General features: G+C 40.7%; 10 protein-coding genes and 1 pseudogene across 11 annotated transcripts in view; 1 reads left to right on the forward strand and 10 right to left on the reverse strand.

Moving 5' to 3' along the window:
* The window catches only part of LOC120800738, a 15,217-nt gene extending 8,029 nt beyond the window's left edge, over positions 1 to 7,188 (reverse strand). Inside the window, exons 1-9 of the mRNA XM_040147034.1 lie at positions 6,946 to 7,188; positions 6,507 to 6,830; positions 5,765 to 5,892; positions 3,592 to 4,692; positions 2,625 to 2,936; positions 2,300 to 2,344; positions 2,062 to 2,169; positions 1,126 to 1,448; positions 1 to 44 (exon numbers count right to left, since the gene is read on the reverse strand). The exon at positions 1 to 44 is cut by the window's left edge and continues 33 nt beyond it. Of these exons, the coding sequence (XP_040002968.1) occupies positions 1 to 44; positions 1,126 to 1,448; positions 2,062 to 2,169; positions 2,300 to 2,344; positions 2,625 to 2,936; positions 3,592 to 3,640 (881 nt within the window). The 5' untranslated portion in view covers positions 3,641 to 4,692; positions 5,765 to 5,892; positions 6,507 to 6,830; positions 6,946 to 7,188. The remainder of the gene's footprint in view (positions 45 to 1,125; positions 1,449 to 2,061; positions 2,170 to 2,299; positions 2,345 to 2,624; positions 2,937 to 3,591; positions 4,693 to 5,764; positions 5,893 to 6,506; positions 6,831 to 6,945) is intronic.
* A 1,747-nt stretch (positions 7,189 to 8,935) lies between these two features.
* On the reverse strand, positions 8,936 to 13,957 carry LOC120800576 (CMRF35-like molecule 8). Its single transcript, XM_040146775.1, has 6 exons — positions 13,741 to 13,957; positions 13,334 to 13,654; positions 12,004 to 12,129; positions 11,872 to 11,913; positions 11,609 to 11,757; positions 8,936 to 10,194 (listed from the first exon to the last, which is right to left on the reverse strand). Exons 1-6 carry the CDS (start codon positions 13,781 to 13,783, stop codon positions 9,778 to 9,780), a joined length of 1,098 nt encoding a protein of 365 aa, XP_040002709.1. The 5' UTR covers positions 13,784 to 13,957; the 3' UTR covers positions 8,936 to 9,777.
* Positions 13,958 to 17,022: 3,065 nt separating this feature from the next.
* Positions 17,023 to 23,168, reverse strand: LOC120800745 (CMRF35-like molecule 5). The gene is made up of 6 exons (XM_040147043.1): positions 23,120 to 23,168; positions 20,714 to 21,058; positions 20,056 to 20,220; positions 17,465 to 17,560; positions 17,296 to 17,330; positions 17,023 to 17,172 (listed from the first exon to the last, which is right to left on the reverse strand). The coding sequence occupies exons 1-6, from the start codon at positions 23,166 to 23,168 to the stop codon at positions 17,023 to 17,025; spliced, it is 840 nt and encodes a 279-aa protein (XP_040002977.1).
* Positions 23,169 to 26,691: 3,523 nt separating this feature from the next.
* dnajb1b (DnaJ heat shock protein family (Hsp40) member B1b) lies at positions 26,692 to 30,275 on the reverse strand. Its single transcript, XM_040146548.1, has 3 exons — positions 29,874 to 30,275; positions 27,480 to 28,081; positions 26,692 to 27,278 (listed from the first exon to the last, which is right to left on the reverse strand). Exons 1-3 carry the CDS (start codon positions 30,082 to 30,084, stop codon positions 27,045 to 27,047), a joined length of 1,047 nt encoding a protein of 348 aa, XP_040002482.1. The 5' UTR covers positions 30,085 to 30,275; the 3' UTR covers positions 26,692 to 27,044.
* Positions 30,276 to 32,066: 1,791 nt separating this feature from the next.
* Positions 32,067 to 44,179, forward strand: tecrb (trans-2,3-enoyl-CoA reductase b). Of its 2 annotated transcripts, XM_040146656.1 has the most exons (12): positions 32,067 to 32,171; positions 36,477 to 36,527; positions 40,806 to 40,857; positions 40,995 to 41,039; positions 41,157 to 41,260; positions 41,606 to 41,721; positions 42,069 to 42,174; positions 42,347 to 42,419; positions 42,531 to 42,574; positions 42,834 to 42,891; positions 43,363 to 43,451; positions 43,763 to 44,179. In XM_040146656.1, exons 1-12 carry the CDS (start codon positions 32,157 to 32,159, stop codon positions 43,934 to 43,936), a joined length of 927 nt encoding a protein of 308 aa, XP_040002590.1. In that variant the 5' UTR covers positions 32,067 to 32,156; the 3' UTR covers positions 43,937 to 44,179. The 2 variants fall into 2 exon arrangements, with proteins under 2 accessions (XP_040002590.1, XP_040002589.1); XM_040146655.1 differs by lacking the exon at positions 32,067 to 32,171 and having other exon boundaries at positions 36,202 to 36,527.
* Positions 44,180 to 45,060: 881 nt separating this feature from the next.
* On the reverse strand, positions 45,061 to 47,144 carry ndufb7 (NADH:ubiquinone oxidoreductase subunit B7). Its single transcript, XM_040146658.1, has 3 exons — positions 46,870 to 47,144; positions 45,786 to 45,954; positions 45,061 to 45,223 (listed from the first exon to the last, which is right to left on the reverse strand). The coding sequence occupies exons 1-3, from the start codon at positions 46,979 to 46,981 to the stop codon at positions 45,136 to 45,138; spliced, it is 369 nt and encodes a 122-aa protein (XP_040002592.1). The 5' UTR covers positions 46,982 to 47,144; the 3' UTR covers positions 45,061 to 45,135.
* Positions 47,145 to 48,088: 944 nt separating this feature from the next.
* zgc:136908 lies at positions 48,089 to 55,326 on the reverse strand. The gene is made up of 18 exons (XM_040146218.1): positions 55,304 to 55,326; positions 54,792 to 54,903; positions 54,530 to 54,702; positions 54,206 to 54,348; positions 53,960 to 54,090; positions 53,084 to 53,215; positions 52,825 to 52,927; positions 52,473 to 52,606; positions 52,081 to 52,216; positions 51,890 to 52,002; positions 50,914 to 51,078; positions 50,596 to 50,718; positions 50,283 to 50,495; positions 49,941 to 50,119; positions 49,710 to 49,839; positions 49,197 to 49,355; positions 48,700 to 48,851; positions 48,089 to 48,568 (listed from the first exon to the last, which is right to left on the reverse strand). Exons 1-18 carry the CDS (start codon positions 55,324 to 55,326, stop codon positions 48,463 to 48,465), a joined length of 2,427 nt encoding a protein of 808 aa, XP_040002152.1. The 3' UTR covers positions 48,089 to 48,462.
* A 925-nt stretch (positions 55,327 to 56,251) lies between these two features.
* samd1b (sterile alpha motif domain containing 1b) lies at positions 56,252 to 68,886 on the reverse strand. The gene is made up of 7 exons (XM_040147045.1): positions 67,124 to 68,886; positions 65,779 to 66,016; positions 65,254 to 65,354; positions 60,921 to 60,969; positions 60,702 to 60,819; positions 59,260 to 59,374; positions 56,252 to 59,128 (listed from the first exon to the last, which is right to left on the reverse strand). The coding sequence occupies exons 1-7, from the start codon at positions 68,357 to 68,359 to the stop codon at positions 58,985 to 58,987; spliced, it is 2,001 nt and encodes a 666-aa protein (XP_040002979.1). The 5' UTR covers positions 68,360 to 68,886; the 3' UTR covers positions 56,252 to 58,984.
* A 74-nt stretch (positions 68,887 to 68,960) lies between these two features.
* On the reverse strand, positions 68,961 to 84,146 carry prkacab (protein kinase, cAMP-dependent, catalytic, alpha, genome duplicate b). The gene is made up of 11 exons (XM_040147461.1): positions 83,311 to 84,146; positions 81,403 to 81,464; positions 80,138 to 80,266; positions 78,493 to 78,591; positions 77,039 to 77,121; positions 76,554 to 76,680; positions 74,898 to 74,993; positions 74,088 to 74,210; positions 72,874 to 72,933; positions 72,658 to 72,762; positions 68,961 to 72,562 (listed from the first exon to the last, which is right to left on the reverse strand). Exons 1-11 carry the CDS (start codon positions 83,354 to 83,356, stop codon positions 72,437 to 72,439), a joined length of 1,056 nt encoding a protein of 351 aa, XP_040003395.1. The 5' UTR covers positions 83,357 to 84,146; the 3' UTR covers positions 68,961 to 72,436.
* Positions 84,147 to 85,793: 1,647 nt separating this feature from the next.
* On the reverse strand, positions 85,794 to 91,890 carry asf1bb (anti-silencing function 1Bb histone chaperone). The gene is made up of 4 exons (XM_040147462.1): positions 91,545 to 91,890; positions 90,414 to 90,529; positions 90,076 to 90,252; positions 85,794 to 87,013 (listed from the first exon to the last, which is right to left on the reverse strand). Exons 1-4 carry the CDS (start codon positions 91,651 to 91,653, stop codon positions 86,816 to 86,818), a joined length of 600 nt encoding a protein of 199 aa, XP_040003396.1. The 5' UTR covers positions 91,654 to 91,890; the 3' UTR covers positions 85,794 to 86,815.
* A 21,159-nt stretch (positions 91,891 to 113,049) lies between these two features.
* Positions 113,050 to 114,896, reverse strand: LOC120800752 (annotated as a pseudogene).
* Positions 114,897 to 128,022: the final 13,126 nt, after the last annotated feature.

Below are 128,022 nucleotides of genomic sequence, written 5' to 3' on the forward strand. Positions count from 1 at the left end.
TTGATGATCTGAGGTGACCGGCGCAGGTTTGACAGGTGCAGGAGCTGTCAAAGAAACACAGGGAGGACTTGTTCAGGGAAGAAGAATGAATACAAGGGCAGAGATAGAAAGAGAATAGCTAACTTTGACATACCTTTGTAGACTTTGAGCTTGGTTTCTTTTTTAGGATTAACTGTGTATGCATCTATCTCACACCATTATGCCCCATCATCATTCAGGGACAGGTTATAGATGGTCACATGTAGGATTCTTTTCGTGGTGTCATCAAATAAGTAGTATTTCCCTTTTTGTGTTGTTCCTTTGCACTTATCTGTGTTTTTAATGAGATCTTTTTATCAACACTGTAGGGATGTAATTTAGAAACTGGCATGTGATGTGTTCAGTAATCACCAGAGAACAGCCAAATGCTGACAAGAAGCATTTTCCTCATTGTTAAATTTCCTCTTTGTTAAATTCATTTTAAGTTTCCTTTTGCGTCTTCCACTTTCTCTGCCCTTCACCAGCTCTCAGTCCATCTCACTAAGTTTAAATTCAACCACAGACATTCATTCTTTAAAAAAAAAAAAAAAAAACACTACTGCAGCCCCATAATGAACAGGAAGTTCTGTTGATAATCATAAAGTTTTGGTAAGTTAAGTTTGAGCTCTGGGTGAGACGGTTCATATTACTGAGAACTTGATATGAGCCTCTTTCCTAATATCACAGTCTTAGTTTCTGTCTCATCTAAGAGGTGTGTGTGTGGTACTAATTGTAGGTATATGGTGGGTGTTAACATGTTTCACTTCTTCAGTATAATCAACCGCAAACAGATGGTCATGGAAAAATACAAAAATATACAGAGACATTTTTTTTTATTGCAGTAAAATCTAAAATCTAATGGACATGATGTATAATTTTCATGAATTATTTTTATGTTATCTACCTCTGTCTCATAATATCTGTCCTGCTTGAAATAAATTAATTCAGAATTATTTAAATACAATATGTACAACAACCTATGAATTTAGTCTCAGAAATGTATGGTTGCTCCTTGCAATGGGTATTTGCCGTTTAGCATAACACACACTCTAACAGCAGAAGAAGATGTGGCATGTCACTTCGAAGATGATCAGCAGTTATCTAGACATTGCAATAGACTTCGGATTTGTCTGCTGATATTTGTGCAATCGTGGAGTATGTGACCGCTGCAGCGGGAGGTGTGACACTGCGATAGTCCTTGTGTTTGTTGAAGCTGACAGTGGAGTAAAACAGGCTGTCTGGTTGGTTCTGAGCCTCTCTGGCGTAGTCTCTGCTGGTATCTTGGGCCTGACCGGCCGACGAGCTGAAGATGCCTATGGTCCTGCCGTCCGTGTCTTCGTGCTTATTAGCTGTTGAGGAGGCAGTGGTGATATGGTGTGCGTCTTGTTTCAGGCTGGATGGTGTTGCATAGACTATGTTATCGTCCTTTCCTGTGTGGAGAGCAATGATATATTGACAAAATTTTAAATTCCTGTGAAATTAAAATTACAATTTTCACTTTGACCTTCTGAAAAACAATCAGCACAGGAAAGTAACGTTTTACATTTACAGTTCTGAGAAACTTGCACTTTACTTGACTATTTCTATTTCATGCTATTTTATCATTCTACTCCAATATATTTATTTAACAGCTTTAGTTACTTTGCAGAGTCAGATTATTAATAAAAAATCTAATGAACTAATGAATTATCATGTATCATAATAAATTAAGCTACGGAGCAGTATATAACGTAATTAAAATGACCCCCTATCAAAAATAAGATCTTTGAGTCCAATGCCCAGTTCTTATAATACATCCTTGGGTGGTTGCTTGTAGTCGTTGCTAGTGTGTTTTATAAGTGGTTGCTAAGTGGTTGCTATGGCTCTCTGAGAGTTGTTAGGGCTTCATGAGATGGTTGGCAGGTACTTGTTATAGTGATGCTAGGCCATTGCTGGGGTGTTTGGTGTGGCTGTTGCAGTGATTCTGGGCGTTTTCTACCATGGGGGCTTGAAATTGCCGTCATATTCTGAAAACATTCTTAAATGAGTCTGTTTGTTTTATACCAGAAGATGCGCCAATGTCTCTGTTCCGATGTCTGAAGAATATGAGCAGTAATATCGCCAGAGCCAGCAAAACCAATCCAAGACCTGCTCCGATATATACCAGCTTCTCTGAAAAAAAGACAACATCATGTCTCAGTGATGATGTATAACTCAGGACTGTCTCTCACACACCTACATATCTACACACTCCCAGACATCAGCCTACGAGGATGTGATGCACTAGTATTAATTCCCTCACTTGTAATTGAATGTGGCAAGTTATCGTCAGCGTCCTGTACGCCTGCTGAAAGAAAGAAAAAAGAAATAATTAATGCATGTTAATTTTGTTTTTTGTCTTGTCTCTCAGTCACATTTTGTCTGCTGTGTTAGAGTCTAATTTCTTTCCTGTAATATATTTCTTCTGTTGCAGAAAAGACAGACAGTTTAAGACAGTGAGTGTTGTGAAATATCGATCACAATATAGTGAAAAGTAAATGAAACAAAGCTTATTCATCACTTCTTGTATGTAATGAATAATAACAATGTCAAAAACGCTATTCTTATACAGTTCTGACTCAACTCACCCTTTATAACTGTGAGGACTACTTGATTGTATGTGTCCAAACCAACCCTTTCTATTCCACACCAGTAAGTTCCAGAGTCATCCTCTGTCAGACTAGAGATAGTCACCACAAATGTGTTTCCTTTATCTTCAATACTGTACTTCCTCTGTGAATCTTTATTCTCTCCTCTGGAAGTTATTAGGACGTCTTCATTTGTACACGCTTCCTTGCAGAAATATTTGACGTTGGAAAATGCATTGGCGTGAGTGCATGTTATTGGGATCTCCTGTCCCACCTCTCCGGTTACTGACACAGCTCCAGTCTCCCATAATCCTGCACGAAACACATAGACAGCAACAAATTCAGATCTTCATTGAGTTTTCAACCGGCAGTTGACCAAATTAGTTTCTGCATATTTACTGCATATTACACTCTCATACCAACCTGATAGACTTACCTTGTTCTGTAAAGCAGTGGTTCTCAACCTTTTAAGCTATTAGTGTCCCACTGACAAAGATTCACTATGTTTATGAGTGGTTGGCAGTTTATTCTGTTTTGACTCTTTAATTTGAATATTTTAAGAGGCCTCAAGAGGTAAAGCTAGGCAGTATTTCACAAAAAAATAGGTGTTTGAGAAGTCTGAAAACATAACAAGAATATTATGTAGTACGCTTTGTATTTTTTAACCATGACAGTCGTTTTGTGGTTGGGGACAGCTGCTTTAAAGGTACACTCTCTTACTTTTGTTACAGCTCTCAACAGCACCTACAAATCTCAGTATTTCCAGCCCACTCAAAGTGTTTTAAATGTCAACAAAGTTTAAAAAAACACAGCAAGTCAATAGGAATTACTGTGAGTCAGGAGGCAGCACTGGTCCCTCTAATAAAATCAGGAAAGTAAGTTAAGAAAAACAAGAAAAACAGTCAAAACCACAAACATGCAAAACAGAGAGACGGAGAGACAACGTAGTAAATCTCACTAAACATACCTCCCAGAAGAGAGACCAAAATGAGGAAAGTCATCTCCATGCTACTCATACTATTTTTACGTCTGTTACTTTCCTTGTTTTTTTTATTATTTCAACACTAAATGAATTACAGCTCTTGTCTCTGTCATAGGTTCCTCTTTATTATTGCACTTCCTATGTTTAGGCAGCTTCCTCTGTCTACACTCCTCACCAAACCCACGCAGAACATTATAGAAGCATCAGAAAATCCCTCCCATCTCCCGCCGGACCCATAGTGAATGTTTAAGAGGTAATAGTCCAGTAAACAAGTACCACGTAAACACCCTCAGATATGATCACCTGGTTTATTTATGGTGAAATTTATCATAAAGCTACATGACACACTACTCGTCTGGGTGGAGTTTGTCAGCTGACAAGTTGAGATTCCTGCTCAGACTGGGGTCTCTCTTTTCAGTTTTTCCTTTTCTTTGGGCCATGAAAAATGGCACATTTTCATCTAGAAATAACAAAACACAGCAAAAATGTACATTGTAAATACTTGACTTGCTAAAGATCCTGAGTTGTTAACTTTTGAATTGGTCAACTTTTCTTTCATCCACGCACAGTAAAGTATAATTCTGGTTTATTGAAACCTTGATCTCATTGATGCAGTTTTGGCCACCATTCCTATCATTGATAACACTCTAATACTTTACTCAACAAGATAAATCAGCAAGTAGAAATCTATATTGACTGATGGAAACGATGGCCAAAACTTCAAAAATAAGACCCAAGTAGTAAATAAACGTAAATTATAGTCAAACAGTTAATCTGCTATTCAACTCCCAGATGTCATTTTTTAGGACTGCTTTTTCCACGAAGGCTGTAATAGACGTGCTCCTCCAGCCGGCTGAGATCCAGATGATGGTACTGGCAGAAGTGCCCTGGTACATCCACATCAACATATTCACCGGGGCCGAGATTGACAGCGGACTCCTGCTGCTTTGATGTGAAGTGGGTGCAGAGATCAGGGGGTGGCATTGGTACAGCTGAAAGATCAGCACCGTCTGGAGCCGAAGAGGTGCAGTGGAGTTCTGGCCCAGTTCCCACACCAGTCATTATTGTCTCATAGTCACATGATGTCTGTGGAGTGAACACAAACCTGCTGAAAGTGAACTGCTTCTTGCATGAGATCAAATTACTCTCTTTATGAAATTTTGTTAGTATTTACTGTATTTACTGTGGTATTTTTAGTAGGCAGACAAAACTAAAAATGCTTTCACACATGCACCGGACATTAAACAGACTTTACCCTGCCAGCTCCCTATTACAAAGTCTGCGTAATGTCCGATTGAGCCGAGGTGTGAATAGAGCAAGTCATTGTCTGGAGAATTTACAGCGAGTGGGTGGGAATGTTGATGACGTTTCTATCATGCGACTGGCGCGAAACCGGAAGAATACAAACATCTGAGGGTGAAGAAGAAGGATAATTTACACAAAGACACCGTCAAAATTGTCGAGCTGGAGAGACAAGTTTCAGGAACCTCTGTTGATAAGGGCCAACACCAAAATCCTCAGACAAATACAAGGAATAGCAAGAGATTTGGTTGTTTATGATGTGAACATAACACTGCGATTTCCGCAGCGTACCTTTTGGGTCATGTCCTGCCTCCTGCATGCTCTACCCTGGCGCCACCGATTGCCTAAACTGACACGGAGGATCTGCTGTTGTGTGCTATGTCTGTGAAAGGGCAACTCCAGACAATGTCATCGACATCGAAGCTAGCAGCTTAGTGCTTTGAGCTAAATGCTAACATCAAAATGCTAACATGCTCACAATGACAAACATAACATTTTGATGTTAAATATGTACAATCTTTTCTACTTTCGCCATCTTAGTTTAGCGTGTTGACATGTTAACGAGCTAATCATCAGTAAACACAAAGTACAGCTCAAGATGATGGGAATATCATTAGTTTTACAGGTATTTGGTCATAAAACCAAAGCAGTGGACAAATTGAACTTTTGACCTGATAATTTTGGTGAAAACTCCAAGTATCACCAAAGTTATAACAATTCATCCTGAGAGGCAAATGAATGGGTGTACCAGATTTAATGGTAATCCATCCAATAGTGGTGGACTGATCGAAGGACATTGCCATCACTAGAGCCACGCTGCTAGCATGGCTAAAAAAAGTCTCTGTCACGCACAAACCTCCCTATCCTGGCGTGGGCCTGATCTTTGGTGTTTAACAGCCCGCAGAAGACAAAGTGTAAACAGACACACAAACACCATCGCTGCCACACACATCACTGCAGTCAGGAACAGCGGCATGTTGAGCTCTGCAGGAAAGAACGACAAGTGAAGTTTACTTGGCAGAGGACTCCCTCACACACACACACACACACACACACACACACACACACACACACACACACACACACACACACACACACACACACACACATAAAATTGTTGCTTGTTTTAAAAAGGCACCAAAAAGATAATAAGTTTACAAAAACTACATCTCTAGTTGTAATAACCTGTAACAACCCCTAAAAAGTATCATTTTCATAGAAATAGAAAGTTCAGAAAATAGGAACATGTAGAGTAGTGAGAAAAGTAACTGGAGTTAGTTCTCATTTACAGTATGAATGGCCGTTTCACAATCAACAGGTGGACATATAAGGACAGAATGTCAAAAATAAAAAATGTTGGTTGTCAGAGCAGCTAGACTTTAAATCAGTTCTGTTACTTGACTTAACAGCTTTCCACAGATAGCCAGGTAAAACTATACAGTATCTGTCTTGTCACATTGCCTATTTCATAAAGTAACTACTAACCACTAACCAAAGACCAGATTTTATTATATGTATCTGAAAGAAATATGCATAACTGAGGACCATGTGTAACCAGTTAACATAGTGATCTTTTGCTGTGACATGACATACTGTACCTCGAGACACATTCAGTTGTATGACACCGATATGATCAGGGAGTGAGCTGATGTCCACCCCACACCAGTATGTCCCGCGGTCCTCTGGGACGAGTTTGGTCACCTTGATGATGAAGAAGGCTCCAGTGGTGTTGTCGTACAGAGAGAAACGTCCATTTGTCTCCCACTGGTTGTGTTTGTTTGTCCATATCAGGTGTTTATCGCTGAGGTCAACACAGCAGAGGTACTTAGCATTACTCTGCCAGCGTTTTGGATATTCACATCTGAAGTACACCGTCTGACCCTCCACACCGGTCACAGCTGTGGGTTTGGCACTGATCACAGCTGTCAGAATAAACTGTGTGAGTTGCATCATTATTTTTGTTTCAATAATCAGTTTAACTCAACTTGAGTCTGTCACAGCATCTTAAAAAGTCTAAATCCATATGGTACAGCTCACCTTGGGTTTGCAGTACAGTGATGATGACAGTTACAGTTGTTCTCCATGAGATCCAGGTTGCTCCCATCACTCCCAATTTACCTTCAGTCCACATGGTCAGATTCTCCCACAGCTGCACGAAGAGGCAGAAACCTGGTCCAAAGATTCTATCTGTGTGATCAGGTCTGCTGCTATCATGTCTCTGTGTTTAAACCTCTTCCTCTTTCATGAAGAAACCTGTCCACACATGACACTCAACCTGTGAAAGTGAATTGCGGCGACTTGTGTGACTCAAAACTGATCTCTGGGTGTCTTCATAGACTATTTTCTACACAAAAACACCCAGACTTGGTTCAGTCTGCTGCATCCTTCAAAGCCATCCCATCTTCCTCTGTAATTAAACCATGTTATCACAAACTGCACTTGTAGTATTTGGTACCACTTCCTACTATGTAGATGTGAGAAGTATCAACACCAGCCAAAGGGTTTTTTCACAATGTGCCACCCAATTACTGACCTGCAATTTATAAATAAATGATTAATTAACAATTAAAGCTATAGCAATCAATATTTTTCTACTGACGCTGGACCAAATGACTTTGTATCATGTGAATGGTTTCACTTGTGGTGACGGATCACCACACTATGCAGTTAGTAGCTCTATGGACCTTTTTAGCATCCCACTGGTTTGTTTTATAGCCTGCAACTTCACTGTAATGAAATATTCTCACCACTCTCATTAGAGCTGATGCTAGCCACAGCAGGAAACTCTTTCAGTTTTCTTTAATAAACTAACTGTATGCTAACTGCCCAGCAGTAGCAGTCTCTAACTAGTGAACACAGTGGAGCATTTAGGTGATAAAGAGCAAGATATTTTTCTAAGGAGTTGGTGGAGACAAAAACAAAGCTAAAAGACAGCAAATAAGCCAGGTTGCCAGAAACAAGACTCCAAATCAATGTTAAAGCTGCTCACTGTTTGCTGCATGTGGAGATAGGCAGCTCTAGGCTAACACATTCGCCATACAGCTTGCTCGGCAGCCCTCAAGTTGCCAAAAACTAAATAAATATTTAAATGAATAAACAAACAACACTTGCCCTGTACATGTTTTATACATTTATAAAGTATGCTTCATTAAAAAGGGTTGCCTGTCATTGTCTGTATTTTAACATGCATTTTTAACAAGATCTGATCTGTGTAACAACAACAGGCCGTAATACTTGTTTAACATTCCAGTGACAAGCACATCAAGAGTGATATCAAGGTTGTTTAAAAATGAAATGTGAAAGATGGGTTCAGGACTGGCGCCACAACACATATTAATTTGTTGTGAAAGACCGAAAGAAATTTGAATTTGAATCTTTCTTTTTTCTTTCACTGTCTGCCCCTTCTCTGTTTAAACCTTGCATCACGGCTTGTATGCATTCATAGATTTCCGATTTTTATAACATGAAAATTCAAGAAGTGTCTTTTGTTACACTGTCAAAGCAAGTAATCCCTAGACACCCTTTCTCTGCACTTCATTATGAATTAGGTATCAATGTGGAATTGTCCCATATTAAACAGGAGACAATATGTTTCACAGTTTTACAGTAATGTACAGGAAATCCTTATTTGGTGGGTTATATCAGTGTGCAGTACTGTCTGCCACGGTATCTTCATTTATATGACCACTAGGAGTCACCAAAGCCTGAACCTATAACTTATACATATCAGCCCAAAAATGCAGATGTGTATTTCAAAGCGCCGACACGTCTTATAACCGCCACTGACTGAAGGCCACTTCTCCTTACTTACATGCTCTCATTAACTGTAAACACACATAAAAATATGTAAATGCATCCTCACAGACAAATACACACACACACACACACACACACACGTGTGTGTGTGTGTGTGTTAAAGATCAATTTATTAAAGTAGTTTGTGAGTTCAAATGACCAAGAAAGCTGAAGAACAAACAAGAACAAGAATTTTATTTGTAGATAATGTGTTCCCTTCACCCTTTAGATGGTTCAGCATCTAAATGTATATTTTAAATTAAGTCTGTTACAATGATTAATAATCAGCCTAAAATGGCATAAAGTTAAGGCTTTACAATTTATTTATGTTACATAGTTTGGTTAAGAGCCTTCAAAGTTCAAACCCCCTTTTTCTCAACTCCACTGTTACTGTAACTACTGTTCTCTGTGTTTCTAAGGCAGTATTAGCAGTACAACAAGTACCACTCCTGTGAAGCATACAATGATGACTGTGTTAGAGAGGTTTCTTAATAATGAAAGTAATAATAGCTTTTATTAAGCAACTTTCATAAGTAAAATGCAGCTCAACGTGCTTTACAAAACAAACACCTTGCCACAGAATGCAATCCGATGCACAAACAGTCATGTTACAGTTGAAATCTTAAAAGAGTCTCTCAGCATTAGCAGTTTCAGAAAAAACTGAACATTTTAAGCTTAACAAAGATAGATATTAATATAAGGTTACAGTATCAGATTTCATTATATTGTAAGGTATTCCTGTTATTGCGTACACGCTGATCTTGGACTGCCATCACCTTCACCTTCATTTTTCCTTCCTATCTCTGCTTAACTATTAAGTGAAGCATAAGAAAACAATTTCAGAAACATTTAAAGTAATGTGTACAGTAACTCTGACAAGCAACGACTACAACGAAATATTCCTCTGTTTTCTTCTAACTGTTCAAAGTGCCTCTCTGTAGGCAAACAGACAATAATGAATCTGGATCAAAAGAAAGGCAGAACATGTCTGCACTCCTCAGTAGAGTAGGGCGTACAGTTCAGCTGCCCAACAATGTCCATAAAAATCATAGCAATCATATCTTTGAGATTAACTCAGACTGTTCCTGATAAATCTAAACCAAACCAAATTGATCTGGGCCTTGATTCAGTGGAATCACTGCAGGATTTGGACTGACTAGCTGACATGTTGCTTGTACAGCTCTCTATAGGTTTGCTTGTAGCGTTTCCCATTGCTTTATGTTTATTTTTGTGTTTGCCATCACTGGTTCTTTCAGATATTATAGGTGGCAACGGCTTGTTGTTGATCCCTGAGGTGACATCATGGCTGGAACCTGCAGTACCTCTGGAGCAGCAGATGTTTTCATAGATATGAAGGGGTACGCTAGATTTGGCTTCTGTTGATGCAGATGTTGGTGGATCCTGTTGAGGGTGGTGCCCGCAAGAGGTCCTCTCCGAAAATCTTCTTATTGACTGCACTTCGTTGCCAATGTCATCGTACTCACAGTCCATCTGTTGAAGAGTGGCAAAGAAAAAAATGAGCACGTTCTTGAGTGCTTTACTTTTTCCTGGGATTAATGAAATTGCATTGACTCAATTCAGTAAAACCTAGGCTACCATATAAGGTTTAATTATATAGTATGAAACAGCATGAATTTATCAGTTTGATTAAAATTTTCACTGTAAATAAGACATACTCCAAACTGTATTAGTCTAAAATGTTATCACAATAATGGTTCAAATATGAATTATATAGATGGAAATGGAGTAAAGCTTTATTTTACAGGTTAATCATTTTCTAAAAATGATTATTGGAAAGAACTACATATTTAGAATTTCATATTAATTATTGGGAAAATTGGAATTTCCATTACAGAAAATCTACCCTTAAACCCAATTAATAATCATTTATAATTCGTTTATTATTGTAAATACTCCAATACTAATAATCAATTTATTTTGAGATGCATAATTGACTGTAGACAAATTTCTCACTTTTTGCATGTTCAGCTGACTTGCTGTGCAATATCCAAGACATCCAGATTATGCTAGCAATTCATTTGAAGTGTATAACTTGAACAGTGTCTCTATTTTCTCTATAATTTTCCCTATAATTAGCAATTAACATATTACATTGTTCTTCCAGGAAACTTCTTGGAAATAATTAGGAAATAACTCAGATTACAGACCTTTATAATAAAGTATTACCCAAAACTGTACCATGCTTTTCTTCATATTCATATATATCAACAGCCAAGAGAATGGGCAGAACTCGGCCAGATTCCTGCCATGGCCCTTTTTCACAGAAAACATTTTTGACATGTCACAGTGGGAAAAGCATTGGTGTAAATAATAAAATGAAATATTGCTGAATTCCATGTAGCTGCTTCAGTTTCAGGGTCCTGGTGGCTCACTGTCACATGGTCTTGTTTTACTGAGACACTTGAAAAGAACAGAGCCATCATCATAAAGCTATAGAGTTGTATTTAACTGAAAGAAATAAGACTGGTATCTATCTTCTCATCTAATTCTCAACAAGAAAATCAATTTTTAAAATGATAATAATAATATTTCCTAAAATGTCAAATGTTGCTCTAAACTGTTCCTTTAAAGCAACACTGTTGTCAATGATAGTGATCATCATAATGACACTGTATCACTGTATCATTTACAAGAGTTGTGGTTTTAAATAATCACTATGCAAATATTCCACAAATTCAAAATAAAGAGAAATGTGCTTTCATTTGACTTTTGGAAAATCCCTTTTCATATGTTGTCCTCCGAAACCAGGAAAAGAAACTTGATTGTTGTCATTCTAATTTGCTGGCGACATAATCGTCATCTTTCTCTGGGAAGAAAGTTGTTGGGCTGTGAGAGACATACTGCCTGCATACTGACATGCTGATCTCCAGTTTCTGTCTCATACCTCTCTTTCATCTGCACTGACGAAGTCTGTGCTGTTGGAGCAAACTTGTGGTAAAAGTTTTGAGGTTTCTCTGCGTTTCCTGAATCGTGTTGTCAGCACCAAGACAGTGAATATGGCAACACCCCCGACGGTAGCGTACAACACGATGCCTGGCGAAAGAAAGGGAAAGATGGGTCAACAGTTTTACATATGCACAATAAGTGTCAGTCGCCAGCTGATATACATGCACCAAGTGTACACCAAATGATCAGATAGAAACTCACCAGTGCTAATGCTCTGTTCTCCTACATTAGTGCAGTTTGAGGCTGTAAGGTAGAATTCAATATTACTTTCTATACATTCTATCTATGAACTATATTTAAAAGGGCTAAAATTTGATGATATCTTCTTCCTACCCGTTGACTGGTTTGTGGGCCCATTGGTGTCCATTCCAGATGTTAATTGGGTTGAGTTGGAAATATTTTCATATGTCCATGTGGGAGAAACGTCAGGTATGACAGTTGCTGCCTCATTTGCAATAACTGTATGGGGAACAGTGGTGGAATAAGTATTCAGATCCTTTACTTAAGTAAAAGTACCAATACAAAAATTCAAAAATATTTTACATAACAAGTCAAAGTTCTTCATTCAAAATCCCACTTAAGTAAAAAAGTACAGCGTTATTGTCAGCTAAACACACTTAAAGTACCAAAAGTAAAACTACCCTGCGAGTTATATATTATTATACAAGTATATGACATTATTAGATTGTTAATACTGATGCATCAATGTATAAACAGCATTTTACTCTTGTGGCTGCTCAAGGTTGAACGAGTCTTAACTACTTTATATACAGCTAATTAGTTTAGTCCAGTGGTTTCTCAACCTTGGGGACCCTCCTGAGGGTCACAAAAGTAACCTGAGAGGTCATGGGATGATATATTTGGTTGCACAGAAGAAAAGTTCTTCTGGGTATTCTTTTTTTGCCTCTGCCAAGGAGGTTCTGTTTTCGCCCTTGTCTGTTTGTTTGTTTGTCAGTCAGCAGGATTACGCAAAAAAAAACTGAACCAATTTACACCAAACTTGGTGGAGGGATGGGGCATGGTCCGGGGAAGAACTGGTTAAATTTTGGTGTGGATCTGGTTAAAGGGGTAGATCCAGGATTTTTTTATGACTTTCCTTAACATTGCGAGTTGGGCCTTTTTTGCCTTGGTGGAGGTATGTGCTCTACTGAGTAGCATTCTAGTTTTTTTTATTTTTTAACTCATCTTTGTTTATCTGTGTATGTTTGAGAGAAAAACAGCCTTGGACAACTATTGCCATAAAATCATGAAAAGGGGAAATCACTCTATTGTGGAACTGGAACTGGCCCCAACCAAACACTGATTTTTCCTAAGGTGTCACAAGCCAAAAACATAGCTTGATACTGTATGCTAAACTTAAATCAATATTTTGCTTGTAAAATATTAATCTGAAAAGTAACTCCAGCTGTTACGTAAATGTAATTTCAGTGTAAGTAAGAAAAGTACAACATTTCTTTCTGAAATGTTGTGGAGTTGAAGTATAAAGTAGCAGAAAATTGAAATACTCAAGTAAAGTACAAGACCCTATAAAATGCACATTACAGTACCTGATAAAATGTATGGAATTGCATTTCACAACTGATGGGGAATGCAGAGACAAAAATAAAATTAAGTGTACGAATAAATCTTATTCAGAGTAAGAGTGATTACATCATGCACTTACCTTCCTTTACAGTCAAGATTACTGCGGTGAATGTATCAAAACCAGGCCTCTCCACTGCACACCAGTATCTCCCTGAATCTGACAGCTTGAGTTGACTGAAGGTCACATTGAAGACTCCGTTCCCCAAGTCCACCACAGTTATCCTCCCTGACTCTGCTCTTTCACCAGATTTTACAGTAACCAATATGTCTTTAGTCTCTTTACATGGATCCTTGCAGATGTATTTATTGTTTTTCCAGGCCAGTATGTGTGAGCAATGGAATGAGACATCTCCCCCCTTGAATCCTTCTACATTTATGTTGGCTCCTTCTGTCCATGTAGCTGCCAAAAATGCATTATGTGACGAGAGTTAAAGCATCTGTTAATGTTTACATAAATTAATGTATGCATTTTAGGAAGACACTTACCATATAAAAGACAATAGAAGACAGAAATGGTCTTCATTCTCATTGATAATGTGCCAGCTCGGTAGTTGTTCCTTACTCTTAGGAGTCCCTCCAGGCTCTGATTTAAGCAGTGACTGAATATATGTCTATTTAAAAACCTAATCCTGTGATTAAATTTTTTATCATGCTCTACCAGCGACAACCTTGTGCAAATGAAATAACATCTACATAAACACTCAACTCTCTAACTTCTTCCTGTGGTTTTGAATTTATGAGAGCGGAAGACGAGTGCTGTGGAGAGCAGACATCGACCCAAGAGAAGAGAAACTTGCTTGGATTAGGGTGAGGAGAGAACTAGTCTCTCTCACACATGCATACATGTAGTTTCAGTGCCATTAAATCCTTGTATTATTATGTGTATTTTGCAGTACAGGGGAATGTGAAGCTATAATTTATATTAAGGGGCTTCAATTTATATTTTCATTGTATCAGTGTATCAAATGACAATGTTAAAGGACTCTCTACTGGCAGAAATGGAATAGAATTTTAACAACTATGTTTTCATTGGTGTATAATCACCTGAAACAAAAAATTGTTGTGTTTCTGTTATCTTAGAACGAGCCCTTCATATCTATGTAGGGAGCAGGTCCCCTTCCACAGAGCCCACCGTGTTCGACCACCATGTTTCTACAGTAGCCCAGAACGGACAAACCAAATATTGGCTCTAGAGAGGGCCTTTCACAATTTACGTTAGCTGAAGGCCAGCACAGGTTCTCCTACACGCCTGAAAAGTTGTGGCTTGAGGTATATTCAGTTGGTTGCAATCTGCAACCTCACCGCGAGATGCGAATAAATCCTACATACTGGTTCTTCTACAGTCTCTGTTCATCATTTAGCTGTCCGACCAATGACTCCACCGCTTTGGTTCACTCTCTCATAGCGTCGTCTTCAGCTGCAGCATGCAGCAGTTTGCAGCAAAAAAGCTCTACAAACTCACTGAAAACTACATGCTCAGCACCAAACAGCAGACCGACACAGTTAGTGACCAGCGGGTGAACGTTGTGGAGCAATTTAGCAGCTGAAGAGCCAGATATTTCCCTCAGGATTTGGTAGAGACCAGAAACAGAGCTAAAAGAGAGTGAATATTAGACTTACATTCATCCAGTGGCCAGAAACATGAATCCAAATGAACGATAATGTAACTTTGTTACCGCTGGATGCGGCCCCCAATTGGCAGAAATCAATTATTGTAGGAAACATGAATGAAATTGGTTACAGACTGTAAATTATTTTTTTTAATTACGGAGATGTTGCTTTGTTTGACCCAATTTATGCATTTCATTGTGCTTAAAGGAATAGTTTTGACATTGTGGGAAATATTACCAGTACTCACTGTCTGGCGGACAGGTTTGTAGATGAGATGGTTGATAACACTCTCAAGTTTGTCTGTTAAATATGAAGCTACAGCCAGTTAACTTAGCTTAGTACAAAGACTGTAAACCGGGGGAAACAGCTAGCCCAGCTCTGTCAGAAAGTAACTGGAAATTTTCCTTTGTACCCTTTGATATTTGTAGAAATGAAACTAGATATAATGGTTATTATAGGTGCTTCAAAGGTGCTGGTAGGCAGATTTTGTCACCTTTAAACAGAGCCAAGCTAGGTGTTAAGGTAGCAAACATGGAGGAATCTTTGAAGAAAGCAACCTCACGGATGTGAGTCACTAAGATTGAGTCACCTGTTCACACCGATCACAAAGTGTGTGGTCGTAAGACTTTGGTTAACAGTTTTTTCAGGTCAGCTGTGAGTGATCTGTGAGCGTCTGGGTCCTCCACTGGTGGGTAGAGGTGTTAAAACAGTAGGTTGTACATAGATTAACTGTGTATTTCTCTGACTATTCTCTGTCCCCACAGCCCTCCTGGAAAGTTAGTGACTCAGAGTGATACAAAAGAATTGACACACTTGACACAATTGGAATACTAAACTTATTGTCTTCATTTAACATGAAAACAGAGCTTATAACTAGAGACCGTCTTGCGATGGGATCACATCAGCTGCGACGCCCGTCAACATGTTGATGTTGTGACCCATGAGTACCCAGCAGTCATTACTTCATTGTTACATGAGTACGCAGTACTGATGGGTCGGACCACGCCCATCTTCAAACTCGGGTTTCATTTTCATCTGAACCACACACCTGTGAAGCTTCGTGATGTGATGCTATCGCAGTGACAAAATCTGTCTACAGACAGACGGGACAGACAGAAACAGACAGACACCTGCCAAAGTACTCAAAACTGCCTCTCTGGTAGTTCCCGCTACAGTAGGACCAAATATGGCTGTGATGAAACACACACACACACACACACACACACACACACACACACACACACACACACACACACACACACACACACACACACACACACACACACACACACAGACTCACAAGCTGAAAACAATACCAGCCACACTTTTGGGGCTGGTAATCTTATCACCAGTGACAGAGTTCTTATATTTATGTATTTGCTTCTAACTATGCATTATTGATCCAATCCCAAAATGAGCTACATGTTGTTTTTGAAATGAATGTCAATCTTTTTAACATTTTTAAATTAACGTTAATCTTAATAATAACAAAAAAAAAAACACTTAAAGATCCATATTATACTATATATGGTATGTGATATTGGTGCTTTTTTTTGTTTTTTATGTGTGTGTATGCAGATGTCTGCAAACAACTACTGTATATTTAATGGTTACTCTGCCCTCTGCTGCATTTGCTTTCATCAGATCTTCACACTCTTCATGACAGAATGGCAACGAAGGAAAGACAAAAGTGGAAACTAATTGGCTGACAAGCCTCGTAAGTGTTTTAAATATCATCTGTAAGACCATATAGTGCAAGGTTTCTAAAGAAAGCATGGTCATAGAGCTATCGAAAGTATATTGTGAGAGGGAAGAGTGGACGTGTTGAATCATAACGTGTGTAACACTCAACGCAGGGGCTACTGCGACGCTTCTAAGAAGCCTCTGCATCTCAAAATCATACTTACAACTGCAACTATTTGCTCCATGATGATGATGAAGCCACTGGAGCAGTACTTTTTGTTCAGTGTACAGTATATTGTTGTGTTTTTGCCCCTAAAACCGGCTATTGTCTCATTCACATGAACACATTTGTTATGGCAGTAGTAGATTTCACTTCAATTTCAATTTGCACTCACACAGAAATATAGTCAAACATTTGTCCTTTATCTAATTTAAAATAAAGAGTAAAGAGCAGAGAAACAGAATAAACCCTGCTCAGTCCAGAGTTTTGGGATCAAGTGCTTGGTAGATGGCAGCATACTGAGAGCCATCCTGAGCACTGGACTCTGGATCTGGTTGTAAGGACTGCAGCTTCACCATGTCCTGAGTGCAGGCATCATCTGCATTTTCCTCACAGTAATCAGCCTGTGAATAAACCAAAGTCATCATTAGGATAAATTTGATCTGAGCAGTACTTTGATTCCTAAAACAATCATTACTCATTACTAATCAGAATTAAACCTGGTAAATCACAAAATAGTCACTCACCTCACCCATGTTTTCTTCAGGTCTACTCTGACATTCTGAAACAAACATACAACATGATTCGTTCAGATTTTTGGTTTTTGCTGTTTTGGCTGAAGATCACACTTTGGAGAGTAAGTAGTGTGTGTGCACATCTATGTACATGCATTGCTGTGCGCATGTGTCACCTCACCCGCATTACTCCTCCAGTGTCCGTAGAATACAAGAGGAATAAGTGCACAAACCAGAAGAGCCAAGCTCACAGAAACAATGATGACCACCGTCGTATCTGCAAACAGCAGAGAGAGGCATGCATCTTTGCTACTAACCATACAGTTTACTTTGCAACAAAAGACAAAATAGTGACGCATATTCAGAACAGTTTTCACAAATCCTCCATCATATCCATCTCAGGGCTCATTTTTTTGTACTGGAAAGAGAAAAATTTCATTTCAGTCTGTAATATTCTCTGTATTCTGGGAGTTATCATGTAAAGACATGTTGTAATTTACTTTTCTGGTGTACCCACTTTCCCTCAACATGCCTTATACTTGTCTTAGTACAGTACACTTGTGCTCAGACATTCAAGAGTGAGCATCTTCTATTCAGCTATTGTTTATTGTAAGAGGAAGACCGCAACATACATTTTTCCAGTTATGGAAAAAAAGGTGACAGTTTTACGCCTTACTCACAACACGTCGTTTGGTCACATTACATTGAAACTACACTCTATGGAAACTCTTACAGAAGCACTGAAAGGCAAGTTAAAAAAAAAAAAAAAAAAAAAAAGTTAGGTTAGATGGTATAAAGAGCAAAAAAGTAAAGTCCACACATCCAATAGGTTGTGGTGGATGAAAGGGTCAATTATAGGGGTTTGAATCCTGTTTTATTTTTTGACTTAGTTAACTTATTATATTCAGTTTTTCCTGTATTTTTATTTTATAATGTTTGTTAGCTTTCTTCCAGAAATACTCTCTGTCAGATACAAAATAAAAATAAAGAAAAAATTAAACAGATGGGAAATAAAACTTATAAAAATGACCCTGGCAAAAAAAAAAATTCACCTCTCAGGGCATTTTTAAGACTAGGTAAAAAAAATCTAGTATATGGCTGGACCGCCCTTATCCGTTTGGTTCTCTCCTTCTCTCTGTGCTCACTTATACAGTAATTTAATACAGCAAATTTCCCAATGAAGCTGCCAAAGATGGCATTTGTATAACACATATCCTGCCCCTCCCCCCAACAAGCCAATCATCTGCTGTTAAACAGCCAAACAGGAAACGTATCAAGCCAATCATTATATTGAACTGACGCAAGTGAAACCTTGTACATGCGTAGTAGAGATATAACCTGTGGAAAAACAACATTGTAAACCGTATTTTGATTCAAATTCACCAAACATTTTAAGTGTTTTTTTTATCAGATTTGTATGGTGATTCTATACATGCAGTTTCAATTTCCCAGGTTCCATTGAAAGTGCAGTTATTGCTCTCGCTCCATTCATTTAGATAAGGACCTGGTCTTGTTAGCCTGAAATAACTGCCCAGCGGCACTGCCAATGATGTTAACCAGCAGTCACTGCCAAGCCATTTCCAAGCTGCTGCTCTGCACTGCTTAAATCCTGATTTTATAACCGCAACGTCGTCTGACAAAAATCAACATACACATAAATTAAAGACAATGGCTGTGCTGTGATTTCAACTATATTTACCTCTAAACATGATCACTCAAAGAGAAAGTGAGAAGCTCATTCATGTCTATGCAACTGCTGTGCGGTCAGTTAAATGAGATGAATAGAGATGTGTGCCTGCGGAGGGCAAGCCCGGCCTTGCGCTCACGGAGGAATACTGACGACTCTCTTCTACGGAAAGTTTCTAAGATTTGTCCAGAAAACTAAATTTGTCGCTAGGTGCTTTTTTGAAAAAAAAGGCGATAAAGTGGTCTGAAAAGTCGGTAAATCTAGCAACAAAGGCGCTAAGTTGGCAGCACTGCCCGTAAACGCCCCTGATGGCCTAATAGAAACTTTTTGCGCAAATTCATTTTGACATAACAATGGCTGGACTTGCTGTTGCAGTCCAAAAAACTTAGAAAAAAGATCCTGGCAAAAAAAAATTCAATTGCCTCTCGGGGTTTCTATAGCCTCTTCTACAAATAGAAACATTTTTTCCTGTTTCCTTATAATTGATTTTAATATTATGTATTTTATACATCTAACTACAAATGTCAAAGGTAGTTAGCCTCCTGTCAGAAAAATTACACCTTTATCATGATTAGACATGTCATTTCTGTTAGGTCTATTCCAACTTTTAATGGACTGATTGAAGATCTAATTCACAGCAACCATCACTTGGCTGGATGGTGGCACTATGACAACCCTTTTACATTCTGGCCGATAACTCTTAAACCATAAGGCCAATAGGGTCTTTTTATTCCTTAGATTCAATGACTCAACTTAATGCTGCTGTGCATACAGTACTGGTTTTATTCAAATGGTTATTTTCTAAAATTAAGAAGAAACTATGAGTATGACAGAAATTGATTTAAATATTTGGTAACAAAACAATCTAGGAAATATAACATTAAAAGAGAATTTTTCATTAGTATAGCCCGTAAATACTACTACTACTACTGGACACAAGATGTCTCCTGTTCCCCTGAAAAGTTCATTCTCAGTGTGTGTGCACCGGAGGCATTAGGCTGCACTATAATAATATAAAACCTTTTTTTTGGATTGTATTGAAGCTTGCTGTAGGAACACAGCTGCTTACAGTGACCGTGAAATACCTGTCAGGTTGATTCTTGCTTTCTGGTTCGTCTTTTCTGTATTGGGAAGCGTTGATGCTGCTGGCGACGATTCACTGCTGGATTGAGAGCAGCCTTGGGGCAGAGTTTCTGAGTCGGTCTGCAGGGTAGAGGTGGAGGTAGGAGATCCAGGAGGACCAGTGGAAGCTTTGAGTGAGCAGGACAGAGGATGACTGACAAGGCATACTGCTTGTGTGTGTGTGTGTGTGTGTCTGTGTGTGTGCTCATGTGACAATGTTACTGCCTTGGTGTATAAAAGAGTGATGAAGCATCACAAGATATATAGTACATATAATAATTTAAAACTTTTGACGCAAAACAAGTATTCCCAGACTGTTAGCTACAGTCCAGGTTTATATTATCTGTTAAAGGCTATCTACACATTGATCATCTTTATGGGGTTGATTTTAGCCTGCTGACAGAAACAGTAGGATTTACAAGACAAGGAGTCACTCTGGTTTATCGGTCCCACAGTTCAGAAAACATAACCAAAAATATTTTCTCCCAATAACCTACAACTGACACATTGAGTTTTTTTTCATACAAAATGACCAATCCCGAATAAAGGATATCTCCATTGTTATTTCTAAAAGTCCCATTGCCCACAGGGAGTTTTATATATATCTAACAAAAAACTTACCATCAAGGACTATGAGATTGATCTCCTCATACAACACGTCAAGGGTTTTCTCCAATCCGCAGCAATATCTCCCTGCATCCTCCTTCTTCAGCTTCTTTATGGTCACATTGAAGATTCCCTCTCCTCTGTTGACCTCCATGCTGTATCTCCCCCGCTGTTTGACGGCCGACCTTTTCCCCTCGGTCTTAATGAGAATGTTTTCTCTGGAGCAGACTCCTTTACAGAAGTACATGTTGTTGTGCTCGGAGCTGTTGTCTTTGGTCCAGCTACCAGAGCAGTGTATGGAGACCTCTCCTCCAACATAGCTGCTAACCTCCAGCACTGCTGAAGTCTTCACACACACAACTGTAGTATGAAATAAAGTGCCTGGTTATAAAACTGTTGATGCATTGAATTGTTTGACAGGGAAGCTCCTTAAAACAAATGAACACAGTACTGCAGCACCTCTGCGTGAAAGTTAGTTAATTTACAGTTTCTGCGAAGTGATGCACACAGTACTAGTTGTATCTCTTTTAAATTCTATAGTGATTTCCATAGTAGATTTCAATAGTGTCCCTTAAATTTAAGGCTACAGGCAGCAGCTGGTTAGTCCAGCTTTCTATAAAATTACATACAAGGGGAAACAGCTAGCCTGGTTCTGTCCAACAGTATCAAAATCTGCCTACCAGTATCTCTAAAGCTCACAAATTAATATATGTCAATTGTTTAATTGTACAACAACCGAAAAACGACAATTGCCAGTTAATTTGAGACACGACAATATAGCTATTTCCCCATGTTTACAGTCTTTATGCTAAGCTAAGCTAACCAGCTGCTGGCTGTACCTTCATAATGAACAGATTGGTATTGACATTCTCGTCTAACTGTCCACTGGAAAGTGTTAAAGCATGTTTCTCAGAAATGTTGCACTGTCTGCCACAAATGTTATACATGCACATGAACATGTACAGCAAAAAAAATGTTGTGAACACAACAACTACATAATTTAACCTTTTAGGTTGTACGGGGAACTTGTTAGCAAACAGTTGCTTATTTACACATCCAGCAGTTTTATCTCAACATAATCAATCATTTAAAGTTGTGTTTGACCAGCAAATGAATGTAAGTCCCGTATTCACTTTCTTTTACCTTGGTTTTTGGTCTCTACCAACTCCTGATGTGTGTGCTCCACTGCTGCACCTCTGGTTGGTCTACCTGATATTCTCACCCTTACCCTAACCAATTATCACTCTTTATGCCTAAACCTAACCAGACCAACCAACAAAGACAACGATTACTAGCCAATCAGAGGTAGGGTAGGCGTGGGTTGACTGAGAGACCCCTACCAGCAGAAATTACATATTGTGTGTATAACTTGACCATTCACAAAAGCATGCAACCAGAGAAATGTTGTTGAAAATTGTTGTTTTTCAACATATTCAGTAATTTTATGTAATCCATGTGGTCTATGGTGTAAAATTATTTGGAGAAAAGAAACAAGAAGCAAGTTTGATCCAACTATTGGGTTCAACCAATATTCTTGACTTATTCAAATCATTCAAGTTTATTTTACATGATCTTATTTATCTGTAATTAACTGTTCATTTAACTGTGTTCACTCCCATAATTATGTCCCTATGTTTGTTTTTTGAGTTGTTTTAATGTTTTACTTTTTAATATATGCATTTTTTTTTCATTTACTACTATATTACAAAGAAAGCATTTACAGTTTCAAACAAAATCTTGTTTAATTCAGTAGTGTTACCACATATGTTGTTTTACTGTCAATAAAACATCATAAATATAGCAATTCAATTAACTGCAGATTCTGTAAGATAAATGATTTCAAATGTTTAAGGAACTGTATGAGACACCCACCACAAGTTCAAAGTCACTGTAATGGATTTGTAAGACCAGTTTAACTGAATATTATCAGTTCATCAATAAATGTACACTTTAACACATTTGTTTAGCAATAACTCATAAGTTACTCATGTAAGTTTGAAGAGTTATTCCCATTCACATGTAAGTTAATATTAAATTTAGAATGTAACCTCGCAAATAAAAAATACTGATTTTTTTCTAGGGTAAGATAAGACGATCAAAACATACCTGAGAAGCAACAAAACATGACAATATGAAGAATCTTCATTCTTCATTTAGGTCAAAAACAACCAAAATCAAAGTAAAAAATAAGTCAGGCAGTTTCAGAAAAAAATGCAGCAGTCTGCTTAAAATGTGTTATCTGATTCAGTGCCATAAAAAAAATGAGAGCCTTAAAGATCTAGAAAAGCTACAAAGATGTAATTGTGCAGCAAATGATTGCAGCAGCTTGTTTGTCTTCTGCTGGTGTGATCATTAAATGGGCATGATTCTGTTTAACCATGCCTCTTTAGCAACTTTTTTAAAACAAAGAATACAGTATACCATAGTTCTCCAGCCCCCTTCTCTCCTTCACTCTGCTCTGAAGCACCATCTTATGACTGTGATACAGTATAAACTCTTTAGTGTTTGTACTATTATTGTTTAGTCTCTTGCAGCTGGTTTTATGTGCCTCAGTGCATCTACAGTACAGGAAGCTGCAGGGCATCAAACTCAACAAGTAGTCTGCTGACAGTGTCACGGGTATTCGAGGACAGACTGATGGCTGTTTCCTAAAGCAAGATTACCAGTCAAACCACGGCTACTTCACCAAATCGGGCTTATTTTCAGCAAATTTTGTTTCATAAGGAAAATTAGGTTTGATCTAAGATACAATGGAAACCTATTGCTCCCTAACACTGGTTTTAGGATTAGCTTTCATTCAGGCTTAAACAGTGTTACACATTACCAGTCAGATTCAACATTTTCTGCAAAGGAACTGGACTGAGGAGTTCTTTGGACCCTCCCCTTGATATATATATATATATATATATATATATATATATATATATATATATATATATTTGGAGAGAGAGAGAGAGAGAGAGAGAGAGAGAGAGAGAGAGATAGATATTGCATATAATACAATATTAACACCTAATTTTAAAGCACTTAGACAAGCCGAAAACTACAGCAAGGGCTCTTTTTCTTAGCTTTTAAATCTGCATTCAGTACAATTCAGCCAGAGCTCTTATTGGGAAAGTTGATTCACCTAGAAGTGAATCCTCACTTGATTCTGTGGTACCATTAATTTCTTACAAACAGAGTGCAGATACATTAACCAGACATATTCATCCTCCACTGTCACTTACTTAAGGAGCACCCAGGGTTGTGTGAAAACAAAACAAAACACTGGCGCTACAACTTAGAATGTGTTTTCTAAGCAGCCAGAGTATTATCTACCAGACTGGTGAGGACTGGCTGTAGGACTGGGGAATATATAGCGCTGACTTTATGAGCTGATGGACTGCAGGTTTGCTGGCCGATTGGCAACAGGTTGCTGAGAGAGGGCGCGATGGAGAGGGAGGAGTGCCAACCCCCAGACACAGACACAAAACATTGGGAAAAAGGGAAAAACTAGAAACACAATGAAAGAAACTGGAGTCTCGGCCTACACCAAATACAAATGCATTGATATTTAGATCATTTATTATTATTTATATAGATTATTAAGTAGCAAGGTATTTTTCCAATCTATAATACAGGGTCTTATGCAGTATGGAATCAGTGCATGGTACAGTTCTCTCTCTGTTCAGCTAGACTGACCAGACAGCTACATACGGTATCTGCTCAAAGATTGTGGGTCAAACGTTTCAGTTTTCAAACTGCTCATTCTAAAAACTGTCATCTCTGACAGGTAATATTACATCAGACCCCTCTAATATGTTACTAGAAGAATATCAGTTTTTGCCATCAAACAGAAGATTTAGACTCCCACAGGCGAGACTGAACAGATTAAGCGACTCTTCCTCAGTCTGTAAAACTGTTAAATCGGATATTGGATTCCAAGTAGGCCTCAGTGTGCCTGTGTAGACTAAGCACAGTGTGACAGTGAGTGATTAAAGTGACTGCACTGCAGCTACTTACTGGCAATGCCTAATGTATGATATGTTTGTAGTATTTGTTTTGTTGTCCGGTTAAGTGTTTGTTTTGTTATGTACTATAAGTGAAAGAGTGTGCACCTTGGTACGCAAGATGAATGCGTACCAATGATGAGAAAAAAATTAAAGAAAACAAAATGGTGAAGAACCAGCCTCTATCTATTTTTGAATTATGAGCTGTTAATAAAAAAGATATTAGTCACCTTGAGTGAACCAGGGCAAAGGCACCAGATCTGTGGCTACTGTTGGACCTGAACACCGGAATATTTTTTGAGCCAATCCACATTCCAAACCATTTAAATAAATATGAATAAAATCAGAGGTCGATTTTTTTTTTTGTAAGCAGGGCCGTTTTCAGAGCTGGAGGGGTGCCAGAGATGAGGAAGAAATATTTTGCAATTAATTTCAGATGCCCCAGACATTCAATGCAACGCTTACATTGTTAAAAAACCCTGCTCACGCTGCATTCAACACCTAATAGTACTGAGGAGAGCGTACAGACAGACTGTAGAGGGGCATGCTGCTGTGATAACCCGCTGGCTGCTGCTCTTGCACCCTGCGGTTCATTTGCTCACACTGACATGCAAGAATCCCGAGTAACCAGGTTACTCATGCTCAGTGCAAACATTATAAAATGACCCACACTGGGATGAATGTGTGTATGTGCGCAGGAGTGTCCTCAACTCTATCCAGGCATTTTGATTACTTTGATACAGTTGGCTCTTCAGTGATAGACCCCAATGATTGCTCGTGGAATGGCAGCTGTTAAAAATCACACATCGCTGTGCTCCATTAAAACACTGAAGGCTTGGCTTTGTGAGCGAGTGACCTGCCGAGCCACAAAATTTATAACAACAGTGATGAGTTTCAGTTTCAGTTATATAACATCACCAGTGGATGATGTGAGCAAGTGGTCGATTTGCATCTGTTTATGTGACTTTTGCAGATGAACTGCAATTCTGAAGTGTTGCTTTTGGTTTAAGACATTTTTTTTGTTAATGCTGAGGTCAAAGAGTGTCCCCCTGCCACATGAGATTCTGAGTGACATCCTCTCTCTGTGGATTGTATAGAAAATACTATAGGAAAGAAGCACCTTATATTTTCTTTACGTTGACCTATTCAGCTATAAAGCATTTCTAAATTGCTTTATACTATATACTACACTGTAAGTTGTTTAATGAAGGGAAAAGACAGAAGTGAAATAACTATTGGATCATAAAACTTGGTCAGGACAGCCATAAGTGAAAGTCTCTTATTAATAACACCTACTCCTCAGTACAGAAAAGACAGACTGTCATCAAAGACGCTCCTGCATGGATGAACAAAAACCTAGATCAGACATGAGAGTGACACTGCTCTTCTTAACAAGAAAGCAAATGTATTTTTAAAAAAAACAAAAACTATTCCTTTAAGATGTGTACTTGTGAGCAGGGAATTTGATCACATGAAACTGCAGAAATGATGGAGAAAGTTAGTGTGAAGAAACAGCAGAAATTCACCTACAGAAACAAAACATGAGCAAAGATCTTCCATATTGGACTTTTGCCAAAGCTTCATTATGTGCTTCTAAATACAGACTGAAACAAGGTCACTTTCAAAAGCTCTTCATTTCAACGCAACTTTACTGAGGAACTGTAGCACCACTCTGGTTAACATTTACAGCACCAGTTGTCATTTCTTTGATTGTTCTTTCAATAACAATGGTGGAAAATTCTGTCCAACAATAAGTACAACCTTTTGTTATGACATCAAATACCCAACAACTCTGTATTTGACTGCAAAGATGTCTTTCCTCACTGTGTGAGCTCGATTTCTGGGCAAACTAACAAACAAAATCTTTCTCCATGTTCTGTAACAAAAGGTTTCTCAGTGCAGGAATCTTTTCTCCACCAGTTTGCACTTTATAAGTCCCATCTTAAGTATGTAAACAATTCAGTGCAAATCTTCATGTTGCAATTTCATACCAAAAAAAGAAAACTTCTTAAAGATAACTTTTATTACTAACAAGAGCTCCCACAGAGTAATCTACATATATGTTATATATTATAATACAATTATTTTCATCAAAATATAATCTATTCAATAAACCAAACACCAAACATTATTGGTCATATTTACATTCTAGCCGGTGAAATGCTGCATTCATTCATGTCGTACATTTTCCCATGGGGGTATTTACACAATGCTTGACAGTATACACACAGGATGACCTGTCCCATGAGTCGGTCCTTTATTGTCTGGTGTGATTTTAACCTCCACATGACCATCCATGTGATGACTGACAAAAAACATAGTTGGCAGGTTAGTGGGAGGAAGTCCTTTCGTCTTGTTCAAGATCGTGGGAGGACCTGAGCGATGGTGTCCCGGGCGCTCTGAGTGAGCCTTTCTGGAAACTTGACCTCGTACTCCACTATCAGGTCACCTCGACGATCGGGCCGTTTGGGATAAGGCAGACCTTCCCCACTGACCCGCCGCTTCATCCCTGGCTTCACGATATCAGATGTTGACACGGTCACCGTTTTGCCGCCCAGTGTGGATGCGTTGATTGTGCAGCCACACAAGGCCTGATGAAACAGAAGGGAAAATAAAAGGGAGAAAAAACATAAATTAGGATCATGAATAGGCACTAATAAGGACTTTGTTTTATTCATAGTTTTCGGGAGAAAACCAGAATTTTAGTTTAAAGTCTTAAAGCAAAACAGGGTGATTTTTTTAATGAAGAATAAGGGACTATGAATACAAAGTTAAATGTAATCTTAACTTACATCTCTGAGTGAGATATTGGCTCTGTAAACAATGTCAGAGCCGTCACGTTTAAACACGGGATGTGGTTTGTCCTTCAACACAAACACCACATCAGCTGGAATGTTTGTGGGAGTCTCATCCCCCTCTTTAGGAAATGTGATTTTGGTGCCCTCTTTCCACCCCTTCTTTATCTGCACTTCCAGGATTTTATCTTCTATCCTTACTGTTCGCCCATCAGGGTTCAGTCTTTTGCGAGAGATCTTCATCTTCTTTGTGCAACCTGACAGAACTTCCTCCAGGGTGACCCGGAGATCATGAACCACTGGGGGGTCCTGCTGCTTCTTTACAACGCTACTGTGAGCGCCCAGTCCTCCCATGCCAGAGCTGAAAGAGCGAGGGAACCCACCCATTCCACCGCCCCCCATCCCAAAGCGGGCAAAAGGGTCATCAGTGTCCATGTCCTCATCCATGCCACCATTGCGGGCACCAAAGAACTGTTCAAAGGGGTTACGTCCACCGAAGAATTCTGCAAAGATGGCATGGGGGTCGCCCTGGAAGCTGTAGCTGAAGGTACCGGGACCACCAACACCACCACCTCCTGAGGGGCCTCCACCTTTCAGACCTGAGTGAGAGAAACAACCAGTTAACAGGTTTATCGCTAGAAGGACTGAATCTATGTGTGGTACGTTCTTTTAGTTAACTGTTTCATTCTTACAGACAGATGAATGATCATTGGTGTTGGAATGTACTACTGACACGAAAAGGTAAAAATAAATGGACACAAATTCTATTATAATCAGTAATTCAACACTCATTATGGAATCTTTCATGTAAGTTATCTTACTCACATTAAGGTCTTTGCAAGAGTCATTTTTCCAAATTAATCTTGTCAAGTATAAGTAACAGTCTGGGTTATTTTTGTGCTTGGATTCTGCAAACATGCCGCAATAATATTGAAAAAAATAGAGTGGCCAAATAGCAAGGGCAACGGCTGAACATTTATCATGTTACAACTAACATCACAGGCAGCAGAGTATACTGCAAGGCGTTCTGTGAATTCAACACCAACAAATCCCTCCATGTTACTATTATAGATCTATTCCCTATTGGCCTGGGGTCAACAACATATCATTCCAGACAAAATCTGGATATTTGCAGTGGTTATTTGTGTACATGCATACTGATTGCTGACCAAAATAAGAATAAGTGGGTGTGCACTGACATAAAACTCCTCAATTCAGGCACATTAAAATCATGATGACTGAGAGACTATGACAGAAAGTAATTTTGGGTTGCTGTGTGCTTACTCATTTTTCTCAGATAGCTTTCAAATCTGTAGAATCTGCTTTTTGGCAAAGTGCAAAATGAAATAGTATAAAAGCATGATTAACAGGTTCTGAGCCCCCCCCAGAGTTCACTGCGTACAGACACCACCATAACAAATTTGGCACAAACCTACAAAATTCTATGGCAGCAGCTGCTGTGGCGGTTGTTGGGCTATCTGCCAAAGTATTATTCATCAGCCCCCTTATTTGGAAATGTTCTTAGCTAAGAGACACCCGGGGTGAATGTATAAAAAAGACATGTCCTTGTGTATGACTGTGATTCCACTGGATAAATGTGAATTGCACTAAATGCTTTAAAGTGTCGTCATGAAAATAATTACAATTGCTTTTAATGTTAATGCTGTTTTGATATAAATAAACATAGTGTTCACATGGGGACAAAACATGATGATGTTGATACAGATGATGACGTTGCCATGGCAACACATCATTTGTATGATACTGGAGAAACTTCCCATCTCAAGTCTTAAGTTAAGATTTCAAGAGTCATGAAGGATGCATCTCTGAAACTTTTAAAGACAGATTTCTTACATCCATCTATATGTCTGTTAAAAAACAAAAATCACCAGGTCCCCCCTTGAGTTACCATAGTTCCTAGATAGGTTTGAATAATAAGGATAACAAAGTATGTCTGTACATATCTGCCACTCAGCCCCACGTTTCAGGTTTCCGTGTACCACAACCAACACTGACAGAAGTGACAACACTATTAAAACATCCAACCCCCCCCCCGCCCAGCTCCTTCCCTGAACTCAGTTTTACACAGTGTCTGTTTCAATCTTTCGCTGAGTTCTTGTAGAAACATGTAATGCGAGTTTTCCTGTTTGCAGAGCCTCGCCTTTCCGGGCTCAACAACAAGCCTGGACTGAAGGGCAGCGTAGAGGGGAGCTGGGAGCGTCAGTACACACAGGTTGACATTAATGTCTGCCTGGTGTTGATAGGGTTCAGTCAGACTTGTAGCTGCCGTCCACGTACTAGCATAGTGTTTAAGTTATTCTAACGTTAGCTAGTTTCAGGTTAAGAACCATCCAATTCATTTCACAGTTGTTACAGTCACAGTCGTCTTACCCTCTTCACCATAACGATCGTAGATGTCCTTTTTCTTTGGGTCGCTCAAAACGTCGTAAGCTTCAGCGATTTCCTTGAATTTCTCCTCGGCTCCCGGTGACTTGTTTTTGTCGGGATGAAAGCGCAGCGCCTGCTTACGATAAGCTTTCTTTATATCGTCCTCCGACGCTCCTTTCTTAATTCCCAAAACGTCGTAGTAGTCTTTACCCATCCTGACCGTCCAGTGGCTTGTTTAAGTAAATGTTAAAGCGCCTCAGAGACGGCTGTCACTGGCGCTCAGTAGCGGCACGGTTCGTCGGTCGGTCCTCTGCCTCGACTCAGTCCCCTGCGCCCCGAGTATTTTCTTTATAAAACCTCCTAGAAACTTCCAGAGTTTTCCATAAAGAGCCTGAACAGTCTCAACTGTGACGGTCCAACATAGACACGCCCAGAGGCAGGGCGCCCCATGCTGCCTTCAGGCACTGTCGGAAATAATCCCGCACACTAACATACCATGCCTTATCAGTCTCCCAAAACTGCAAACACCTCAACAAGAACATGGAGGCGTAGGCTGTCGTTTTAAGCAAGCATGTACTACTTTAAACTGCTGGTTATACCGCAGGGGGTTTCTGCTCCAATCTTAGTACAGAGGAAAAACATACAATAAATTACTGCGCCTACGGAAATTCCTGACATTCCAGACCCTGTCATGTCAGAGCACAAGAAATCACATGAAGGCAGCAAACAACGAATGAACCACTGTAAACAAAAGTCTACGAAGACTCGCTGTGTAGGCCTTTTTTTTTAAGTTAACAAAACTGACTTTACAAACGTGGAGCTGCGGAAGGACGGCTGGCAGCAGCTTCTGTTATGCTTGGGTATTGCCCAGATTCGAAACTACTGAATCCCCTGCACAGGCCTACTGGCTGCTAGTGTGGTGCACAACAGGGACATGTAGGGCATAAGACTGCGGCACTGTCAGGAGGGCAAGGTCATTCAAAACAATTCCAAATATTTCCAATCTGATCACCTTTTGGCTTGTCTAAGATGTGTTTTCAAGCGCATCAGAATGGCTTCAAAGTCCTTATGGAAGAAGGGTAGCTAGAAATGATGGGCAGGCAAGGAAGAAAGAGCCATCTCCTTTGGATGGAACATGTAGTCAACTGACATTTCCACACAGCACAGTTTGAACATTTATATTGCATGGGGCTGATCTAATTTATGTTAGCAGTCAAACAACACCAAACCTCACCAAAGTAAAACTCGAGAGATAACACTGTACCACTGCTCTGCCCTGTTTGAGTGTTCCAATACAGAAACAAGAAAAGCAGCATTGTAGATGTTCTGTACTCGATCCATGCTACCTGTCTTTCAAGGGAAAGTCTACCAGAGACGTGTTGCGACAGGTAAAATGTGCAGAATTACAGTGTCAGTGTTGACACTGAAAACTGCCAAGTTACTGAGAACAAATAAACTCCTGAATAAGTCACTCCTTCTGTAGACACGTACTTTGGGTAATCATATCAGAAAATGTTTTTTTATTTGGAAAATAAAATAAAAATAAACATTTTATAGAGGCCAGCATTCCCAGTTATGTCCCTAACTTTTGTATATCTTGGGTATCTGTTCAAAAGTATACATGCAGCCCTGTGTATTTAAATCTTGAATAGACAGCCAGAGTGACAATTATGTGGCCTTTGGAGATATATGACCTGCGGGCCACGCTTATTTATAGAACATGACTATTGAAGATGTACAGGTAGGAGATAATAAGGTGACAACATACTGGACAAATGGCAAACTTTATTTATGTAGAATGGCCAATGGACACACAAGGAAAACACAGTGGACAAGGGAATGCATTTGAAAAAGAGAGAGCAAATATTTAAATAACATTCAGTGCAACCGTGGGGGAAAAAATGACAAGTTAAAAATGTTGTAGCGCAGAAGGGGGAGAGAAAAAAATGGAAAAATAATGACATTTCGCCTAAATGAAGCTGGGAAGTCAAAAAAATTTCTACACAGAGAGAAAAAAAAAAGTCTTTCGCCATTAGTCGGATCAGTGAGCACAAAAAAATCCTCTTACGTTAGCATAGCCGCGACCTCTCCTTTTCCTCAAACCTCATTGGCTGCGGCGTTGAGAGTGGCGGGGCGTGTTCGTCCGATTTTCGCCGGTTTCTATTGGCTTCGGCACGAACGTGGTGCCCGCCTGGTGTGGCCTCAGCAGTCGTATTTTGCTCCTCTGATTGGACACCATTCTGTCATACATATGGGATATTAAGGAAGGGGCTGCGAACTGCCAAGATGAAGCACTACGAGGTGAGTAGTGTCCATGAAACTGTAAACTGTCAATGGAACGCGTTATGGAGCCAACATTTAATTAGTCAGACCAATTAGGAATTTTCCTGTGATTCCTGCAAGGGTAAACCCCACCAGAACTGTCAAATGAGGAGCTTCAAACGCGGGCAGTGAGGATCGCATGCTGCAGCTACACCGCCTGTCACGGGCTGGTTGCTATGACCGAGCTATTGTGGCCTCTCGTCGATTGTATTGGCCGCTATCATGCTCGAAGTAAAGCTGCACCCACAGTTACGAGGCATTACATGTGCGCCGTGTATTTGTTAGGGTCCCCATATAAGCTGTATGTCTGTATGAGCTAAAGACCTATCCCTCTGTGGAGGACAGTGCTCGGCAATCACCGCCATCTCTGGCTGAAGTAACTCATGACGCTTCTTATCTTTGTTATTACCCAATAATGCAGGGGAACAGTCAAGTCCACAATCTCAGCCCTACGAAATCAACCCTCTTGGCTCGGATGTGATTTTTTTTTTCCCTTTTTTTTTTAACGAGGTAAACTCAGTCACTCCTGAGGGGGGAAAAAGTGTTGTGACTACCTGCTGGTGAACAGCTATAATTCCTTTGCTAGTTACCCCTTGTACTATTGCTAGCACCGAAAGCTTCTCTGAATGTGAACAAGTAGAGTTTCTTGAGCACCTCAAACCCATCAGACAGGATCTGCAACCAATGAGGGGCAAGACAACAATTAAATGATTAAATGAACTGATCAAATTTTTCTCACGGATTTAAGAAAAAATTGGTTGTAGTGATAAATATGCTCTTAAATTTGAACTTTTATTTCATAATACATGAATGAATCGATACGTAAAGCTTGGTTTTAGGTAAAGTCTTTATTGTAATTCACATTCAGTATCTGCGACCCTTAAAATCTGCTTGTTTCACATCTTCGCAGCCATCCTCAGTTATCACCACCTAAACTCTATTACTCGTGGCCATGCCCTTAGCTGCATTTGACAACTACCAGCCTGCACAGTTGTGGGGTTTGTATGAAGCCACTCCTCAGATTCTTTGGAGGTCAACTATGGAGTCAAAACTGATAGAATGATCACATATTTGCAGGTGAGGTGTCTACTTCACCTTACAGACAGACCAACACCACTGACCACTATTTTCATCACAATCATCAAAGTTTGTGACCGTTACAAAATACTGTGAAGTCGTAAGTTTTGGTCGTAAATTTTTGCAGTTGCTGTATAGCTCGGTTAACCACGTCACAGAGCATCGAAGGAAAGAACGGGGAACCGGAGCAGCCACTGGTTGGGTCAGTTTCTGTCAGACAGCTTCAGATCCTGTCTGATGGGTTTCAGGTGCTCAAGAAACTACTTGTTCACATTCAGAAAAGCTTTTGGTGCTAGCAATAGTACAAGGGGTAACTAGCATAGGAATCATAGCTGTTCACCAGCAGGTAGTCACAACACTTGGCTTTTTTTCCCCTCAGGAGTGACGAGTTTACCTCGTAGAAAAAGAAGAAAAAAAAAAAATCACATCCGAGCCATGAGGGTTGATTTCGTAGGGCTGAGATTGTGGACTTGACTGTTCCCCTGCATTATTGGGTAATAACAAAGATAAGGAATGTCATGAGTTACTTCAGCCAGAGATGGCGGTGATTGCCGAGCACTGTCCTCCACAGAGGGATAGGTCTTTAGCTTACAGAGACATACAGCTTACACGGGGACCCTAACCAATACACGGCGCACATGTAATTCCTCGTAGTATGCAGCTGTGTGGGTGCAAAGGTTTCTGCATATCTGGCCAGAGAAACTGAATGATTATCCAATAAATAGACAATGTTACAGTATTAGGCACAACTGGTGTGCTGGGTGTGGACTGGAAACACCATTACCAGTGCACAGAGAATGCTAACATGAAATGCTCACACCACTGCATATAGATGCAGTTTGAGTTCATTTTTAATGCATTCTTTAGTGTTTTTATCAAATCGAGTTCAAATTTAAAAGCAAGTTAATTGATTTATTCTCTACTTTCTCTTAATTGCACCCATTATAAGCTACAACATATCAAGCTAAAGTTAAAGAGAAATTAAAGATCAAACTAAAAGTACTTGATTATTACATTTTTTTTAAAGTAACAATGTTCACAATATCTTGGAACAAAAATCAAACTGTAAGTTTATTCATACTTTCAATGCATTTACACCAGATAGCACCAGAGGGCTGCACCAGTGATCTGCCTTATTCTCTCATTAAAGGCCCATCACTATCTGGCAGTGTGTACAAACACACTTACGGTGCAAAGAAACATTTCCAGATGGTCTGTTAATCTTTCAAAGCACACAGTTTTTCCAGTTTTAAAAAAATGCTCTTACCTTTGGATAGGAGGTACAGGCAAAACTATTGAAAAGGAAGAAGTCTGCTGTTGCAATTTAAGCTTATTTTTCCCTGCTTTATTCTTACCCCAGTGTTCATTTGCCATGACAGACTCTCACTGCCAGACAGAGGCTTAATATAGTGGAGAAGGGGGAGGTACAGTGGCAGTGGGTATGCCTGGCACAGAGAAGAATGAGATGGGTTTATTTCCCTGAAGTCTCAGCTGCAGTGTCATGTGTCCTGCTAGTTTTAAGCATACATGAATGTTTCATTTGTATAATAATAAAGCAGCTCAATTTATTCTTTTAAAAAGCACCGCTTAGAGTTTTAAACTGGCAAGTAGCCTTGTGCAAATGAGATATTTAGAAAAAAATGAACTACATCTCAACTGAAATAACAAAATACAGACATAATGTGTTTTGCATTTCAAAAACTCCGTAGAAAACCCTGTTTCACTGTTACTTTAAGGGTTTACATCTGTTGGACTAAATCCTTCTCTATGTTTTTTTTTTTTTTAATTTTCATGCTTGTTTTTCTACAGCTTCATGTGACACAGTAAGTCAGAAGTGATGTGAAAATTCATTGGTCAGTGGTCTCTACTGTTTTTGGTGCTTGGGTGACGTTTTACATCATAGAACATCTTTCATTAATACCCACAGATTTTTATTCTGTGTATTCATCCATTCAGACGCATGAATAGAGAAGACGTTCAGCCTAAACCTCCATCATGCCACTTGTGACTAAATGTCTTTCATTCATTATGGAAACTGTATCCCAACTGCTTGTCATTAGAGAGTGGAGTGGTGGGGGTTGGCTTCACCAAGGGGAATGCCCCGAGTTAAGCCCTCAGACTGGAGTATTATCATCCCTTGGTGGCAGGAAAGGGCGACTCCCCATGTGTGTGACTGAGAGATCTGGCTGCTCACTTTGGTTTCAAGGGGCAACACGTTGTAAAAGTCATGGGTGTGGGAGACCCTGAACTGGGTCACTCCGGTGTCTAGGAACAGGTTAAATGGTTAGTGATAGTGGACCAGAGTTGGTTTACACATGCAGTCACTGCTTGAATGGCAGCATAATGTGATCAACTGTGAGCCCATGACATCACTACATAGGCATAGATGGGTGGCGGTAGGGAGAGGGCTGGATTATGCAGAGTTAGCAGTATACATTTATACTTCGCTGGAGAGGAAGAGAGGGGGTCAAACTAGGGAAGGGGCGCTGCTGTTTGTCATAATACCTCTCCTCCATCTTCCCACTTAGCCGGGGTTGAGAGGTGTCAGAGGTCATCAGGTGTCGTCAGGTGTCTTTTTTTAGGAAGGGTTTATATTTCAAAACCAAGTCACTGCTGCTCTGAAATAAAGCGGCCGCTCTCTGCTCTAGAAGTTTCCCACATGAAATACACACAGATGATCTATCTGCCATCTACCATAAAGAATATGTTGACTGTTTGCCAGAGGGGATACTGGGCATTCCTGTGTATGCAACTGTGCACACACATGTGGTATATGTCTGCACTCCAGGGGGACGGCTGGCAGTTAAATAAAGCAGCGTGCCAGAAGTGAAGGAATGAGAGAGGGGCAAAGAGGGAGGGAGAGTGAGAGAATGACAGAAAGGAGGAAGAAGAGGGAGGGGCAGAGGGGGGGGGGGCAGATTTATTTCCACAGCTGAGTGCTGCCCCTCTCATCTCCGGCTTGGCGCGGATCTGAGATATACAGTCAAGAGGTGGAGAGTGACGAGAGAACGGTGGGGAAGAGCAAGGGGAAGAAGGGAATACACTGATTGCAGGAGGAGGACCTTCGACATGGATGCCCTAGCACTAGAAGCCACCAGTGGTAAAAAGACGTTTATCGGGGCGGCAGTGCCTGCCCCGCTGCCAGCTCTAGCCCCGGTCAAACGCAAACCTGCTAAAAAAGCTAAAAAGGCTGTTGTTTTCTTTGAGGTGGAGATACTGGATGCCAAGACCAAGGACAAGCTCTGCTTCCTGGACAAGGTGAGAACTTATTCCCTTTCTTCATTTATTTGTAACAGATTTTATCTTGATGCAATCTAGATCGTACTGTACTGGGTGTAACTCTCAGTGTTGATGAGAGCCCCTTTCACACATATGACACAACACTGCTAGTTTCAGTTATCTGGGTAAGGTTGGGGTCTTTGGCACGCGCACATACAGGACAGTATACAAAATGTCATAAACAACCGTACCACTGTGACAGGCCTAAAACACTGTGAAAGTTCACTTTAGATTGTGACTGTGTTGGAGATTCAACTCTGTGGTCATTGCATGGGCAGACATTATACTAGGTACAATTCGCCTTACAATATAAGACATTACAATGCCACCTCATCCTATGGCCTCAAAACTGCGGGCCTGTGTATGAGCAACAGGTCTCCTGCAGAGAAAAAGCCTTTGAACTAGGTGTGGTGCAGAAAACTGTAGGTATGAGATATGAAGGTTGGTGTCTGTGAACCAGACACCAACCACAAACCTAGAAAACTGGAAAGGTTTCTACTTTTGAAATGTAGCTACTGTATCTTGAAGGAATTTCATATATTCTGATGTCTGTCTTTGAGAGGAAATGTTAATGAAAATTTGGCAGCCAATTATCAACCTTCTGAGCATTGACTTTGTTGTTAGCCACGGGGTCTGGACAGCTTGATATTTTTCATACATTTTCTGTCACCACTAGCATGTTTCTATATTGCATTACCAGTTTGGATAGATGAAGAGATTTTTGCACTCACTATGGGTGAAGCAAAGCTGGAGAGCAGTGCTGAATGGGAAAACAGAGAATCACCAGTGTTTATAGGTTAAAATGCACATGTGAAAAAGGATTTGGTTTCTTATGAAAAGGGAAACCGAGGCCGGGGATGTCTTACTTTTACATGGCTCAAAAGTGCAAAACACACACACAAACACAACAGTACAAGTAGAAGAAAGAGCACGTGGCATAAAAAATGTTACATAAAAACATGATAAATGTGATAATTATTTTTGTTTAAGAGCTAGCAAAGTGCAGAATAGGTGCAGGTGTTACTGTTTAAATCTACTGGTTTATGACAATGGCAAATTAAATTAATTGAATTTATTTTAAAAGTGTTTTACGAACGAGTTTTAAAGAAGGTGTGAGGTCATATGCATCATTTTATATTTGATTTAGTGGCTATATCAATGCAGTATGTGGCTTATGTGTAAAGTTTTTCCTCAGGTATACTGGAGGGACGAAGTTTTTTGTTACATCACAGGGGAAGCAGAGTCAAAACTAAGCGTCACGATTTTTACAGATGTAATAGAACAACAAGTTTTGCACTACAGTATTTGGCCAGTGTGATAATGATTGATGGACTTAAGTTGTGTTTACACTCGGGACTACAGGGTATCACTACTGTATTTGCCACGTTTATTTTGATAGGATGTTTAAGCCTACTGTTTTATCAGGTATATCATGAGTAAGTTCACTTTGTTATTATTGTTTTAGACGGCTTTAATTTGTTTGTGGTCTGCCTGTAAGTCAGTGCTGAGGCATTAGGAGGGTTTAGTGTATTGTTGGTGTGAGGTCTGCTGGTATATAGAGTTGCATAAACCAAGTTTACAGTGGTGTTACCCCGTTGGCTGGGGCAGACCCAGCTTATCAAAGGCTGCTCCTCAAGACCCCGAGTATTATGTTCTATCCTTACTGGATTATACCCTGTTGTCAACTTAGCAAAGTTTCCATGGTGATAGCATCTACAGTATTAACACCTTGGGAGAAGCAGTAATGACAGATACGACAGATATAGATCTGGATCTGGGAAAGACTCTGGGATCTCAGTACTGAATGAAGGGGAGGGGGGGGGTTGGTGGCGGCGACAGGGGTCAGGGAGAGTTGGTTTCTCAGTGATATCATCCTGCTGAAAATGGCACGTGGTCTTCAGGAGGACATGAACAGAAGCCAAGTCATTGACAGCGCTACATGTCCTCAGTCTACCGCAGATGGATCTTTTGGGGAGTTGAATTGAAAAAGAATTACAGAATGTTAATCTGTTAACTGTGTTTATAATTTCTTGTTGTTCTGTCATGAGAATTGAAAGTGAGTGGTTTTCAAGAAAATGACCACTAGTTTCTTTACATTTCCAGTCTTCTTACAAATGCCCTGAAAGGTAAACTGTTCTGGGCAAGTTTTGCTAAAATTAGTACGCAGATCGTTTATCAGTGCTATAGTCTGTATATTGAACAGTGTCATACTGTACAGTAGTACAGTGCAGGGTATTTAATTACACAAAAGTACCACAGAGCAAACACGTTTGTACTACACCAAAATGTAGATTTATGAGCTCCTCTAGAAATCCACAGAACAACCCATTTATGGAATTACACGCTTTCATAATTTCTTGCTCTAGCCTCTTTCTGTGTCACACCTGCTGGGCTGGTATGATTGCTTTATGTAAAGGTATACATTTCACACCAGCTTCTTAACTCTCATAGTCTAGGCCAGCAGGGAAATATAGACCTGCTGCTACAATGTTTTGGATGCTAATGAGCTGTTATAACGATGCCATGTGCAGATGGTATTGCAGGGTTTGTTTTCACACTAATAAGGAATTTTTCTGATACATTATTTTAGTAATCAGTTGACAACCATAGGTTTCCGTTCATTTCAGTTCAGTGACTTGCAGTGACTTAAAAGATACACAATCCATCACTGACAAAATAATGAAGGAAGGGCCGATCACCTCCCTACGTGTTTTTAAGTTTCTTTTTTATAGCCAACTAGCGTTAATAGATATTAATGGCTGAATGAACAGTTGGTTAAAGGCGTGTAAAAATCTCAAATGCTTTAGAAACTGTTAATATATTTATGGAGCACCTTTGATACCAGTGGGGAAAGTCCAATGTGTTGCACTTGTAAATGCAAACATAATTCTTGAAACAGTACAATACTGAAAGAGCTTTAGTACTGTATATAGTGAAACCGTAAAGACAGGCAATACTAGTCAGAGGTACCGTAAAGAATACGCCTACCATTTGTAGTAAACGGGCTGAAACATGCAACAATGGTCTTTCTTAAACTGGTTAGGTCAGTTATGATGTCAGGATGAATGGAGCATAGATTTGATAACCCAGGTCTTCTTGAATATGTATTTTTTCAGAGAGTTCCTCAGCATAATTGAACGTAGTCAAGCTGAATTCTCAAGGAAATAAACTGAAAGGCATCAAGACTAGAGAAAGAGCAGAATGATCGGATTTGACTCTGTAATTGTGAATATTTTATGAATACATTTATTCAGATGATCAAATGATATTCCAAAGAAATCATGTGACAGTCAACATAGGAGACTGTCAGTAGCTAAAAAGATGTTGTGTGATGACCTACCGGCCCAATTTACGCCTGGTGTTGACATGTGATCTGTATCTGGATACGTTATCTTGACGGTGACACACGATCCACAGGTCTCCTTATCTCAATAACGCTGCCATTGTGATTGTATCCCAAAATGCAAAGTACTTAGGTAGGACTTTTCAACAAACACAGCGCGTCCCAGGTCAAGGGAAACAAGGCTGCTGTATATTTTTCCTCGGCTAAGGAATTGTCTGCAATAAGACACATACAAAGGCGACGAAAACGGTTATTTCTTGCTGCAGTTTTGTTTGCAGCCGGGAATGTCATCACAACAAGAGAGGAAGAGGCAGAGTTAGGTGTCCCTTCAACTTGTTGGCCGGATTTTTTATTTATTTATTTTTTCCCGGTAGAATGTGGTCAGGCTGTATGGACTGCATTTACACCGGGCTGAGATCTGATCGCAGCAGGAGCCTGACCACCTCCGTTCTGCATTCATTCAGATAATGACAATGTGGTGATGATTTTAAATCACCTGACTTAACCTAAGTCCAGGGGGATTCACTGCTCCATCCCATCCCGCCTTTAACAGCCGAGTGCACGTCCAGATTTGCCTTTGTGTGCTCTTCATGTTTCTGTTTTGTTGTCACTGTGTTTATATTTGGGGTAGTTAGGCCTTTGCTGGCAGCCTGGCCGAAGGTCGTGTACTTCTGCTGTGGTTATATTTGCATGGGTGTGTGCGTGCGCAGAGGTTCTCTGAAACCCTAATACCAGCTGTTAAGTAGCCCCCATCCATGGGGTGTGTGAGTACAGCCAGAGCTAAATTTACCACTAATCACCATCATAAATGGAAAACGGGGTTATCATCTGTTCCTTTGTGTGCATTTGTGTGTGTGTGTCGTGCGCGTGTGAGTACATGTCCCGTTGCTCATTTATTGTGGTGTTATTTGTAGGTCGAGCCAAATGCCACTATCGGGGAGATCAAGTCTATGTTCCACAAGAGCCGTGAGTACCATCTCTCTGCAGGCAACTACAGCCTCATAAATCTGATTTAAGATCAAGGAAATCTTCAAACAGCACGTAGAAACGCTGACTTTCTGTCCTGTCTTAAGATGTCTGAATATTTATCTGTCGGTTTCCAGATCCTCAGTGGTACCCAGCCAGACAGTCCATTCGCCTCGACCCCAGTAAGTCAGCTAAAGTGTATAATTAAAGTGAATGTCGTGCTGGTTCTCTCTACAATCAACTCCAAATTTATTGTAAAATCTCAAGTGTGTGTAAGAGTGAACGTGTGTGTTTTTCAGAGGGGAAGTCGCTGAAGGATGAGGATGTGCTGCAGCAACTTCCTGTGGGAACCACGGCAACCTTCTACTTCAGAGACCTGGGAGCTCAGATCAGCTGGGTCACAGTGAGTACAACACAGACCCAGTTCAACAGTCCCGACATGCCCATATGCATCTGCATGCGAATGGGATGATGCAGAGCTATATTGAGATTTCCCAATGGGTAAAAAGGGAGAAGTGGGGCAGAAGTTTGATTGTAAATCCCTCTGCTTTAGTGACATAATAAGCAGAGGGATTTAGAAATGTATCTTTCTAACACGTCAACAAGTCAATATATCAACAATATCACAAGCTGGCTACAGAGGCTAAAATGAACAAATGAATACAAATGTGTGCTCAGTGTTTGTTTGTCCGAGTTTAACAAGAGTCTCCAAGGCTCTGACTCACCGTGTCTTACTTCCTTTTTCCAGGTGTTTCTGACGGAGTATACCGGTCCTCTGGTCATCTATCTGATGTTCTACTTCAGGGTTCCCTTCATCTATGCTCCCAAATATGATTTTACCACCAGTAAACACTGGGTCGTACAGTGAGTGTCTCCAACACACCCTCACGGACTTTATATAGTCAGGTAGAGCCTTTGTTTCCTCCAGTGGTTTGGTCACAGCAGGCAAGCGTCTCCTCTTTAAAGATAAGTCTCTCAACTTTAAGTCGGGAAATAGGCCAGTTCTCTTTCTTGGTGAAAGTTATATAAAGTTAAGTCATTTTTCCCAAAATGACAAACTTGCTTTTAGCCATGTTTTTTCTTAACAATGTGGAAATTATCTTTAAAATCCTTCCGAGACAGGGTTCTAGGACAACATGATACAATTCAGTGCCTTGTTCTCTCTTTATTAACTGTAGTAGAGCTAATGCAAGTGTCTCTGCTTTTTCCAGTCTGGCCTGTATGTGTCACTCTTTCCACTATGTTAAGAGGCTGCTGGAGACGCTGTTTGTCCATCGCTTCTCTCATGGAACGATGCCGTTACGCAACATCTTTAAGGTGAGAGACATTCTACTGCTCAAACTCTTGCCCTGTATTAATATGTGCGTAGATGTGATGTAGGTTGGGTGGAGTGAAAGGTGAATATTGAACTGTTTATGATTTGAAAAACTGTCTCTACAACCACAAGGAAGTCTCAGAGACAGTGTTCCTGTCACATTCTCTGTTTCAGAACTGTACGTATTACTGGGGCTTTGCGGCGTGGATGGCCTATTACATCAACCACCCGTTGTATACCCCACCCAGTGAGTATGCATGCACCTACAAATGCATACACGCAAACCTCACATATACCGATGTCTCATACTAACCCCTTTTCGTCATTGCTTACTGTAAGTTATTGTGTCTCGTTGCAGTCTACGGGGAGCAACAGATAAGACTTGCCCTCATCATATTCTTGGTAAAAACTTTTCTGTCCTCAACACTTTGTTCTGTAATGTATTGTGCATCATTTAATTTGAACGATGAATATAATAAGGTCATTTACATCGTTTAAATTGCATTTTTGTCCCATTAGTTTTCATCTCTTTGACGTCCTCATAAGTGTACAAAAAGAGTTTGTGCAGATATAGGCCCTGACTTTAGATTTTCATTATTGTTTGCTCTACACACTCAGTATTAAATCACTTGTGTGACATTATCAATGTTTTCTTTCTCAGTTCTGTCAGATCGGCAACTTTTCCATTCACATTGCTCTCCGGAACCTCCGTCCACCAGGTAAACACAGCTGTCACACCTTTACACCGGACTGTCACTTAAGCAGACTGCTGTGTAGTTCTGGCCACAGTGAATGTTAAGCCCATTGTCAGCCATGCCTTCTTCTTCCCTTTAAAAGAAATTCCTATGGATATTTCGCCTGTTATTTTCAGAAGCCACTGTGATTAACTCTTAAAATAGGATATTTGTTAAGCTAATGTACTTCTTGCATTTTGTGTTCAAAAACATTTGCAAGGCCATGGCTAATAATCCATGACAAAAACTCAGTGCAAATCAGTTTATATCCAATTATATTTGAATGCTTTTCAACCAAAGCCCCTGAAAAATGATTTCACATTCTAAGTATTTCTCTATAAAATTAAATATCGCAGAATAAATGTAGAATATCATCACTGGTCAGTATGTTTTGTCAAAATGTAAACATTGGAACAAGTGGATGGCATTCCCTTTTCTTTTTCTCTCCTCATCCAGGCTCTAAGACCAGGAAGATTCCCTATCCAACCAAGAACCCCTTCACCTGGATCTTCCTCCTGGTCTCCTGCCCCAACTACACCTATGAGGTACCATATTCTATTCATCATGGTAGCTGATAGTAGTTAGTTTTCTGTGTGTGAACAAGACATTGATTGTTTGAAAATAGAAAGGGGAATTGTCAAATTAGTTTAAATGAGTACATAACATCAACTGCACAGCTGGAAGTCTTGGGAAAGTAGTCCGCCTGATTACATTGTCCCATGTCTAGCTATTTGTATTGTATCGTGCCATTTTTGTTGTCTTTGTCAAAACACTAAAGGTTTAGTTCATGTTATACCTGCGGCTACTGCCCTCTGCTGGTACCAGTCTGTGGCTAACATCCCTCCCCCTGTTGCAGCTGGGCTCCTGGCTTGGCTTCACAGTCATGACGCAGTGCCTGCCGGTGGCCTTCTTCACCTTGGTGGGTTTCATCCAGATGACAGTCTGGGCCAAGGGGAAGCACCGCAGCTACCTGAAGGAGTTCCGTGACTACCCTCCTCTCCGCTCACCCATCCTGCCGTTCATCCTGTAGAGGACTATTTGGCCGTTCCCCCACCCATCCAGCTCTCCCCGGTTGAAGGAATCAAGTACACCCTAACTGAAAGGGTGCACCTCCCCCTTTCCTTCCTCCGAAATCTACACCAGAACTTCTTAGATTGATTGACAGAATCTAACCCTGCCCCCTTCTTTTCTTTCCTCCCAAACCAAATGTTCTCTCTCCCTTCCTGTTCTTGATCCCTGTCATTTTAAGTGAAATATAAAACAATACACCTGCTCTGATTTTTTTTTTTTTTTTGGACAACAAACTAACCCATTCTGAGTGCTTAACTGGCTTTGTGCATCTGAGCTCCCAGAGCAGTTTTCACCTTCAAGCTTACGTCATCTAATACTGCTTTTTTTTGGGGAGGGGGGCTGAATCTGCATCTGGTGAACTTCAGTAAATCTGAAACACTTCAGTTTTGATATCCATGACTCTAAATTTGAAACCATGACAGCATTTAATTTTGTTTGAAAATTAATTGCTGTCTTGCTTTGAAATCTGCTTAATTTATTAAAAAACAAAAAAACAAAATGGTTGTTGCTTTGCTCCATCATATACAATGTTACAAGTGTTTCATCAAAGACTTGAATCTGTGCTCCTGAAGTTAAAGGACCTTTCTCACACAACTTTTGTCTAAGCCAGTGTTTATGGAGGTTTGTGCAAGGATGAATTTCAAGAGTATCGACTCCTGAGTTTCGAGGCAATAAAAATAAAAAATAAAAAGAGAAGAGAGGAAAAGAGGATAATATTTTCAGGCTCACCCGAATATTCATATATACAAAATTTGGTTAAGATTGATGAAATTTGTGGCAGCAGTGGTGAAAGAAATCTTATGCCAATCATTCAACATGGAGTACAATCTATTCTGGGGAAAACAATTGTAGTTGGTATAGGTAGAAGTGAATCTTGAACCAGGGAATCAAGAAAGAGAACATTTTTAGGAGTTTTTTGTTTTTATTTTATATTTCTATCACTTAGCTTTGGACACCTGGGCAGAGATAATGAATTTAATATCTCACTTTCACTTTGTGCAGAGATTTTTAAACTGTATAAACAAAAGTGTTTTGGTGATGTCATATTACTGGATATTTTGACAGTATTAGGACCAAGGGTGGTGAAGATTAAACAGTATTGTTTATTGTGAACAGCAGCTCATATATACAAAGAAGCAGCATTAGAGGATGTACTGATTATGCAGCTTCAGCCTTGGCCTCAATTCTCTTCTTCCTCAGCTGGAGCCTCCTCTCCCTCTCGTACTCCTTCATACGCATTACATAGCTGGAGGCAGAAAAACAAAGGGTACGTAGTTATTGACAAGGTGGGTGTATATCATCAAATTTTCACACAATTGATTAAAGTTTTTAGAAATCTCAGGTATGGCAAGAAAAAAAAAAAACCCAAAAAACTCCAGGTTTCTTTGAGTTTTTTTTCCCCTTGCGGAGTCCTATTTCCAGAAAGGAACAATGGTTACTAAATTTAGACTGAGATCTTGAAGATCTGTTGGGACCTGAAGTTCTTAAGTGCTCAGAAAATTACAAATCTGAAAATCTACAAATCCATGAAGACTGGGTAACCTACGTCTGCTGAGAAAAAAATCTGATGTGATCGAAAGCTCCAGAATAGCTACTAAGTGGACGTTGTGGTAAGAGAGTTGTCAGTCTCGAAGACATAAACTAAATTAATAATACAGAGAGAATGCCAGCCAGTTTAATTATACTGAGGATTTCTAATTTTTTGCTTTGACCTGTAGGTTTTTGCTTTGACCTGTTTACATAATGGAGTCAATCCTATAAAAGACTGACGAAACCCAACCTAACAACTGTCTACTGTAAACACTTACTCCTGGTGTTCGCAGTAGTCCCAGTCGTGTCTCTCGTGCTTGCAGGCCAGGAAGTTGGGCCAGTTGTCCCTCTTGCACTTCATGAGTTTTATGAGATAATGGGCACAGTAGTCCCTCTGCTCCAAAGGCAGCTGGGCCAAGTTCATCTGCTCCTGGGTCGCTACCATCTCTGGCAAACCGATATACATTTTCAGTCATCTTTCAATGCAAAAGTACCTGATGTGACCTAAAGGATGGTCGTGATTCTTAATGATTGGCTGAAAACAGTGTCTGTCTGTTTAAAGCCTGTCCAGGGTAGTAATTCTGTATATTCTTCATAATGCGTACAGTACTAACCAAGAATTAGATTTTCTATGTTCTCTTTTACCTTAAATATTCGACATGAATTTGACTGCAAAGCATAAATACACTGCAGAAATACATCATATAATTCAACCTGATGTTCTGTCTATTGGTAAGAAAGAAACAACAACAGGCTCCTGACAGGTGGCAGGACTTAGCAGCATATAGCGTTTTTGTGTTAAGTATAAATCCGGTGTTGGATTTGTGTTTTTTTGTGTGTGAAATCTGCTACAAAATGTGTTGAGTAAACATTACATAATTACTTGGCCACATTTCGCCTTAAATGTCCTCTATAATGAGTGAGAATGTGAGCTGAACGTTTTCACATTAAAAGATAACGATTAGCTTATTATTTGTGAGAAATATCAACATCTTTTTGCAGGGCTACGTTCTCCCGTGTCTGTACAGGACAGGGAGGCTGCTGTAAAAATATAGATAACTGGTACCCGAAATACAGCACCAGCTAGCCGGTAACGTTGTTATTTCGATGTTACTTTATGATTATTTTGCATTTATAAGAAATATGCAGCTAAAGGTTGATACACCGAGCAGGCTGGCCACAGACCACCGGTAGTTCTCCTCTAACGCCTGTTGGCTGCTAATCAGCACAAAGCTAGCTTGGCTAACGTTTAACGAGCTAATCTAGCATGGCTAATAAGAACATCAACTACAGGTCAGGATACTATGAACACATTGTAGGGTGCAGGCAGAAGCCTCTCCGAGCTGGACGCTGCTGACAGACCTCTCTCTTTCCGCTCCGCGAAGCCGAACTGCGGGTCGAACTCGTACTTTCTCGACGGGTCCGGCTCGGTGTCCGTCTCGGTGACATACCGTCTGACCAGGTGGGCTCCCATTGGCGCCGGCGATGTTTAAACGCGGTTATATGAAATGAATGTGTTCAGTTTGCCCCTGCACTGTACTAATCTAATATTTCCAAAATTTGTCTGCTCTCTGCCATTCGGTCACCTCCACAAGCCCCCTGCTTCCACTTCCGCCTGCCGCCGGAAATAAACAGCCCAGCGGTGCTTCACATAAAACACCTTCCCTCTGGATAAATAACAAAGGTTCCGCAGGCAGGGGACTGGCGTCGTTGCAAACAACTTAGTGTTTAATAATGAGAATGATGATAATGACAAAATTACCGATTCAGTTATGAACATTACAGTTAAGCTCAATATTCATTATTTATCAAGACAGGCTGTAATACCAAGAGGGCAACTGCACCAGGGGTCCCAGACTGTCAAGGGCCCTAAAAGCCTCAGATTCACTGTGTCAGTGGGTCTGTGAGAATATATAAAGTAAAGAAAAGTGAAAATTGTTCCGATTTAAATACTGAAAGAACCCCAGACATTTCCAGAAAGACATGCTGCTTTTAAATGTCTCAAATATGATCTGGACCTGAAAGATCCATTTAAATTCATTGTATTGGGGTGTATTGGTATCTCATACCACTGGCAAATAAAACTGAGACTATTATATTACTAGATTCCACAAGGGATATGTGGGAAAATTTTTTTTTTTCGTCTAATTTGCATGAACCGGCTGTCTTGTAGAGGAGCTTTGTGTCAACTCTAGTCTTAACACTTTAATTGTTTCAGCTTATCTTGTTTGTAAATGGTACAAATACATTGTGTTCATCAGACAGGGCTTTTTCACACAGCAGACAAATTGACTTGTCAAATTTACTAAAACCACTAACAATGGCTTCTATTCAAGTGTCCTGGTAAGCAATGCCAGTGTGACAGTGAGCTGGCATGTACGATTACAGGCCCCTGAAATTGAAGTAGTTAAATGGAAACCATCACGTCCCCCCTCAGCATCATTTCAGAGGACTGTAAACTGCACTGTTAAATCATACTTGTAAAAAAAAACAACACATAATTTCCATGCATTACGAGATAAACCTCATAAGAGTGATCATAAAGGTATACAAATAAATTTATTTATCGCGTTTCAAACTCACACATACATGCAACTTACATAATTTTTATTGTGCAAACAGATTACAGTGGTAACCCCAAGCTTTGATGTTATTATGGCTGGCACATTTATTGTTTTATCTCAGTGCTAATGGCATTTACATTGAAAATTCTCAATATTATAAGATAATTTATAGCCAGACATTTTCAGCTGATTTTCTTGTTTGATTCACATTATTACACATGTATAAAAAATGTTTTTTAATTTAAAAAAAAACTCCTTGTAATTATAATTATGTCGGCCTGTTTCCCTTTTTTCTTGCCATTTCCACCTCTTGTATTCATCCGTTTCCCTCCCTTCAAGGAAGCCAAGCACAGTAGAGGAAAACACTGTGTAGCCCTATGATGTGTTTTTGTCACTGATAGAGATCTTCATCGCCTTCCTCTCTGTACAGATTTGGCCTCCCTGACCCAGAGCCTGACCCCTGACCTCCAGACTGGGTACCAGTAGCAGAAGGGAACCTAGGTGGGGAAAAAAGGAATGTGCTGGAGTACAACTACAAAAAAGTCAACTTGTCCATTTCTACATTTTCTACTACACTTTTATATGTATATTTATGTGTGAGTGTGTGTGTGCGTGTGTTTGTGTGTACCTGAAGTTTCCAAAACCTCGGCTCTGCTGCAGAGTTTGAGCAAACATCTCATATTTGCGGATGTCATTGTCACTGACAGAGCGACGGGCAAATCGCATTGCCTCTTCAAAGTGGTCCTTTCTGATCTCAGGGACTGGATCAAAGTCCTCATCCTGCACGCAGAGAGAAATTCTATGAGGACTACATGTGGAAATAATAAACTGTTTGTGTGTGTGTGTGTGTGTGTTCCCAGTCCAAAGGCTGAATGTTACAACACACACAGCCGCCCTTTACGGAACTTTTTATCTTCCACAGTCTCATTCTGTACCAAGCACACAGAGCCTGGTACTGCTTAGAGGAGTGGAGCGTGTGTGTGTGTGTGTGTGTGTGTGTGTGTGTGTGTGTGTGTGTGTGTGTGTGTGCGCGAGAGAAAGTCAGAGAGATACAATCAGCAATCCCTTGTTTAATACAGTGTAATCTGGTGTAAATAAGCAGCAGTAGTAGCCCAACAATCTGACCATGGGGATGCCTGGTCTGCTCTGCCTCTGACGCTCAGCTTTGATCTCGGCTTCGATGGCCTCACGGATGGCCAGCTTACAAGCCCGCTGGCAGATCTCTGTCAGGTCAGCTCCAGAGAAACCCTCAGTGATGTTGGACAGGTACTCCAAATCCACGTCCTACAGGAGGGAGAGAAAAGAGGAGCAAAAGGAAAAGAGAGATACAGAAACTAAGGTTTTGTGAAAATACTAAATCTGGTGATATTCTTTGTGTATGTGTGTGTTCCCCAGTTCAAAAAAACAGAGTTACCACTATTATAAAATAAGAATCTATTTACCCATGCACTGCAAAGTTCTGTTCTCAGGGGACTGGGGTTATCATGGTAACCAAATGCTTTGCAGGTTAAGTATTTCCTTAAAGTAAGACTTAATGTTTTTACTCTGCTACATTTATCTGACAGCTGAAGTTACTATTTCTACTATTACTGCACTACTGTACGAAGAAAATTGTCTTTGGATGTGTGTGTAACTAACTCGTGCGACAGGAGACTTGCGTAGGTTGGCGTTTAGGATGGCGGTGCGAGATGGTTTGTCAGGAAGCGGGATGTAGATGAGCTGGTCCAAACGGCCTGGCCGCAGGATGGCTGGGTCTATGATGTCAGGCCTGGTGTGACGAGAGGAGTGAAGAAAATGAGAAATAAGTGAGTTGTTAAAAATGCGGACATTAAAAAGAAATTACTAAATAAAATATTCCGATATGTGCACCTGTTCGTGGCACCAATGATGAAAACATTCTTTTTGTCGGACATGCCGTCCATCTCTGTGAGTATCTGGTTGATGACTCTGTCGGCCGCACCACCTGCGTCCCCAGCACCGCCTCCTCTGGATTTGGCAATGGAGTCTAACTCATCGAAAAACAAGATGCAGGGGGCTGCCTGTCTGGCCTGTGGGCAGAGAAGAGGCCAGAAGGTCAGAGAGGTTTCAGTGTGAAACACAGGGGACTCAGAGTTGGTCAAATGCACCGATCTGCATGGAGCTTCGACTCAAGATCCCAAGTGTCTTTCTTCCCATTATCATTATTTTTTTCCCTGCTTAACCTGCTCTCACCTTATCGAAGACGTCTCTGACATTGGCCTCTGATTCTCCAAACCACATGGTGAGCATCTCAGGTCCTTTAATGGAGACAAAGTTTGCCTGGCACTCGTTGGCAATGGCTTTAGCCAGAAGGGTTTTCCCACAGCCCGGAGGGCCGTAGAACAACACTCCACGAGACGGGGTCATCCCAAACTTCAGGAACTTGTCCGGATACTCGACGGGGTACTGAGGAGAGCAAGGTGAAGAATGATGGCTTGTTGATGGGACTTATGTTTGTAGGTATGTGCGGTGCTTGCTGCTATGAGTGCCTGCGTGTTTCTTCCACCTGAACGAGCTCTTGCAGCTCCCTCTTGACCTCGTCCAGTCCTCCGATGTCCTCCCAGCTGACCTGCGGCACCTCTGCAACAGTCTCTCTCAGAGCCGATGGGTTGCTCTGACTCAGCGCCCACTGATGGAGGGACGTGACGGTGTGAGGGAAAGGAGGTGCATCTCTCTTCATTTATTCGTTCATTAACAAGCATTCATGTCTTGCTTTTATTGTGTGGTTACACATAACAAGCTGTACATTTGTTCTTCTAGGGAATTTCTGCAAGCGCACAGGATCCGCAAGAGCCAAAGTATGTGTGTGTGTGTGTTTGTGTACTTCAAAGTCATCCATGGTGACAGCCAGTGAGTTGAGCAGGTCAGCGTCAATGGATTCGTCCTCCAGGTCTATGAGGGTCATCTTCTTGCGGATGGCTTGCAGAGCAGCTTCTGAGCACAGAGCAGCCAGGTCGGCGCCTACATGGCCATGGGTCTCTGTGGAAATCTGAAATATGTTAAATACTGAGTGTAGCATCTTAATTTACAGCTCCTTCTTTTTCAACCATACCACAGAAATTACACATTGACAACATCAGATCGCAGTGATGTTGAGGGAACTGTGGTGTTACACAAAGTAATGGTCAACTGAATCTGTCACTGCAAGACGTTTACTTGAAATTGAATTATTTATTGGTCAGATTGTCATATTTATGCTAAAAATAAGCCGCAATCCCCATCTTGCCATTTCACATTACAGTTTTATATTCTTTAATTTACAATGCATAATGCCTGCTGTCTAATAATGTAAAAGTTCCAGAAACCCGGTGAATTTTGTTGTAAATGTAGTTCTCTTAAATTAAGAGTACCTGAGGGTATCTCCTGCAAAATAAAGAATTTTACTTAAATTTACTTCACAAGAGGAATTAAATTTTTCACTTGCAGCATCTTTATCACAGTGACAAATCTACAGACTCATAAAAAAATAAAAAATATTCTCACATGGGTTCAAAGGAAAAATTGTCATTAAAGGAGAACCTGATGCCAAATGTTCATCCCGTAACGTGAGGACAGTTTAAAATCTAAAGATATTCAGTTTACTCTCACCTATGACCAAGAAAAGCAGGAAGTCCTCAGAATTCAAAAGCTCCAACAGTTGGCATGTTTGGCACTTTCCATTGAAAATGTGACTCAAAAAGTTAATTGATTATTAAAATAGTCATTATTTGTCAATCAACTAATTGTTTCAGCTTTAATTTCCATCTAAGCTAATCAGTGTGTTTTTTTGCGTGTTGGCCGGGGCTTCTGCACTTTCTCACCCTCTCCAGGTCGACGTCGTCAGCCAGTTTCATGTTCTTGGTGTGGATCTGCAGGATCTCCAGTCTGCCAGTCGAGTCTGGGATTCCAATGTCAATTTCCCGGTCGAACCTGCCTGGAGAGAGAGAGAGATCACCTTATTTGTGAATGTGTCGTTCGCTGTGTATGTGTGTGTAGCTGTGTCTATCCTGACCAAAGCGTCTCAGAGCAGGGTCCACGCTGTTGGGTCGGTTTGTTGCTGCCATGACAACCACATGAGCTCTTTGCTTTAGGCCGTCCATCAGGGTCAGGAGCTGGGAAACTATACGCCTCTCCACTTCGCCGTGGGTCTTCACAAACACAAACACACACACACACACACACACACACACACACACACACACACACACACACACACACACACACACACACACACACACACACACACACATTTTTAACATTTTCTTTTTTCCTTTAAATGCCTGCTTTCAGAGAAGTGAAACAAGCATAACAAGCACTTGATTGTACAGATGTGACACAGTTTCTGCAAATTAACGGATCTGATGCAGCAGAAAAAGGCCTCTTAACTTGTTCCCTGTTGTTTACCTTCTCTCTCTTGGGAGCGATTGCATCCAGCTCATCAATAAAGATGATGGCTGGAGCGTTTTTCTCTGCCTCCTCAAAGGCCTTTCTTAGGTTGCTCTCTGACTCTCCCGCCAGCTTACTCATGATCTCAGGACCTTGTCACAGAAAAATGCACAGCATGTAAGACACATTTTCTCCTACACAGAGCCATGAATAGGAAAAACAATGAGTAAATGAGAGTTTCCAATCAGATTTTAGTAACTCTGTGCACTTTTTAAAAAAAATGTCACTCTGCAAGATCAGGATCGGCTCATTTCTCTATCTTTTCCTTTGTGCAAACGGTCTCACTGTGTCACTGTGAAGAGAGCCTCACCATTGATGAGGAAGAAGAAGGCGCCAGTTTCATTGGCTACAGCTCGGGCCACCAGGGTCTTCCCTGTGCCTGCAGGGCCGTACAGCAGGATACCTCTGGGGGGCTGACAGAGGGGAGGGACAAACACACTGAGTCTTGAAAAGAGAAATATTGAATGTTAGAATGGAAACAAGCTGATTCATGGGTGGATGGGGTCAGGGTTTGTGTGTGTCTGTGTGTGTGTGTGTGTGTGTGTGTGTGGGGGCTTAGTGTATGACACCTTAACTCCTATAGCTTTGAAAAGACCCGGATGCCTGAGAGGAAGTTCCACCATCTCTTTGATCTGGGCCAGCTGCTTCCGACAGCCTCCGATGTCGTCGTAGCCGATGTCATTTAGGCTCTCCTCCTCGTCCTATCGCAGGGCAGAACGCAGGACTCAGAAGAGGTGGATGCTATTCTCTGTCATTAAAATGATATTTAGCATCCCTCATACTAATAAGAGTATACATGAAATCACCTCAACTGGATGACTCTGATAAAGTTTTTGCAGCCTTCTTATTGTATTGTTAAGGCCTGGTTATGCTTGAAAAAACAGTTTGCACCTTGTGTCGTCTGAGCACAGTTAAGGGCAAAAGTGTTCTTAGTTGTTCTGAACAGTCACACGCAGAGTGAAAAGCCGGCGATAGAGAAAAATCATCGTTAAAAAAGGGAATAACAGTGCTAATTTTTTCTTTAACACTCTTGCGTTGATGGCATTTTCGTAGCGTTGCATTTGTTTGTAAACAGAAAAACTGACCAATGTTACCGATAGCTGGAAATTCAAGTGAAAAAATGTGGTTGATGTCTGATGATGAAATGAATTAAACAGCAGTTTGGACAACAAACAACAAACAAACACATCCTTGGAAAAAGCTACTTTTTCCGAGACAAATTGATGGCATTGTTTCCTTACTGCAGCCTGACTGGTGCCATACTTCATTTTCTGCTAGTATTACACAACTGTAATAGTATTGTTTTATATTTCTTGCATCGATGCTTCAACGAAGATGGTATGGAGGTGAAAGGGAGTTATTCCTGGTCCTTCCATAAAGTGGGCGCTAAATGTTAATGCACACTGACACTGCACAAACCAGAGGCTCATGAATCTCTCACAGACCTCTCTTTTGATTGGATCTCCCTCACAGTATATGACGGTATCTGGGGCAACGATGCAGTGAGGGCTGGGGTCTGTGTCCACCACCTTGAACTCCACCGCCCGCATGCTGCCCCTCACCAGGAAGATGTCACCTGACGGCAGAGATGAAAAGTAGCCACATGGAGGAGCATTTGAATGGGTTGCTGTAAGGATTTGGTTGTCATGTCACGAACAGAGGACCAATCAGCGGCAGGGGTGTTGTGGTACCTTTGTGTACGGGCCGGTAAGCCTCCAGGAAGTACGGTTTGAGGAAAACCTCAAAGAGGCTCCCAGTCAGGCCCTCAATGGTATCATCTATAGGGAGAACATGGATCTTTTTTCCATACTTGATATCAGGGCAGGCATGGATACTGTCATAACACACACACACACACACACACACACACACACACACACACACACACACACACACACACACACACACACACACACACACACACACACACAAATCAGCAGGTACCCATGGATTATTCCTGATCAATTTCACTTAGTGTTCTCAAACCCCACATCTAAATCAAGTGCGAGAGCTACCTGATGACATCGCCAAGCCGGACGCGCAGGTTGCTGCGCGTCACACGATTCATCCGGATCCGCTCATCTCCACAGGTGTCATCCGTCAGGACGATGCACACCGTCTGACGTTGTTTCCGCCCTCTCAACACCACTGTGTCCCCCCTGAAGAGCTGCAGCTCCTCCGTCTTATTCTGGTGGAAACACACACACACACACACACACACAAGTCTAAGAACAAATAAATACATGCCTTTAGTGTATATTTGCACTTCACACACACCTGTGACAGGCTGACAATGCTGCTGTCCTCACTGAGAACTTCATCCACAATGAGCCTGTTTGGTCTCTGTTTCTGCTTCAGGATGGCAGTGGAGAAATCTTCTCCCTTTGAGCTTCCAAACAAGAGACACATTATGACTGTCTCACATGCAAGCTCTGCACTAGTAGCTCTAATTTCCTCATGTGACACTGATCTGTATTTAGACTCTCTTTGGCTGTGTACATAGCAACTATATGAGCCTGTAGATATGTGAACATTTCTTATGAATTAATTATCGGTTTGGAGTTTAATGTAAAAATAAAAAAAAAGTTTCAAATCTCTAAAAATAATCTAATAATTGCACACGCAGCTCATCAGTAACACCAGTCTCACGACACCAACGGGTACTGGATAACATATGTTAATACTCTGTCCATAAACTTTAGCATGTTCAAATATGCATGAGTCCACATACACACATTAACCTATACACCCACGCACACATGCAGTACATATGCAGCTGATTCACTCACTCTGCTCCTCCTGAGCCTGGCATGACCGCTGTCCTTTGTCTCGACAGATTTCAGACTCAAGCTTCACACTCAAGCTTCACTCCCTCACTGCCTACTTCAGTTGTTTACTGTGGTATTTTCAGGAGCTGATCTAGTATGGTCTGATTCCTGCTCTGATCAGTGCCAAAGGTTTCAGGTTCAGCCTGATCTGATCTTCTGCCCTGTTGTGGTTTTGGTCTTCCCGTTGCCCAGGCGTTCCTAGCAGAGAGTCTCAGTTTTGTTTTCCTTTGTTGCCTTGAACCTCCATGTTTTTTCTGTTTACCACTGGAGATATTAATATGCTTCCCTGTCTTATTTGTAACCCCGTCATGTGCACGTACACACTTTCATGCTCACACACACACACACACACACACACACACACACACACACACACACACACACACACACACACACACATGGATTCAAAGCACTTACCTTAGAGAGCGTCCCAGGACAGATATAGCATGATATTTCCTCCTCCCTCTGCTTCTAACCAGCAAATGCAAGCACTGGTACCTGGATGGTCGTGGAGAACACTTCCCGACTTAGTATGAAATTTTTATTGGTCAAAATGAATGCTGCAAAGAGCCTGTTGTCAAAAAGAGCAGACCTATAGTCTGTCTCATTTTCTGGATAAGTCCTTGCATGGTCTTTCCTCCTTCGAGTCCTGGTCATTGTGACTGAAGGGAGCTGCTGTTGTCACCCAGCTGCTCTAAACTGTTGGTAGATTCTCTTTCTCACACACTGCATATGCACATTTATGTCTGCTACACACTGACACACACAGCCCTGAAATGAGTACAAACATACACAGGCATGGTAAACACTTTGAAAAAAATGCAAACAAAAACTGCAACAACAGAGCATTCACACATTGTGGTGTTTTAATTTAAACTTTTATTACTAAAATTGTCCTTTAACAAATAACAGGAGACAAGCAACAAGGGCATACTGTACACCCCCCCCCCCGTGAGACTCAGACACAGCTGTCCTCTCCTACGGATTTTTACATATAGGAATGAAGTGATGTTAACAGTGGCAAGAGACACTGTAACATACACCTTCCACCAACTGTAATAAGATGAAAATGTGTTCTTCAAAAGAAAGTGAAAGTAAGGGGGAAATGAGGGGAGAGAGGTAGAGGAGGTTTGAATGCGCAAAGTAATAGCAATTTAAACATCATTGTGTGGAGAATGGACTGAAAACGTTCACAAAATGAAAGCCATTATGCTGAAAACAGAAATATAAACATGAACATAACAAGAAGAAAAAAACCCAGTTATTTTTGCAATGCAAAACCTGGAATGCATGCCGTTACAGTGCAGGTAGGAATGAGTTGACTGACAGTTTGACAGCATTTGGTTTCTAAGGTGTGACCAGTAAAAACAGTTAAAAAATGCTGGTATGAGATTAGTTGATTGATTGACTCAGCTTTACCCTGCGATAACATCTTTCAGTTAGACAAAGTTATTCCGATAATATACAAATGGCTAATTTATTAAATGGAGTATGTTTCAATATATTTAAATATTCACTTTACTATATATAGTTGCGAGTCGATTGTTCTGCAAATTTCAGTTCAGTTAGCTGGTGTGTTTGATCAACATTTCTGCAGTCTACTCTGGGGCCAGTTTCACAAAGATATTGTAGACTGGTCTGTGGTGTTAGATCAGTCTTAATTTTGGTCTTAGATTAGTCTAATGTGGGTTGCACCTCATGAACTACTGCCTATGTAAAGGTTAGGTAATCGTATTGTATTGTATTTACGCCCCGTAACTGCCAAATATAACTGTTGTGTAGCTAACTGAGCCAACAAAGACAAAGCTAACGTTAGCTTGGTAAATACGACCCACTTAGAGTGAAGACTATATGAGATCATATGAAATACGATCGACACATCTGATCTTTAACTTCATCAGTGCTCTTTAATAACCATGTAAATCTTGAAGACTTCAACAACATTTCAAAAAATAACACAATTACGAAATGCCATTTACATGCGTAAATGACATCAGTTAGGTTAGCATAATCAGATATTTCCTCCTCAATCTGTTCTGAATGAATACTACTACTACTAATCTGAAATACATGCAGATCTAGATAAAACAAACAATTACATTACAAAAGCTATGTCGTTTGTGTCTCTAAAACGGTCATTTTTGCAATTTATGCTATTTTATAATCCTCCAGTGACTTTCTGTTTACATAGCTCATTGTTCTTGATTGGACAGTGCTTTGCTGAAGTTTTAATGGCACAAGCCGATTGAGTAAACTAGCTAAGTAGTCCCTAAGAACTTAGGAAGGACTTTAAGTTCAAACTTTGTGATGGATTTAGGAAGAGTTGGTGCAACCCAACCTTGATCCTGACCGCAAGTTAGCAGAACAAAGTCCCGCCACATTAAGAAGACACAGCATCTCAGCTCTGCTACAGGTCTGCACTGCACTGACATTTCATTCTAATGGACCTTCTTTTATTGTTACACTCTTTGCTGAATTTTCCCAGTAAAACTTTAATATTATCATTGAATTTTATCCAGAAGGGAAATGTTTTCTGCTGGACTGAACGGAGCTGAGTTATTGGCTGCGTTTGCTCGGTCAGCCCTGTGTTTTAGTCTGACAAAGCAAGTTGCAATTTACCCGCAATTAATAGCAATTTAGTTCTACTTGAGATAGTCAAGAACTAGACAGTTTTGTGCGAGAGATTCTGTATATTTAGGCGTCTGTCTGAAATCTAAACCACAGTCGAAGTCTGTCTTTGTGAAACCAGTCCCTGATGTGGTGATGCATAGGCCAGAACAGATCATGGCTAGCTCTGTTTAAAAACATTATGAGCACGTTTATGTCATAGATTTTCATCTGAGACATTAAGCGACAAAAAGTCAATCACCTGCTGATCTACTAGCTGACAAGGTCCAATGACCCATCAAACATCTAGGAATTATCAGCTTATTGCTTTGACCAACGACCGTTTGTAAAAAGCCGTGAACCCTGCACCAGAATTTTATCTTGACGTACAGTATAGGACTACTATGATGGGTCAGCATCCACTCCAGTTTCTGGGAATGTATTAAATCTGGTCAACATGCTCTGTCTCTGTGTATATCGACGAACGCGCACCCACAGTAAGACATCCTTGCATCCCAGTCCCCCCCAAAAAAAAAAAAAGACGAACCGAAATTCCTTCCGCACAGAATAACCAGGACCTCTTTCAAAATGTGCATAAAGGTCAACATGAAATAACACTTTAAAGACAAACAATCTTGCAAAGTTTCATAAAGAAACTGCAAAGTGCTTGATCATTGCAAATAAAAATAAAAAAAAGAAATTGCATGACTGTTTTGAACCTCTGCATCCTAAAATTTTACGAGTCTGCTCCCTCCCTCCAACATTTTGGCTCTAGAAAATCCTTGTTGTCCAGGAAATCCAATCTCGTGACTGTGTGTAGTTTATGGACCAGAGCAGTCGTACAGAGCCAGGTGGAAGAGAAACAGAGTTGTGTGTGTGCGTGTGTGTGTATGTGTGTGTGCGCGCGTGTGCTGTTTTACATTAGATGAAAAGTAAAGCATATTGTATATCATGCATGCATATTTATATGATTACTTGAAATATATATGTAAATACAAACATAACAGTCTCTGTGTGTATTTCATGTGTGTTTTGTTAGCAGTCGTCATCCTCAAAGTGTGTTTTCTGCAGAACCTTTACATGACGCTCATAGATCTTGAGGGCGGGGCCGAGCCTAATTGACAGACCAGTCAAAACATCGTTACGCTGCATGAGGAGAAGGGACTTCCCATCGATTTCCTAATGAAGAAAGCAAAGCAATGTGGGTAGGTAGACGTAGGTTAAAGGTCAAACTGTGAAAGGTTGTAGTACAGCCGGTAATCGTGTCAGTGGTGCCCTCTTGTGGTTGTTGGAGCAGATTGCAGACTCACCTGTGTCCTGAAGGCAGCAGCCTGCTCAGGGAAACCTGCTGCTGTGAAATAACTGACCACATCAGACACTGTCCAGTCCACCGGGTTCCCACTGGCCCCCTCAGACTTCATAAACCTGGAAATATGAGGAAGAGGGCAGTTGGCCCATTGACCCATTACAAAACCTGCAGGAAACGCTGAAATTGTAAACTCGTACGGTCACATCAGAGCTGACAGTTTTTATGATGGAATGTAGTTTTGTATTGTTTTAATTTCATGTGTATTTATTTTCCATATTTTGGTAATTACTGTAGGTTGATAAGGATGGGAGCACTGGGATCTCTATGTTTTTACAGTTGAATACATTTAACCTTGAGCCTGAGATTGTGCCGTCTCATTGTTAGTGTAAATAGATAGTAACAGATATTACATTCTGATTAATGTTGAATGGTGCAGACTTTGTTTCACTCTATTTTAAGGTGGTGATATGATCAGAGAAAGCTTTACCTTTGACTGCATAATAGGGAGAAAACATGCAATGCCCGATGAAGATTTATTGGATATTGAGAGGGTAATTACCCTGACAGGGTCTGACTAGAGTACAGTCGAAGTATTTCTGTCCTTGGCTCTGAACTTCAGCACACTGAAGTTAAAATTAAACAATAACTATGAGGCTAGGTACCAACTTTCAGCCTTACTTTGAGGGTATTCACATCCATACTGGTTAAACAGTGCAGGACTCATAGCCCTTTTAAAACATAGTCCCCCAAAAAAATGTACAACAATACAGCAGGGCAATGACAAGAAGTCAGAAAATGCCCCCAAAACAAACAATAAGGGAATATCTTTGTAGTACTGGCCAGGGAGAGCGTCTCCAAGGAATGTACCAAGTTTCTACTGATGTCTCTGGGTAAAAAACATCAGCCAGTCCTTAACTGGAAAATATTATATAAAAATATACAATATAAAATCATATTAAATATGATGATTTTATTATAATCAGTCAAATAGCTTGAGACAGACGGAACAATGCTTACTAAACCTTGCAGAACTGCAGGGAGTAGGCTGTTGTTGCAAAGCTGGATGCATTATTCCTGCACTTATATTCACATTTACTTAACTAATATTCTACATCTTGACGATGCATTTATTAATATCCTGCTGTTAAGCTGTTAAGCATAGAAAAAAATGTTGCCTTGTGACTTCTCATCCAGCATTGAGCATCTGCTTCACATCAAAAACAATCCAAATGGAGGCATCCAATGTGCCTCCTTACTTGATGCCATGATTTCATCAGTTTTCTGGCTCCTTGTGCTAAAAAGGTGGGACTTGTTTACAGTAAATCTACAAGAAAGCAAATGGACTTTGTAGCAAACCAAAAAAACCAACCAAGGGAAGAGAAGATGCTTTATCAGCCCTATGATTTTTTTTTCTTCTGTCTCCAGTAAATCTATTGTACTCACCCTCCACTGCTAACTCCTTCACTTATCCCTCGTTCTTCAGACTGGCCAGAGTCTCTCGGGGAAGCAGTGGGTGTGAGCAGGCAGGACGACACGCTGACCTCTGTCTTACACTCTAAGTCTCAGAAGGAAAAATTAAGCACAGTGTAATTCCCTGTTATTTCTGCTAACCACCAAACACAAACAGACACATTTTGAGATGATAAGTAAAGCAGAACTCACTGTTAGAGCCTGAGGAGATGTGGTCATTCCTGTCGTGCTGCAGCTGATTCTGTGTGTGGAGAGAAGAGAGGGAGACAAACAAAGATGTAAACAGAAATGAGAGCGGAACACTACTAGTGATAATGCCGGAGGTAAAATCATGTTGAAAACATTGGAGGGACATGACCTCCACCTAAAGTGAAGGATAAGAGAAGCTGGCTTCTTTTGACAAAACAAGACATTACGACCATCTGCTGCGGAAGTGTAAACGATGATGGGCGAGGTAGGAAGTGGACTGATGGGGGAGCAAAGTCTGACAAAGCTGATCAGTTGTACCCAGTGGAGAGCTAAAGTCTGTCCTCTCCAGCCTTTGTTCGACAAAAGTCTAGAACTCGGTGGGTTTTTTCGGTCTGTCTTTCTGAATCGATAAAACATGCCCCCTCGAGATAAATGGCTCTCTACTACCACACTGACTGGTAAAACACCTCGTCATTTGAAGAACAATCTGTAGCTGTGTTTGAAATCATCCCCTCGTTCACTTATTCATTACACCCTGCGTAATAAACACTCAGTCGTTTGGTTGATATAGGCGACTGAAATCCTGTAATCAGCGGCTTGATATACAAAATCAAAATTTAGAAATATACTTTTGTATGCTATTATTCATATACTGTAGCTACTTACTTATACATGTACTGTGCTGTAGTTACTCAACAGTTTCATCTATTGTGAAGAAAATTGTAAACTGAGATTTTGGACACTTAAGAATCACCATTTTGCCCCATCACAGACAGGTATAGTGTCTCGTGACTGTAATTTTCTCGTCTATCGAAGGTGAAGCATGGTATTGTGGCATTTTAATAAAACGTAGTGTACATTCTAAAGTCACCAGTAGAAATGTAGTTTAGGTTTCACAGTCAAAATATACAAATATACAAACATACTTGTCAAAATAGCATCAGTGAAAAAGCCTATCGTATGTACGGCATGTAGTAGAGGCCAAAAAGGAAGGAACAACTCAAGAAGTTACAGAGCAAGGATGCCAGTTGCCATAATAAATCATAAACTGTGTATAGATTAGTTCAATACATGGAATTCTTTATGTCCAAAACACTGTGCCATACAAGATGCATTTTGTACTTTAAAATGACATGAATATGGTTTTCCTCCCAAATGTTTCACATCAATATAGTAATGAAATGTTAATTATATTATGATTATTCCATTACACATTCATTTTCTTAATTTCATGGCAAACTATATTTTTGTAGCATCCCAAGATGCATTTTTTCTCACATACCGTATTACATTCTTTACCAAAAAACATGGCACAAAAAGCAGCATGTGCCATGCCGTGCCTGACAGACATCTTGGAAGAATATGTAAAAATACAATGTTAACTTCAGTACATCCAGTTACACATATTTATGTCTTCAATCATGTCAAATCTACATTAACTCTGGCAGCAAATTGAACATTTACGTTCTCTTCGGGCTATCTCTTTTTCCTTCTCTGGATACATTTTGAATTTTGGAACACACCACACCTGTATGTCTCCGCCTGTTGAGCCGTTGTACCAACACATCGCTGCTCATTCTAACTGCTCACTCTTTCTCAATTTATTCCAAACAGCAACTGTTGTTGCCGCCTCTGCCGGTGATGTCAGATGCATCCGTTTGTGCACCATACAAGTCATCAGGGGTTCAGAACAGCATCGAAATCTTTCATGAACTGCACGCAGTGGTGTCCTTCACTGCATCATCAATATGACGAGTCAACAACACACACGCAAAACGTCTGTCTGCAATAATAATATATAACAGAAAACAGGTGGGAGAAAGTGGTATGCCAAGACCTCCATGATTCTCCAACTGAAATGCAGTTCAAACACCGACAACCCATTCTGAGCTTATTGATTCAGTTTTTAAGTATGCATATGAATGAGGTTCAGGGTGCTCCTGTTTGCTCTCACCAGAGGAGGAGCACTAAACCCTCTGACCCTGGTTTTAGCTAATGCAAGTGCGCATCAAACAATGACTGGGAATGTCATGATGTATTGAAAACGTATCATAGTTAAAGAGGAGGAACAGTGGTGGTTAATAACTAAATACAGAGACTCAAGTTATGGATTTCTGCTTCCCTGCATCTCAGGCGGAAATCTTCACTTTACTCCACAAGATTTATTCGAGAGGGACAGTAACTAGTAACAACTTGACTTGTAAAAAAAATCATTCAACAAGTTGCATTGTTATCCAGTGACCCTGACTTTCAAGTACATAACTCAGAATATCTACAGAAATAAATGAAAAAGAAAAAATCTTGTATATCTAAAATATTTTACAGAAATGTCAAAGATTACTGAACAAAAGGAAAATAAAAACCAATCTCGCATAATAGTGAAAAAAAAAAAAATGTGCCCCAGACACAATTATTGGCACCCTTCACTAATATTTGGTTGCAGAACCTTTGGCAACAACAGCAGCCTCTAAATGTTTCTAGTAGACATCTAGAAGCTTCTTGCATCTGTCTGCTGGTAGTTTCTGCTTCTCTTCCATTACTATGTGTTCAAGCTCTTTTAAGTTTGGAGGAGTCCTTTTGCAATGGCAGATTTCAGCTTTCTCCAAAGGTTTTCAATGGGTTTTAGGTCAGAACTCATTGCTGGCCAGTTTAAAATAGTCCATCTTTTCCTTTTCAAATGTTCTGTCGTGCTGCTGGATGTGTGCTTTGGGTCGTTGTCCTGCTGAAAGACCCAAGACACTCGCCTCAAACCTAGTTTCCTGACACTGGGTAACACATTTAGCTGTAAAATGCCTGGGTAATGTTCTGATTTCATCCTTTGATACATTCAATGCCTCCAGTTCCAGAGGCAGTAAAGCAGCTCCACAGCATGATATAGCCTCCACCATGTTTTACTGTAGGTAGAGTGATCTTTTCCTTATGGGCTTCATTTCGCAGCCTATAAACAAACTGATGCACTCCATCCCCAAAGAGCTCTACTTCGGTTTCATATTTTCATTGAACATTGTCCCAGACAGACTGTGGCTTGTCTATCAAAGCTTTTCCAAACATTCATCTAGCCTTTTTGTGTCTTTCTTTCAACAGTGGTGTCCTCCTTGGCCTTCGCCCAGGGAGCCCTACTTGGTTTAGTGTGCAGCGGATGGTAGAGGCTGAAACCAGCACTCCAGATTGGTCCAGGTCAGCCTGAAGCTCTTTAGATGTTTTGTGTGGTGTTTTTTTTCCACAACCTGCATCAACCCTCAAAGACTTCTCTCACTGAGTTTCTTCGTAGCACCACGTCCTGGAAGCGGCTTGACAGTTTTATGACTGTGAAACTTCTTGATAACGTTATGAACTGTTGAAACAGGGATTTCAGGATTTTTGATTATTGCCTTGTAGCCTTTGGTATCGTTATGTTTTTTGATAATAGCATTTCTCATGCTCTCAGACAGCTCTCTTGTCTTCACCATTGTGAAAAAGAAACTGGAAACAATCAGCCCCTTTTTATGCTGTAAAACCATCATTCATTGGTTAATTCAGGTCATGTGAACACTGAAAATTAAGCACAGGTGAGTTGTTTTTTTTTCATTTTGTCTGAGGAACTAATTTAAATTCATCTAAAAGGTGCCAATGATTGTGTCTGGGATACATTTTGTTTAACCTTGAACATTTTAATAAAATATTCTGATCATACAAAATTGGTTCATTTGCATTTATTTCTGTAGATATTCTGTATTATGTAATTGAAATTCAGGGGTGCCAATAATTTTGACCGGGACTGTAGACTAATCCCAAACAGTATATAGAGTAATTAAAATTAGCACTGCCTTGGCCGGGCTACAATATTAAAATACTGCTTAAATTTGAATGCATCAGTAATAGTAATCTGTACACATAATTATGATCATATAACCCTATGAAAAGGGTCATTCTAAATATTGAGTGATTTTACCTTTAATACTCATGTAGATTTGACTGATAATACAAAAAAGTTAAATGCTAGAGTTTTACTTGTACTGGGGTATTTTTACATTATGGTATTGATACTTTTGATAATGTAAAGGATCTCAATACTTATTCCACCACTGGTAAAGGAATTCACATATGGGGCATGTTTTGACTGTATCTTTTTTAAGTATTTTAGGGGCATCTACGAAAGACAGCAGTCCAACAATGACAGAAAATAAGGGAGAGATCAAAGGTCCCTTGTCAGACTCGAGCCGCTTCATGGTTGACGTGGTTCACTGGCAACACCTTAGCCCTTGGGGTGGCGTCCCATGTTTGAGTAATTTTAACTTATTTTGACATTGCATGGGAAATAAAAACCAGCGGGACAGATTCATGTGCTTGCACTTACTTGTGCTGCCATATGTAGGTGATCTGGGAGGACAGCTCTCTCCTCCGAGGATGAAACTCCCTGAACAGGTGGGGACGGTGTCCTGGTGAGGGAATCCATCCCTGAGAGACCGGCGGCCGAACGCAGAGGAGAAGAGGGGAATACGTTTATGAACAACAAGAGAAAAGATTAAAAACCATTCAGAACTCTACTCGAAAACTAGGTACAACAAATAAACAAAAAAACATTAGAATTACTATTAAAACCAATGAAGTTAGAGACAATAGCAGCCTAAATATTTAAATTAAATTGAAGATACCTGAATTAATATTTAATTTAGAGGGGTAGAAATAAAACAAGAACAACCAGGACGACCTATAGTTGGCCAGGACATTAGTAATAATATTCACAATATACTGTAACAACCTACCACTAGGCTAGAATGATAGTGGCATATCTTAAATTAGCCAACAACTTGTTTTACTTCGTACTCGGCACACACATCCATGCACACGCACGTACACGCACACGTTCAGGCACACACACCTTTGCCCCCATGCTGCTGCTGCTGCTGCTGCTGCTGCTGATGGGGGCTCTCCTGCTTTGATGCCTTCTGGATCTCAGCATCTTCCGTGGTTTTCTCAATGAGCCCTGGTTCGGTTGTCATGGCTACCGGGGATGGTCCTCCCTCCTCATCAGAACTCCGGGGACCATCATCCTCCGCCTCTTCCTCGCTGCCTGTTTCCATCGGCTCATTCTGCTGGACAAGAGGGGGAGGCGGCGGCTGCAATGACATATAAAGTTCTATTAAAAAAGGTCCCCGTTAAAAAAAAAAGGGGGGGGGGGTGCAAGCAGTGCCTTCATCCTCCGAGATGAGTGTGCAGCACCTGGGTTTGATCTAAGTTCCCCTCCAGGATTGGCTCATTGTAAAGATTTAAGCAGTGTATGAAGTCTGCTGCGCTCTCGGGGCTGAAAGTGCAGATCAAAAAACCACCCCCCACTCGGACAGACACACAGAGAGCAGAAATAAGGACAGCCGCCTACTGAGGCCAACTCCAGTCTGCACCCACAGGGGGAAGAAGAGAGGGACGAGGCTGTGTGTTGCCAGAACCGATACAAAGGATCTAACGAGGCACGGGGCAGGGGCGACACGGGGATGGCGAAGAGGGGAGAAAAACAAAACACACCGAATGTGGTCCGCATGAAGGGACGTGGTGCTCGGCTGTTGGGGGCCGAGTCCTCCCGCCGGCCTGCGCGGCGGAGCAGCGAGCACCCGAGAGCGGCAGCGGCACGTTCTCAAGTTTAGACAGACGCCGCCTACTGCGCGGCGGGGCCCAGACACCAAAGTTCCTGAGAGAGAAAACCAAGCGTTGTCGAGCCCAAACCCCGATGTGACAACGACACAAGAAGCGGCTCGGGCTCGCGCCACGCAGGAGACGCTCTTTGTGGGTGCGCGCGCTCATCCTGGGAGCCGGGGAAAGCCGCTCCGGAGCCGCCTGCTCCTCGATGTAACCCGCACCTTTTGTGCAGGAAGCCGGGCTACACGCACGAACGCACAAACACACACGCGCGCACACGCGCAAGCACACACACACACACACACACACACACACACACTGACGCTACAGAGCCACGGTCGCATCTCGCAGACAATCAACCCACAAAGCGGAACGACAATTAGTCCTCGAAATCACCTGAAACACTTTCGCGTTTAAAACATCGAGAAACATGTGGTACGTGCTGAGGGAGGGCGAGCGCGTCCTCACGCAGGTACCGTGTGTGCTGTTCGAACCAGCGATTGTTAATGTATCAGCGAGCCACCAAGCCGACGCAGTTCAGCGCGCCCTGTACAACCGGGACGTGTTGGAAATATCAAGTTAGCATCGCCCACCTTTTTCACAGCGTGCCTGTCCTGCAGTGCGCTCTTCGCAAGTCTGTCAGCGGGCGCGTTCTTCGGCGTCGGCTCCTCCACCGCCATCCCCCTCAGAGGGAGAGTGATGTTCCCGCAGCGGGTCCTGCGCAGCCTGCCTCTCGCCACCTCTCTCTCCATGACCACTTTGACTTTGCCCCGGGTCAGCTTCTCCTCCGACAGCCGCTCCTGGCTGCTCAGATAGCCCAAGATCTCCTTCAGCCCCAGTGGCTTCACGTGGCCTCTGGTGGCGGCGGCGGCGGCGGCGGCGCCGGAGCCCCCTCGCAGGCTCCTCTCGGACAGGCTGCGGACAGAAGCCACCAATCTGTCGCCCAGGTCGGAGTTGGGGTGGCTCCCCGCTGTTTTGGTGCCCCCCGCGCCGACTCGAAGTTTGGGCTTGTGGGGCACGGTCTGCTTCTGCTGCGGAGGGAGGCTGCCGACGCTCCCCGAGCAAGTTTTGTTCTGGGTGTCAGCTCCGGACACACCAGGCTCCTTTCCGCCGCGAACAGCATCGGCTTTGCTCGGCGTCGTCCCGCCGCCATCGCCGGCGTCGTGTGCGCTTGTTCTGTGGCCCGGAGCGGGCGACGGGCAGCCCCCCGCTCCCTGCTGTCCTAATCCCTTGTCTCTCGGTGCACTTGCTTTTTCCTCTTTACAGCCGCTCCCGACAGCGCAGCCCGTTGTTGCGCCACAACTGAGGCAAGCGTTTCCGCTACTTCGGCTGGAAGCAGGCTTGAGCTTCTTGCCGGCGGCGCTGGCTGGTGTTTGGGTGGTTTGAGCGTGGGGACCTGGGCTGGGCTCCGAGTCCTCCTCTGCCTCCTCTGCCTCCTCCTGATCGGTGAAGCTGTGCGCGCTGTCGCCGTTGTTGTTCAGATGGTCGTGTTTGGTCCGCTCCCTCGCTGCCTCCGCGCTGCTGCTGCCGCCGCCGCCGCTGCCGCCGCCGCCGCCACCGCCGCCAGCCGCCGTAAACTCACTCTTCTTTCTGCTTTTCCTCTGCACCTTCGCCGCGTTTCGGTACGATATGGACCCCTTGTAGCTAACTTTGAGCACCGTCTGCTCTTGAATCAGTTTTTCCAGCTCTGTCCTGGTTCGGTCCGGGTCTGACCCGTGTCTTCTCCGGACCATTCGACAAATCCTCTCCAGATCCGGACGGGCTTTCCTCGAGCGGAGAGAGTCGATTGTTTCCAGGATCCACTCTCGGTACTTATTGGGCTCAGACATCTTCTCCTGGTGCCGGTGCGGATGGGGTTTGGGCCGGGTGCTTCTTTTCCCCGTCTGTTGTTTCACGAGTGACGCTGTGTCAAAGCTTGGGAGCCAGAGTGCGATCCCCGGCAGGAGAATGAGGACGGAAGCCTGGCTGGTACGTTTGCTTTCGTTGGCCACATTGTGCGCTTAAGGTAGACCGAAGATGGCGCCCAGGTCTCCGCCACAGACGCAAATGGCATTTAAGGTGGAATTGGCTCGCTTTTAGCGCATCGGAGATGTGGTCTTTGTTCGCAAACTCGATCTGATCAACCCGCAGTTTGCATTATTCGAGTTTGGCCAAAACAAAGGCGAGCGCAGCGTCCAGGCAGCGAGCGCGGCCAGTTAGTGTCGTGTTTTTAGGCGTTAAGGCGTATCAGACAGACAGACAGACAGACAGAGCCAACAGATGGGTGGGTGACGGCTCCATTCCGCATCGGGCGGCTGTGATGGATGTCTGACCTCTAGGCTACAACACTCGACCGCCGAGCACATTTAAAACGCCTCATCATTCACTTTTCGTCAACTGGAAGCTGCTGAACCAGCAAATAGGCACACACCCAGGAAGCACGCAGACAGGTTCAGAAGAATTTTACCAGTAAAACTTTATTGGAATGATACTCAGGTTGCAAAATATTACACTTCGTGTTTTTATGTCACTGTTCCCGTGACTTTCGACGCTTCCCTTTGCAGTGTGTGTGTGTGTGTGTGTGTGTGTGTTCGGGGTTTACATGGTTTACATTGGGGTCTCATTTCCCTAAAAAGTGCGACAGTATGAACCAGCATTGTGCCTGCATCGAGAGGAAGTTGTATCACTGCAAAAACACCGAGGAGACACAGAATAATATTGTGTTGTAACTTCAAACATTTTGTCCGTGATGATATAGTCAACATTAAACTTGACATGGAGGAAATACAGCGAGTGTGAAGTCTCAACAAGTGGTTTACGATGTCATAATAATAAGAATAATAATACTAAAGCGGTTTGTAAATTAGACCATAAGAACCAATAAGCCAACTGATGATTACATGGTGGTATGTAACCACCCTGCAGCTTTTGTCACCATGTACCCGCCAACTTGGTTTTGACTTCAGATTGATTAATAAAAAGGAGTTTTTTCCAGCTGCTTGACCTCTCTGGTCTCTCTGCTTCATTATGTTATTTTTAGGCTTTGTCTTAGAGGGCTCCCATTACTCAACTACCTACCATGAGTGACACTGTGGCATTTTTGTTTTATGTGTACTGTACCCTTATGTGCATATTTACTATGTTTTTATATCAGTTTTATAAGACATTCTATTCTGTTTTTAGCCCGCCTTTGTAACATCTGGCCAGGGACAACAGGTGGAGGTTAGCCTTCTAGGCTAACTTTGGCTCATTTACGGTTGTGTTTGTACTGAATAATGAGCACTGTCCCTGTCAAATAAACTAATGAAAACAAAAATAAATAAGGGACATCACCCAAGTGTCTTGCCTTGGCTTGGAGACCACAATTTTTTAACAAAAAGCCTGCGTTGCAAACTGGTAGCATGGAGTTCAAATGATGCGGGTGGAAGATGGTACTGAGTTGCATTGTGGGAGACGTAGGACCCAGAATTTTCTGGAGCTTGACCCTTACTAGGAACTAAAAGTCAGGATAATTTGGCGGCTGCTGCAAATGTCGCAATTTATGGAAGTGCAATATGAAATCACCGGAGTGGCCCTTTCAGCCCTTCATTAATTCAGCCGATACTGTGCTTACATGGCTAAATTAGTTTCTGTTTAAATCAATCACCACACAGTAAACATGGGACCATATAATATTCCAGCACTGCCATACTGTACACGATGTACAGAGTGGGAGGAACGGTGTTTAAATATGGGTCCGGGGCCCCACCAGCAGATTAATCCAGCTGTAGACATTGGGCTACATAGACCTAAAAATAATCTGCAGCAGATCAGTTAGCTCACCCTGCAAATTGCTTCATGTTAGCTCATTTTAAATTTCATTCCATATGACGAAGGATACACACATATATCTACACATAAAAAATGTGTAATTCTGAGAAAAGGCTCGTTATATTTTTCAGAGTATATCCAGAGTTTAAAATGATGAGAGACAAACAGAGGCGCCTGTATGAACCAAATCAGAATATCTTCATTATGGTGGCATATTAAAATACAGCTATAAAGAAGGCATTGTAATGTTTGAAATAGACACTAGTGTCACTTGGTTTTATTTAATAAATTCTGAATATACAAATCCTACAATGACCACCATTTTGGGCACTCTGTGGCACTCTACGTACTCTGCCGTCATAGCTCCGAAGCTAAGGAGACACTGAACACCTGAAGTGCTACGTGTCGTGTTCTGTAAACAGGCAAGTTGTATACTGTGCACTAAGAACACTTTTGTCTCTTCTCAGCACTAGCTCTATTCAGCTCCAGGTGCTCTGCCTTTTCCTAACCAGTTCAACGGAGTACTAGTCATCTTTACATCATCATCACCACATGAAAAACAAAACAAAACAAAAACTGCGCATGTTTTTTTACACAGAAATGGGAATAGAGTTGCTTTAACATGTAAGACTGTCACATGGAGTGTGGTCCAACTTTGCAAGCTGATAAGAGGAGAGGGCTGGGTGCTGGGGAGATGAACATAAATACAGGTTTCTACAGAAGACCAGAAAGCCAAAGCACACTATCCAGACCACCACCAATGACAGTTTGGCATAGTCTGCCTCAGACGGTCCCTTTCATTTGGAGTTGACAAGGGGCCAATTGGTTGATTCATCATGCACAATCAACTTGACTAGTTGGTGGGCTCTGAGCAGAGAGAACAAGTGCTCTTAAGACCAAACAGAGTTGTGAGAGTTAGCTAAACCAAATCTTCTGGTAGGGTAAAACTGTGGAAGACGCTAACCAAAACTCTTCATATTCCCTCGTGTTCCTCTTAATTGACCAAAAATTGAATTTCCCAAATCTACTGTATATCATAAGCAAGTGTCTCACACACCTTCTTTACCTGCTGATCCTAACGCTTTACGTTGATAAAATGTCTATTAAGTGATATGTTCAAACCTGAGATACCATTATGCTATGGTGTTCCTTAACAAAACCATTAAAACTGAGATATTTCTGTTCCCTTATCCTTATTTCCTTGTTTGTTAGCGTGACATGACATCATTGGAGCCACTAGCATCTAATAACATTTAAAAATTGAGTGCTGTAGATATGCACAAAGCCCGGCTATGCTAACAATGATAAGAAGTATAGATGGAGTTACACAGTAAACTTAATTGACTTTTTCCCTCTTCAATGTCATCTGTCTCTGACCAAAATTAGTTTGACCACACAATCCATCATTTTCTGTTTCTCTTTTGGATCATCATGCCAGAGACTTAAAGTATGTTGTCTGTGAAATGAGAGGGTCAAGTTTTAAACATCTGAAAAAAAATTAAGACAAAACTTCGAAACATAAAGTCATTTAAGCTGAAAGTGCATACGTGTTTGAAATCAATTTAAATTTTCATTTCGTTTCATTTCAATGAATTTCATCTCGCTCAAAAGAGAAAGAGCCAGCCAATTATTGGTTTAAGTTAAGGAAAATTTTGCGCAGAGTGAGACCTCAACTTGTACAAGACTAAATGGGCTTCATGTAATGACTTACAGTCTGCTGTAGGTTAGCAGAGACTGACTGATTTCTCTATGTTGTGCTGCAGAAGTGAATCAAAGATGAAAGAAACATAAAAGTGGTTGGGTGAAAATGTGTAGAGGCAACTCTAAATAAGTGGGGTTCCCGACACCCATGAATCTGAAGCACACCTTCATTATAAAGGGATCCATAAATAAGACAGAATAATAAATAAAATACAACAAAAACGCAACAGAAAAGGCAACACTGCTGGTTATCAGTCTCCTTGCTCTTTTTCCCTTCTGCATCCCATTTTTCCTCTTTTTGTAGCTGGTGCTTGTGATTGGACAGGAGACAGTACTCTCTCCTTACGTCTCCCACTTGACCAGCCTACCTTTGACTCTCCCTACTCCCTTCTTTCTTCCTCTGTCACTCTCTAACTCTAGAATTCAGCAAACTCCTTGGCACATTTCTCAGTGAAGGAGACACGGATCTCCTCCTCCTCGTAGTCGTCGAAGTTGCTGGTGTCGCCTGGTCCTTTGAACTTGGGGACGAAGGGAGCTTCCACCTAAACACAATTAAAAACACCAGGTGAGAAGCAAGCATGGGCGAAGCGCACTCACACATCTACACTGTATATACACACACAGTATACACGCGCACCTTTTTCTGGTAGATGGCGATCCAGTCAGTGGTTGCAAACCACTTGTGTCCCTTGATGTCGTTGACCCCGTTCTTGAGGTTCCCGTAACGTTTTGTGAGGTCAACCTGAGGATAATACCAGTACATTTTTCTCACTTTCACATTATAATTAATTCAGAACACAGACTAAAACCTGTGGAACCTTAGCATTAAAATGGCTGAGATATTTGTTTTCACCTGTAGCAGGTTCCTCAGGAGGTCCTTCAGGTCTGAACTGAAGTGAGATGGGAAACGCACCTGAGACAGAAGACAAGGAGAGGAGGGAAACAGCTTTAGATTAAAGGTTTGAGATGCAGTCATGTAACTGACAATATAAACAGCTAAAATCCAATGCTGGAAAAAAGCAAGCATGTTGATAATATTCAGAATTAAACAAAAATAAAATGTAGCTATTTTAACACTTTCTATTGCTAATTGATATAACACAAGAATAATCTAACTAAAAGCCACTTCATGCAGTCTCTAATATTTTTTACTTTGTAACAGCCAGCAGTGAGTATTTCCACGGTAAAATCCTCTGGCTCACTCAAACTGATGTGTTTTACAATTCTGACAAATGTTAATGATCTATAGAAAGTGCAGTAAAAAAAACAAACGAACAAACCATAGGCCATGGGCTAATTTTTCACTGTTATGAAAAAAAGTATTTCAAAAGATTAGAAAAAAAAAAAAAGTGACATGTAACACATGAATCTGTATTATCGGAGAGTGTAGCGATGACAAGAAATAACAATCATAGTCCCTGGCAAAGGACAAAGATGATTGACTTTAACCCTAAGAAGGGAGGTCTCTCTTTTGTATGTGTGCCAGTGTGTGTAACTGTGTTTGTGCTTGTGTGTGTGTGTGTGTATGTGTGTGTGTGTGTGCGCGCGGAGATATACTGTATGTACAATGTAACACTAACATGCAATAGAGTCATTAGAATGCATCTCCTTAAATTAAAGCATGTGAAAAAAAAATAGAAAGAGATGCACCTGGCTAGGATGCATACAAGGCTTCTGTCTGTTTTTGTACAGACTGTGTGTTTTTGAGTTTCGTGTATTTATAAATTGACAGGCTATGGACAAAACAGGTTGCTTTAGCGTGGCCATTTACCACGCAGCTATTTATGGATTGTTTTGATCAAAGCTTTTAAAGCTGTTGCTTCATTCTCCACCTGGCCACACATGCATTTTTCTACTCAGAGGCTAAATCAACAGCGAAGTGATGATAATCAAAGAAAAAATTAAACTATAGCCAAACCCTTTTTCAAATCGAAAGTTGAACTGTGTTTGTTTGTTCCAATTCCTTTTAGCGTTACATGACAGAAAAAGTTAGAGCATTCAGCAACGTACAAGAAGAGAGAGGCAGCACGGCTGACATTACAGAGGGGTAATGAGGGTCAAACTCACCTTCCCTGATACGATCTTTTCATAGATCTGAATGGGCTGATCAGCAAAGAAAGGTGGGTATCCTGCTGCCATCTCATAGACGAGTACGCCCAGCGCCCACCAGTCGACTGCCTTGTTATACCCCTGGTGGATGAAGGAGGAGAGGCGTGGAGAGAGGAGAAGACAGAGTTATATACAGGTAACCATGGTAAGATATTAAAAAAACATGTACGACTTCTTAGTTGCTCTGGAAGTGTCTTTTTTTTTTTTTTTTTAGTGTTCATTAAGCCTGATACATCCTATACTCCTGTTTAACTACATTTTGTGCAAAATGAGCCTCTAAAGCTATGGCATGTCACAGGCAGTAATACATTAGTCCAAATACTTTGGTAATATCATGTAATATTACTAGTTGAACTTTGTGAATAATTTAAACAACTTTCTTCACAACCACTTGACTCGACAGTCAAGCGTGAGTAGTTAATAACGGCATGCTATTCGCCACATTTTTTAAATTTACATAGCTTCATGCTAGTTTACTGTTTACTTCTTATCTTGAGCAACATCTGAGTTGTGTGTCCTTTAGCAGATGCTCCTTACACCCACCAGCCCAGAGTGGTTCGAAAGACCCAAGTAGTAGGACAATAAATACCACTTTAAGTTTTCAATCCATACTGATGATATAACAGCAATCATGTGTTGCAATTCCGCCAAGTCAAATTAACAACCATCCTGTAAAAAAAGTGTTGCAACGAGCGAAGTTTGTGCAACAAAATCATTTATTGTTTTGACTATTCAGACGGACGTAAAGGGGAAACTAAGGTGTCTCACCTTGCTGAGAATAATCTCTGGGGCCAGATATTCTGGGGTGCCACACAGTGTCCAGGTCCGGCCCTTTACACGTTTGGCAAAGCCAAAATCTGTCACCTGGGAGAGGGAAAACAGAGAGCCGTGACAGGGAGAAAGTGAGTAAGAGATTGAACAAGAGAAGAGAACTAAGCAGACACACTCTCACTGCGCCTGGCCAAGTTTAGCCACATTAAGGAAGCAGACACAGATGAATAGACAGAGGCACAGTCAGGGAGAAGAGCAAGCAACTTGAAGCAGCAATGGAATTTTTCACCAGTTGTCATTTCACTGTTTACCGCTAGAGGGCAGCAGAATCTGGGTTTGAGGACAGCACCCATATGCCAGCACACCATTCAGCAAACACAGATAATTGTAAATACACACCACGGCCATTGTTGCACCATATGCACCATAGTGCATATCTGGCTGTTTATTGTTAAAAAACATCGGAGTATGTGGTGGGGGATACAGCTTTACATTGTTTCTGGGAGACCCAGTCCTAAATACTGGGTTTTTTAATAACCCTGGTCTTAATGCCATTAGTTTTGGCCATCATTTCTATCAGTTATGATGACATTGTATTAACCAGCCTCATCTGAGAGACGCAGGCACGCAGTGACAAAGAGCTTACAGGGGAGTCCATATGACAACTAATTCAAACAGCTATTAAACGTCTGGTTTAACTCATTTATATAAAATACATATTTGGAAGTGAAAACATCGTGAACATACTCAAACTGACCATTATAGTCATCTACTGCCCTGCGAAACTGTTTGCAACTAGTTTTACGGTAAGACAGAGATGAACCTGCTTTTTTAGAACCTTACCGGTTGATCTCCCATGGAGATACTGTGACCCTGTGCCTAGTTGTATTATTGTATCCCCATGCCTCTATTTTGTGCATGAAGGGAAAAAATGTTAAATTAACAAATTCCAATGATAGCCAAATTTACAAAAATAACATCCAGATTGTTTAATGTAACGTCAAGGCACAGGCAACCTTTAAATGTCTTACCTGTTACTGTGTGTCTCCAAAGATAATACCTGTTACAGCATATCATAACAATTGTAACAATATCTTATATCTAATATTACATTTCATACCTACCCAGAGTTATAACAGGCCATGATTAGCAAATCTCCACCAAGTAAGAGCTGACTCAGGTGGGATGCTGCCTCTCCGATTGAGCTAGCAGCAAATGCTACAATTAGAAGGCCTCACATGAAAAGTTACATCTGCTTATTATAACCCTGTATGAAATGAAAAACGCCCTGAAAGAATAAGCAAAAAGAGTACCACTGCTGACTCTAAAACGGTGTTGTATCAAAAACAAACATTAGCTAGCTAGATGATGGGGCTAATGTTAGCTACAGTACATCGGACTGTGATTACTTGCCCAATAAATATTGAGCTGCAACAAACCTGAAATCTCAACAGCTATAAAGACAACAGAGGAGTGGCTGGTGTTGTTTAGCATTACCTTGCAAACTCCCATTGATGTACAATGGTTAATTTAGGTCTTGTGTGTGCCTTTACAAAATTTTTCATGCAGCTACATGAAGGGATTTATATATAAAGAAATAGATGGTAGTTAGTCAAATTTTTGAGTAAGAAATTGAAGATCAATGTTATTTACCTGAATGTAGCCCTGTTGGTCTATGAGCAGGTTTTCAGGTTTCAGGTCTCTGTAGATCAGGTCCAAAGCGTGCAGGTATTCAAAGGTCAGAACAATCTGAGCAGCGTAGAACCGAGCGTGAGGCTCACTGTACACACGCACACACACACACACACACGAACGCACACACACACACACACACACACACACACACACACACACACACACACACACACACACACACACACACACACACACACACACACACAAGTTTAGTGGAGTGTTCAGTGCAGGACCAGAACAGAGATGAACAAGGGTGAATAAAACAAAGTACAGCTAAAACAGACCTGAAGAGATCTGAGCTGATAAGAATAGAGTAGAATACAATGGAATAGAATAGAGGTGAGCAGAGCTGATTTGAGAGGACACAGGTCCCCAATTTACTTCTGCATGTGCCTATAAAATGCTTCTGCGCTGTAAACTCGATGTTGCATACAGGCACTAACCTAAATCTGCCAATTCTCCGTAGATGGGAGAACATCTCTCCACCTGGTACATATTCCATCACCATGTAGAGGTTAGTGTTGTCCTGGGGAAGACAGAGGACCTGTTAGTGACATTCACTCACGTACCCACGCACACACGCACACACATACACGCGCACACACACACACACACACACACACGGTATGGACGACTAGACAACATGGAAACAGTACTTTGTGGGTCAATGTAAATGAATCCACTGACTTAATGACGGAAGTTATTACCATATAAAAGCCCTAATGAAGACGTGTGTAACTGTGTCTATTATTGTTCCATTTCTAAAACGTGTTTTGCAAATCATATTTTCTTTGGACCCTTTAACAGAGCTAAATAACACTAACTTTACATTATCAAGGAGGATTTCATTCTTTACCTACGTCTCAAGCTAAATTAATACGTGTTTGTTGTTCTCTCTTCCATCTGTGTGCTGGACGGCCAATGTGGACAGGAATATTCTGTTAATAGGTTTATTTGAGGCATCAAGGATATTCAGTCCCAGGGAGTCCACAGTGTCATCTAAACAGCTTAACCTGAATAAGGCCTTAATTGGAGTGTGGTCATCAGTTAGGTTAGTCTGTATGGGTATAAACAGCCGCTGACAAAGAAGGAACGTGAGAGGACAATGTTGAGGAAGACAAATGTTTGTGTGCTTACGTGAACTGCGCATGTGTCAGACCAAGTAAGCTTAACTCTGTATTTGCTAATGACTTAACCTTGATACGATTAATGGTCACTGATACGATCATAAGGATATGATTAGTAAATTTACTGATCATTGTGACAGGAATTACCTAGAGTTAAACATTAACAAGTCTAAATAGGTGGCAGTCGACTTTTATAAAAACAAACGATAGGTCTGGTGTGTGTTGATAACAGAGATCACTGTAAATACTTGGGAGCAGTCTGAAATGATAAGATGACCAGAAGTGACCACATAGTTCACATTTTAGATAAAGTGAAAGTTTCACTAATGAATATATTTAGAGTAGAGCAAACTATGTTTGTTTCTTGACAGAAAAACACAGCATACTGGGTACAGCTCATATAAATTACAACAAACACAGATCAAGACATGACACTACGATATCCTGATGGACGATTCATGAGCAGTATCATGAGCCAGCACTTGTTTGTAGCACTTGTTTTGCTGAATGACAGCCAAGGAGTACACATTTCTGCACACTCATGATAGGAAGATGCTTAACTGCTTGCTCGCTATGACACAACTGGGTGTGTCAGGTAAAATATTTATTTTTTCAATGGACCACCCTCAGAAACATATAAGAGAAACACAAATACAGACTTAGAGCTAGTTTGAGTGATGGAAGTTGAAGGGAGAACGGGGGGAAATCTAGCCAGTCACTCATCATCAGCACACACGCACGCACGCACGCACGCGTAAAATTCTGCATACCTTGAACGAGTACTCTAACCGCACCAGAAAAGGAAAGCTGACAGCCTGAAGGATCCTCTTCTCATTCAGAGTGTGCTCTATCTGCTTGAGTTTTACCACCTGAAAAGCAGAGAGAGGGAGCAAAACAGAGGAAGAGAGAGAGAGAAAGAGAGAGAGAGGGAAAGAGAGAGTGACCATATTGTATCTTGCAAAAAAAAAAAAAAGAGATCATTTCACAACAAAAAGAAACTATTGTTTTATCAGAACAGCATAATCTTAGCTTTTTTTTAAACATGTTCATTGACAAGCTGGCGAATCTAGAAGATTTTGTTCCAATAGCAGCTTAAAACAGCTCTGAAACCTTACAGACTGCCTCCTTCAGGTCACAGCAGCCTTAGTACAAGGCTCCACATTTTTACTGTATTGTGACACATTTAGTGTGTGGAATTAAATTTACTGCATGGCCAACATCTGCAAGGCTTCTGCATTCAAATGATGTCGTTTTGGATGAGTGTTTCTGCTCAGCTTTTGTTCTGGCTATGTTCACCTGGCACTTTTTAATTAGGACACTACTACTTAGAACGTAACTTGATATATCAGCTGTAAGTCTTTGCATTAGATACTTGACTCCCTGAAGACAACATATTAGACAGATATTTCCAGTATTTCCTAAATGTTTAGAGGCTTTTTTTCTTGTGAAACTGGGATAAAATGAAACACGTGGTAACACGTGGGTGTTACCAACTAATTTTTTCACTTCTGGTAATCAGACGAACAAACATTGAGTAATTTTGCCGCAGAGCGACACAAACTGGAGAAGTTACTGGAACAGGATGGATATATTGTGAGTATGAGATACAGTACAGTCCCACATCAGCTGCTCTCAACCAGCAGAGAACAAGACCCTGTCCTTTGGAGTTGTAATATGAATATAAATATAAAGAACTCTGAATGTGGCCTTACAGCTTCCTAAATATGCTTCCAAAAGCAGATGAAGTCACCAGCACATAGAAGTGGACAGTCAACAACACTCATATTCACATTTACAGTCAATTTAGTGTCTAGTTCATTGAACCTTCATTTCTTTGTACTGTGCGGTAAATCAGTGAACAGGACAGCTTTATGGCAATATTGGATTTACAGGATTTTTGCATGAATGTGATTAGGAACCTTGATCTTTCAGGTAATACATTCACTGGATAAGCCAATTAGCCAACAACAAGCGGTATTTTTATCTACAAATATTATGTCATAAAGGGGGATCAGAGTGGGCAGAAACGCAGGCACAATTTTATTCTAAATTTGGTACCAATTTTACTCTGCTTGCAATGTGATCTGCATAAAGACAACCTCAGCTCTGACAAACCGGCCGAAGCCTGCTACAGCACAAGTGGTTTCAAAGGGGTACATAGGGGAGAAAAAAGGCTTGCACCTGGATTTGTTGTGTCTCTGCATCTTTGCACCAGCATGCACAATGAGCTCCAGGCCTTTTCTCAATATCCATAAATGTCTCAGGCCATGTGAGTACAATTTTCACATCAATGACATGGCCATGTTTTCTATGGCCGTCCTTTTCGAACAATAGCTGTAATTGTCCTTAAACGAGAGACACATTTAAACATCCTCCATCCCACTCCGACCCTCCTGACCCCTGACCCAGACTAACCTTCTGCTTGTTGAGGATCTTCATAGCATAATGCTGTCCCGTTTCTCTGTGCCTCACCAGCATAACCCGGCCAAATGAGCCCGTGCCCAGGGTTTTCAACCTCTCAAATTGCTCCAGGCAAGCAGTGTTCTGAACAGACAAAACAAAAAGCGTTAGTTGATTTTTGTGAAAATGGTATTGTGGAGGTTGTTGTCTGGGAATTGTGGTTTCCTGTGTTCATATTATGTATGTTTAGAGTTTGCCATACATATATGTTTATATTGTGCATATATTGTACAGAATAGTGATCCCATTCATATTTGATGCTGTTATGTAAGCCTGTAAAATCTATCCTGATTGAGATCATCTACACTAAGTTTAAAACAAAAATGTTGTCACACTGTCACGTCAAGTGTGGTTTTTTAGAACAGTGAAGACGTTGCTACATCAGAGCCATGTATTTATCTGAAAATAATTCACACAAGTAGGCAAATGGGAATCAGGAATTGCTTAATAGATTTATACTTAATGTACAAAGCAAGTGTATATATATATATTGCAATATATCCTTTATATAAAAACACTGTATTTATACTGTATATATAAAGAGAATGTTAGATGTACTGTATAATGTAACGAATATTGATACAGATCCTGTGTGTATTTAATATTCTTATCTATATCTGTAAGACATGTTCTGTTATTATGAGGTCTAAAAGCTTTGTTGCATGGCAGCAAATAGAATATCCAACTTTTTTTCTAAAATGTATATATATCATTCATACCATGACAGGAGAAGACATGTTCAGTGTCATGTTAGTTATTGCATATGACAAATTCTTCACACGTGACACAAAACATGTTTCACGTGTGAAGAATTTTCAAATTATAATTTGCTTGAAATCAATAAGCTAAAACCTGACCCCACATATTTTACTAGCCACTTGCTTTATTTCATCATCCAAATATATTACAATTATCCAAGGAAATGGCTGAAATTTACTTGCAGTGGTAACTGTTACAACAGAAAAAAAACATACCACTCTGTGCTTAAATAAAAATAAAAACAAGTGAAATTCAACTCGTGACGAGTGGCATTTTTAAATTGCAAGAGGAAATGAAGAAAGCACACATAAACTGTTTTTTTTTTCTCACTTAGAATTTGATTTTTTAATCAAATTCTAACTGTGGGTTTGTATGCGTGTTAATACATACAAAAAAAGCTAATTACAATAGAGACAATATATGTGACATTAATATGAACACAGATACATGCATACACTAACCTGTGCAGGATTCTCCCACTTCTTGAGGAAATCCTCTTTGGCTTTGGCAAGGAACTCCTTGACTGCGGAAGACAAAGCCACCAGTGTTAATAGAAGAAAAGTTTTAGCGATATGTGTGTGTGGGTCTGTGTAAAAACTGAAAAAATTAATAAGTTAGAAAATATATAATAGGCTGCCTCCTTTATCAATTGTAGATAGCCATTGTTTTTTTTTTAAAGAACCATAACCAAGTTAATGCTGTCTACACCTCACTTGCATTTTAACCATATTTTTTTTTAACTGCATGATTTTCCCTGTTTTTTTTTTAATCATTTCTGGAGTTTAATGGATACATACACATAGAAAGGGAAAATATTGAGAGTAAGACAAGGATGAGATGCAAGAAGGTGCCAAGCTTGTTACGGACACTCTGGGTTCAAACTCCACAATTGGGGGTATGGAGTTTGAAAGATGAGGCCATTTAAACAGCAGTGAGGGTGTAATGAAAGACACTATTCAGTTGCATTATGGGAATTTTAGGATCTAGTGTTTTTGAAGTGTGACTCATAGTAGGAAACAAAAGTCAGTATATCTCAGCTTCTGCTGTTTTAATTTTGACCATTCTTTATCAGTCTGTCTCTTGTTAGCCCCCCACCTTTATGCAATTACAATACTAAACGTCTGGAGTAACCCTTTAAGGAGACAGGAAACCAAAATAATTGGAGCAAACTTGGAAGTAACCAACCAAATACTCCTTTAAACATAGTCAACTCTGAGTACATGTATAAAGCACATGTTAACATTTAGGCTTAGCTTTGAATTTTTTCCTGATTTTCTCCAATGGATCAAATCCCTGGAAAAACATGGCTGAGGAAAGTATAGAAATACTATGATAATGGATCATACACTCAGACCTTCTTAAACCATATCTCATACCCTCTTTTCACCATCCCTATTTCCTTTTTAAGTTGGTTGTTGAAAGCAATATCTGGTTGATAAGGTAGCAATGCACTGCTGAAGCATACACACACATACTGTACATTAAGTATATGTGTGGTATTCAGCCCAGACAGCCAATAATCAAGGCTGGCTTGAGAATAAGATATAGATACTGTACATACCCATTTTTATACCCAACCATTGAAAGAAATAATAATAATAATAATAATAATAATAATAATAAAAACAGTCTGCATTTCTTATGTGATAGTAAAAATAAAAACCCTAGTAAACAACTACTCCAATACATACACCTATCCAGTGTCTCCTGGACTAAGGGTACAGCAGACATACTTAGAATAGCTCAGCCAGACCTCAGACCTTTATGGGTTCACCAAACAAAATAGTCCCCACAAAGATTAGTTTCAGCTCACCCACACACATTTTCAGTAGCATCTCTTTCCAAATGAGTGGGGCAACAGGCCTGGAGTGTTTGGGAAATATGTGACTCATAGACTGTTGTGATCTTGACAATATTTCAGTAGAGTGAAGATGCCAAGATGCTTGCAGCTTACAACTGCTGTTGGCTGTTTTTTGCATATACGGATTCTGGCCATTGGAAACTGCATTACATCCTGCTCCATTCTACCTTAGCATCCACATGAAATCAAATAAAAACATGTCCAAAACTGAGCAATGCTCCTAATCTCCATCTAGATGTATATGTAATGCTCTAATTTTAAATATGTGTAATTTAGGTTCTCGGGAGCTTGCATGCACAAGCTAATTCGTCTGCAGCAAGGACTGGTCATGAACGTACGAGTGGCTCTTAATGAACTGGAAAGCAGGAACAGGCCTCTAATTGACAGTGTATGGCTTGTTGTGTGAAGCTAACACAGCCTGTTGTATCTCATCTTCTCTGATCCTGTCATGAGGTTGCAACAGAGCAGGTGCTGCCCAGGAATGATGTGTACTGGCGACGGTACCCACCGCTTTCCATCTCGTTGCCCTTCCTGGCCGTGGGCGCGTTGCCCATGATGACAACTTGTCAGCGGGCGATCCGTGGCTTTTTGGCCGCCCTGCAGCCCTCTCAAGCTGGTCTAAGCTCGATTACGTCTGAACGGTATTTCCTAAACCCAGCTGTACCAAGCGCGGACTCCGAGCTCTTGGTCTTCAATAGCCTGACAGCTGGTGATGCGGTGCCACGGCGAGACGGGATAGTGCAGCGGTCTCAGTCACTCCGCGGTCACCAACAACCGGACAACGATATCGAGCTTAAAACCACGGGGAGCTGTCGTCGTGGTGTGTCGGTCGCTGGGGCTTCTCTGGACTGTCAGGCCGAGCTCGGCGCAGTTGGCCTGAACACGGAGGATCCAGTCTTCTCCTGTCCCTCCTTACAGCCCCCGCCGAGCGAGGCCCCCCGGCTCCCCACCTCTCCCCCAGCCCAAAAAACAGTGATACCGAGGGCGGGATACAGTATTCTCGGTCGAAAGCCTGCCACTTTTCGTTAGCGAACCCAGCTTTTAAAAATTAAACCTCGGCGGGGTCCGACAACGACGGGAATTCGCCCAAATCAACATTGGCCCCCCGTAGCCTCGGAGACGAGCGAGATGACGGAACTACAGCCGAGCGAACGTCCCGCCTACTCCTTAGAATCGGGGTTTTGACAGCATGAACTAGGCTACGGATTGGCCACTTCTCTACGGAGCTGTGCCACGGAGCGCTCTGATTGGCTCTTCGCAATCCTTCCACAACGGCAGCGTCCCGCCGCCCTACAAAAAACAAGCGAGGGGAACGTCACCTATTATTTTCCTCCAGATCACGTACGCGCCCACTTTCTCCGGTTTCTCCCCTCCATTGGCTTGGAGCAGCCGAACCGTGGGAATCTCGGAGAATGCGAGGTTGTCTATTGGCTGTCAGCAGCGGTTGACAGGAATGCGCCCCCCCCCCCTTTCCAAAAAAAAAAAAAAAAAACTCCCCCCGCTTCTTCACCGCCGCCAAGCGACTGAAACACGTTTGGCTAAGTGACGTCAACCGCGAGCTATATTTAGAAATGTTGGTCAGAATTTAACGCACGCGCGGCGCGGTCTGGCTGGCAGGACTTCTAAACAGATCGCAGACAGCCGTGCATGGAGGGAAGAGTTTGTCTGGTGGGAAATGAATCACGCACAGGAAATAAAAGAAATCTTTTTACAATCCGTGCTGGATGAAAATACGCAGAGCCACATACTGTCTTGTCTGTGTGTCTGTGTGTGTGTGTGTGTATGTGGACCGACGACCTTTCACTGTCAGTCAGAATCCTCCAGCAGCATGTCTGTCATCCTCTCCCCACACCTGGCTTACCTACGGGTCGAGTGCAACAGATGCCCGGGGGCTGCTTATAGTAATAGGATCCTCAAAAGGCACAATTTCACATAGATTTGCATCTTAATATCCAAGTTCAGTAATGATTTGAGCTTTTATTGGTAAAAAACCCGAATTTAACAGAAATGAACACCCATGCTATAAATAGGAGATCCCTACAGCTACTGCAGGGTCTGACACCATCATAATAAGGCTCTACAGCCATCTGCTTTATTATGTAAAAGGGCCCAAACTACTCATGTATCAGTCAGACTTTGTTTGATACTAAGTCATCTCAGGCAGTTCTAAAAAATTATTATGGAAGCTTTGAGCAATCTCTGTGTACTGGTCTGGGCTCTGTGTCACTTCTCTGGCGCGTATTTTTCACAACTACAATCTCGGGCTGTAACTAACTTGTTTTCACTATAAAATATGAGAAGATAGTCCATCTCAATTTCCCAGAGCAAAGGGTGACTTCTTAAGCTGACTCATTTTGTACACCCACCAGTCTAGTACCAAAAGAAGTTCAATTTAGAGTGATGTAAAACAGAGAAAAGGAACAAACCGTCACATTTGCAACATGCAAATGTTTCACACTCACAATTGTTTGAGTAACTTGCTGTCAACCTACTAATCATTTGAGCGCTAGTATGGGTAGCTATTAGAGGGCAGGTGATGCTGCACATAGATTTTGTTGCCAAATGTGAATATGTGTTTTGCAAGCAGCAGACTCCATCACTTTTACCTGGCCTCTGGTTCTAACCATCCACTGTGTCTTGATAAACAGTGTAGACACATGAGCAGCAGACAGATGGATGGACGGAAGAGTTGGTCCCTTCAACTAAGAGATAAAATGGGTGAGAGCAGACAGTTCCCCTCCCTTTTGTGCTGCAGTTGCCTAGCAACATGAGGCTAGAGTGAAAATGGTGGAGTGATGCTGCTGCATTTTATGAATGAAATTGGAAAAAAGAAAGGAGGCAGAGAGGGGAGGGGAAAGAGTGGGCTGATGCGCGTGTGCGAACACACACACAGGCACGCACACGCGCCTCACTGCTGTTGCTGTGCTTCCTTCCTCACTAGTCAAGGTGGAAAGCAGCTGTGTGAGATGTGATGTTTACCAGACAGCAGCAAAAGGTTCACAAAACAAACTTTATTAACTGTTGTTACAAATACTGAGGCAGAGAATATATAGTAAGTACAAAAAGAAATTAGGTCTTCTCATCCTGAAGACAATACAAGCACTTGGTAGACATTATTTACAGTAAGCCTAAAATAGGAAAACAACTTGACTGCAATATGGCATCCACATCTCCTTTATCTCCTTTACCTCCTTTACCTCCATGTTTTGTGCACAGACATCTTATGTAACATTTTTAGAGAACTTATTCTGAACTGGGGCCTGTTCAAAGCACCAGGTTTACTGACTTATCCTGACAACCCAAAGGTAAAAACTGCAAGAACAAGGTTTAACTCTGCATTTGCTATCCAGCTAACTGTAAGTAAAGCTGCCTCTTGCAACACAACCTTGAACATGGCCCATATTCTAAACCCAAGATTTGCTTCCACTTGCTTGTACTTGAGATGCTACTAATTTACGTCAGTTGACACAAACCTTCAGAACACCAACACTTTACTATAAGCAGCTAGAGCTACACCTATTCTGATATACAGAGCACTGCCAATAGCTTTGATCAGTGCTCAAGAGGACATAATGAACAGCACAGTAAGGGTACCAAACAGGTCAACATCAGCGTATGAGTATGACTTGCAAGTTTCAGGGCTGTGAGGACACGCCAGGCCTGTCTTAGGACTGCCCCACCCTGATGACTCAAAATTTCCCTGGCTGAGTTTTAACATAATCTAAAACGGAGATATAGTAAAATAAGGCAATGCTGGCTGTATAGATCTGTGTGTGTGTGTGCTGTAAATTACAGAGCAAGCACAAGAGGGAAAAACACTTGGTAAATATTCCAGATCCATCCCATTTGTGTATGCAGTATAAAAAGGACTGTCCCTGCTGCCATGTCCATGCTTCCTGTTAATGTCCACACGTTAGGTAGATACACCCATGGCCTCCTTGTCCAAATGTATTTGCGATGTGGGTGAGTGTACAGATAAGGGCTTCATGTCCATTATGTTAATCTGATGATTCTTACATGCAGTCCATGGAGTTGTCTGGCATCAGTCCAAGAGGTGGCATCTTTCCTGGTATACAGGACGGAGGGAGCATGCCGCTGATGTTGGGGGACGGGTCAACGTTCTCGCTGTCCTCCATCTTGTCTGCCAAGCCCTCCCAGTTGATATGAAAGCGGGTGACACGGGGGTTGGAGGCTAAAATATTCCTCTGGAGCTGAGAGGATGAAAGCAACAGGTGAATTATCAAAATTAGTTTACAATGAAACTTACATTTCCCTGAATACAACTCAACATTTTCATCAGACCCTCCGTGCCTGGTGTAAGCCCACATTTTTGAAACTCTACACCCTGCCTTTGTAATGCAGACTCTCTGTTAAAAATGTATAGTCTCCAAGCGAAGCCCAACTGACGCAAAAAAAAACCAAAAAGAAAAAAAAACATACTATTAGAAAAAACACATCTGGTTGAGGGTAGTGGAGTATCTTAAAAAGTGGGGTGGGATTTTGCATTTCTTCTTAGAGTTACAGCTACAGTACAAGGGTCATCAAGAGACAAACTCTGGTCAGTTTGTCAAAGCAAGAACACATCCCTGTGTGTTTGTGTTACACCCTTAATAATAAAATGTCCATCATTGAGCAGTGTAACGTATTAAATCATTTTCATTATCAATTAATCTGTTGATTATTTTAATAAAAATTCATTATTTTAGTACGTTAAATGTCAGAAAACCTAGACAGCGTATCAGGGCCACTGTAGGTTTAAAAACTCATAAATTTAAAGAAAAAAAAAAGGGATATTCTGTGAGATTAAAGTGGTAAATTTATCTGAAAAAAAAAAAGAATATTCTCTTTTTGAGTTTTTTCTCAGAATATTACTCACCTCCCCTGGCTCAATTTTTTTTTTAAACCTACAATTTTATTAGTTTTCTGACACTGAACAGACTAAAATAAACAATTTCTTATTGGAATAATCAACATATTCACCGATAATGAAAATATTTACTACCTTACACTGCTCAATGATGGACATATACATTTTCAAATTTTGAAAACATCTGTAATTATTACTATAATAATAGTAATAATAATAATTATTATTATTTTACCAACAATGGCCCTAAATCGCTGTCATAAAAAACAGTGAAAATGCCCCTCTGTTTCGTAGGGCACAAGGTGTCCTTTTCAAATTGCTTATTTTGTGTGACCAACACTACAAAACCAAAAGATGTTCAATTTCCAAGGTCATGTCTGGAAAGCTACAACTAGTGAATGTGTTGTATTTTTTCATCGATAAATACCTTAAACATTTAATAGATTGCAAATTAATCAATTGTCAATCAATTGATTCATTGACTATTGACTTCATGATTAGAGCAGAATCCCCATGCAATAAAGTTAAGTTCTGACAAAACTTTAGGGTTGACTACGAGTCTTCACAACTTGGCTGAAAGTTTTCACACAATCTCATGTTCTCAGAGTTATAGGTCATCGTCCTTGTTTCTCAACAACAGGTATAACATTGTAAAAATGGTTGAATTTACGTTGAAGTGTTTTTTTCCTCCTCTCAATTCACAAAAACAAGACAGAAAACAAACAGAACAATGATCACGAAACAAAAAACACCAAAAATCACACTTAAAAAGACCTGTGTAGCCTTAAATCAACACAACCATCAACATACAGTATATCATCTGGCCTACACTCTTAAATAAGTAATAACAAGATATTATTTGGAAATACACAAAAAAAATCCTATTCCATATATACACATTAATGTCATTCCTATATTGAAAACACGAGTATCTCTCAGGGTAATTACAAACAACAAATATATTAAATTCATGTGTCTTACACAGTTTAATACAAACCAACCTTCAGCTTCAAAAAAACCTCTCCCTTTTAAAAAAAAAATGTTTTTCCAAATATATCTTTTGGAAAATAAAGTAATGTTTGATAAAGATTCTTAATTAATTTTCAAGGAATACACCCCAGCGTGTTTACAAATAAAAACTTTTTTTCCCCTCACAAAATAACATCAGATTAATAATACACTGTAACTATTTGTGTCTATAATATCACATAATACCACAAAAAAAATCTCAATGAAAACACGGCTTCATTGCATTATGTATCTTTTGAACTTCCCTCCAGAAGGCAGCAACACAACCATACCAGAAAAGATGTACTGTTGACTCGAGAGTCCCAAAAACAAAAAGTAAGTAACCTCAGATCTTTAACACAATCCTGGCAGCCAAAAAATTATAAATACATTTTAACAAGAAGGCCCTTTTAAATATGTCTACTAATCTGTGAAAAACTTGCTTTCAAACTTGTCCTCCCAAGTACTACATGGAATAACTTTTTATGTAAGTAATGTGCAAATAATTATCAATCTTGTTTCTTTTTAACCATCTTATATTTCTTGTAGCAGGGTGATATACACTAACATCTCAGTCACCCATCTATTAATCTTTTGTTTCCAATCTCTTCTTAAAGCAGAGATCAACTGATTACATGAATTAGGGGAAGAGACTTCACCATAGATTTCATGAACTAGTTATACCTCACAAGTTTCTCATTTTCACACACAATATCATTTATGAACCAAACACCATGATCAAATAAGTTTTTTGCAAAATATTGCTTTCCCTTAAATTGAGATGCTCAAGTTTAACCGTGTTATTTGCTGGAGAATTTCATCCTGAGTTTCCGGAGGATGAAACTGAAAACACAGCCAACAGTGGATTGCTGCTAAATGAAGACCGTGTGAACAGGATGAGACTGAATTGATGAAATGTAATGCTAATGTTACAAGGTAGCATCATTATTATGGATTAATATATCAATGCATCTAAATGGCACCTAAACTGCTACTTCCATTAGAGTAACACGAACACGACTACAAAAAGTGAAGAAAACTTGATTGAAAAACAATATATTAACTCTGAACAGGTCATGTTGTACTTTTCTCTCCTTGATGCTACTATTGCCTGTAACTTCCTTGTCGGAGCACCAGAGGGCAACAGAAAACTGTATATTTTAAGAGACCCTTTTCACAAGCATGGCCCACGTACTGTACCATGTGTTTATACTTTCTGCAGCTCAGGCGCTGTGGTAATTAAAAAAAAAAAAAAAAAGACATAACACAGAAGCACCAAGATCTGTTTTGTGATTCAGTCCAGTACGTAAAGATTATCGTGAGCAGTTTTCCTACACTTCAATTGATGACAGAATTTAGTGACTACCATATCCGAGAGTGTGTGTGTGTTTTTGTTACCTGAGTATAGTCTGGTTTGAGAGGTGGGTTTTCACGTAGTTCAGGGTCTGTATATTCATTGTTTACATAGTAACCAATGCGGATGAACTCCTGTCCGCGGTAGGTGCAGGTTATGAGGACTACTGTCACTCCTACAGCGTCACTCTCTGGAATCAGCCCTGTGTTAGGAGCATCAGCCTGAGGGCACAGACAGGAACACAAGGGAGACAAATCACATCAAACACTCTATTAATGCAGCGCCACGCAAACTGAATAACCAAATCCGGGAAATCAAATACTTTCTGAAACAAATGTATTTAGAAACAGGACGAGAGGTAACATGACTACAGCCTACTCACCTGGAACACAAACATGTGTCTGCCAGCCGGTACAGGGCCAACTAGGACAGAGTCCAGGACCTGGTCGTATTCCTCGCTCTCCGCTGAGCCCACATAGATGATTTTCCACTCCAGGTCTGAAAGCAAAAATACAGGACAATAGTGAAAAGTGGCAAATTCCTAAAAAGGATGTTATATTTTATATATAATATAATATAATATAATATAATATAATATTTGTGAAGAAAAAAAGGAGAGAACTGGTATCAGATCTTGAATTGGTATTAGCAGATACCATTTCTACCAACACCACAATACAAATGAGATGAATAGAATTTCATTTGGGGTGTTAACATAACTAAAAAACACAATGTGGTGGCCTTGTATGCAGTAGCGGTATGGACTCAGTCATTGAAGCTGACATTGATACCTTATGTTTTTCCATCTATACCAGCTGATTACAAAGCAGATATACACGTTTAAGAGTCGTAGTTCAAATGCAAGAAATGAAACATATGAAATACAAGAAGATGACACCTCTTTTAATGCTTAGTTATATTGATATTGTTTCTTAAAGCTCACATAAGCTGACACTGAAACGATACATTGTGTTATCAGTGCATCTCTTTACACTGTGGTTGAATCTGATTTCTTAAACCAACATAAAAAACAAATATGTTTCGTTTTCACGTAAAAAATTCCCAGCAATCTGTTTAGTTACACCAGGCTGACACTTATTTTCAGTGTATACAAGCTACTGCTTCCCTGTTGTCTCATCCCGCGGTTCGCGGCAACTCGCTGAGCTTGTCGGTTGCTAAAGTAACATCATTTGATCAACCAACCAGCTTCGCGGAAAAAAAAACTCCAGGAACGTCTCTGAACCAATAACTGCAGACAGTAGGCGGGGCGCTGAGCACAAACGCGCCAGCGCCAATTTTCAATGACTTGTCAAATGAATTGTCACTAACGAGCCCCAGCGATAGCAAATATTGTTTTTTTAACGCAGAAAACAATGTGCTTATCAGCAACTAACAATGAACCCATCTACCCGCAGGGTAACTTACTATATAAGCAGAATACGCCCAGAGGCAGCTATCACATCGTAAATAGTAAGTTAACTGGCATTATATGTTAGCTGAAAACAATACCCACCTTCTGGCAAATCCTCCATGCATTCAAACGTTATTTCAAACTGAAACGGATTTCCAAACGGGCTCGGGTTGTCCAGTACAGCTACATTTAACACTTGTACCTTGGCCATAGCTGTAACGTTATCTTCGGAGGCACCTCAACTAATTAGCTTTTCTCTTACGTGAACAATGTGTAACGGGTCACTTTACAATCTCTGTGCTCCCGGGTAGTTTCACACGCCTCAACCGTCCCTGTCTTCAATGGTGTAAATTAAAGTTTGGTTCTTTTAGTCTCCAAGAACACCAACATCACCCCGCGGCGGCGGCTGGGCTAAAGGCGGAAATACGTCACCTTTCTACTTCGCCGTCTTTATTTTTTGCAGACTACCCGCTGCATCGTGGTGTGCTGCTGCCGCCCCCCAATGTTCGTTTGTTAAACAACAGAGCAAAATGATAATGTTAAATCCGGAATAATGGAGGCAGTTAAAAAAAACTTCCTTGTTGTTTTAATATTTCTCTTTAGGGAGAAACCATAGTTAGCCCTAGCCCCTATTTGTACCTTTCATGTATTAACATTTCATTGCAAACAGAGGCTTCCTTTTCCTGAAAAATATAGTCTCTGTGATGTTTGAAAAAACCCAGGCAGTATCTCCAGTATCCTCAAAGACTCTTTTAATATTCAGGATTTTAAAAAAAATCTGTTTGTGGCACACAAAAAAAACAGTTTTAACACATTTCTCAAGTTGCACCTGCATATTTTCTTGGGTAATTTATACAGGGTCATGTTATTGTGTTTTATTTTCATACAAAATAATATGTGTCACAGTTTTCTTGTGTTGTATAAAAAGAGCCAGCCACTTGGATTAAGAAATACAGTAACTTGAGAAACGTCATGTTCTTTTTTTTTTATCGTGCAGCAGAATTAATACTTCTCTTCACCCAGATGGATAGACGAGTCTAAGTTTTGTTAAAAAACTTTCAGAGTTTTCAAAGATCAGATGCCTAGCCCTGTGACTCAATGTAATGGTAATGTGCAGGAGGCACAAACTGGCGATACATTAGCCCGAGTTCTGTAGGATTTATTAATCTATCTTCTTTTAATTTTTTTATAGTGACATATGTGGTGACAGTTCCCACATTTCCAGGGACACACATTTGCAACTTCCAGTACCCCAGACATTAGCTTTGTCAATTTTCCTGTTTGGTCCAAATTCCATTTTATTTTATTCAGAGTCTGCTGCCATACCAGCAGCTCTGTGTGGCTCAACTTAAAGACACAGTGGTGCTTTGAGCTAAATGCTAACATCAGCATGCTAACATGATCACAATGCCAATGCTAACATGCAAATTTTTCAGTAATTGGCACTAAACTCAAAGTACAGCTGAGGCTGATGAGAATGTCATTAGTTTTGCAGGTTTTTGGTTGTAAACCAAAGTTTTGGAGAAATGCAATTTTGACTGTGTGGCTAAATTTTCATCCAGTAGTTGTTGAGACATTCAACTCAAAGCCACAAATATAGGGGCTTGGGGCTCACCAAAGTCAGTGGGATTAATCTTATTGACACCAAAGTGGTGGATGAACCAACTGACATTGCCATCTGTGGAGTCACGCTGCTAGCATGTTGTCATGATTTTATATGATACAAAGACCGATACATTTCAATCAATCATATCAATGACACATTTCCACAACATGTATCTCAAAGCACTCTAGGTCTGACATGAGAGTAATGCAAGAATGAGGCAATTCCTGGCCAGCTTCTCCATGCCCAGACAGGTAGGTTTGTATTCCTCAGTGTGACACTCTGCCTCTGCGGGCCAGTACTTGATCCAGGTTCTCTCACCGAGCACGGACTGATAAATGAGGAGAGCAAAGTGAAACACATTTTGTGTTTTTATGTAACCATGTATTTGTGCATAGCGAACATGAATTCTCTAAAGTTACCTGTCAAAGTAAAGCACTCTACAATATAAAACATGTTGGAATTAAATTTAAAAAAAAAAGAAAAAGTTGAATGACTCAGAAACCATATCACATAAACAATGACTGAAAGTTACTGTAGGTAGGAGGGGATGTATACACAGACACATACACACACCAACACACACACACACACACACACACACACACACACACACACACACATTAAGCTGAATGTATTAAAAACACGGAGAAACAAATTTGGAGAGGATCTGGCGGTCTAGTTTGTTTTCATTGGCCAGGGTGTATGATGTCATTGCAGCAACATAAGGGTTGGTGAAGTTGTACAGACGCCCTTCCAGGTACACAACTGGTTTGTCTACCCGACCCTGGACGTAAGGAAAAGACAGACATACAGATTGCTATATCAAGGGGCTTAGTGAGTCTCACTCAAATCACCATCTGTCATCATGCATTCACATGAAAATGCATAGTGACAACAGCTGCAAAGAGGAGTGAAACGAATTTCCAGCACTACAGGTGCTTTCAGACCGTGCGTCTCTATTGCTTTCAATGAAGTCAACTTCAACTTTTGAACTTTTTCAACTTGCCGCTGCGACTTTCCTTGTCCCCATGGCAACCACAGAAACTAGAGAGAGGGAAACAATACAGGAGCTGATTTTACAGGTGTCTGAGTTATCGGAATGACACACCTCTTCACCAGCACAGAACAGACACATCAGCGTCAGGGTCTGGTTATCTGGTCTGAGACAATAAACGATTCTTACGATACTAGTTAGCAAAACTATAGCTGTGTTTAGCTGCGGGATGAGATTATACTGGGTAGATAGTGGACAGCAGTAGCCTGTGTTGTACAAACTGGTAGGATTAGAGATCAGGCATTGTGCCCTGTCTATTGAAAACAGAGAACACAGATGGGCAACTGCTGGGCAACATCTGTGATCTTTATTTTGAATTGACCGCGCCTGACTTCACTTTGCTCCAAATTTGGACTAGACTGATTTCAGGCCTTTGATGTTTTCACAAATTTTGCCACGCTACAAAATCTTTTTTGCTTTCTCTAATCATTCCTACTGTTTATACTGACTTTGAAGAAATTCCCTCCTAATGTGTTTTCAGCATAAGCAATGGAGGACAGAATGCACAGTCCATGTTTGGTGCAAAATTGTATTCAAAAGTTTATCCAAGCTATTATGAGTTTTAGCTGTCTGAGTTAATCAAATCAAACATGTATCTTCATAATTTACAGTCTTTTTTAGTACAGATTTACTTCTTTGTGTTTCCCAGTGTTTCTCTGTTGAGCTGCAGTGGAAAGATAAAAACAAAAAAAGGAAACTTTGGACCAAAAAGGCTGTAATTTTGGAAGATAACCATTTATTTTGTGTAACTCATTCAGCTTAAGCCTCATGTTAACGTTAGATAAACTTTGGAATGTTTTTTGCACACAACAAGGAATGTGAATTTTGTCCCCAATCCCTTACATTGGAAGCACTTTAGGAGGACCACAGAAACAAAATAATGAGAAGAAATGATTTCTTTTTATGGCCACAGGAGAAATTGGAAGGTATTCCTTAAATGTGACCTTTTCTGTGAAAAATTGTGAATGAGGGGATATGTAAACATTGCAAGCACTCATAAATGTTGCCCAGATTGTATTAGTTCACTAATTACTGTAGAAACTGAGTCAACATCAAAGTTAAATACTATGGTCAGTTTTAGCCATGCTGAATGTTGGAATTACATGTTTTTAGGTAGGACACTGGACATGTTTCAAGGAGAGAGGAGAGTGGTGGAGCAGTTAAACAGGGTGAAATTGAAAGGCAGTCCCCCAACGTCTCTTCCTGAGGTACACTGCATGTTGTAATAGTAGTAAAGGCCCAATTTGGAGATTTTTGGCTGGACAGCAATAGCATCGCCAGCCCTATAAACATGGATGTCACTGACTGACTGACTAAGTGCTCAAGTTACACCATTGATCGGAAGGCCGAGTGTTGGAGTTTCCCGTTGGCTGTTGCTCTGTCAAAATGATTTGGCGCAAACAGCCATTATGTTGTCAGAGGGGTGCTTACAGACAGTGTAAATTTACAGACCTTTCACACCCCTTTAGCGACTTTTTTTTTTACAAAAGCATCCCCGCTGCAGATCTAGCAATTTTTTTGGACAACCCTTAGTAACTTTCCATAGAAGAGAGTCACCAGTCTTTCCCCACAAGCGTGAGGTCGGGCTTTCTCTCCACAGGCACACCTCTCTATGCGTCTCATTCAACTGACCCCACAGCAGCTAACACAGACGTAAACAAGCTTCTAACTTTCTCTCTGAGTGATCATTTTACAGGTAAATATAGCTGAAATCACAGCACAGCCCTTGTCTTTAACTAATGTGTGTGGTGCTTTCATCAGACGACGTCAAGTTATAAAATCAGGATGTTAGTAGTGCAGAGCAGCAGCTTGGAATTGGCTTAATGGGCCACGTTTCAGTCACTATTTCGTAATTGTTCCGTTGTCTGACATCGGAAACAGTGAAACGTGTAAATGAGAACAGCTTTATTGGGAATTCAGCTGTATTAAATTACTGTATATGTGAGCACAGACAATAGGAGAGAAGCAAACAGATGAAGGGCTGTAAACGCTGACACTAGGCAGAATGAAAATACGATGTGATGATGTCATGAATATGCTAATGACCGTATTATGTCATATAGCGACATTATGCTACTTTCCATTTAAAGTAGTTGTTTACAGCGGTTCCACAACGTTTTTTAACTACGTCCTCAATTTCGCACAGTGATCATACACGGTCCAACCACATACTAGGTTTTGACCTATTCTTGTTTTATACTGCCTGCCGCCCAAGAGATCTGTACGTGGATGCTGCGAGAGATTGTGGCTGCCAAGCTCAAATCCATTCCAGTCTCCGACAACGCTTTGGCTCGCAGCATTTCAAACATGGATCTGGGTGTAAAAGAACAAGTGCTGGCTGGCATTCCAGAGAGCTATTTTTTTTATGCTGCAGATTGACAGATCTAGCAATGTGTCCCACTGTGCACAGTTGCTGGTGTATGTGTGATATATCAGTGATGTGAATATTCATGGGGATATTTTGTTTTGCCACCCACTACATTCCAGCTTAACTGGAGAGGATCATTTCAGCACATTCAATTTGAAATCAAATAATGGATACCACATTACAGTTCCAAGTCTCAGGTCAACACACATTTTTGGCACTGATACATTTTCACATCGGTTTCATCCTTTAGTGTAATTTGATAGTAAATTCTACTACCTGTTTTACAATATCCGACAGTGCACAAGCACTGAATGACTGAACAGTATTAGGACTAATGTTTCCTGTTTGCTCACATGCTGTATGTACAGCGTTTTGCTTAGTGTTTATTTATATCACCCACACAGTCGGCATTAATGATTGCAGGAAACACACTGTGGTTCAGATTATTATTGTAACAGGGTTATTTTTTAAAAGGGGAAAATAGATTTTACAGACTGATCTGATATAAAAAGATCAATATCTTCAACACCTTAAAAGTATCTCTTTCACAGTATTTCTGAATTTATTAAACTGATTTTGTGCATAAGAGATGATGATTTAGATAATGCATCTGTTTTTATTTTTATTTTTATTTTACCTTGTGCTGCTGCTGCCTTTACATTATTCGGACAGCATTCCATTCATAGTTTTGTAGAATTACAAGTGATATGAAAATGTTATTAGGCCTGACCTAAGAAGATGCATGTCTGAAAGGGGCTATTCAAACTTCAACATGTCCCGTCCTGCACCTTAGATTATTGAACACGCATCTGAAGAAACCGATGTCAGTTTTCAGGCTAGATAGCTAGTTAGCTGGGAAGTCTCAGCACATTAGATAGCCCAATAACTGAAAATATCACTTTGGTGTGTTTAGATGCTCATTTGGTCCTTACTCTTCATTAACACTAACAACACAGTGTCTGCCAATGACTTATAAACTGCAGTGCAAGTTTGTTTCCTTTGTTTCTTGCTCCCCTCCTGGGGCTCAGTGTGCCAACTGCTGTCAATCAAACACCAACACGCTCCTCCTGCCAGTCAGAGACAAAGGAGAATTTCTGAGATTACCTTAAAGACGTTTCAATAATAAAAAAAACTATCAACAATCAATGAAAATAAAACACTGACATTATTTTTTGTCTGCAAAAAGGATGACTTAATATGGCTTCAGTTGAATTTTAAGTCAGTGCAAGACAGGTATTACTAATGATACTAAGATACCTTCAAACCTGTCGTGACAATGGCTTCTCCTTTCTCTCTCTAATTACAGTGGTAAATTAATGATTACTCAGTTCTAATGAAACCAGTTTGCTGTGATCCACATAACGAGCCAGGGCCCTTGAACTGGCATGCCTGAATGAAAAGCAGCCATAGGCCTGTGCTTATAATTAGGACACAACAACATGGCTGCCATAAAAGGCCAGAGAATTCATCGTAGTCCTTATACTACTCTCCACTTACAGGCCACTACTGTACCTACTCTTTCTGTCACTGCTTATTCTCCACACACATATGAAGCCTTTATATACAGTACAGCAACCACGCGGGTGACACTGATGAAACTGAATGAATCCTACATCCCATTCAGATGTTCCATTGCTTTCTAATGTCTATTACTGGGCTTTTGCACCCACTCCCACAAACATCCAGGGCTCTATTTTTGTGAAATCAGCGGCGTGGTGCAGATCACAGTCGGTGGACACAGGGTCCAGCTATATCACGTTACAGCTCCATTGCGGTTGCTGGAGACGATTCACCACCATTCTGGTCATTGCGTGTTTGTTAACAAGCTATGTAACCTCAGTAACTCACCTTTAGCTCATGCAGGGCACTTTTGCCTGCTACGCTAAATCTATCTACTGGGCCTACGGCCAAACTTGATGTACATATAAGCACGGAGGTTTCTGTGGTTATCCTGACACACCTGAAGGAAGTCATATCCTCTACTTCGCCTCTCCTCCCACTGCGGCATGGTGAGTCACAAAGATACCAACCCGCTGACTCGCAGATCCTTGATTTTGAAACAATGCAGTTATTTTTAAAAACAATATGGAAGTATTTTTTTTAGATGACATTTCTATGTTATCACCTTGTGGTTCTTACCTAAGCTGGATCTGATATTCTGTAACAGACTAGCTTTAAAACAGAACCCAGCAACCTAGAGTTGAGTTCTGCATGTTATCACTGATACTATTACATCAAGTATAGTATGTTCTTACAGAAGTACAGGGAGTCCTTTACCATTTGTTAGTTCTTAGTAGTAACTGCAAAAATGAACTTTTCCTGTCTTAGGTTGGCTTTTTGAAGAAAATAATTGCAAGGCTGCCGTTGCTGTTGTAGCTGTTACAACGTTAGTGTTCTTTTCTGCTAACCTGCCAAATGTACATGTAGGGGTGGAACTAACACAAGTGAAGCAGTGTGGGAAGAAAGAGAAAACAGCAACTCTGCTTGTAGACAAGTAAATAACTGAATGCCACCTGAAAAACACGTGCACTGTAAGACAACAAAGGTTTTGAAACGTAGAACCAAACGTTTTGTGATTATTCTGGTGACTAGAAACAAGGACAGCCCTTTTCGTGCTGCTATGGATAGCAGGCCAGCAGAGAAATGGCGGATCTGTGTCCCGAGGCATCGTCATTGACTGAGGACAACACAGGTTTTCATCAGCTGAATGTCTTGGAGCCCGGATAAGCCATTAGCTAAGCAAAATGTCTGTGCAGTTGTTACTTTAGTCCATTCAGCAACTCGTGGCTTGAGTGCAGTGTTGTTGAGATAATATTGGTGGCGTTGTTTTCTCATACTCAGTGGCTAAATAGGCTTTAAAAAACTTGAAAATGACTATTGCCTCCAAACTGAGTAGAAGCCTCACACTGCTATGTCAAACCTAGAGGGACCAAGAATATGGAGAGCTAGTGAGCACTGGTGTCCTGCCACCTCAGCGAGCCATCCTGGTTCAGCATACTGTACCATGTTTTGAGTCATCCACATTCAACAGCTAGGTATTTGGATTTCACACATTCAGAGACGGAGAGAATGATGTATAGTTTCACATTTTGTCTATATTTGAACTGTTTATGAGGAACTTGATGGAGAATCATAATAATGGTTAAGATTGTTTTACTCAAGCTAATGATTAGCTGGAGCATAATATTAACTGGGTTCAGCTTGAAGCAAAGACTTTTAGACTGCCAGCTACGGACAGAAAACCACATGTCTCAAGGGATTACATGTTAAGCAGATGGATAAATCCTTTATGGATACACCACTGTATAACTGGGGAGTTTTTGATATTTTGTCTAATTGTGAATGCTCAGATTAGAGTGAATGTGATTTAAGAGTATTGTTAACATACTTTGTCTTGACTTTTAACTGTTGAATAAGATTCAAATACTTTGTTTTGATTGTGAATTATCCAGGATTTAAATTGCTTTATTTGGGTTACATCTGCTGTGAAGACAGTTTTAAGGTTTTTTGAGTATTATTTGAGAAACCCTGAAGTGTTATTTATTTTTCTTCAATTTAATGTTATTTTTGTAGGGTAGTTTTCTTTAGAGAATAGGGTTGAAAATTCAACTTCACCATAATAGAACTGACAGAATGTATTTTTTAAAAAGTAAGTTAAATAAATTAATTGTTTGTGGTTTGCTTAAAGATGTTGTTAGTCAATGTCAGTGAGTTAAAACTATTTTGGAGTAGGGCTGTCTCACCTATCTGGCTAGATGTGAGAGGGCAGGTGTTGTGCTAGAGTCAGTCTTGGTTAAAGGAACACAAGTAACAAATCAGTTAGCCACCGGTTTTGTGAGAAAAATCCTGAAGTTGGACCAGTTGAGGGGTACATAGAAGAAGGAGAAATGTTTTGTAATGAACTTCAGATGGCCAGCAAATAAAAAACACTGCTCACATTGCACTAAACAACTGATGTTGAGAGTCTGCAGGCAGACTCTGCAGAAAGGTGCTCTAAAAGCGGACCCAAAGTTGAGTGACTTTGAGTAAAGTCAGATTTAAAATACTACTATTAAAATATCACATATTATAATTAAAAGACCAATTATAATATGTGAAATTAGATCATGATATTAGATCATTACTGCGCCAGTGGACATCGTGCCTTTGGCATCAAAATTACAGAAACTGCCCTGAATGAGGCGAAGTCAAAACAGAGAGTGTGAAATGAGACAGATTTCTAGCAAGACAGACAGCCAGCAAACAAGAGAAAAAAAAAACTTAATTTGCTTAATGTTTCATCGGGCTCAGTTCCTAAAGAAGAAATAGATAAACCTAAAACACTCTGTCAACTGTCGATTTGTAAGGTAGTAAAATTTTGTATTTGGCCCACAGCAGTGTCAGAGCCAGGGCTGAAATGAATGAAATCTGCATTTTCAAGGCCTGGATCCAGGACATGCAAAGGTTCAGCATCACCTCAGAACATTAATGACATACTATTGAGATATGTATCCCTCTCAATAATATTGTCACAGTTAGAGTCAAGTCAATTGTTATTTATATAGCCAGTTGTTGTTATTTATATCAGAAATCACAAATTTCCTCAAGGGTCTTATGAATGTATACAGCATTACAACGCCCTCTGTCCTGAGACGCGCAAATCGGACAAAGAAAAACAAAGTCTTAAATGGAAAAAATAGAGTGTACCACATACGCATTCGTTGCTGTTCCACAGCACTGAACACTCCACTTACAGTCCAAAAGTGACCTGATAGATGACGCTCTGGTTTTTCAAATAGTATTAATAACATTCCATGATATCCCAGTAGTTATCTAATTTAACCATTCACAGGCCAGGCTTGCTTCTAAAGCAAGTAGGTCCAGGGGACCCTGGAGGAGCTGCTTCACTTCCACTAGTTGGACAGCCAGTGAGGAGCGATTAAAATCAGAGTCAGGTGTTTCTCCCTCAATCTGAACAGTGTCTGGGGAATCAAGCATGGTAGTGGACATGCATATAGGGTGACACATGGCTACTAGACATCTGCAATTTATATAGGTTTTTAACTCCACACCCCCACACTCATTCTCAAACTTGTATTCTTCAGCCCCAGCTGAATTCAACAGACTCCGAATGGCTCCGCCTGGAGCTACAAAGGCTTCACACAACTGTTTTCACACATGCAGTAGTACTCCCCAACACCAACAACAGCAACAACATAAACAATCAATGTGTGAAATCCATGGAGTTCCCCTGTTATTTCCTCATTTATTTATACATTTATTTTTTCCCTATATAAGTACAAAACTATTTTTATATATCCACATTTATATATATATATATATTTCTTTGTAAATGTATTTCTCCATTCAAAGATTAAAGCATACATACAGTGCAGAGCTTCTACTTTCATCGATCATGGACCACATCATGTGACATTATTTAGATGCAGCTGTTCTCCATTTTTAGATTTATCAGTGTAAACTATTCCTGCAGGTGGGGACAGAGACCAGAGGATAGATATGATAGAACCAGAGTGCAGAGGCCTGCTGGCTGTTCACAAGAACAGTGGGAGGATAGTTAACATACATGGACTTTGAGCTAACAGCTGACTATTGAAAAAATCCCTGCTGCTGTAACATTACATCCACATGAAGTGAATGAGGTATAACTGATGTCATGGTTTAAGCCATGTGAGTGTTTACAGGGTTTGTAGGTACCAGGTACAACATAATAACACCTACCGTTGACAAAGTAATATCAGTTAATAGTGGAAAAATAGTTTCACTGATAGAACAGGTAAAAAAAAAATACAATTTAAGCAGTCAGTGGAGTTAAGGATTAGCTTTACTCGAAGACCACAAAGATGGGAATTCCAGTCAGCAACTGCTGCCATTGCTTTTATTTTTTTTACACACTTATGACCAAGTTTGCAACTAGCTGCTGAACATAGCTGCGCATTAGGCAGTTCATTTGTCTCAGGAGTTGGAGGAGACCAATACGGAGCTGTAAGCAGAGTCAATACTTGACTTACATTAACTCGATGGCTGGAAAAATGACTCGAATGACTGCCAAAGTTGCTCCATGTCTGCTTTCTAAATAGATAATAGATGTTTTCCATAACAACTTTATAAGTTCGCTTTAAATAGTCTCTATTAGCATTATTAGTATCTCTACAGTATTACTATGGAGTAGGTATTATTGGAATTAATTATTGTGTTAAATTCAAAACAACCTTTTTTAAAGATCTGTTTTTATTTCATAATGGCATTATTCCCAATTTTTTATTTCATGTCACATTTTATTGCATAATAATGATGTTAAGTTTAAGTTACTTATACAATTATTTCTCAATTTAATAGTTGATTTATATATTTTACACAATTTATTCATATGATTATTTATTTCATAATGTCTTATTAATTTATTTGATATTGAGAACGTTGGGGCTCTGTAGATGAGAGGCTTGCTTGTGCATGATTTATTGGTTCTTGTGTTGGTTACAGACGGGGTATCATCGAAAAGGCTATCCTGTGCGTTGAGCATGTGTAGGAAACAGAATTCATGCTACATTGAAAAACCTAAAAGTTTCTCATGGGTGATGAAAAGAGGACTGAGTGTGGTGACAGAAAAATGTGATTTAGGGAACTTAACGACTTTTAATACAGTTTTTATTTTGCACATATAATATCTCTCTGGTCATGTCACGTCCACTTTCCCAGGAGCTTAATATATTTATATAATTTAATAAGTGTAACCTCTCTACTTTATATTGATCCTGATCTTTGCAAACAGTCTGTCTTATACAGACTCCTTGTCTTGAAAGCATGGGGTCAGTCATCTCACTTCATTCCACAGGGTCTGTAATGTTTCTCCATGCCCCGACTCCACACCCAACCACATGTACACATCCCCCCAACACTCATGGTGATGGCCCAGCCCTAAATAACTTCCCTTCTGGCCTTACTGACCGACAGCACCCCCCTCCCTGACAGCACAGGGAGGGACAGTGCGGAAGGAGAAAGTGTGTGAGTAAGAGGGAGAAGATGAGAGTTGATATTTGAGGAGAACTGATGGTTTCTTTGGTGCTTGCGGCCACATGGATTCACACAAATCCATGTGTCCTGTACGAACAGGAACAGATACAAACCAAACATATCTGGATAATGATCCATGAAGATTCACGAGGAGATCCTGAGTCTGGACTATTTCCTTTGAAGGACTGGACTGGAGCAGGTTCTGATGTGGCTTTGTTGGAGGTATTTCCTAGAAAATGCAACTCGATTGACAACTTCTGGACAAACTTTCAGGACGTAAAGGATCTACAACTTTTCATCAATGAGAGAATAACTTTATCAAAACTACATTCAGACTGGGATTTCGAGCCATCTACTGGGTGCACAGTACTGGGTCTGGATATTTGTAAACGATGACTCATTGTGATCTCTGAACTGAAAAGTGAGTGTATGTGCCTGCCTGGGCAGCTGTAGGTCTTACAGAAGATCTCGAAGAGAGATCTTTCCCTGTGTTTAACGTACTTTGTGACATGATCTGATTCAACGACACAGAAATAGAGTATCAGAAAGTCCCCACCAAGTCTTTAAACACAGCAGAGAGAGGGGAGGGTGACCCTGCCGGAGCGACGGGACGACAGTGTCAGCTGGTCAGTGGGTGCCCACCCACCCACACAAGATATCAAAAACACCTTAAAACACCTGAGCATCCAGATATCCTTCCACATGTTGGTCAATGACAATGGAAGTTTCAACACTGTTTGAGCAGAAAAGCGGAGACATTAATTTGTGATTGAAGAAGAATCTCTTCGAGGCCCTGAAGGACTTACCTCTTGAAGATCTTACTTTAGAAGTCATGGATTCACAGGGTGGTCCATACCTCAACAAGAAGGCACTGAACTTTACCACTACAACCCCTCTGCCACACCCCGCTGAGGTGCCACCCCATCTCTCTAAGTGACCCCTTCTACCTTATGAGAGATTTAAGGAGACAGCCACCCTTACCCAAGCACCCTTACCCAAGCAGCCAGGGCCCACTGGTATGTCATGCCAAATCCTCATAAAACAAGAGACTCCTACTGTTCTCGACCTGTAGTATAACACACACTCACTTGAAAATGATCTGTGTGGTTATGTGTTTTTTGGGTAGTCTAGTCTCGAGCATTGAGACACAAAATGATATTAAAGTCAAATAAACTACATTAATTTATTTACATAAAGCTGCTATAATCAATATTTTCATAATATCAATGGGTAAAATGACTACATGTAATGTGAGAGGTGACACTTGTAGTGACCAACCTATAGAGACTCAACAGACTCTGCAGTTGCTCTTTCAGCTCTTGGTTTAGCTGTTTTGGTTTTACTCTCACCGCTCACATCAGCATTGTTTCTAGCTGCAAAATGTAGCTGTTCTACTAAACGTTACACTACCTGCCCAGCACCAAACAGACAAAGTTAGAGACTAGCTGGTGAACATAGTGGAGCATTTAACAGTTTTAAATAATGAACTAAGATCAGCCAGGTTATGTTAAAATTTGATGTGGATCCCTTGAGTCTGCAGACATAATAGCAAATGTCTTTCATTCTGTATGCTTGTGCCACGCAAGTGTTGTTCAGGTAGTATACACATTAAGAATATGGAAGCAGCAACAATAATAACAATAATAATAATAATCGTTATTGTTATTATATTTGTTGTATATAATAATAATGCTTGCTTGCTAAATAACGTTTAATTGGTTGAATGTAGACTACAAACACCCAATGCAGTGCATAGCCCTGTGCGTAAAGACAGCGTCGTGAGACGCACGGCTCATGGTCCTGTCAGAATTGTGTCCGGCAGTCAGACAGAGCCAGAAAGCGATGCAGCCACTTACTGTGGACATTGCAGCAAGCAGCAAGCAGCAAGCAGCAAACATCTATATTCATCTATATTGGCCATTGCTGCTACTAGCTAGTCTGACAGCTAGAAACAATCGAACAGAAAATCTCCCAATCTGGCCATATTTCTTGGGTGTAAAATTTTCCATCCCAGATCCAGTTATTTTCGGCTTGTGGTGTCAACCAATCAGGGGCCACCAGGAGAAGTTGAACATATTACACACATCCCGCCATCAGGCAGAGTAAAAGTTCACTCTTCGGCACACAGATAAAGATTTTAGGCACTGCTTTTTCTTCAGTCATTGTATGTTTCTGTACTTCTATGATTTATGTGAGAGCAACAACCGAAATTTATACACACAACACAACAATAACATAAATTATTTTTTTCATTAAAATAAGTTTTTCATAATTGGAACTGCAGGAAGGGTGGCGCCCCAGTGCCCTTAATGGACTAAATGCCCCTGCCACGTTAGTGGAATATGACAGAGTCCAGAGAAAGCTACCACTTGTGATGGACAGTGTTGCCAGAGAGCAATCTGTAGCTCAGGCCTGTACTCCCTGTTCCTCTGCAGATCCCAATTTAGCAGTTGTTCCATGTTTGGCACTCATTTTACTTCTCACTACCTTCGGGCCTCTGTCTTAAACATAGCTGTTTCCACACTCAAACACACACACACACACACACACACACACACACACACACACACACACACACAGCCCATGGTGTATAAACTCTTCTGATGGAGATTAGCTGCGACAGGTGTCCATCACAACCGTGCTTTACTGATTCTCCAGCCAGGGGCACATGGAGGGACGGGGGACTGCTGGCTCTCTGTCGCGACTAATCTCTGATGATGCATGTTGCTGATGTCAGCTTTCCCCCGTAGTTCTGGGCTCCTGTTTTGTCAAATGTTGTGTGGAACATTGTCCAAGGCTGAATCTTTGGTCCCAAAGGATTTGAAACTCTGTCAGCTCTCCTAGTGTGGCATGGTGTAGGAAGCTACTGTATACAAAACAGTATTGGTGCTCATTTTGGAAGCACTCATGGCGATCAAAGTGTAACAACTAACCAGGGGTTTACAGTTTCAGGACACCCCTGACAGTTTCAGGGGTGAACAAAATAATAAGAACATCTAGCAATATAATACAATGTAAAACTGTTTCAAAATTGCAAATGTTATTTCAGGGCTACTGTATATATCTTGCAATTCTTGTTTGCAGTCCCATTTATAAAGTTTATATTGTTTACTGTCATTAATTTGTATGGTGACAGTGGGTATGCAAACCTATTTGTTATAATAATTCCTGCACTTTAAAAAATCATAGGAATTTAGTGGAATTGTCTAATTTTTTCTCCTTAACTTAATGTAAAATTTTTTAGTTTTGTTTTGCGTGCATTGTTTGAAAGTTAAAACTCCCCAGAGACACTTTTTTGTTGTAGTTGGAAAAAAACAGACATTATGTAAACTTGCTGTGTGTCTTTAATAAATGCAAAGGTATGTCATGGTAGATTCTTTTCATAATAATGAAAACAATGTTAACCATGATGAAAGTTAGTATACAATTCAGTCCCTACTTCCACACACTTCGACTTCAACAGAGTCACTGTGAACAGCAAACTTTGCCAGTTGATTTTGTATTGGCTGTAGTACAAAGTGGCTTTGATTTTTTAAACTGAGGAAGTGTAAAAAGAAACTAGATCTGTCTTTAATGACTGCCCGTGTGACTCAACAGCCGATTCAACTTGATGCCATATGTTTATTGAACTTATCTCAATTTCAGTTAACTTAATTCTACTTCTACATTTTCAAAACTCATGAAATTATGTTGAACTAACTATTTAACCTCAGTTCAGTTAACTCACATTTTTAAGGCAACAAGTGAACTCATTTTTCTAAGTTGAACAAACTTAGAAAAATTATTATTTACAGTGGAGGTATTGTAGGTAGACTTAACTGTAAATGAAGTATTTTCATACTGGATTGTTTTGACTCAGCTAGAGAATTCTATAGGAATTGAATTTTGATTAAGTAACGTAAACTAAAGCATTTAAGTACAACTGAATTAATGTCAGGTTTATTTGACTAGAAAAGTTTATTTGTTTTGAATCATTACAAAATTACCCTTGTAACTTGTCTTCTTAAATTCAGTCAGCATGAAATTCTAAAGCAGACCAGACACTAACCTTTTTAAATTAAAACAAATAGTTTCTTTTTACAGTGTGATTATTATTATCAGATTAAGCAAAAAGAAATTTAGGCCTTGGCTGAGTCATCAGTATTTATTAGCATGGTTTTCTATGATTTTAGTTGATGTATCAGTTTAATTTTTTTTTTATTGAAAACTAGTCAACATGTATACTATTGGCAAATTCCATCTATAAACTGTTTAGGCTGCTGTTTAAGCAAGTAAGAAAAGGAGCCAGAAAGCTATATGAGATGTATTCGCTAAACATTATCAGACATTTTGGGTAGGAGATATCACCTGATCCACTGACAGTGTTCTAGGAAATATAGCCCAATAAAATGAATTAAATATAGAATGAGATTTTTATAACTTTATCAGCTCTCTGTGATATTAAATATACACATCCTCTCTTACTCAAGAAAACTGCTTCCCTGTCTCTCTTTATTGGATTTTCTCAATCACTCTCCTGTTCTTGCACATCAAGACTCAAAAACACACCTCTGAGCCCTAATCACTGTGAGCAACTGTGTGTGTGTGTGTGTGTGTGTGTGTGTGTGTGTGTGTGTGTGTGTGTGTGTGTGTGTGTGTGTGTGTGTGAACTATTACAGAATGCTACAATTAGTAATTATTGATTGTCCATCATTTCTCATATAAAAAAGTGTTACAGAATCTTCCAGCATTATGACATCGAAACAAAGAATCAGCAAATTGATGTTCTCGTATTGTGTCATAAAGAGTCCTTCAGTGTTGAAAACTGGTCAACTGGTCAGTTTGCCTTCAGCTTAGAACTTTCACTGCAGACTTCACTACCTAAAGAGCAGAGTTAGTTGAAGAAATAACAATGAAGGAGTGGCAAATTTGGAGAAACATTTGTGTGACAGCAGATAGCACTGATAAGGAAAATTTAGCACACACACACACACACACACACACACACACACACACACACACACACACACACACACACACACACACACACACACACACACACACACACACACACACACACACACACACACACACACACAGAGTGATGAGGAGTAACTAAGTTAATTTACTCAAGTACAGTATGTAGGATCCTTGTTTTATAAGTATCTAAATTTTACTCCACTTTATATGTCGACTCCACTACATTCCAGAGAGACGTGTTTTTACTCCACTGCATTTAACTGACAGTTGAAATGTGATTACTATGCAGGTTAAGAGTTTGAAAAAGTGCTTTAACTTTCGATACTTTAATGACATTTTTCTGATAATACATACCTGTACTTGTAATCAAATATTTTTACACTGTGGTATTGCTTCTTTTACTTAAGTGACTTATCTGAATAACGAAGACCAGTGTAGCATTTGATCAAATGTTTCCCCTCATTGAGTGTATTTTGTTCTTCTCATTCTTTGGGAATTCCACTCACTCAAAATGGACATGATGCCATATTTAGTATCTGACATATTCTTTTTCTTCATGTGGTCGTAGAATGAAAACCAAATGTTTATTTACATGGGGATAATGAATAGTTCAGCTACATCTGTGCATGTTGTGTTGACTGAATGAGCCCTGCTGACTCCAAGTTGTAACCTTCACGTGTTCTCCTTTTCTCTTCATGTTCTGCTTCTCTGTCATATTGACATATTGTCAGGCAGCACATGTCGCTACCTCTTGAAGGATTTCATCGGTGAAGGGTGCTTTGGCAAAGTTGCCAAGGCTGTGAAATTAAAAACATCAGAGCCCGTGGCCCTCAAGATCCTAAAAAGTGAGGCTGCCGCTAAAAGAGAGGTAGATCATTTAATTTGTTTTGATAGTGAAGTTTTTTCACGTCTTCTTGCCTAAGTTTTGTTTCTTAAATGAACTGCTGATACCATGCTCTGTCACTTACAAGTAACTATGTTATTCTACACAGATCCAAATGCTCGAAGTAGTGAGCGTTCTTGACCCAGTCAAGAAGAACTTGGTTCAGCTCTTTGAGAAGTTTGACCACAAAGGACATACCTGTCTAGTGTTTGAAATGCTGGACAAGAGTCTTCTTAAATTGCTCAGAGAACGAAAGAAGCCACTGTCTCTCAGTGAGATACGACCAGTAACGCACCAGGTAAAGACTATGTGGCTTTGATCAATCTTTAAAAAAGTAATAGCAATATACTTAGCCAGCTGAGAAAGAAGTTACATGCTTAAGTAACAGCCTGCACCTTGGTCATTGGTATCTTTAACTGTCTACATTGTGTCCTCCGTCTCTGCAGTTGCTGACGGCCTTTGATGCTCTGAAGGGCATTGGTGTCGTTCACTCGGACCTGAAGCCAGACAATATAATGCTGGTAAACCACCCGGCTCAGCCCTTCCGAGTAAAACTTATAGATTTTGGCGTGTCCTTCAATGCCTCAGAAGACAGACGAGGAAGAGAATTCAGCCTCTGGGTTGCAGGTAAATTCAATCCGCAAAGCTCATCATTTAACACGTTTGCAGTTGTGTGTTTATGCTGTAAATTATCCAGGGGATGCTGTGTCAATCTTCAGTACACATGCTGCATTTGACAATGTACTTAATAGCTCTTGTGGTTCTTGTATGCTACACATAGGGCTCCTGAAGTCATCCTGGGTCTACCCGTGTCCAAGGCCATAGACATGTGGGATCTTGGTTGTGTGCTTGGGTTCCTGTACCTCGGAAAAAAGCTGTCTGTTGCACACTGCGAGTACCAGTTGGTAAGTAGCCAAATATATCTAGATTTGATTGCAACTACTGTAATGTTCTACTTAAGACACATGTCGAAACCCAACAGGGGACTTGATGTAGTGTGTCGGCTGATGTGATTCTTAATATTCTCTCTTCAGATTAGACGCATCGAAGACATTCTGGGCCAGCTAGCTGACCACCTCCTCAGTGCTGGGAAACACACCCACAAAAAGTGAACCAGCACTGGGACAACCCAAGATGGTGAATGAAGGTATTTTATCTTGCTTCAGTTGTTCAGCTTTTTTTTATCTTCCAATTAGACAACAACTCTTTTAAAATGTTAAAGACATTAAGGAGGAAGTATCTGAAATGCATGTTTTGTTCCTGTAGACCCCGAGGGAATACCGGCTTGGCACTGGCATTGAGCCCAAAAGATGGTACATGTGGTTAAGAAGCCTGGATGACCTGATAAGAGTAAGTGGTCAATTTCTTGACTAAAGAATGAATTGATCTCAATCTGCTCTGTGGCAGAGAGAAAGGAAGCAGTTAAACTGAACTGTCACCTACTTTGTTTTAAATACAGCATGACTTGGAGACGCGGGAAAACATTGAGGTGGAGGATCGAAGAGCATTTGTCAGTCTCCTAAAATGCCTTCTAAATACAGACGCAGAGAAGAGGATCACTCCGGGGAAGGCTCTCACTCACCCCTTTGTCACAATGGCCCATCTGGTGGATGAAGTAGAGATCAGTTTGTAGTAAGTTAATGTGTTTTGGTTTCAGTAGGGTTGGACAGATTTGTTTAGTGATTGAGTTATCATTAATTTATTGTCATGTTTTATTCAGTGCCAAGAATTCTTCAGAGAAAATGGCGGTCGTACCAATGGACAACTTCGATGGGGACCTATCTCCTAATGGTGAGGCCGAAGGAGAGCCCAATGATGAAGAGCCTTCAGCCACACCTCATTTAAATGACGCAGCTCTTCCTCGCTCCTGTGACAGCGTAAAAAACATGCCTCGCTCATCTGATGGAGCAGAAGCTGCCGCAGTGATAGACGATGTATTTTTTACAGCTTTAGAGGAACCAGCTGTTAGCCAAGTTGCAGCCAGTCCATCTGACGGTGAAGCTCAGGAAGAGCACAAAAATGAAGAGCCTTCAGCCAAACCTCCTAAAAATGATGCCGGCTCAGCTCTTTTTCGCTCCTGTGACGGCATTAAAAAAATGCCTCATTCATCTGATGGAGCAGAAGCTGCCGCAGGAATAGACGCTGCTGGCTCAGCTGTAGAGGGACCAGCTGTTAGCCAAGGTGTAGCCGGTCCAGCTCAAGAGACATCGGCCAATGGCGGGTCACCAGATAAGTGTACACCTGCCAAAGTTAAGAAGAGCCGACTGAAGAGAATCCGGAAATTCTTTGGCAGGACAATAATGACCTTGTTAGGAACAAAAAGAAATGATTAAAAGAAATCTTGACTGTCATATTCTTACACCGATCAGCCACAGCATTAAAGCCAGTAACTGCTTTTTAATGTTGTAGCTGATCAGTGTATGAATATGACATTCAACATTTGACAGTCATTGGAGTTTTTAAAGGAGGCCAAAGTGGTTGTTAAATCTCCTGGGAAAGGATTAAGGGACAGCATTGCAGGTGGGGGATAAGCGGTGTTGTCAACGTTCTCCTCTGCTGAGGAGTGGTTTCTCTACTTTAACGTTGATTGCTTCTCTTTCAAACCACCTGTCCTCCCTATCCAAAATATGTATGTTGTTGTCCACGAAGGAGTGTCCTTTATCAAGGGTACATTTTATGTCTGTATTTTTTTTTTCACTATATGAAAGCATGTTTTGTTGATGATCAGTAACTTTGGTCATTTATTAAATAATCTGATTATACAAAATTTGTTAATTTGCATTTATTTCTTAAGATATTCTGAATTGTGTACTTAAAGGAGTCGCAATAATTTCAATGTTTGTCCCAGTACAGTATCAAGTATTTTATTGATAGCAAAATGTAGTAAATATTTACACTGTAATTTATGGACTGTAATCTAAACCATTAGAAAATAATGCAAAATAAAAACAACTTAAAGATGACATTTTATTGCCTTCAGTTTCATTACTGCTGACATCCAAAGAGTGTGTACTGCTTGACCATTCCCTTTATGCCAGAACAGGTAGGTTTGTATTCATCAGTCTGACACTCTGCTTCTGTGGGCCAGTACTCGATCCAGGTTCTCGCACCGAGTACGGACTGATGCCTGATTTAGAAACAGAAAGCAGGGAAACAGTTAAAATGTTTAAATCAAGACATCCTGTAATTGAAATACAGAGGAGAGAGAAGATACTTAAAGGTATTTTACAAACTGGGTTTTTGGTAGCTCCGACCATCATTTCTTTCCTGTATTCACTGTGTATTCACTATTTACTGAGTTTGAGAGACCTCCAAGTTATTTGGAAGAGAAAACACGGGTGAATGGTAAAATTACCCAGTTTACAGAAAGACTTATTGGTTCAGTGTTAAACTTACTGTACTTGACATACCTGCATGATCACCTGACTGCTTGTGTTTCTTGATCCATTGGGCCTGGTTTTAGCAATGCCACTATGGCTCAAGATCTCAGAAATTACTTTGGTGAATACAAGATAGATATGATGGAAGGAGCAACGAAAATAAAACCCTTGTTGTAAAAAATAATACTTAAAAAAAAAAAAAAAACGAGCACAGTTTTGAAACATTACTTATGAATTCTCACAAAATCCCAGTCAAATGGTGTCCCAGGGCAAATAATTTTTCTTTTTCGGGGGGGGGGGTGCTGATAAATTCAGAAAGGGAAAGATACAACAATCACAAACAAGCACAACCCCCAAATCGGTGATCAATATTGGGTTTACCTCCTCCGTCAGAAGTGTTACTTCAAGAATTTCAGGCATAACAAATTCATGCATAGACAGCTTACGTCTTGAGAGAGACATCACGTTAATTACCTTCAGCACATGTGCATTCATCATTTCTACAGAGCCTCAGTAGCTGTCCAGCCCTCCTCTGTGTATGGTAGAATTTCACACAACGTGTTTCTGCAGCAAGAAAGAAAGATGTCTTTGAGACTCACTGTTACTGTATTGATGATAATGGTATTCATAGACAGACACAGCCGCTGGTTGTAGGACGCCCACTTTCAGCTACTGATGGACCCTAAAAGTGATCTCCTCTGGTCGTGTGTGAGAAACCTGTGGAGAAATGTAAGCAAGATGTGATTAGAGATAAATAGAGAACAAGGGAGAGAGGAAAAGGTAAAGAGGGAAGAAAGGCTGACGCCTTACCTTTTCCAGGTAGATGGTCACCGAGCCTCTTTCTGACTCAGTATTCATCTTATATTTTGCAATGGTGCGGGCAAGTCCTTTAGACAACTATATATACACACACACACACACACACACACACATACACACACACACACACACACACACACACACACACACACACACACACACACACACACGCACGCACACACACACACATTCACACAAAGAGCTGCTGTCACTGTTAATTTGTTAAAACATTTTGTTTGTGTGTGTGTGTGTGTGTGTGTGTGTGTGTGTGTGTGTGTGTGTGTGTGTTTGTGATAGACTTACTAAATTCAGGTCTTTTTTGTTCACGGTCAAGCCAGTTAACAAGCCAATATCCAAGACTGACATGGTTGCATCGTGCTCCGTGTCCTTATACCTGCACAGACAATGAACAGAAAAATTAAAATAAGGAAGAAATTAGTAAGAAAAGCCCCTCATCAAATATATTAAAAGACATACCTGGTATAACGGAACAAACAGCTATAGAGTTAAGTAGCTATAAACTGCTATTAAGCAAATATTTCACCCTTAAACATTCCTTTTTTACGAAATTGACCCCTTGGTGAGACTATTTCGTCAACTGCTGTTTCCAAGGACAAAAATGAACTTTAAATCTCCGGCCTTAAGTCAACATGGACAAGAACTCTTTAAAGTGCTCAGAGAAATGGAAATTTAACATTATAACTGGGCAAACTCCATCTGCTAATGATTGTTTGATTCAGGTGAAAGCTCCAGACCAGCTACTGTACCAAACGGTTTGTTACTAATATGTTCAGATATGCACAAATTAAGTTAAATTAGAATGAAATTAATACTAAAAAGGAGACATAATGTCTTCAACATTTGTTGTCTTTTTTTCTTTTAAGACCACGAAAACGTTGTGAAGCGGGGATGGGTAATGAGGAAATCAGGGACGTTGGGCAACACTTTAAAGGGAACATTGGAAATGTAATTATAGACCAGAAACAGAAGGGGAGAAGTGAAATGGAGGGATTGAGGCTGGTTTTGAAAGTGTTCTCTACAAAGCCATTGTACTGTGATGTTTGCTGGTATTATTTCTACAGTTTACTTACAAAACCTCTATTCTTAGCTTGTGTATCTTCTCATCCTAATCCATTTTCTCTGCAGGATCAAAACACAAGACGAGTATAAAGTCAAGAAAAATAAAACAAGTAGAAGAACATTTAAAATGACAACCACCAAATAACTGACAGGGGGCACCTCAATACCTGGGCGGAGCTCCACTGACAGGTTAAACTTCTGACAGTCGCTCTCCTTCTCTACGGGCCGAGCATAATACAGCGAGTAGTGAAAATAGAGAAAATTTTGTTTTAGCTGAACTATGATGTTCATTGGGAAATGTAGAAGGTCATAGGATTTTCAGTCAGGGAAATGCCTGTCTTCACCAACTTTCTACTCTTTAGTGTGGTACCATGGAAGATAACTCACAACTAACATATGTTTTTTTATAGCATGACATGCCAGTGACACGCAGATATAGTAAGTTGGATGTGCTCATCTTGGCCTTGACCAGAGCCAGAAGAGCGTAAGCTGTGGCCTCTAGTGTGTAAACACGTCCCTCAGGTACAGGCCAGTGGGACAACTCAAATGAAATCAAAGACACATTGTTGCATTACCATACTACACTTGTGACAAGCTAGGATTGTACTGAAGTTGAAAAAGTAAGGGTTTGATAGAGAAGAAGTGGCTTGTGGGAGGTCTTTTCCCCTCCAGAATCGCCTGAAGTGGACATAAGTGTGGTGGAGGACCATGGTGGTCCAGAGCCGCATCAAACTGAGCCGTTGGCTCCAGCCCCAGTAATGCCTGAAGCCAGAGCTCTTGTAGTCAAGCATGTAGTTAGAATAGCTCTCTATGAAAAATGCCAGTTGCAAATGTACATAGCAGTGATATTGCTATTGGGGGACCTGCTACCATCTGCGACCACTGCTGAGCCATATGAGGGTCTGGAGGGAAAGAATCTATTCCGGGGGTGCCTCTACAGCTGTCACAAGTACGAGTCTGAACCACTGCGCCAAAACTGGAAAAATACTAAGTAGAGGGTTAGCACATAATAGCCTAACTCCTGTGAACGATGAGTCTCGATCGGTTTATATTCACTCAGTATGAGTGCGGTTTTATAGAAACCCACCCACTCAAGGACGAGTGATGGAGGAGGTGGGCCACCCATATCTGATTAGAGGGTGTTAACATTTTTAAAAAATATATAAATTTCATGACGTAAATAAATCCAAAACAGTTGACTCTACGTCAGCATTGACCCTGCAAGTTTCAGAATGATTTAAAACATAATATGGCCCATGAAATGCCGAGTTTTATTACTTTTATAAGAAATGTCTACATCAACAGCATTGATGTAGCATAGAGGCCGTCAAAAGCATTGAAATGAACAATTTGTCTGTAAATGAAGTGATTGTTCCTCATTTCTCCCATAAAAGACTTGAATAGAATCTTAGAATAGAATGTTATGACATCATAATACTGATGCCCTGCTGTGATGTCATGAAGAGTCCTTTAATGTTTGGAACTGGTCAGTTTGCCTTCAGCTGAAAACACTTCACGACTTACAGAACAGAGTTAGTTGAAGCACTTCCCTACTTACAGAACAGAGTTAGTTGAAGAATTAACAATGAAGAAGAGACAGATTTTCAGAAACATTTGCTGTGACGAAGTGACTCTCAGTACTCATGCAGGCCGATGTTTGACAGCAAAAAAAACTGGTAGTGAAACTCAACACATGTACACACACACACACACACACACACACACACACACACACACACACACACACACACACACACACGCAAGTATCTGAATTTTATTCTACTTTATATGTCGACTCCACTACATTCCAGAGAGACGTGTTTTTACTACACTGCATTTAACTGACAGTTGAAATGTGATTACTATGCAGGTTAAGAGTTTGAAAAAGTGCTTTAACTTTCGATACTTTAATGACATTTTCTGATAATACATACCTGTACTTGTCATCGAAGATTTTTACACTGTGGTATTGCTTCTTTACTTAAGTGAATTATCTGAATAACGAAGACCAGTGTAGCATTTGATCAAATGTTTCCCCTCATTGAGTGTATTTTGTTCTTCTCATTCTTTGGGAATTCCACTCACTCAAAATGGACATGATGCCATATTTAGTATCTGACATATTCTTTTTCTTCATGTGGTCGTAGAATGAAAACCAAATGTTTATTTACATGGGGATAATGAATAGTTCAGCTACATCTGTGCATGTTGTGTTGACTTAATGAGCCCTGCTGAGTCCAAGTTGTAACCTTCACGTGTACTCCTTTTCTCTTCATGTTCTGCTTTTCTGTCAGTGGTCAAAAATGAGAAGAAAAATTCAGAGAGCTCTGAGGTGCTAGTAAAAGACATATTGTCAGGCAGCACATGTCACTACCTCTTGAAGGATTTCATTGGTGAAGGGAGCTTTGGCAAAGTTGCCAAGGCTGTGAATTTAAACACATCGGAGCCCATGGCCCTCAAGATCCTAAAAAGTGAGGCTGACGCTAAAAGAGAGGTAGATCATTTAATTTGTTTTGACAGTGAAGTTTTTTCACATCTTCTTGCCTAAATTTTGTTTCTTAAATGAACTGCTGATACCATGCTCTGTCACTTACAAGTACCTATGTCATTTTCTACACAGATCCAAATGCTCGAAGTAGTGAGCGTTCTTGACCCAGTCAAGAAGAACGTGGTTCAGTTCTTGGAGAAGTTTGAGCACAAAGGACATACCTGTCTAGTGTTTGAAATGCTGGACAGGAGTCTTCATCGACTGCTCATAGAACGAAATAAGCCACTGTCTCTCAGTGAGCTACGACCAATAACGCACCAGGTAAAGACTATGTAGCTTTGATCAATCTTTCAACAAGTAATAGCATTATTCTAAGCCAGCTGAGAAAAGTTACATGCTTAAGTAATAGCCTGCACCTTGGTCAATTGTATCTTTAACTGTCTACATTGTGTCCTCTGTCTCTGCAGTTGCTGACGGCCTTTGACGCTCTGAAGGGCATTGGTGTCGTTCACTCGGACCTGAAGCCAGACAATATAATGCTGGTAAACCACCCGGCTCAGCCCTTCCGAGTAAAACTTATAGATTTTGGCGTGTCCTTCAATGCCTCAGAAGACAGACAAGGGATGAGAATTCAGCCTCTGGGTTGCAGGTAAATTCAATCCATAAAGCTCATCATTTAACACGTTTGCAGTTGTGTGTTTATGCTGTAAATTATCCAGGGGATGCTGTGTCAATCTTCAGTACACATGCTGCATTTGACAATGTATTTAATAGCTCTTGTTGTTCTTGTATGCTATGCATAGGGCACCTGAAGTCTTCCTGGGTCTACCCGTGTCCGAGGCCATAGACATGTGGGGTCTTGGTTGTGTGCTTGGGTTCCTGTACCTCAGAAAAAAGCTGTTTGCGGCACACTGCGAGTACCAGTCAGTAAGTAGCCAAATATATTTAGATATATATTTAGATTTGAATGCAAAGACTGTAACATTCTGCCCAAGACACTTTTCCAAACCCAACAGGGGACTTGATGTAGTGTGCCGGCTGATGTGATTCTTAATATTCTCTCTTCAGATTAGAGGTATCGTAGACATTCTTGGCCAGCCAGCTGACCACCTCCTCAGTGCTGGGAAACACACCCACAATTTTTTTAAGGTGAACCAGCACTGGGACAACCCAAGATGGTGGATGAAGGTATTTTATCTTGCTTCAGTTGTTCAGCTTTTTTTTTTATCTTCCAATTAGACAACAACTCTTTTAAAATGTTTAAGACATTAAGGAGGAAGTATCTGAAATGCATGTTTTGTTCCTGTAGACCCCGAGGGAATACCAGCTTGGCACTGGCATCGAGCCCAAAAGATGGCACATGTGGTTAAGAGGCCTGGATGACCTGATAAGAGTAAGTGGTCAATTTCTTGACTAAAGAATGAATTGATCTCAATTTGCTCTGTGGCAGAGAAACAGGAAGCAGTTAAAATGAACTGTCACCCACTTTGTTTTAAATACAGCACGACCCAGAGACGCAGGAAAACATTGAGGTGGAGGATCAAAGAGCGTTTGTCAGTCTCCTAAAATGCCTTCTAAATACAGACGCAGAGAAGAGGATCACTCCGGGGAAGGCTCTCACTCACCCCTTTGTCACAATGGCCCATCTGGTGGATGAAGTAGAGATCAGCTTGTAGTAAGTTACTGTGTTTTGGTTTCAGTAGGGTTGGAAAGATTTGTTTACTGATTGAGTTATCATTCATTTATTGTCATGTTTTATTCAGTGCCAAGAATTCTTCAGAGAAAATGGCGGTCGTACCAGTGGACAACTTTGATGAGGAGCTATCTCCTAATGGTGAGGCTGAGGAAGAGCCCAATGATGAAGAGCCTTCAGCCACACCTCATTTAAATGACACAGCTGTTCCTCGCTCCTGTGACAGCGTTAAAAACATGCCTCGCTCATCTGATGGAGCAGAAGCTGCCGCAGTGATAGACGAGGTATTTTTTACAGCTTTAGAGGAACCAGCTGTTAGCCAAGTTGCAGCCAGTCCAGCTGATGGAGAAGCTCAGGAAGAGCCCAAAGATGAAGAGCTTTCCGCACCACCTCTGAAAAATGATGCCGGCTCAGCTCTTTTTCGCTCCTGGGACAGCGTTAAAAGAATGCCTCATTCATCTGATGGAGCAGAAGCTGCCGCAGGAATAGACGCTGCTGGCTCAGCTGTAGAGGGACCAGCTGTTTGCCAAGGTGTAGCCGGTCAAGCTAAAGAGACATCGGCCAATGGCGGGTTACCAGATGAGTGTCCACCTGCCAAAGTTAAGAAGAGCCGACTGAAGAGAATTCGGAAATTCTTTGGCAGGACAATAAGGACCTTGTTTGGAAAGAAAAGAAAGGATCAAAAGAAATCTTGACTGTCATATTCTTACACCGATCAGCCACAGCATTAAAGCCAGTAGCTGCTTTTAATGTCGTAGCTGATCAGTGTATGAATATGACATTCAACAAGCCAAAGAGGAGGCAAAAAATGGTTGTTAACACTCCTGCAAAGGGATTAAGGGACAGCATTGCAGGTGTTTCTCTCTCAACCCAACCGGTCGAGGCAGATGGCCGCCCACCCAGAGCCAGGTTCTGCTCAAGGTTTCTTCCCGTTAAAAGGGAGTTTTTCCTTGCCGCTGACATCAAGCGCTTGCTCATGGGGAATGTTGGGTCTCTCTAAATATAACTATTAAGAGTCCGGTCTAGACCTGCTACATATGAAAAGTGCCCTGATACAACTTCTGTTATTATCCCTCCCTAACAACCATTCACACTTGGCCTCATGTGACCCCAACGACTCTAACAACTGATGTTACAACAACCAGGAGCACTAACAAACCAAGTGACATCAATGGCTTTCAAGTATCTACAGCCAAGTCCAGTTGCCCGCGATTCAGTCCTTCTTTGAAATCCATAACCTGGATGACCAAGAATCTCCAAAGACGTCATATTCTTTATTTTCCCTGGTAAATTGTTTCAAAGAAACTTTGAATTTTTGACCTGATGTCAATAAACAACAAATTCACTTGAATTCCTTCTTGTGTGTTCTTTGGAGATGACACCACAATTGTTTGATTAATTCAGTTATATCACAGATGCTGAAACAATGGTTAAAAGATAAAATAGTTACTGATCATCCAAAAAACAATGGTCATTTTAATTTCCTGAAGTGCAAGGTGACACTTTTTGTTTATTTAACAATCCATAACCCAAGGATACACTTTTTTAATAATATAAAAAAAATAAAAATAAAAAAATACAAGTGCTCACATAGTTGCCTATTAATTTGACGGTGATTGTCTAATTGTTGGTCTGATTTGTTTACAGTATTTACAGCAAGTTGTCATAGCTACACAATTCTTCAATCTTTTGAAAACCTTAACAGACTGCACTTCACTCTTTCCATCAGGCTGTCCTTTGGTCAAAATATTAAAACTACTACACAGCAACTGCTAAACAGATTTCCATTAAATTTGCTCTGAAATTCATGGCGCTGCAGAGGATGAATATGTATTTCTTAGTAACTACGAAACCTTTTCTTTAACAACATCATGTCAAAATTTCCCATTTAATGTAGGACACTGAAAATCTAAGGGGCTACTGACATCTAGAAATTTCGCTTGTTTTGTTTTCACATGTTCAAACATAAGGGATGTCCCTGCATGGAAACAGTGATCAACCTGTTTCCAATAGCATTACCTGTGACCCTGCTCGCCACTGTAAAGTTAGAGAAACGCTGAACACTTGGTCATGATGGATCTGAGGATCTCCCAAAACCCCCCAGAGCTGTTTACGTTAATGCCTATGGGTTTGATAGAGAAGAAGTGGCTTGTGGGAGGTCTTTTCCCCTCCAGAATCGCCTGAAGTGGACATAAGTGTGGTGGAGGACCATGGTGGTCCAGAGCCGCATCAAACTGAGCCGTTGGCTCCAGCCCCAGTAATGCCTGAAGCCAGAGCTCTTGTAGTCAAGCATGTAGTTAGAATAGCTCTCTATGAAAAATGCCAGTTGCAAATGTACATAGCAGTGATATTGCTATTGGGGGACCTGCTACCATCTGCGACCACTGCTGAGCCATATGAGGGTCTGGAGGGAAAGAATCTATTCCGGGGGTGCCTCTACAGCTGTCACAAGTACGAGTCTGAACCACTGCGCCAAAACTGGAAAAATACTAAGTAGAGGGTTAGCACATAATAGCCTAACTCCCGTGAACGATGAGTCTCGATCGGTTTATATTCACTCAGTATGAGTGCGGTTTTATAGAAACCCACCCACTCAAGGACGAGTGATGGAGGAGGTGGGCCACCCATATCTGATTAGAGGGTGTTAACATTTTTAAAAAATATATAAATTTCATGACGAAATAAATCCAAAACAGTTGACTCTACGTCAGCATTGACCCTGCAAGTTTCAGAATGATTTAAAACATAATATGGCCCATGAAATGCCGAGTTTTATTACTTTTATAAGAAATGTCTACATCAACAGCATTGATGTAGCATAGAGGCCGTCAAAAGCATTGAAATGAACAATTTGTCTGTAAATGAAGTGATTGTTCCTCATTTCTCCCATAAAAGACTTGAGTAGAATCTTAGAATAGAATGTTATGACATCATAATACTGATGCCCTGCTGTGATGTCATGAAGAGTCCTTTAATGTTTGGAACTGGTCAGTTTGCCTTCAGCTGAAAACACTTCACGACTTACAGAACAGAGTTAGTTGAAGCACTTCCCTACTTACAGAACAGAGTTAGTTGAAGAATTAACAATGAAGAAGAGACAGATTTTCAGAAACATTTGCTGTGACAAAGTGACTTCCAGTACTCATGCAGGCCGATGTTTGACAGCAAAAAAAACTGGTAGGGAAACTCAACACATGTACACACACACACAAACACACACACACACACACACACACACACACACACACACACACACACACACACACACACACACACACACACACACGCAAGTATCTGAATTTTATTCTACTTTATATGTCGACTCCACTACATTCCAGAGAGACGTGTTTTTACTACACTGCATTTAACTGACAGTTGAAATGTGATTACTATGCAGGTTAAGAGTTTGAAAAAGTGCTTTAACTTTCGATACTTTAATGACATTTTTCTGATAATACATACCTGTACTTGTCATCGAATTTTTTACACTGTGGTATTGCTTCTTTTTACTTAAGTGAATTATCTGAATAACGAAGACCAGTGTAGCATTTGATCAAATGTTTCCTCATTGAGTGTATTTTGTTCTTCTCATTCTTTGGGAATTCCACTCACTCAAAATGGACATGATGCCATATTTAGTATCTGACATATTCTTTTTCTTCATGTGGTCGTAGAATGAAAACCAAATGTTTATTTACATGGGGATAATGAATAGTTCAGCTACATCTGTGCATGTTGTGTTGACTTAATGAGCCCTGCTGAGTCCAAGTTGTAACCTTCACGTGTACTCCTTTTCTCTTCATGTTCTGCTTTTCTGTCAGTGGTCAAAAATGAGAAGAAAAATTCAGAGAGCTCTGAGGTGCTAGTAAAAGACATATTGTCAGGCAGCACATGTCACTACCTCTTGAAGGATTTCATCGGTGAAGGGAGCTTTGGCAAAGTTGCCAAGGCTGTGAATTTAAACACATCGGAGCCCATGGCCCTCAAGATCCTAAAAAGTGAGGCTGACGCTAAAAGAGAGGTAGATCATTTAATTTGTTTTGACAGTGAAGTTTTTTCACATCTTCTTGCCTAAGTTTTGTTTTTTAAATGAACTGCTGATACCATGCTCTGTCACTTACAAGTACCTATGTCATTTTCTACACAGATCCAAATGCTCGAAGTAGTGAGCGTTCTTGACCCAGTCAAGAAGAACGTGGTTCAGTTCTTGGAGAAGTTTGAGCACAAAGGACATACCTGTCTAGTGTTTGAAATGCTGGACAGGAGTCTTCATCGACTGCTCATAGAACGAAATAAGCCACTGTCTCTCAGTGAGCTACGACCAATAACGCACCAGGTAAAGACTATGTAGCTTTGATCAATCTTTCAACAAGTAATAGCATTATTCTAAGCCAGCTGAGAAAGAAGTTACATGCTTAAGTAATAGCCTGCACCTTGGTCAATGGTATCTTTAACTGTCTACATTGTGTCCTCTGTCTCTGCAGTTGCTGACGGCCTTTGACGCTCTGAAGGGCATTGGTGTCGTTCACTCGGACCTGAAGCCAGACAATATAATGCTGGTAAACCACCCGGCTCAGCCCTTCCGAGTAAAACTTATAGATTTTGGCGTGTCCTTCAATGCCTCAGAAGACAGACAAGGGATGAGAATTCAGCCTCTGGGTTGCAGGTAAATTCAATCCGCAAAGCTCATCATTTAACACGTTTGCAGTTGTGTGTTTATGCTGTAAATTATCCAGGGGATGCTGTGTCAATCTTCAGTACACATGCTGCATTTGACAATGTATTTAATAGCTCTTGTTGTTCTTGTATGCTATGCATAGGGCACCTGAAGTCTTCCTGGGTCTACCCGTGTCCGAGGCCATAGACATGTGGGGTCTTGGTTGTGTGCTTGGGTTCCTGTACCTCAGAAAAAAGCTGTTTGCGGCACACTGCGAGTACCAGTCAGTAAGTAGCCAAATATATTTAGATATATATTTAGATTTGAATGCAAAGACTGTAACATTCTGCCCAAGACACTTTTCCAAACCCAACAGGGGACTTGATGTAGTGTGCCGGCTGATGTGATTCTTAATATTCTCTCTTCAGATTAGAGGTATCAGAGACATTCTTGGCCAGCCAGCTGACCACCTCCTCAGTGCTGGGAAACACACCCACAATTTTTTTAAGGTGAACCAGCACTGGGACAACCCAAGATGGTGGATGAAGGTATTTTATCTTGCTTCAGTTGTTCAGCTTTTTTTTTTATCTTCCAATTAGACAACAACTCTTTTAAAATGTTTAAGACATTAAGGAGGAAGTATCTGAAATGCATGTTTTGTTCCTGTAGACCCCGAGGGAATACCAGCTTGGCACTGGCATCGAGCCCAAAAGATGGCACATGTGGTTAAGAGGCCTGGATGACCTGATAAGAGTAAGTGGTCAATTTCTTGACTAAAGAATGAATTGATCTCAATTTGCTCTGTGGCAGAGAAACAGGAAGCAGTTAAAATGAACTGTCACCCACTTTTTTTAAATACAGCACGACCCAGAGACGCAGGAAAACATTGAGGTGGAGGATCAAAGAGCGTTTGTCAGTCTCTAAAATGCCTTCTAAATACAGACGCAGAGAGAGGATCACTCCGGGGAAGGCTCTCACTCACCCCTTTGTCACAATGGCCCATCTGGTGGATGAAGTAGAGATCAGCTTGTAGTAAGTTACTGTGTTTTGGTTTCAGTGGGGTTGGAAAGATTTGTTTACTGATTGAGTTATCATTCATTTATTGTCATGTTTTATTCAGTGCCAAGAATTCTTCAGAGAAAATGGCGGTCGTACCAGTGGACAACTTCGATGAGGAGCTATCTCCTAATGGTGAGGCTGAGGAAGAGCCCAATGATGAAGAGCCTTCAGCCACACCTCATTTAAATGACACAGCTGTTCCTCGCTCCTGTGACAGCGTTAAAAACATGCCTCGCTCATCTGATGGAGCAGAAGCTGCCGCAGTGATAGACGATGTATTTTTTACAGCTGTAGAGGAACCAGCTGTTAGCCAAGTTGCAGCCAGTCCAGCTGATGGAGAAGCTCAGGAAGAGCCCAAAGATGAAGAGCTTTCCGCACCACCTCTGAAAAATGATGCCGGCTCAGCTCTTTTTCGCTCCTGTGACAGCGTTAAAAGAATGCCTCATTCATCTGATGGAGCAGAAGCTGCCGCAGGAATAGACGCTGCTGGCTCAGCTGTAGAGGGACCAGCTGTTTGCCAAGGTGTAGCCGGTCAAGCTAAAGAGACATCGGCCAATGGCGGGTTACCAGATGAGTGTCCACCTGCCAAAGTTAAGAAGAGCCGACTGAAGAGAATCCGGAAATTCTTTGGCAGGACAATAAGGACCTTGTTTGGAAAGAAAAGAAAGGATCAAAAGAAATCTTGACTGTCATATTCTTACACCGATCAGCCACAGCATTAAAGCCAATAGCTGCTTTTAATGTCGTAGCTGATCAGTGTATGAATATGACATTCAACAAGCCAAAGAGGAGGCAAAAAATGGTTGTTAACACTCCTGCAAAGGGATTAAGGGACAGCATTGCAGGTGTTTCTCTCTCAACCCAACCGGTCGAGGCAGATGGCCGCCCACCCAGAGCCAGGTTCTGCTCAAGGTTTCTTCCCGTTAAAAGGGAGTTTTTCCTTGCCGCTGACATCAAGCGCTTGCTCATGGGGGAATGTTGGGTCTCTCTAAATATAACTATTAAGAGTCCGGTCTAGACCTGCTACATATGAAAAGTGCCCTGATACAACTTCTGTTATTATCCTCCCTAACAACCATTCACACTTGGCCTCATGTGACCCCAACGACTCTAACAACTGATGTTACAACAACCAGGAGCACTAACAAACCAAGTGACATCAATGGCTTTCAAGTATCTACAGCCAAGTCCAGTTGCCCGCGATTCAGTCCTTCTTTGATGATAACCATGACCTGGATGACCAAGAATCTTCAAAGACGTCATATTCTTTATTTTCCCTGGTAAATTGTTTCAAAGAAACTTTGAATTTTTGACCTGATGTCAATAAACAACAAATTCACTTGAATTCCTTCTTGTGTGTTCTTTGGAGATGACACCACAATTGTTTGATTAATTCAGTTATATCACAGATGCTGAAACAATGGTTAAAAGATAAAATAGTTACTGATCATCCAAAAAACAATGGTCATTTTAATTTCCTGAAGTGCAAGGTGACACTTTTTGTTTATTTAACAATCCATAACCCAAGGATACACTTTTTTAATAATATAAAAAAAATAAAAATAAAAAAATACAAGTGCTCACATAGTTGCCTATTAATTTGACGGTGATTGTCTAATTGTTGGTCTGATTTGTTTACAGTATTTACAGCAAGTTGTCATAGCTACACAATTCTTCAATCTTTTGAAAACCTTAACAGACTGCACTTCACTCTTTCCATCAGGCTGTCCCTTTGGTCAAAATATTAAAACTACTACACAGCAACTGCTAAACAGATTTCCATTAAATTTGCTCTGAAATTCATGGCGCTGCAGAGGATGAATATGTATTTCTTAGTAACTACGAAACCTTTTCTTTAACAACATCATGTCAAAATTTCCCATTTAATGTAGGACACTGAAAATCTAAGGGGCTACTGACATCTAGAAATTTCGCTTGTTTTGTTTTCACATGTTCAAACATAAGGGATGTCCCTGCATGGAAACAGTGATCAACCTGTTTCCAATAGCATTACCTGTGACCCTACTCGCCACTGTAAAGTTAGAGAAACGCTGAACACTTGGTCATGATGGATCTGAGGATCTCCCAAAACCCCCCAGAGCTGTTTACGTTAATGCCTATGGGTTTGATAGAGAAGAAGTGGCTTGTGGGAGGTCTTTTCCCCTCCAGAATTGCCTGAAGTGGACATTAGTGTGGTGGAGGACCATGGTGGTCCAGAGCATCAAACTGAGCTGTTGGCTCCAGCCCCAGTACTGCCTGAAGCCAGAGCTCTCGTAGTCAAGCATGTAGTTAGAATAGCACTCTATGAAAATGCCAGTGTCCAATGTACATAGCAGTGATATTGCTATTGGGGGACCTGCTACCATCTGCGACCACTGCTGAGCCATATGATATAGTAATAGACATATTGTCAGGCAGCACATGTCGCTACCTCATGAAGGATTTCATCGGTGAAGGGTGCTTTGGCAAAGTTGCCAAGGCTGTGAATTTAAACACATCAGAGCCCGTGGCCCTCAAGATCCTAAAAAGTGAGGCTGCCGCTGAAAGAGAGGTAGATCATTTAATTTGTTTTGACAGTGAAGTTTTTTCACATCTTCTTGCCTAAGTTTTGTTTCTTAAATGAACTGCTGATACCAAGCTCTGTCACTTACAAGTACCTATGTCATTTTCTACACAGATCCAAATGCTCGAAGTAGTGAGCGTTCTTGACCCAGTCAAGAAGAACGTGATTCAGTTCTTGGAGAAGTTTGAGCACAAAGGACATACCTGTCTAGTGTTTGAAATGCTGGACAGGAGTCTTCATCAACTGCTCATAGAACGAAATAAGCCACTGTCTCTCAGTGAGATACGACCAATAACGCATCAGGTAAAGACTATGTGGCTTTGATCAATCTTTCAACAAGTAATAGCAATATACTAAGCCAGCTGAGAGAAGTTACATGCTTAAGTAACAGCCTGCACCGTGGTCAATGGTATCTTTAACTGTCTGCATTGTGTCCTCTGTCTCTGCATTTGCTGACGGCCTTTGACGCTCTGAAGGGCATTGGTGTCGTTCACTCGGACCTGAAGCCAGACAATATAATGCTGGTAAACCACCCGGCTCAGCCCTTCCGAGTAAAACTTATAGATTTTGCGTGTCCTTCAATGCCTCAGAAGAAACACAAGGGAAGAGAATTCAACCTCTGCGTTACAGGTAAATTCAATCCGCAAAGCTCATCATTTAACGTGTTTGCAGTTGTGTTCTTATGCTGTAAATGATCCAGCGGATGCTGTGTCAATCTTCAGTACACATGCTGCATTTGACAATGTACTTAATAGCTCTTGTGGTTCTTGTATGCTACACATAGGGCACCTGAAGTCATCCTGGGTCTACCCGTGTCCGAGGCCATAGACATGTGGAGTCTTGGTTGTGTGCTTGGGTTCCTGTACCTCGGAAAAAAGCTGTTTGCGGCACACTGCGAGTACCAGTTGGTAAGTAGCCAAATATATCTAGATTTGATTGCAACTACTGTAACATTCT

The sequence above is a fragment of the Xiphias gladius genome, chromosome 15 (genome assembly GCF_016859285.1).
Source record: "Xiphias gladius isolate SHS-SW01 ecotype Sanya breed wild chromosome 15, ASM1685928v1, whole genome shotgun sequence".
Lineage (NCBI taxonomy): Eukaryota > Metazoa > Chordata > Actinopteri > Istiophoriformes > Xiphiidae > Xiphias > Xiphias gladius.

Bases quoted from the DNA above. Each gene is read 5' to 3' on its own strand.
- samd1b (XM_040147045.1), bottom strand. From the start codon at position 68,359: ATGTCTGAGCCCAATAAGTACCGAGAGTGGATCCTGGAAACAATCGAC. The intron at 65,355-65,778 runs GTGTGTGTGCCT...CCGGTCTCTCAG, and splicing joins GCAGCAGCATGGGGGCAAAG to GGATGGATTCCCTCACCAGG. The intron at 60,820-60,920 runs GTGAGTTCTGCT...TTTCCTTCTGAG, and splicing joins CATCTCCTCAGGCTCTAACA to ACTTAGAGTGTAAGACAGAG.
- LOC120800576 (XM_040146775.1), bottom strand. From the start codon at position 13,783: ATGAGAATGAAGACCATTTCTGTCTTCTATTGTCTTTTATATG. The intron at 13,655-13,740 runs GTAAGTGTCTTC...CATTTTTGGCAG, and splicing joins CTTCTATTGTCTTTTATATG to CTACATGGACAGAAGGAGCC. The intron at 12,130-13,333 runs GTAAGTGCATGA...TTCCCCATACAG, and splicing joins AATCTTGACTGTAAAGGAAG to TTATTGCAAATGAGGCAGCA.
- zgc:136908 (XM_040146218.1), bottom strand. From the start codon at position 55,326: ATGCCAGGCTCAGGAGGAGCAGA. The intron at 54,703-54,791 runs GTGTGTGTGAAG...TGTTTCCACCAG, and splicing joins GCATTGTCAGCCTGTCACAG to AATAAGACGGAGGAGCTGCA. The intron at 53,216-53,959 runs GTCTGTGAGAGA...GCCCTGCGATAG, and splicing joins GAGATCCAATCAAAAGAGAG to GACGAGGAGGAGAGCCTAAA.
- tecrb (XM_040146655.1), top strand. From the start codon at position 36,339: ATGGATGCCCTAGCACTAGAAGCCACCAGTGGTAAAAAGACGTTTATC. The intron at 40,858-40,994 runs GTGAGTACCATC...GTCGGTTTCCAG, and splicing joins GTCTATGTTCCACAAGAGCC to ATCCTCAGTGGTACCCAGCC. The intron at 42,892-43,362 runs GTAAACACAGCT...CTCCTCATCCAG, and splicing joins CCGGAACCTCCGTCCACCAG to GCTCTAAGACCAGGAAGATT.
- dnajb1b (XM_040146548.1), bottom strand. From the start codon at position 30,084: ATGGGTAAAGACTACTACGACGTTTTGGGAATTAAGAAAGGAGCGTCG. The intron at 28,082-29,873 runs GTAAGACGACTG...TCTCTCACTCAG, and splicing joins CGATCGTTATGGTGAAGAGG to GTCTGAAAGGTGGAGGCCCC. The intron at 27,279-27,479 runs GTAAGTTAAGAT...CTGTTTCATCAG, and splicing joins CCAATATCTCACTCAGAGAT to GCCTTGTGTGGCTGCACAAT.
- asf1bb (XM_040147462.1), bottom strand. From the start codon at position 91,653: ATGGCCAAGGTACAAGTGTTAAATGTAGCTGTACTGGACAACCCGAGC. The intron at 90,530-91,544 runs GTGGGTATTGTT...TTTTGCTTTCAG, and splicing joins CATGGAGGATTTGCCAGAAG to ACCTGGAGTGGAAAATCATC. The intron at 87,014-90,075 runs GTAACAAAAACA...TCATCCTCTCAG, and splicing joins TCAAACCAGACTATACTCAG to CTCCAGAGGAATATTTTAGC.
- prkacab (XM_040147461.1), bottom strand. From the start codon at position 83,356: ATGGGCAACGCGCCCACGGCCAGGAAGGGCAACGAGATGGAAAGCG. The intron at 74,994-76,553 runs GTAAATAACATT...TCCCTCTCCCAG, and splicing joins ACCAACAGGGCTACATTCAG to GTGACAGATTTTGGCTTTGC. The intron at 74,211-74,897 runs GTGAGACACCTT...TTCATCCACCAG, and splicing joins CAGAGATTATTCTCAGCAAG to GGGTATAACAAGGCAGTCGA.
- ndufb7 (XM_040146658.1), bottom strand. From the start codon at position 46,981: ATGGGAGCCCACCTGGTCAGACGGTATGTCACCGAGACGGACACCGAG. The intron at 45,955-46,869 runs GTCTGTCAGCAG...TCGGTTTGCCAG, and splicing joins CGCGGAGCGGAAAGAGAGAG to AGATGGTAGCGACCCAGGAG. The intron at 45,224-45,785 runs GTAAGTGTTTAC...TTCTGCCTCCAG, and splicing joins GACTACTGCGAACACCAGGA to CTATGTAATGCGTATGAAGG.
- LOC120800745 (XM_040147043.1), bottom strand. From the start codon at position 23,168: ATGGTGCTTCAGAGCAGAGTGAAGGAGAGAAGGGGGCTGGAGAACTAT. The intron at 21,059-23,119 runs GTATACTGTATT...TTCATACTACAG, and splicing joins AAGGGGGCTGGAGAACTATG to TTGTGTGTGTGAAGACTTCA. The intron at 17,561-20,055 runs GTATTTCACGGT...TGCTGTTTGCAG, and splicing joins AGCAAGAATCAACCTGACAG to ATACGACGGTGGTCATCATT.